This window comes from Haliotis asinina, chromosome 14 (genome assembly GCF_037392515.1).
Source record: "Haliotis asinina isolate JCU_RB_2024 chromosome 14, JCU_Hal_asi_v2, whole genome shotgun sequence".
Taxonomy (NCBI): Eukaryota; Metazoa; Mollusca; class Gastropoda; order Lepetellida; family Haliotidae; genus Haliotis; species Haliotis asinina.
In genome coordinates this window covers 51,311,378-51,427,851 of record NC_090293.1, presented here as the reverse complement: position 1 = coordinate 51,427,851, position 116,474 = coordinate 51,311,378, and the positions used below count along the sequence as shown (strand labels likewise).

At 41.6% G+C, this 116,474-nt stretch overlaps 1 protein-coding gene across 1 annotated transcript; it reads right to left on the bottom strand.

Moving 5' to 3' along the window:
- Positions 1–1,907: 1,907 nt before the first annotated feature.
- Positions 1,908–68,492, bottom strand: LOC137262220 (SCO-spondin-like). Its single transcript, XM_067800013.1, has 39 exons — positions 68,148–68,492; positions 66,765–66,790; positions 65,890–66,057; positions 64,403–64,496; positions 63,242–63,387; positions 61,515–61,612; positions 60,359–60,459; positions 58,859–58,957; positions 58,162–58,266; positions 38,385–38,477; positions 37,294–37,305; positions 36,762–36,854; positions 36,416–36,508; positions 35,893–35,985; positions 35,201–35,293; positions 34,529–34,732; positions 33,802–33,894; positions 32,826–33,029; positions 32,312–32,404; positions 30,592–30,801; positions 24,053–24,313; positions 22,695–22,943; positions 21,013–21,222; positions 19,150–19,338; positions 18,488–18,679; positions 16,676–16,945; positions 15,140–15,706; positions 14,496–14,684; positions 13,391–13,582; positions 12,635–12,826; positions 11,328–11,594; positions 10,595–10,786; positions 9,851–10,051; positions 8,375–8,560; positions 6,381–6,524; positions 5,224–5,552; positions 4,420–4,525; positions 3,670–3,764; positions 1,908–2,843 (listed from the first exon to the last, which is right to left on the bottom strand). Exons 1-39 carry the CDS (start codon positions 68,218–68,220, stop codon positions 2,808–2,810), a joined length of 6,258 nt encoding a protein of 2,085 aa, XP_067656114.1. The 5' UTR covers positions 68,221–68,492; the 3' UTR covers positions 1,908–2,807.
- Positions 68,493–116,474: the final 47,982 nt, after the last annotated feature.

Genomic DNA, 116,474 nt, shown 5'->3' with positions numbered 1-116,474 from the left:
GAACGACTGGGTCGTAGATGTAGGTTAGTAGATTTTTTTTCGACTGTTTGTTTGTAGACTGCTTCTGATCTGGGAGAATTCCATTCACAGACATGGAGAATTCCATGGAGACATCTTGTTTTCAATAAGGGCGTGGAACGTGTATATCTGGTTGACGGTCGTGGGATTCGTTTCAAAGGCTTCATTACGTAATGTACTGCTGATTGATTCAGGAGTTCGGTGTTACACTGGGGAGTAAGTATTAGGTAGACAGTTACCCATAGCGTCCAAAAAGATCTGGTCTGTTGTCCGAATGAGTTAGTGGAATTTCGCTGAGGGGTAACAAGAGATGGCTGCACACACTGAACCCATGTGGAGAATGAAACCCAAGCATTCGGTGTGACGTGCAAACGAACTGGACTACCCCACTGAGTCTGTTGTTGTACGAGCATTAGGCAGACACCAGAGTATAATCACTCACGCATAACTCTTACTCCAAGAGACTGGATAAGTAGGAAAGACACTGCTAGCTCACCAGTCGATCTGTCTGCTCACAGTTCCGTTGACTGGATATTGTAACGTAGCACATATGCTCTAGAGCGTGGACATTGTTCATTAAAACTGTGAATGATCAGCAAATTACGATCAATACAGATGAATGTCTATTTATGGTCCTGGCATTAGCTTATATTGAATCCAAGATCTCGGACGAAATACTATTCGTGTCACGCTTAAACAATTTGCAGACTATTTGAATATCTTTTTTGCTGCTAATCCTCTGCAAATGTGATGCAGGTAGGTAGTTTAAACCACTATTTGGTAAGGGCGACCCATAACACCTAAAGAGTACCTACATTTTCTGTGTTAGTCTCGTAATGCTGAAATAGGATCTAGATTATTCCAACTACATAATGCAGCCTGTAAAACATTATTGATGGACACAGTGAGTAATCGATCTATGCAACTGGCATACGACGATAGTGCCAACCAAATGAACATTAACCAATGGAACGTTGGTGACTACCATTAACCAATACAACGATAGTGACTACATCAACCGATACAACGACGGTGACTACCATTAACCAATACAACGATAGTGACTACATCAACCAATACAACGACGGTGACTACCATCAACCAATACAACGATAGTGACTACATCAACCAAAACAACGATGGTGACTACCATCTACCAATACAACGAGTGCCACTACCACATACCTTGGCTGCTGACTGATTCTAACCGGATGTTCACTAGTGACAGATTCAGTAATCGCGGTGATATCACGTTTACCAACACGTTCAACGATCATATGTGTAAAGAAAACCCCAGTTGTCCAGCCACCGTACCTCCTGGGCATTTACTGTAGATTCAGTCTGGACCGTCAGGGGCAGTCTGGACCGTTATGCATTCCAGATACTCAGGACGATTTCAGCATGATTTGCTTATTCTGTGAGCATGTTTGACGTGCCTTTGCGTGTGTGTTATACCAGATGGGATGACACTGGAATAAAATAGGCTTACTCGTTCACATCATCACTATTTTATAGACTCAGAGACACCCGAGTATAATATACTCATGGAAACGAATAGACGAACACATGAACGTGCAAGTGTTCCTTAATTCTTTTCCAGGTTATATATAGTTGATATAGGGACACTTGTACTTGCATGTGATCCCTTATGCGCGTCCATAAGTATATAATCGGAATGAGTCAATGAAGGGAGTCTTTAATTAACAGAAATATTTTGTCACTTTTATGTAAATGTGATATAGTAACTGTACAGTCACGAATGGTACCAATTTACAGAAAATGCCCTCTTTCAGTGAATACTGAATTGTTCAAATGTTTCCCGAGAGAATAGCAGCATCGAGCAGCAAAATATGTGGGAAACTACAGAAAAGATTATGAAAGATTTGAAGTCAGACTAGTTGTATCATGCTCTATTACAAATGTGATGTACACAATATGCAGATGATTCATAATACAGTCCAGAGCAACAGGTGCAGATCACTTATGAAAATACACATGGTACAAAGATAAATATTTACGAAATACCAATTCACTGGGAAATATGTTGTAAACAAAAATACAACGACATAATACAATGTAATACATGGTGTACGTGTTAGTTGGACATAAGATACATACATGTATTTTGAAAACAGATTGGACATAGTGAAAAATATATTAAATGTATAAAAATACAAATATTTAAGTTACTAAATCTCAAGGTCCCAGTACCTGGCAAGGATTGTGGTAGGCGATCGACATAGATCATTGACATCGATAATCGTTCACTAATTATCGATCGATTATCGATAACATCGGACATCGGTAACGTTAAGAGAAGCAGCAAAACTGTCACAAGTGAGGGAAAGACATGAATATATTTCAATACTAAGGTGTAACATTTTTAATGAATCATTAACAAAGAACATCTTGAGCATAATTCACGAGCAGATCATGAATAAAGTCCTCTATATTTCTAAATGGTGTAGTGTGACAACTTTGTCTACCACAAAGACGAAGAAGGAATTATTTATAAAACAATTTTCATAGCGATAATCATTAACATTTTTTTTCGATGGATGATATGTCCGATTGTCGACGGATTTAGCCAGAACCAAACTGTGGTTGGTTCTACAGTTTTGGGGCGACGTGGGCCAGTACCAAATTGTGATGTCATGGACAGTGACAGTTACGATGTATATTGCCCTCAATACATCAGCTCCGTGCAGAACCAGTAACGATGTCTCTGAATCATAATGTCTTCTATCTGCAGTCTTTTGTCAAAATGTCAAGTTCTCCATCTTGTTCTTTCAGAAGAAGCCGGGGTTACAGCTGAATACTTGTAACTGCAATACAAAGGATGAGTTGGATGACCCTTTAGTCCTTTAAAACTTTTGGTAGGTTGGGAACTATGAGTAGCAGTGCTGCTTCTTCATTCATTTTAAAAAGGGGTCAAGTTCCTTCTTTGGGTTGTTGTTTCAAAAGTAGGAGCTGGAACTACAGCGGAACACTTGCAACTAAAACCCAAAGGATAGAAATTGGTTAATTTTCATACATTTTGGGGTTTGGGAACTGTGGGTAGCCACGACCGGAAGAACGGAACGTACGCAGCAGATGGAATTAAAATTTGACAAATCGGTTCTAGTTTCAATAAAATCTGTGTTTGGTCCATCACTTGATCGTTCTGTTGGCTTAAAGGCTGCCGTTGAACATATGTCGCCGCAACACTGACTAAGGTCGTATGGAAATGCAAGTGTTGATGCACTTTCAAAACGTTCATTGTTGTCATATCTACATTGACTTCCATTTTTTAAAAAAAACTACATTAAAGTGAAGTTCCTCTACTTTTTACAGAGTTTACTTCCTGTTTGTTTTGTTGTAATAAAGCATGCATTCTCATAGAGATTGTATGTTGTGAACAGTACAACATCTGTGTCAGTGCATAGCAGCTTGGACCTGGAGGAAATCCCAAAGTGTTACAGGTCTTTGATGTTCACTACTTGGTGACAACTACGTTCTTCTTCCTCTAGGAACATTATTGGTATGCTAACACACGGTCACAGGTGCCTGGTGGGACCAAGGGGAGCAACACCCCATCTCAGAAGACTGGGTCACCGGCTGGGCCATACTGCAGCATTGAAGACAATACTTACAACATCCCATAAAACTTACAGAATCTAAGGAGCCAATAAACCTCGATGCTGTGGTTGTTGATGAGTCATCTGTGCCAAAATTCAGGCCACATTCAAGGATGTTGCAGTCAGAAGCTGTGGGGTAGAAAACAATATTTATTTTATGTATGTCAACATTTCGATTGGAAAAGCGCGTTTTGATTTACTGAAGATCTAAGCATCCGATGGTAGATTAGAGACACACACTGCAACAGAGAGTGAGTTGGGTTTTACTCCACTTTTAGCAATGTTCAAGCAATATCATGGCAGGGGACACCAGAAATTGGATTCATGAATTGTGCTCATGTGGGGAATCAAATCCGGGCCAGAGGCGTGGAAAGCAAACGCTTTAACCACAAGTTTTCCCACCGCCCCACACACTGCAAGAACGACTCTTGGATGATGATACAGGTGAACACATACCCTACACTTAGAGACGCCAGGTACAAACCCGTATCTGGGGTTCAGGACTTGATTAGTCAGTCCTTAAACCTAAAAGGTGTTAAAAGGTGTTGAAGACTATAGAAATATAGCCCATACTGACGCGATATCTAAACTAAACCTTCATGTGTAGGAAATATGGACACCAAAGGTGTTGTCAAGTAACCGAGTTAGTTGAGACTGATAATTCTTCTTCGTTCCCTCCCACTGAGAATAACAGTGTCCAGGTCCAATAATGTATGACATTGATCGTCATTCCACACATGTTTACTTTCTAGTTCACAGCCACCTCCCTCTCGCCAGGACCTACCATATATTTTTGATATGTACACATTCGCTCCTGAGGTCACCACTCCCGACAGTTCTCGTCCGTCGTACAGAATACTGACAGTTTTCCACTCTGTTCGTGCCATTCCCTGAAGCAGAACAACAACAATGTCAGAGGCACTGGTTCCAGTAAAGAAAGGGTTTGGATTGAGGTATTAATATCTTTGACATAACAATTCCTGCAGCTGTCCTAGAGCATGTATAGTCTGACTTCAGTCTCACTCTTACATCACTCATGTTACACTCTCAAGGCGGAACTGAAAAATCTTACGCCAACTGTGTTCATATGAAAAAAAAATATGAAAAAGTCTGACTCTAGAATCCTGTTTCGTTGTGACTAAATCGTTTTCAGCGACTTGTCTGAGAATTGAATTTGAATTATGTGTTAGCTTCAAGGAGGACTTGGGGGTAGGAAGCTCTGGAAGAGTCGATCATCGCCTTTTCTCGAGCAATGTCAAAGAGGACCCAGCCTTTTGAACACGGCTTTGCTACATCTCTTGCTCAAAACGTTGTTTTATCATGGTCAAAACACTAGCACATCTTTTAAAATATTTCATGGCTGAGGAAATATCTTACCTGGATATTATTATCATATGTTTTATCAGTTAAAAAATTAACTCTCCTGTCAAAGCATACAGAGTGAAAGTTTTAAGAGTCCAGAATAGATAAGACAGCGTTCAATCCGACATTCAAACCTGTACGCGATGCTACTGGTACTGACAACAGTGTAGAGACCTTGTACAACAGCACAAACTATAAGGGAAAGAGCATGAAGGAGTGCGCTTACCTGTGTAAAAATAGTCATCTTAGTGACCTCCCCATACCATGACCATATATGGAAGTGTATGCCATCTCTATCAGTAGTGATGAGGAGACTGTTGCCCCTCTTGCAGTTGCTGCTGCTGAGCAGGACTGTATTGTTTGATGGGGCAGCAGTTTCCTTGAAGCGGACCCGCACTGCCACTGGCTTGTTGATTGTCATCTTGACGTCGAGGTAGATGCGACTGTTGCTGTCAACGTTGGCAATGCCTGCGTTGATGGCAACGTTGGTTGTTGTCAGCCAAGATCTTGGTGTATTAGAGATGAAGTCAAGTGTATAACTCGGGCTGCAGGTTTCTGGAAATGGTTTGAAATATAGTTATGATATTTTACGTCTTTCCCATAAGCTCTTCCTCCCTGTTCCAGACAATTATCCATGTCATCCGTCTCCCGATGCCATTCAGCCCTTCTATGACAACACCCATTCCATATGGATTCGTGTTCCCTGCCTTTCTTCTCCTCCTCTCCTCAACTTACCAGTTTTCTATTCCGCCCGCTCTAGTTTCCTCATTTCCCACCCTGTCTCAGTCGCTCCTAGTTCCCTGCTCCCAGTTCTGTGTGTACAACTCTCGCAGTACCCAGCTCCCCACCACATCCACCCACATGGCGTTCCCTGGTCATCATCCCAGCACCACTAGCTGCCAATACCCCATGTACCGCCCATACAAATCCCATCCAACATCGCATCTCTCCTCATGCACAAGTTGTCTGCTACCCTGCCCATTCCCATTTGTCGCGTCTGTCCGGAGCATTTCCCCCTCTCCCCATCCCACTCACAGCACCCTGCTTTTTCCAACCCGCGACAGTCTCTTTTAGAGTTGTATTCAACATCCAGTGCTTAGAACAACAGACGTCTAACACGATCGGGTGACAAGAACTCGCTGATTTGGTTGACACATGTTATCGTATCCCAGTGTAGGTCGATGCTCGCGATGTTGATCCCTGGTTCAAATTATTTACCGACAGCGGCCACATAGCTGGAATATTGCTGAGTGTGACGTTCAGCAACCAAAAAACAGTAGTAGACTCTCCCGCTGAAACGCCATCTACATCCCATCCAAACTCCTCAAGTTCCCCAACTCCCATCCCACCTATCATTGCTCGTATATAATTGAGTGTATATACCACTTGACTGGTCGTTGCAGCCGCAGTCGAGGATGTCGAAATATGTCCCAGTCCCACACGACGCCGTCTGCCAACCGAATGAACCGGCGTTTAAGTGGTATGATCTCGAAACGTTTACGAAGTCGGGTCGCTTGTTGCAAACATCTGAACAGAAGAAAAGTAGTAGATTTTCATTTAATGTGATTGTATTGTTCTTAAGTTGAACCGAGATACCTAAGCCTCATATAAACACTGTTTTTGCTTCTGCAATTCATTTGATTATTAACCAGCAGGAGGTCTGACCAAAGATTCTGCGAATCTGTTTTCAGGTGTATGATCAGGAACGGATATTTTAGGTCCGTTTCCTTAGGTTCATGGAAGGTGAATTGGCAACAGAACTACTGCTAAATGTTGTTTAGGATTTTTATTTGAAGACATTATAAAAAAACCAAAAAACAACGTCCATCGAGTTTAAGTTGATGTGAACGAGTTTAGTTTTAAGCCGCGTTCAACGATATTCCATCCATATCGCTAAATTTGTACTATTTGGGATTACACTTTGTCAGGAAAGTACCGTTTCTAGAACATCTGCTAGGTTCAGTCCTCCCCGGCATTCGAACACACCATCTTCGAGTCAGCCATCTAACCATCAGCCACCTAATCTACTGTCAAGGTGGGTGTCTGATGCTGTATGCTGGAGATTTAATGTCTGACTCTGACACTACCTTACTAGACAAAAGTAGGGATATATTCAAATTTTGAAATTTTGAACAGTGATGTATTTATTCACTGACACACTGATAAGATATCAGTCATAAAAAATACCAACATCCCTAACGTATTTTGTGCAGTGTGAAAAGGGTGCTTTAATGGCAAGGTGTAATCACAAACATAACAAATCTTGCAGTCTTCTGCTTTCAACTCGCAGAATTGTCTGAACAGAAAAATCGTTCACAACATTTATCAACAGTTGTACGAACGAATCTAATGAAACAGGCGTAAAATATTTCTACCTGATGAAAAGAGAAGGCATTGCGTCGATAAATGTTCCTGAAGATTTTTGGATCCCACAGGTTTGGATACACAAAGTAAACTTTCAAGTGAGGGATAACATGGTGCTCAGCCGTACACTTGTTACTGCATGACCTTCGAATCTTTTATTGGTGACTGTCACTGAAATTGTTTATACCGCGGCTTCGACATTGCCTCACTATAAACTGTCCCGACAGGACTTGCATTCTTCTTTCTGATACAACTTGAATATAGAGAGTTTTCAATTTGATGACAACCTTGTACTCGTCTTGTGTTTAAAATGTAAACACGCATGATTGTGAATAGGACTTGGGGGGTTGTCCTTGAGCGTTAGGTTCACCTCCATGTTTACATTTCAACCTTGAGATCAGTTTTATGTTGTCTCGCCATGTTTGTTTATGCCATTGACCCCTTTGATACAGACAATCGCACATGAATGCTTGCACATAAGACGAGTGTAAAAACTATAAAACCACGGAGTAGATTTAAACTATGGGCTTTATTTATATATGATTGCACATTACCCTGTGGTGAGATTCTATTTATTATCCTATCATCCTGTTATCCTATATACTATCATGAATGATTCTTCCAGCTTTTTCCGATTTTAAACAGTAGCTACCGGTATCTGCGTTCTAAAATGTACAGATACCAATCTTGAGAAACTGATAAATGCGGGCGGTAGTGTTCAACGTCAGATTGTTTGAACCAGGACTCAGAAACAGTGATGTATAGCCCGCCAGGATATGGTTTGAATAATTTTATTGAACAAAATTTGTGGACAACATAATCTTCTCTTATTTCGTGGGTGCGGCGTTTCGATACACATTCCTATACCGTTGTCAATCACTCACTACTTAAAAGAGGTTGTTATCTATAGAGTTTTTTCAATACTGTACTTCCCAACTTCTAAATTGCCACGCGAGTAAGTTTAAATAGGCTGAATGAGCGTAAGCCAACATACAAAGGTATTTGTGTCTCACCTCTAGAGATGTAGGGGGTGGGGCATATGTCGTCACAGTGGTAGCTGGGGCGACATCCGTGCCCGGGGAGGAAACTAAACCCGTAAGGACAACACCGGGCTTCCGACTTGCCGCCATCACATGTCCAGTAGGACCTGCAGCTCCCCTCCATCTTGTAGCTAGCCACACACGGGCCGGTACACTTCTCTGGGAAATACACAATAAAACAGTCAATAGACTGTATCAGCAGATTACGTGTCAGTACTGCAAATGTTAATACTGATTTGACAAATGCTGTAATAATTATTATAGGAGTCAATGCTGTAAGCATTAAGACTTTATTGACCAATTTTGCAATTTTAGGACTGTATTGACACAATATAGGTGTCAGTGCTGTAAGCCTTGCGACTTTATTGACCAACGCTGTAATTATTAGGACTGTATTGACACATCGGGTGTAAATGCTGTAAGCATTAAGACCTTAATGACCGATGATGTACGCATCAGGACCTTATTAACACATTTGATGTCGATCATTAAAACTGTATGATTACATAATGCATCAGTACTATATGTATTAATACTATATGAATACTTTTTGTGTCAGTGTCGCTAAGAGAGAAAAACTGTGTCAACAAAAACATATTTTCCATCGACACTGTTCTTCAAAGCCAACAAATGTTTTCACCGTGCGCGACAGTTGATGGATACTAATCGTGTAAGACATCAGATATTATCATGGTAATCCTATAGGATTATAAGGCTTGAAACGTTTACAAGGCACAAACTTAGTTTACCTTGTACAAATGTTATAACCGTCTCACATGCATATTGAGAATAATCGCAAAATCATTTCTAATTTTTTTTAATTTTTGCGATGATCAATATTGGTGTATGCTTCTTTTGCATTTATACATATAGATATGTTCACATTATCGATGGTTTGGACACGATGACGTAGAAGCCCATCGATAGTTCCCTGTAATGAGACCATATCTATTTGATCAAACAAAAGGTCAACTGAAGAGTTCGACTTCATTAATTTTAGCTGTATATAAAATGTAATCTAGGAGTGATAAGTATTATATTCTTAAACAATACTGTAAATAATTGCTGCCATGTACTACTGACAGTGTGTGAGTGAGTGAGTTTTGTTTAACGCGGATTTTTTCTGGATGTAAGTAATAGCACGTCATGTGCGCCTAAAGTCCGATGCCGGCTCGAGTCGAGGCAGGTCTTTTACCTTTACACTTTGGTGATATCAACCAGCATATGGTTCAAACAATTGCCGAGAGTACTAGTATTTCATCTACGTGACGGAGGTCCGTAAGGTTTGAAGTTTGGGCCAGAGAATCCAATGATCAACATCATGGGATACAATGACATGTGTCAAACAAGTAAGCGAGCTTGACCATCCGACTTGGTCGCCTTTTACGACAAGACCAATTCAAACCCGGATCTTTATGGGTCCAAAGGTGTAAGGATACAATTATGTACCTATAGGACAGTTGACCTTCCAGGATTCGGCACATCTGAAAGTGTCCTGGTTCCAGTAGTAGTCGAAGGGACATCGTCTGTAGACGGCGATGACGCTGCCATTGGGGTTGTAGAAACACTGGATATATTTGTCACAGTCAGTAGGGTGATAACGGTATCCAACACCGTCCCTTCTTTGAGCACTGTCACACAAGCCTGTTGCTGAAAGAAAATACCGTAAACAACAATCATCAATACTATTCATACACAATAATTATCGCCCAGGCACATTTGGCTTACAAGAAAGACACCACGATTGTATGTAAAAGATGAATTTTAGGTAAATTTTGTTACCATTTCCGGGCGAGACCGAGGTAATATAGAGCTTCTAATACAAGGATCAGTATAATACGGGCACAGATACGATCAATTACAAACGTAATGGCAGGCTGTAATAAGACCATACTCTATGTCTGTAACACAGCTGTGAATAATGACGCACAATGTAACACTCCTCAATCCAGTGGCAATATCAACTGGTTGGGATGAATACAAGGTCATTAAAATAAACCGTTGTGCGGCTATGATCGTCAGTCCAAAAAATCGCATTGAGGCTAGTGCTGACGAAATGAGCCATACTCGGATATATCGCCGATAGAAAAGATTATTGATGATTATCGTTTGAAAAATGTGCTTATACTGACCTTCCGTAGTTTAGCTATACTTTATGACTCATTAACATCTATAACATGGGGTAAATCTTACTTGTGCAAGGTCCAAGTAGACAGTTTTCTATTCTGGTCTCAGTGGTAGGTCCGTTACAGTCTGATCCGCCATTGGCTGGGGCAGGATTTGTGCAGGATCTGGTCCTCGTGAAGACCTTCTGCCCAGAGTCACCGCATGTCTGGGGACAGGACGGAAAGTCCCATGCACTCCAGGGTGAGAAGCCACCATGAACTGAAAATAAGAAAACAATTGTCATGTTACTAAATTTTTACTACAGTCCACTTGGCTCAATGGCGGACCGATGAATTGCAATGTAACTCGAAAACTAATAAGCATAACATACTCAATGAAACGCTGATCACAATGAAAATATGACACCAACTCTGTGAGGTTGTTTGCAGATTTTTTTTGTCCTAATGATAAAAAAACTTGTTTAACAAACTATCATTCAAAATATTGACACAGATCACTGTTTATTGAGAGGGAGGAATGCAGAGAAAGGCACAGCCAGACGTTCATACTTACACATCTATTTTAATATATACTCTTAAAAAAGTAGGGGAACCTGAACTCTCAATTTCGATGGGAACGTTAAACGTTAACAAACGTTTCACGGACATACATCTTATAAATGCACCACCATTTCCCTCTACTACCACCCCTAAACAGAACGCGTGATATGCGCGTGCACAACTCAGTAGCCCCATACACGTAAAAGTTTATCTCACTCACTCACTCACTCACTCACTCACTCACTCTAATTCCAGCTTACCAACACCTGCCAGGACATTCAGATATCCAACCGTATTCCCTCTTCCGTGGACATATATGTACATTCCCTCGTCCGTCGTAGTGGCACCGGTAATGGTAAGTCTGTGACGAAGTCCTGACACGGAGTATTTGGTTCTATCAGTATCTAGCACTGGTACATTCTGCTTGTACCATGTGCCTCGCTGTTGGCTCTGTGAGAACGTCACCTCTAGAGTTACCGTAGATCCCACAGTAGTAGTGACGTTGTTTTGTAGTTGTTGAAAATCACCTAAATGACCAATGCAACGTGAAATAATGCGCTGGTAAATTGTTTGGCTGTTATTTAACGCTGCGCTATATCTGGGATACGTCAGCAAGCTTGAAACCCGATCCTGTAAGTCGCCTCTTACGACAAGCACTGGTTACTGAAGATCAATTCTAAGCTGCATTTTCATTGGTAGTAAACCTTTGGACTTCGGTCTCAAGAAGACATTAACCTGACTGTAAAATACGTACACATCTAACACGGCTGCATGCAACTGGATATGACGAATGCTTTCCCTTTATGTGTCTTAGTCGCGTATAACAACTGAAACGGAGGGTCCATTGATTTACAACCCTGATACCTTTGTGTCTATAGAGTATGACTCCTAATTTAAAAGTATTGATGTAAAAGCGACAAATCGAAATTGGCATTCTCCATGACATTCTGCAACATAACGCTATTCATCACTTTTATACACCTAATTTAACCCCTTGCTGTTGAGTTGTTCAAATCATAAGACACATACCGCCGCAAAAACACTTATACATTCACGCATTATCTCCCCTTTCACGGACATGATACTGCATAGTTCATGTATAAGCACCGCTTTGATACAACAGACAAAACTCGCACGAGTACATTTATACGAGTAGGATACCTTATGCGGTGGTCTCTTGATTTGCATCCTTCAAATTCACATTTATGCTTTTCAATTATTACACCAGAAAAACAGCCATCTAACATTTGTCGCATGAAAGTTCAAACTGTTGTTCCCATATATACTGTTATTTTTAAATACGTGATATGGCTAGAATATTGATGGCAGCGAGTACAACAATCAGTCACATTCGTGGGTCCTTGTATGCCACATGTATCCACATAAAACATACAGTATCGGACAAAAGCAACTATAACCTTCAAGCGCCTGAATGCACATTTGTCATTGCACTATTCATGTGTAACATGGCCACAGCAGGGCCACAACACTACAGAATCAAACGTACAAGAATTTTACCATCCTAATACTTTTAGTATAATATACACTACCGAACAAAACTATCTACCTCCACATGCTGGAACGTTGCACGGTTCGGTCATGGCCTCCTGATTAACGCCGCTACAGTTGGCACCGTTGAACTCTGGGACGGGATTGTCACAGTTCCGGGTCCTTCGCAACGTCCTCGTGACGTTGGTACCGCACGTGGCGGAACACTCAGTAGGAATCCAGGCGCTCCATGGCCCGTATCCTCCGTTAACTGCACATAAAAACGTAAGAATATATATACGTCCACAGTTAGGTATCACGAAAGAACCATCACTGGTTCGCGTCAGCATCAAATCTGGAAAAGGATTTGCTCAGCCGACTAAGAACCGAAATTTGCTGTCAAGAGTTGTGTCCCTTGGCTTCAACAGAGTCTGTTGATTTATGGATTAAATCCGTGAACGCCCCAGTATATTTGGGGTGTGTCATACCGTTGCTTACTGGTCTCACCAAACCAGACGGTTTCCATGACTTCGGGATATCCTCCCAAATTAAGCTGACACTTCGTGAAACAATTCGCTTATCTTTAGAAGTGACGTTTAACCAAACCCACTGTCTCACCTTCGTTGCTGACAAAATAGCATTCCGTTTTAAGTACGTTATACATTCTGTTCTCTGCATTCTCTCACCAGAATCGCCAAGTAATGAAGACATTAAACATCACCCAGACAACTAAGGAAGCTAACTCCTGCGCTCAAAATTGTTCCCTCTGCATTGTCACACAAGAATCACCTCGCTATGAAAACAAATAAAGCATTCAAATGTGTCTGTTGTTCACCTGGGCACCTTGGTACATTACACCTCCCTCGTGAAAATTCTTGATACGCCCCATCACAGACTCGTCCTCCAAACTGTGGGGAGGGATCGGTGCAAGTGCGGTTCCTGGTCGTCACCCCAGTCACATTTAACCCACAGTTTTCTGTACATACTGGCCTTGACCATTGTGTCCACTCCGAGAAACCTCCATCGACTAGAACCAGAGACTTAGAAAATGACCATTCTGAAACTCCCCGAAAGAGTTTGACTTCCCATATCAGTGTCTAAGTGAACTTATAGGAAGCCCCCGTACATGCCTGAGAGCAGTTCAAATAGTACAAATCTGATCTTACACTGGTACCAATAATTAATTGAACATTTGCCGTTAGTGGTATGGAGTAGTTGACATGAGCAGAATTTATATCCGCCTTTGAAGTCCTTTGTCCAAATCGAAAACAACACAGTAAAATATTTCACTGTTTCCATTGTATCGAGCATATCTCGGTGGTATTTTACCCGCTTTAAGCGGTATTCAAGCAAGATCACAACAAATGTTTAACCCACGTGGAAAATCGGTCCCTAACGTCAAACAAGGTGCATAAAATTACTATTGGCAACAGCGATAGATATCATTAGAACACTAAAATTGACTAAAAATTGAAATTGTTATATAAATTGTTTAGAAAAAAATATTGCAGAACTTCCTTAGTCTCGGATGTTCACCTTCCAAGCATTTGAATAAAAATTATTTCACTGTACGGATAGCAAGATGTATTTTCTGCGTGCAATATTTTCTCATATCGAGAACTGACGTCTCAGTTGACATTGCTTTCATCTCAAGTGTATTCAAATACAGATTTACGGTAAATCTCTTCTCTTTACCAAAACCCACCACCTGCGCCGTAACGAACGCTCACCCAATCTTTCAGTCTCCAAACGCAGTAGCTAACATCCACATATTGACAATGCTGAGCAAACAAAACTACGTATTTAACGTTTGTTGCCAAAGACTATCTGAGAAATATAATCTAATTGCCATTTCGGCAAACGAATAGACGATAACAAATCTCATTTGCCTTCTGAAAGACGCCAAATAATGTACTAATGAATGTGTATACGTTCCCTACTTGGGCATCTGGGCACTTGACAAACCCTGGGGCTTGTGTCCTCTGCTGCTCCCGGGCAGGGCAGGCCGTCGTTCTGGGGGGTAGGGGAAGTACACACACGTCTTCTGAGAGCGTTTGCCACGACATTGAAGCCACAACTTGGACAGGCATCATGGGACCAAGACATCCATGCCGACCAGCCTCCATCCACTGCATCATAAAGTATTCTGTTATGTAACACTTCCTGTTTTGAACCTACTGGATAATGTGTACCCTTGGTTTCGTAAGTGTACATCCGTGAAGATCCGATTAGAATTGATCTCCGGTATCTCATGCGTGATGTACAAGGCAACTAATGGTCAGACTCGCTGCCTTGGTATGCACATGTCATCATATTTCAATTGCGTAAAGAGATTGTCATGATATTGATCAATAGATTGTCTAGTTCAGTCTTCAGAGATTGTCTCCATTATTTACAGACCGTCGCCATACAGCTAGAATATTGCTGAGTTAGGCGTTAAAAGCCCGTGTTTTAAAACCTTTACACAAGCATGGGTGGTTGATGTGTTCCAACGGGGACCTTCATGTGTACAGAATATCGGAATGCAAGGAGAGATAAAAAGCAACGTCAAGTGTCTGGGCAAATAACGAGAGACAATTCCTACCTTTGATGTTGCATATCCCATCCATGAGATTAAATCCATTACGAAACGCTGTCATATCGTCGTATTCAACTACGCGGGCGGCGTCGGTGGCGACAGCAGCCAGATCAGCTTTAAATCTGTTGTAAAGGAAGGTCACGGTCTTGTAGAACCCGATGATGCCCATGGCTTTGACGCTGATTCCGGCTAGGCGCGCTGCCGTCCCGGCCGACACCGTTTCTGCAGGGGAACTTGTTGTAGAACCTAGGATTGCCAAAATATGTTTTGGTGTTGTCAGTCGATCTGCGGTTAGAAGACTCCGCGCCTCATTCAGTCCTCGATCGAGGTACGGTGCGTTTCCTGGCTGAGAAATTGAATCAATTTGCATCCGTAGAGAGACAAAGTCTGAGGTCAGTCGAATGACGGCAGACACGTTGTTGCCATACACCACCATCCCGAATCTAAGCACACCCAGTTGTTGCAATGCACTGTTGATTTGTTGTTTCAGGATTTCTTTGATATCATCAAAATCTGATGTCGTTATCACAAACCGCGACCCATCCAGGAGAACAACGACATCTGCCGGACAATCTGCAAGATCATTTATAAAGTAATCAGTAAAATGAGTGCAGCGATCATTATACTAATGTGTCCATATTACTACTGCAGGCGTCATACTGACGCCAAGTCGGCCTGTCCAGGAGTCACTGTTTTATACCGATCGTCAATCGAGATATTTTAAAAGTGACAGCACATCCATAGAAACCCGTGCTAAAAGCCATTACATCAGTTAGTCGAAGGCAGTGCTAGATGCTAGTGTTTCGTTGCCTGTCCATTGTTGTCTCTTCGTTTGTCTGACCTGTGAAGATTGGGGCAGAATAGGCCTTCAGCAACACATGCTTGCCATAAAAGGCGACTATGCTTGTCGTAACGGGATCGGGTGGTCAGGCTCGCTGACTTGGTTCAAACATGTCATTGGTTCCTAATTGCGCAGATCGATGCTCATGCTGTTGATGACTAGATTGTCTGGTCCAGACACGATTATTTACAGACCGCCGCCACATGGCTGGAATACTGCGTAGTGCGGCGTAAACCTCAACTCATTCACTCACTTCGTTTGTTTCTTGTCGTCCTAAGTATATTACTACGGTGAGGACAGTGTGCAAGGCAGCGCCTGTTAAATCTCTAAATCATCATCACTGTCGAGCATCCTGGTATTCGGTCTACACCTGTATGTACGGCCGTCAGTACGATAACCCTGCCTGGTGGATTAGTCCCATCATAAGTAAACATTAACGCTTTCGTAATGTCATCTGTTTATACGTAAACGACTACAGCAGTTTGTATTCCTTCATCCTCACTTTGTATACTTCTGAGCTAGTTCCACTGTCAACATATACGCACCTCAAACAATTATAAATACAGACAGAGAGAGATAGGGCTGTTGAAATATTCGTCGAAGTATTTTAGCACCTGTTGAAAGGATACGGGCAAAGGGACGCCGACGTTCCTCTGTCCCTAAAGGGAAAATGCACAAATTTTCTGAAGACGACATCTCACCTATTGGCAGAACTGTGAGATACGCTTGAGTGGTCATTCCGTCCAGCTGGTAACTATACAGACCCGAGTCTGCTAACTGACCATTCACGATGACTAGTGTCTGCACAGTGTCCAGTGTTGTGATCTGGAACTTGTCCGAGCTGGTCAGAAGGACATTATCTTTGTACCACGTGCCCCTTGTTATCCCAGCTTCTGTAAGATTTAACTGGAAGGTCCCTAAATATCCTGTCTGTATTGTCTGGTTGGTTAAGTCATTCACGAATTGAAGACCTGAAGAAAATACACGTACTGGTTTTAATAACATGGGGCTGGGTTGACAGGTAGCATGAATAGCGCAATGATACGTTTATCATGTCGTTTAGCGTCTTTTAGAAGGTGCTATAGATGATAAAGATATTTTATGGATTTAGACTTTTATATTCTGTCCCATACAACGTTTCGCAATATTTAAGATCCCGTCATCAGGGAAAGAACACAAAAAGCTTATATCCATATATTTATCACTGTTTCCACTGGAGAGTGATGAGACAATATCGCCTTGGAGATATAATTTTGACAGTAGATTATGTGAAATGCCAAGACGGCGTTGATTACATGAGATCATGGCATCACAGTACTTTGACGTTATCAATTACATGACTCACAAAAGTCCGAGAACCATAATGCTATAGCGTCTTACACTTTATGACGCCACAATGCTATGACATCTGCACTGCAAATCTAATGGCAGTGTTATGAGATGTACATTTTTCATTGAAGACTATTGAAGACTGACTTATGATGAAAAACAGAATCGTACACTCGTATCTTCTGATATGAAATGTATCAACACTCATTGATAAAAAGTAGAACTAAAATAATTTGCAATACAAAAAATAGTACCTTATCAGCTCATGTTGATATAACTGACATCAGTAGACACGACACTTGGGCGAGAGACTCTTTTTATATGTTTAATATCAAACAATTCTATCGAAGGACAAAATATCATTCTATTTTCTCATATGACAAAGAACTAACGTCCTCTCTTTCTTAATGAATGATATATTTACGACCCCTTTTAGAGGTGTTTTTTCGTATTTTTCTAGGTGATAATTTACATGGTGATTTCCACTTTAAAAACAATCTGTAACATTTCCGTAGCTGATACAAATCTGAACTAGGGAAACATAAAGACTACAACATAGCGCCCGTTGACAAAGTATGTATGCATTCAAACAACGATTCCTGCTACTCTTGTTTTGATTCTTAGACCCTCGTGGTCTAAGTGGTCTGCACCGTGATAGGGGATTACATTATACTATAGCATTACGTCATCAAACCCCTCTGTTTATCTGGCCAAATATTGAACGCTTAGAATGAATTTAATAAATGTGTAAAGTTTAGAGGCATTTGTTTGAACAGATGGTTTATGGATCAGATAATTGCTAATGTTGATTATTACTTACTGGCAGGATCAAGTTCAAAGTTCTTATGTTGGATATGTGTGGCAGTTTAGCCTTACCCAGCTGTTCATCAATATTCCAGCAATATCACTACGGGGGACGCCAGAAACTGGCTTTACACATTGTGCCCATGTGGGGAACTGAACCCGGGTCTTCCGCTTTAAACACTAGGACACTACTGTTTCCAGTTAGTACAACCTATGGCATTGGTATACAGTTATCACCCATAACTCTTGGTAAAAAGAGCATACTTGATTGCACTATGACAGAGTGACTTCAAAACGCTCTCCTTTGTCAAAGTATTATCGTTCAAGAATAGAGATTTTCAACTACCACTAAACTACAGCACCACCCCACGACCATGTACCTGGACACAGGGGTACGGAGCAGGGTACTTCTTCCACTTCCTGGAGAGGCTCAGTGCAATCAGTCCCATTGTTTTGAGGTGGTGGAGAGTCACATAACCTTGACCTTGTCCTTCTCCTTGTAATGGAGCGGCCACACGTAGCTGTGCATGATGAGAGAACCCACTGTCCCCACGGACCGACACCTCCGTCCACTGCAATCATTACCGTTTTAAATAACTCTGGAAGTCTAATGGTAAACCTTATATTATAAATATATTAAGCGATAAACCATTCAGTGAGCAGCTATTATCTATACAAACAGCGTTCTAGACTTGGTCCAAGTCATTAATTTCGTACCCCTGTTCCCAAACTAGCACCCCCAGTCCTTGTCGTCACCTCTGCAGGCGTTCATCTGAAACTACCTGTTAACTTCCCACCGTACTGTGTTATTTAATTCACTAAGTATTCTTTCAAACAAAACCTGCGCACACATTGAATAAATACATAGACAGTGTAGAATAAATAAACGAAAAAAATATTTTATTGTTTTTATCAAGTATTTGGTCACTCCCATGAGGGCTGATAGTTAGTACTATCAAGAATCCCAAATTGATGCTTATCTAAAATAACATTTCTCCAATAACGTGCATCTGTTTGTATGCGTGTGGTCACTCATACTCACCGGGACAAGGAGGCACAGAGCATATTATCTGCTTTATTTGAAAATTCTCTCCATAACATAACTGTCCGTTGTTGCTAGGCGAGGGGTTGTTGCATGCCCTTGACCTTGTCCTGATTCCTCTCACACTAATGCCGCATTGCGTCAGACAAACTTCATCCCACTCACTCCATCCGGACCAGACACCATCAACTGCAAAACAAATATAGTGCATTTTCATGATTATACAAGGACGTATTCTTGCATGAAGGAGGGAGGGAGTTCAGGTGACTTTACATCAAGGCGTTACAGGTAGATGTGTGTTTGTTTGATGATTTCCCCACATTCAGCAATATTCCAGATGTGTGGCAGTGGTCTGTGAATATTCGTTTCTGAAACTGGTAATCTAGTGATCAACATCATGAGCATCGATATATGCAATTCGGACACGCTGACATGTGCGTGATCACCTGATCCCGCTGGTCGCCTCACACGACAAGTATGGTTTGCCGAAGATCAGTTCCAATCTGGATCTTCGCGGGTTTCAGCTTAATGAAGTGGAACGCATAGTGTACTACTCAAAATTTGATAAGGATCACTACGTTATATGTAATTTACCACTAACATTTGAAATGACATAAATTTGGCTCGTCGAGCCATGCTGTCAATAAGCACCCGGATGTTTCCAATGGGAAGGTTGTTCCACTCTTCCACGAGAGCGATTCCGAGCTCTGCCAAAGCCGTGGGTTGTGCTGTACGGCGTGAAAGGGAAACATGCAGCATGTTCCAGACAGGCTCAATCGGGTTCAAGTCCGGCGAACGCGCTGGCCAGTCCACGCTGACAATTGTCTCCTGCTGAGGGTACTGCTCCGCGCGATGAGGACGGGCGTTGTCATCCATCATGATGAACTCAGGGCCAACAGCACTAGCGTAGGGTCTGACGTAAGTATCGATGATCTCATCACCCCCGTCATTGTTCCTCCCTCCAAGACATGAAGATCTGTTCTTCCATCCCTGCTGATTCCACCCCAGACCATGATGGAACCACCACCATAACGGTCATGTTCACTGATGTTGGCATCATGGAAACGTTCACGTTGCCGTCGCCACAGTCGGTGCCTCCTGTCAGTCCAACAATACATGGACTCATCGGTGAACAGAACTGGAACCTAATCGTTCTATGTCCAAGTGACATGATCTTCAACTTAGTCCAATCGCTCCGCCGGTGTCTAACAGTCAGAGGGATTCGAATACATGCCCTTCTCGAGTTGAGACCTGCATTGTGAAGACGATCTGAGTGGACATATTCACCGTAGGCTGGTTGCTGTCCTGAAGGGATGACGTTGTGCCTGAAGAGCCAAAAATGGTCTTGGCGTTGGGTTGTCGACTTCTGACGACCACCCCTATGTCTTTGTGCTGCTATACCAAACGTTTGCTGTCGGTTCCAGGCCCTGTTTACAAGTTGAACGCTCTGACTGACGTTTAGTGCATTTGCAACGTCACGTTGTGAATAGCTAGCGTCAAGCATTCCAACATATCTGCCCAGTTGTTCTGTCGTCAGGCGACGCCTTACACGTTGAGGGGGCATTGTCTTGATAAACGTAGTGTAAACACTCAAGTAAGTTTGAAATTTTAGAAAGAATCAGACACCGATGCCTGAGTGAAAGCATAAACTGTGATGCAAAACGCATTTCCATGGCATGAAATGCACGTGCAAGTTTGTTGAAGACGTTTTTGATTTCACTTGAACACAATATTGCCAGTTATGCAGTTATTAATTTTTTAAAAAGAAAAATATCTATGATCCTTATCAAATTTTGAGTAGTATGTAATGGCGTGCAATGTTTTCTTGAAATCCACGAGGATGGGTATGAGGCTGAAACTTACTAGGGCAGTCGTTGGTTAACAGACAGCTGACAGTCTTGCTCTCCACATTGGTGCCTTGGCAGTCCTGTCCTCCATTAGCGGGTGCAGGGTTGTTGCACGCCCTGGTCCTGTTGATTGGCTTCGTTGCCTCTCGGCCACAGGTCACTGGGCAATTAAAGACGGATGGATTCCAGGAAGCCCAGTCAGAGAAGCCACCATTCACAACAGCTCCTGTAACACGATGTCATTCAGAAGCATTCAGATGCCAAAGATGTCAATGATGTCCCGTTAGGACAGGATAGGATATCATAGGATAGGATAGGATGTTTATGTAGCGCACATTTCGATGCAACCAGTGCATGCTCCAGGTACGGGTATTCGTCTCCCTCGATCATTGTATGTCAATCTCAGCGTCACATAGAATTATTATCAGTCTCAGCTCCTTGGGTAGTATACAACTCTTGCTGCCACCAGGTGCACCGAGTTTATCGTGGCTCTCTCATCCTAACGAGGCGCCCAATTCACAGGTAGACATCTGTGATCATATGGATGTTATCAGTAATCACAGGGATGTTATCAGTTACCCTATGGTTGATATTAGTAATCATAGAGATATTATGAGCTATAATAATGTTGACATCAGTAATCATAGGGATGTTGTCAGTAAATATAGGGATGCTATCAGTAACCATAGGGATGATATCTGTGATCATATCTATGTTATCAGTAGTCATAAGGTTGATAACAGTAATCATAGGGATTTTATCAGTAATCATAGGGTTGATATCAGTAATCAAAGGTGTGTTGTCAGTAATTATAGGGATGTTACTAGTGGTCACACGGGTGTCACTGATAATCATTTCAGTGTTATCGTGTATTATCCAGGTGTTATTTTTCATTATGAGGATGCCATTAGTAATTACGATGGTGCCATTAGAAATCATCGCACTGTAATGCATTCTACCAGGATTCACCCGTGAGTCATTAGGGATACTATCAGGATCATCGGCATCTGCTTGCCAAGGGTTAGTCGTTGGCCTGCACTTGTGATCAACATGGGCCTTACGCAAAAGAACTTAAAGGACCCTCCGATTCTGTGACCTTCCTTTAGATAATCTGTCATACTAAGCCATGAAACATCAACGAAGTGCAGCATACGAAGATATATAATAAAGCGCTCAGTACAACTGATTAGGTTTTCAGCCTCGTTCGACGATAATATATTTCAAAAAGTCAAAGGTCGGTGGGGTAGTCTAGTGGTAAAAGCGTTCGCTCGTTACACTAAAAACACTACCCGTGAAGGCCCGGGGTAGAACAGCCCTTCAGCAACCCAAGCTTGCCATAAAAGGCTTGTCGTAAGAGGCGACTAACGGGATCGGGTGGTCAGGCTCGCTGACTTGGTTGGGACATGACATCGGTTCCCAACCACACAGATCGATGCTCATGTTATGAATCACTGGATTGCCTGGTCCAGGCTCGATTATTTACAGACCGCCACCATATAGCTGAATATTGCTTAGTGCGGCGTAAATCTCAACTCACTCACTCACTCACTAAAGACTCGGTTCGATTCCCCACCTGGATACAATAAGTCAAGCCCATTTGGGTGTCATAATATTGCTAGAATATTGCCAAAATCGGTGCAAACCTTATTCACTCACTGGAGACAGAAACAAGGAGCGTCAGTCGGAACACTAGCCTACCTGTTACTGTCAGGTAGCCGTTAGTAGGAAGACCTTTGACTGTATAGGTGTAACCTCCTTGGTCAGACCCTACTACATTTCGTATGACCAGCTGTCGTATGTCCCCAGCTTGTATGAAGGAGTACTTCGACCCTGCAGTCAGTGGTACAGAGTTCCTTGACCAGACTCCGGAGGGTGCACCAACAGGGGACACTCGGGTCTGGAGGACAGCGTCAGTTCCTTCTACAACGGTCACACTGTTCAGTGGTGCTGAAACATAAAGACGAAGTGAAAGACTGAAATTACACATAGTATTAAAATTTAATGATGGAGCGTGATAGCCTCCAAACTTGACCATTATGATCACGGTTGGAATTGGTCTTCATCAACCCATGCTTGTCGTAAAAGTTGGGTGGCGGGATCGCGTGGTCAGACTCGCTGAATTGGTTGCCATCGTAACACAGTTGCGTAGATTGATGCTCATGACATTGAATCCTGGATTACCTGGTCAGGATCGGTTATTAACAGACCGCCACCATATAGCTGGAATATTTGTGAGTGCGGCGTAAAACTGAATTCACTCTCTCACTGTATCGTTTAGGGTCGAATTCAAAAGTAGATTTGAAAACGAATTTCCATACGTTTTGCCGTATAGACCCTCCCAAATAATAGTTAATTCGGAAAATATTGAATTCGGCTGTAATGCTCAATCATACCACCAAACGAATGACAAAACAGTACAGCAACAGCCAGCACATTGTAATCTAACATGACCAATATTGTTCAATGATTAGAGAAGGAATGGCTAACGAGTTTTGAAATGTACGCTCTAGCAGCGACAGAGGTCGTGGTAAAAATAGGATAGGTGAAATAGCGTGAGAAGTCTTGATTTGTGTTCCTATACAATGATAATAAAAAAAACCCAAACATTTAAGAATGACGTTAATTGAGTCTTATTGAAAAACCCACGTTAATCTAAAATAACTGCGTTGCAAGTACCGGAACAAGCGTAGAGCATCCAGGCTAGCCAGACTCTCGGGACACACCTTAAAGGAATTATGAGTTTTAGCCAACATCGAACTTTTGAACTAACAGTGCTTAAGACAGAACAACATTTCATCGCTTTCGGTTGTCATTTGTAATCTAGTTTCAATTACAGTCTAATTCGCTCACTAACGAAACTGCAGTGCGAGATGTTACTTTCTTGTTTTATTAGCTAGGCACACAGCAATATTCCATCTATAACACGGCGGTTTGTATATAATCCAGTCTGGATCAGACAATCCAGTGATTTATACTATTGTTCATCGACGTATGCGGTGACGGACTGGTCCAGCATAGTGATCGTAATTGAAATGACTCGATCAGGTTATACGTACACACAACTGTGAGGGTGGCCTGACGCACGTCCCCGTTGACGACCACACTATAGACTCCAGCGTCTGTATGCTGTACGTTCGGGATGGTGAGTCTGTAGTCGGCACCGTTGAGGCTTTGGATGTATCTGGTGTTACCGGACAAATCCAGGCCGCGGGTCCGCCACATCACGCTGGGAGCATCAGCGCGACTGAGGGTTGTCTGGAAGATGCCAGAGTTCCCAACAAGTACGGTAAAATCTCCTGGAGGACTGACGATGGTCACTGAAAGAAAGACAGACAATTTAAGTAACTTGCTCTAGTACCACAAAGTCCTGGAACTGTATCAATGTGTGATATATACGAGCATTCAAATGTGTCTGAAAGTTGATTTTCACAACAAATGGAATGATAATAAAATTCCAGTATCATAATCAAACTACCCCTGAAAAGCACCGGAGACTGCTTTACGAGTTGTTGTTATTTGTCACACGACACAAACACCAATTTCAACCGAATTCGCTGTGGAACCGGAAAGTGATTGAGTAAGTAGAGTTTTCCGCCGCTTTTAGCAATAACCCAGCATTACACCGGACATTCGCATTACATAATGTGCCCATGAGGGGAATCGAACCGGGCGAACACCTTTACTATTGGGCTTTCGACGCATCTTTGCAACGTTAGCGCTTTAGTGAACATATCTCTTGTGAAAGAATACTAGATCGGTTGTTGGTTGTATACTCCACGTGGAGCTGAGAAGAATACTAGATCGGTCGTGAACGAACGCAAGATGCTTAGTGAAATAAAGATCCATGGAGGAATACCAGATCTTTGGTGAATAAATAAGAGATCTGTAATAACTGTGTTCCCAGAAGAAGGTGGGTACCCAGAAGGATGAGCTGCTTTGGGTGTATACTCCTCCCGGAGCTGAGAAGGAACACTGAGTGCATACTTATCCTTTAACATGGGTAATGCTGACGTAAGTGCGCTGATATTTACGTCAGTGGACTATGCTGCATTTTCGTATAATAACGAGGATGATGGCGATTACAGGATTTTCTATAAATGAAGGAATAAAGATACAAGAAATACATGTTTTGAAATAGTTAAACTAAGAGTGACAATACTGTAGGTTAGCAATATTATATAATCGACGGGTGATGTGAACGTCTATTGGACATAACATACTGCAAAAATCCCTGTTCATAACAATCGAAGTATTAAAGAGTCGGATATTGTTTAATTCTTTTGAGTAGTATATATTACACTATGTTGAGATTTTCCAGCGATAAGTAGAATATTATGTTTCTTAGTCATGGTTCAGTCAACAACATTAACAGCAACGTTGCGAAAAGTGTTAATGTAATTGGTAAATAGTTATCAGATTTTAATATATACACAAGATTAATATTCACAAGATTAATATGTGTCACATCTTGAAATGCTTTCGTAAACAGAACAGTTAAAATACATGTTTCACTTGCAGTACCAAAACCAGAATCCGTTCACTGAAGCGGTCTATGGTTGGTTAAACATTTCACTGAGACCCCGTGCACGCTGTTGAAGAAATAGACAACTATTGTATGGTGTATAATATTCTATTAAACATCAAAAACATACAATGATAGTTAGGAACTATACAATGCATCACTAACGGTACAGAAACGTTGTTATGGAGTACAAGTATAAATATGAGTACAATTATAAAATACAAAAAGTAAATCTTCACTCCAATGTAGTTGGTTAATAGTCACATTGAAACCAGTTGGAACGCAGTAATAAAACAAAGCAACTTTCCTCCTGTTCTCCTATTGAAACAAAAGCATTACCTATTTCCCTGGTACCAGCAGACCTGTGTAATGCCGTGATAATGTCTGACGAATGTCCAGACAGTTGGTCAAAGTCTGCTATCTGAATTACCGACGTGTTGGAACTAGCAATACCTTGAAGTTCAGTCCGATACCTTCGATAAATAGGTGAAAACCATTTGACATACACGTCTATCCCAATCGCCAGCACGAACACCCCGGCTGATTTGGAACTTAATGCCGCAGCTCGGGTGTCTTGTGGGTATGTTGAAACACCATCAGTGATGACTACCATAGCTTGAGGATTTGGTGATGGATCTTCCAGAAGCAACGTCAGGGCCTTCTGTATCCCAGCATCAGTAGCAGACCCCCCGCCGGGAAGATCCACATCGTCTATTTGTGTGAGGATGGAGGTGATGTTGGAAGAAGCTAGAACGATATCAGTGACTACACTGCCGTAAAAGACAACACCGACCCGGCTGTCATTGCTCCTCGTAAAGCTTTCAGTCACTATACGTTTCAGAGCATCTTTAATCAGCAGGAAATTGCTTGTTTGGACGCTCTGTGATCCGTCAACGACATAATATACGGTGTATGGTGCAGAGTCGTCTGCAATGAAAGTAGGAGAAAGTAGAGAATTATACGTACATATCCTCCCCATCAAAATATAAGACTCACTAGTCTAAATATAGCTACTTACTTCACGCAACAATTCCAGTTTTTTGCAAAATAGTCCATACTGATAAAAGGTACTGTTTACACATGATGTATTGTGAAACAAATTCGAAACGAAAAGATTATTCTCATGAGTTCAATAAATGATTCACATCAGAGAAAATTGGCGAATTCTTAACAAAGGTTTATACCAAAAGGAAACTGTTCATATGCACGATTTGTTTACATGCTTTCCAGCAATTTGATGCATGATCCACGTGCCATCATTCACTACGGCATAAACCACGTATGTGACTACAACAATAGCTACTACTACTGCTGCTACTACTACTGCTGCTGCTGCTGCTGTTGCTGCTGCTACTACTACAGCTGTTTCTGCAGATACTACTACTGTTACCACCTCTGCAACCACTATCACCACCAAACAGATACCATTGCGTGTCGGACCTGTATAGGTCCCAACGACTCGGCGGTGTTTGACAGTGGAACTGATGTCAGTGTTTAGATGTGACGTAATCTAACTTTACAAACTAACGGTAGATTTCTAGAGACCTTGTTGCGAGGGATGTAGCAGTACCAGCACCATGACATAAAACCAGAGACGAGGCAACGTCCTTGTCATCTCTGAAATACAATGATCACCACTTTATTCACACAATATATGTCTAGAAAGAAAAACAACGATGCTGCACAAAAAGCCTAATCGGAAATATTCAGGGAGAACTATTATATGTTTTTATTGATGAAATACTATATTCCTAAAAATGAAATCTATTTTTCGTTCGAGAGAGGAAAAACTCTCCCAGGCCTCTCAATGTATGTCAGTGATGGTTTCCAAATTAGAGAGTCAATAAGAATAAGGAATGCTTTTATGGACAGACAACATTATCATTCGCTATACGCGACGTGTCGACATATAATCTAATGTCGTTGTCAAGGAAGTCAAAATGTCTCCTATACAGAATATAAAAGCTGTATACCCATAAAGAATGTTTTCATTCTTCATCTGGAATGACAATTCAAAGACGGCAATCTATAGTCAGATATGACAATAAATAGTAAACATAGCAATTGAGGTCATCGTATTGAACGATATCCGTGTCTAATGGACATATGGACATTGTAGGTCTCTCACTGTGGTAGTTATTGAATTTGACTTCAATATTTTCTATCTTCTTATAAGAAATGTTTTAAAAAGATTCAAATTGCTTACCAATATATCGCTATCGATACTTCTTCTCTTCCTTCCAGGTTTACAAAATGACTCCATTCGTGGTATTTTTTCACTTGAGAAAATACACGATAATGTATGCACACTGACCCCCTTTGAATCGCTTCACGACGTACTGAATCTGGCTCTGTTGTCGACTCCTTGTTCATTTGCATCTGCAGAATAGGCTGTGTGCTAATAGCTAGAGTGTTCCCATAGCGCTCAAGTCACTGTCAGACACCCATGTGCAGGGCAACCCCTGTAATCTCGAGACTTCTGAACAAAAGCATTGTATAGCCCAAACCCTTTTATAAAAATACCACCTCGATAACATAAGCTGGAAATTTGCAAAATTCGTGGTCTTGATGTGGTCGTCGTTAGTGATGTGGTCGTAATTTTAAATAGTACTCATGCACACAAATGCATTCGCGTTGTAACGACTATTGAAGACTTCGTGTTGTAATTGGTCAGACCATAAGAGAAAAAATATGATAAAACGGTTGTAAAGAAATCAAATAATACATATCAGCTCGTAGACTAACATCTAGGTTCTGAATGAAAGGTTAACAGAAAAACGCAGCTCCGGGCTGATAAAATCATAAAATATACTTAGACTTCCTCCTGGAACCGTTGTAATCTAGACTTGCCTCATAATTTTAACTTGCAATGGTTTCTTGGATTTGTTTGTTTCAGTGTTTGTATGGAAGACTAATCAGTAGTTCGATACACATGTCATAAGCACACTAATGGCAAATGACCGATACCAAAACGTCAGTTCGTTAAAGTGGGGTCGTTATAAGCGTATTCAGACTCATACGTCGACAATGCAACATCATGTTTCTCTACATGATTACTGTTACACATAACGTGATTGGATGTTTTATCATTTGAATACAAATTGGTATAATGAATGTAAACTGCATTCCAAATCAATGTTTTGTGCGGCTAATGTAATTCCTTTACACAACAAGGATCTATGATTTACACATATAGGACAGAAAGTGAACTTTAAAGGGGCAAATGCATAGCACGGCGTATCTGGAGTTCGACACATGTAATGCGACTTACCTTTTAGGCAACAGAAATCAAACAAAGTAGATATTGTATGCTAAGTTCATATCACAAACACACACACACACACACACACACACACACACACACACTCACAATGAAACGTGTAGGTTTTTATAAAACAAACTATAGGTTTTTTTTCGATGTTCGAGACAAATGAGAGTTCGACACATCCGGATAGATATAGAGGTGCATATCAGTGCTACACGTATTCATTTTCGGATATTGGATATATATGAGGATTCGACACATCCGATTTGGAGACCACGAGGCCCTTTTTTACATTTAACGCCTCGAACAGTTTGCTGATGGTGATTGGCATTTTACGGCAAGTATGTTCAACCATCCAGATGTGTAAGAACGTTTTCAAAGTCGATAATTTGGTCACACGTGTTTGAGAAACAATAATGTGTTTGTACATATTACAAGGATATCCACGTACATGTGTACTGCGCTGTTTAAAAATCATCTCCATGTTGCGATACACACATATACATAGTAGTTATTACAAAGCTATGTATTTATATCTCATAAGTGGAACGATTTCACACATGACTGACTAAAGGGGTTTACCTTTCGAACAATATATTCGGGTCAAACAGGTCGTGGGAAGTTATTGAGGAAATGTGTTTGACAGCTTTTTAATGCGGTTAAGGCTTCGAAAGCTGTCAAAGTGTTAAAGCGTAAAGGTATCAACTTTCATTGATGGCAAGACCAGTTTAGAGATGAATAAACCACGAATGTCTCACCGAGCGTAAGCGAGTTAAAGAAAGAGATCGCCGCTCTGTGTGTACATCCTGGTAACAACTGGAGTGAATTTATCTATGAAATTATTTAACAATTTGTCTGTATAACTGCAAGGTAGGTTTGTGACAGAATAACAACCATTCTTCGTGTGTTTTCAGCGACATAAAATGTAACAAATGTACGAATAAATGTCCCGAACTAGCAAGAGTCGAATATACGGGCGTCTCGTACTGAAGTTTCTAGTCCGAACATTTTGGTCATCCTTGTCAACTATTTGAGTGAGTGATTATATTGGTTTTATGTACCTTAAAAGATATTTCTACAGTATCGATGCAACTCTGACCATTTACGTTGAGACCTCATTTTGTTAAAGGTAGAAAAGACCTGCTTTTAGTAATGACAATGATTTTAAGATTGGGCAACAAGGAGCTCCAGAAACGATATTGCTTCTTATGTACATCTAACTCTATGCTTTGACTGTGGCAAAAGCTTGCTATTATACCCCGATCGATGTATCGGTGTATACTCCTCCTCTCACTTTCAACGCCCTGGGGAGTAAACAACGTAAACTACCAATAAGGCGCGGTAATGTTACTAGTCAGATACATATTCTACCGGGGACCCATTTACTGCTGGAGACATATTTCGGACAGTATGTCTGAGAGGCACCGGGTAAGCTTCGTGTGATTTGTGTTGGTGCTGGGTGCACATTTTCACTGTTAAGTTCTTTTTATGCGTCATCATTGAACTGAATATTTTTACAAATGCTGTCAAGTAAGTGACATCAGATACAGGTTCCGGTTGGTGTACGTAACGTTGTGAGCTGCATGAACTCGAACTGGGCAGGGTAGCCAAATCTTTATTGCATTTGGATGAATATGGACACCTGTTCATATAATGTTCAGTACGGTTTATATAAAAATAAAACTGTACTGTATTAGCCCATGTTGAAACAATGCTTGCATGCAACCTTATACAAAACTACGTAAAACACAAACATGCCTCATGTTAGTACGATCTTGTTTGTGTTCTAAACGAGAGAATCAATTTACCTTGAGCAGGGCACTCATTAGTCAAGCCACAGTTGTCTTCCCTTGACTGACTATTGTCTCCCTGACAATACCGACCATTGAATAGTGTAAAGGGGTTGTCACAGTTCCTGTATCTGTAGACTGTCTTCGTGGCTGTGGTGCCACACGACGCCGCGCACGTCGTTGAAGCAGTGTTCCACGCTCCCCAGGCACCCCACTGACCATCTCGATCTGGAACACATACAGAACCACTGACCATCTCGATCTGGAACATATAGAGAACCACTGACCATCTCGATCTGGAACACATACAGAACCACTGACCATCTCGATCTGGAACACATACAGAACCACTGACCATCTCGATCTGGAACACATACAAAACCACAGACTTCTCGATCTGGAACACACAGGGAACCACTGACCATCTCGATCTGGAACACATACAGAACCACTGACCATCTCGATCTGGAACACATACAGAACCACTGACCATCTCGATCTGGAACACATACAAAACCACATACTTCTCGATCTGGAACACATACAAAACCACATACTTCTCGATCTGGAACACATACAGAACCACTGCCCATCTCGATCTGGAACACATACAGAACCACTGACCATCTCGATCTGGAACACACACAAAACCACAGACGTCTCGATCTGGAATACACAGGGAACTACTGACCATCTCGATCTGGAACACATGCAGATCACCGACCATCTCAATCTTGAACACACAGAACCTTTGATCATATCGATCTGGAACACATACAGAACAAATGACCATCCTGATCTGAAACACATACAAATCAGTGACAATCTCCATTTGGAACACATACAAATCACTGACCATCTCGATTTGGAACACATACACAACAAATGACCATCCTGATCTAGAACACATACAAATCAGTGACAATCTCGATAGGGAACACATACATATCACTGACCATCTCGTTCTGGAACACATACAGAACAAATGACCATCTCGATCTAGAACACATGCACAACAAATGACCATCCTGATCTAGAACACATACAAATCAGTGACCATCTCCATCTGGAACACATACATTTCACTGACCATTTCGATTTGGAACACATACACAACAAATGACCATCCTGATCTAGAACACATACAAATCAGTGACCATCCTGATCTGGAACAACGTACAAATCAGTGACCATCTCGATTTGGAACACATACACATCACTGACATTTCGTTCTGGAACACATACAAATCACCGACCATCCCGATCTGGAAAACACACACACACACACACACACACACACACACACACACACACACACACACACACACACACACACACACACACACACATACACATATTATCAACTGACTTGACGGAGTTCGTACCATTGCGGTAAGCGAGTGAGTGAGTTTACAGCTATATCTCGGCGGTCTACAAATAAGTCTAAACAAGACAACCCAGTGAGCAACAGCATGAGCAACGGTCTGCACAATTGGGAATCGGAGTCTTGTGTCAAACAAGCCAGCGATCCTGACCACCAGATCCCGTCACTCACCTCTTCCGACAAGCATGGGTTACTGGAGATCAGTTCTACCACGGTCTACCTTCGCGGGTTTACTGTGGTATCTAAGAATAATCAGGTATATAAACTATGCTAAGTACACACACATCCACCGTTAAAATTAACTCTTGTTTTTGAAAGATTCTGAATGACAGCTAATGACCGTCCTTACGGTACCTTGACAAAAATCTCCTCCATGCCCTCCTGGGCAGACGCAGGTGCAGGTTAATGCGTTCAGGACGCCACCATTTTGACACACCTTCGTACAAACTGTAACATATTATTTATGACTAAATATAAGTACACAAACAGTGACAGTAGGCCCGTCTAATACTTATTTTAAATAAGTGTTCACTTTGGTGGCTAAAGTGCTTTAGTGGAAGATTGTTTGGGAAAGCAAGCCATAGCCTTTTGGTGGATATTAATCTGTTTGATTTAGTCTTTGGTGTCATTTACCGTGCAATCACGCAACACTTCTCGTCGGGCACAATAAACGTAACAATCTCAAAATTAAGTTTTGAAGATATCGTCATCGGATAATGTGTTGTTAAGACCATCAACCATTGATGAAGATCACACTGGATGTTATGTGACAATTTCTTACTCGGTCTTGTCAAGTGTCAGTACGAACTTGCAAAAGTATCAACTGAAAGGATACCGGTATTCTATGATTTTGGACATAGATTCGTACCTGGTGGACATTGGCTTAAGCCACAGTTCTCGTTTCGCGCTTCGCTGTTCACACCCGGGCAGTTTAGACCAGCGTTCAGAGGGAACGGGCTATCACACTGTCTGTACCTATATACCACCTTTGTCACCGTCGTTCCGCAGCTCTCTGCGCAGATGCCGGCAGCAGAGTTCCAGCTCCCCCACGCACCCCAGTTCCCATTCCGGTCTGAAACACGTGGATATATTAATAAGTGAGAGACCTTTGAAGATCAAGATTAGAATTGGTCTTCTGCAAATCATGCACGTTGTGAGCGGCGACTAATGGGATCGGGTGGTCAGACTCGCTGACACATGCCACCCCATTGCGTAGGTCTTTGCTCGTTGTATTGAATGCTTGACATGTTTTATAGATAACAACTACAGTTTATTCTTTATACGGTGTTTTAGAGCTAACGCTAGCTCCTTATTGGTCCGTCATCAGGACACCAATGAATGAGCAGGAAATAGCTGTAAAACGTCGTGGAAACAATTGATAGAAGTTCTTCGTAACTTCTAAATACATTCAGTGAGGTCAAGATGTTGATTTCGGGATTGTCCAGTCCAGTCTTGATTGTTTACAGTGAGACACCGTGACCTTGTTTCATACCAGCTGAAACATGCAACAGAAATGAAACACCGCGAAACACCTGGTCGAATGTTGAAATTCCAAAGGATTTTAAAATAGGAATCTGAATTCGTGTTGCGCGGATCCTGGCACGAATAGGGGATGTAAAGAAGTGAATCAAGTTTAGATGCTCTACAACACTTGGCAACCCGTTCCCTGTATTTACACAACAGTTCAATATTTCTGGTAATTATAATCATAATTCCATAGATGTATTTCACGCATCTCTCTTTTTCTTTGTAGTGATTTTGTTCACATCCACGGATCCAGTGAGATAACTGCTTCCATCATACCTTAGAAAATGTGCAAAACAATTGGTGAAAACATATCCTACTTTCACAGACGTCGCCCCAGTAGCCCGTCTGACAGCCACACGTACAGGAAAGAGCATTCAGAACGCCGCCATTCTGACACAGTTTCGTGCAGGCTGCAATGGAAATAACCTGTGTCAAAGAAAATGTGTTGTGGCGTATTGAATGATGATCGGCAAAAACATCGGAAATGTGTCAGACTGTAGTTTCTCCGAAGTTTCAACACTACACGTTCATGTAAAGGATTGTTATGCATAACATGAACGTGTGCGCTAATACGGGTGAATGAATCGTCTTGCTAATGATGTTCAGAATCAGAATAACAAAGTGCTGAGAGGATGTAAGCACAGCATATATACTGCTGACCTAGCAACAACACGTTGGTCCTGAGCATTAAGTACAAAGAACCCATTACAACGCATCAATGACGTTAAAAAAAACTCAAAAAACCAACTAAACCCCTCCCCCCCACACACACAAAAAAATAATAAAATAAAATAAATAAAATAAATAAAATAAATAAAATAAATAAAATAAATAAATAAATAAATAAATAAAAATTTTAAAAAAATAATAAATAATATCAAAAACCCAAATAAATATAAGAAACAACAAAACATTACATAAGATAATAAAAACGAGAAAGACAACCAGTTTTTCCACATATATGTTTCATTACAACAAGTAAGTATCTCAACATGCTGCTGTGTTCAGACAAACGATAGAAACCAGATTCCACCTAATACTAACCTTGCTGACATGGCCCTAGCTGGCAGTTCTCATTCCGCTCGTCCCTGTCAGATCCAGGACACGTCCTACCATTATTTACAGGAATGGGACTGTCACAGGATCTGTAACGGTAGACGACTTTAGTGGCAGTGGTGCCGCACGTGACGGAACAGGGAGTAGACGCTGAGTTCCATGCTCCCCACTGACCCCAGTTTCCATCCAGATCTGGAATAAATGTCAACCATCTTTACACACGGAAACTCTTAGTGCAGACCCACTATAGAGAATGATAAAACTTTTAAGAACATTTTACAACACTCCAGAAGAACGGTTTCATTGTATTTCAAATTTTGTCATCTCGCTAGGACGCTGTTTGAGACTGTTTTTATTCGTGAACATTTCTTCTGATATACTGTTTGTTCGGACTTAAACATGTACTACAAAATGGTTTAAGAGATAGCCGTTATGGGGAACATTAGGGGGTCTTTTCTTGATAATTGTTTATTGGCTAATCACTTGGGAGATCAATCATTTTGTATTGTGGGATTGCCAGCGTCGTTTCGAAAACAAAGATTATTTGTTAAAATGTAATAATATAAAAGGAACTTGACCCAGGTTGGACCACATATGAGATGAAGGCAGGCTAAAAATACATTACAAACGGCTGGTCTTTAAGTCTTCGCGTTGTCTTACCTTGGCACTGGTCTCCTCCAGTTCCAAGTGGGCAGCTACACTGGCAGGAGGCGGCATTCAAAGCACCGTTATTTTGGCATATCTTGTTACAGTCTGCAAACACACACATTAGCTAAGGGTGCATACAGGTAAAGCATGTCGAATTTCTGTGATTGGACAGAGAGCAACGTAGGAGTTATTTCCTGATGTTTACACAGCATTCATTTTCCACAGGGTTATAACTGGTCTTCAGTAACCCATGCATGCCGTGGGGCTTGAGGGGTCAGATCAGCTGACTTTTACATGCATCTCAATTTTGCAGATCAATACTCATGATGCCATGATGTCATCTGATCTGGTCAATTACTTACTTACTTACACGATGTTAAAGGGAAGCATTGTGCTCGTTGTTTTTGTTTAAGCAATATTGCATGGGTCGTTTCAACCCAACGTTAACAGTGTAAGTGTGCTGACGTATGAGCACATATGGTTTTGGAATTAGGGACTTGATCCATGGAAAAAGACTCGAATCTCATTTAAGACAACCACCACAACACAACAGCAAACAGTTAAGGCAGACTGAGAGACTTTACATCACTTGACATGGACCACAGCTACTTTTATTACCAGGTCACGTGTTCTGCCGTAATGTGCAAGTCTTTATAGATCCGTTGAGAATGTGGATGTGAATATCAGTGTGAATGCAAGCTTACTTTGACAGAAGTCTCCCCCAAACCCTGATGGACAGGAACACTGGCAGGTTGCCGCATTTAGACCGCCGCCATTTAGACATGTCTTTGTACAAGCTAAAACAGAAATGTTGCTTCCTAATCGGATGATTATTCCACAAAGGAATACCTCTATTTACTTTCTCCGGTGCACGACAGGCATTTGTCTGAGCAGAGTTGCGTCTCATGTGCGAGCCAGGATAATGACTCGCAGCATGGGTTAGGCCAAAGTTATGAACCTGTGATTGTGCATCACTTGTGTTTTATTCCTTAATCAGATTGACATACTCGAAAAATAGTTAAACTAATCCAAGTAAATACTTATTCAATCAAGATATTAGTTAACAGAATATCAAGATCAGTTTGAAAGAGAGTACCTGTAAATGACTGTTGTGAGCAAAAGCGTTTCTTTCGATGATATGAAATTACATTCATGTAAAGGTTGATTCGAGAATGTAAATGCCTCCCACCAAAAGGTAATAAACAGATAAAATAAAGCAAAGCTTACTTTCACACAAGTCTCCCCCGAAGCCTGATGGGCAGGCACACTGGCATGTGAGACTGTTCAAACCGCCGCCATTTTGACATGACTTAGTACAAGCTGCAACAATAATGTAGATCAAGTGAAGAATGAAATAATATTCTGACATCATTTTGACTTTGAATCTGGCAGGAAGAATCGATAGCAAAGATCAAGGTTTCTGTGGTGGTTCTCGCAATTTGCCCCGTGGTCAATCTTAAAAATCCGGATTCTGTTTGATAAGAAGTACAACTGAGGTAGACTGGTGTTAAAATAATTATTCATGTTTTATTTGAGATCATTATCAACTACAACGAAATGCGACAACGCTTACTTTCACAGAGGTCACCCCCGAAACCAGATGGACATGAACATGCGCACGCAGCAGAGTTGAGAACGCCGCCATTTTGACACACTTTGGTGCAACCTAAACCGAAAATAGAGTGATCGTTATGTTTCAAGGCATTATGGTAGCGATACGTATTAATACGAATATATCGACACCACACCCATTTCAAAAATCTACTGTCGAAAAGTAGATTAAGTAGATTACATTTTTTACATAAAACTGAGAAAAATTGTATCAATACAAGAGTGCGTTTAATAAGAAAAGCAGGTATCGCCGTAAACGATGCAATACAAGCATCCACAATGAGTTGTATGTCCCAACATACTTGATCCCAGATTTTTCCACTTTTCGGTTTATACTGATTCTCTCTTTGATTCAGCACCAGACATATTAATAGATTTCTACAACACTGGGCCTTTTCTCAAACTTGAAGGTGACACGCCGGACATAACATGAATATTGTCGGCAAGAGCGTTAGCCCAAACTCAATCACTCATCCTTCAGCACTTAGACTTACCACCCGGAGTGACTGAAACAAAAAGATTAATGGTTTAATATCAGTATTCACAAACATAGGAAACAAAGGAATATTCATTTCACATGCGTTTCTTTTATTGACAAGCTGAAACCGTGAATGTCCGGGGTGGAATAGGCCCTCGGCAAACAACTCTTGCTATCGACTGCTTGTCGTAAGACACGGGATCGGGTGGTCAGGCTCGCTGACTTGGCTGACACATGTCATCAGTTCCCATTTGTGCAGAACGATGCTCATGTTGTTGATCACTGAATTGTGTGGTCCAGACTCGATTATTTACAAGCCGCCACCATATAGCTGGAATATTGCTGAATGTGGCGTAAAACTAAAGTCACTCATTGTTTCTTATCAAACTCAAGCACTCCTGGGTGCCGCTCCACAATTGGCAGTGTTACGAGCTGTCGTAACTATGTTGCTTGTCGTTGAATTACGATTGAAATCCTCCATTAAAGTAAAACCCTGGCGCTGAATCCACAAAACATTTTTAACACTAGTTCGTTCGTACGACTATTAACTTAGTTACGACAGCTCGTAACTCTGCGAATCGTTATTTATGCCTACACTCAAAAACAAACAACGAACATCCCTCCCATGGCCCACCGTTCAACACCATCAATACCCACACTTAAAGGATGTACAGGTTGAAGAGTTGCTTATGCCTACACTCACATACAGGCAACGAGAACCAATTTCGTCGCCCCATCTTCAGAGACCTTCAATGTCTACACGTAAAAGATGTACAGGTTGGAAGGTCGCTTATGCCCAACTCAAATACAGGCTACGAAAACCATTTCCGTGGCTCCACCGTTCAAAGCCCATTAATGCCTACACGTAAAGCATGTAAAACTTGAAGGGTCGATTATGCCTACACCAAAATAAACAAAACCCAACTTTCACGTGGCATCACCGTTCAACACTTCAATACCTTTACATAAGGTTATAGTGTCGCTTGTGCCTACAAATGCAGAATGTCACTGAAAAACAGATGCTTAAGAAAACATGGAACATTATAGTGCTGCTTTCACTAGACAGAGTGGGCATACAGCCATTTAACGTTGTCGGTGCATACTCACCCTCGCAAAGATCACCGCTGTATCCTGTAGGACAATTACAGAGGCATGGCAACGTGTTGAGGTTGCCACCGTTTTGACACACCTTGGTACAGGCTGCAACACAAATACGAATTTGTGAGATTGGTTAAGCGTCTCTTACACAACATTTCAACATTATATACACAATGCCAAGAATGCACGCTGGACGTGAGAGGAAAGTAATGCAAGTCGCCAAAGGTTCAAACAAGAGACGACGTCACTTGTTTTGAAATGATTGATTGTTTGTTTGTTGTTTCACACCGTGCTTAGAACATGCTAGAGATACGGTGGCAGTCTGTAAACAATCAAATGGACCATACAGTCCGGTGAGCTAGAGATACGGCGTCGGTCTGTAAACAATCAAATGGACCATACAGTCCGGTGAGCTAGAGATACGGCGGCGGTCTGTAAACAATCAAATGGACCATACAGTCCGGTGAGCTAGAGATACGGCGTCGGTCTGTAAACAATCAAATGGACCATACAGTCCGGTGAGCTAGAGATACGGGGTCGGTCTGTAAACAATCAAATGGACCATACAGTCCGGTGAGCTAGAGATACGGCGGCGGTCTGTAAACAATCAAATGGACCATACAGTCCGGTGAGCTAGAGATACGGCGTCGGTCTGTAAACAATCAAATGGACCATACAGTCCGGTGAGCTAGAGATACGGCGTCGGTCTGTAAACAATCAAATGGACCATACAGTCCGGTGAGCTAGAGATACGGCGTCGGTCTGTAAACAATCAAATGGACCATACAGTCCGGTGAGCTAGAGATACGGTGGCAGTCTGTAAACAATCAAATGGACCATACAGTCCGGTGAGCTAGAGATACGGCGTCGGTCTGTAAACAATCAAATGGACCATACAGTCCGGTGAGCTAGAGATACGGCGGCAGTCTGTAAACAATCAAATGGACCATACAGTCCGGTGAGCTAGAGATACGGAGTCGGTCTGTAAACAATCAAATGGACCATACAGTCCGGTGAGCTAGAGATATGGCGGCGGTCTGTAAACAATCAAATGGACCATACAGTCCGGTGAGCTAGAGATACGGCGGCGGTCTGTAAACAATCAAATGGACCATACAGTCCGGTGAGCTAGAGATACGGCGGCGGTCTGTAAACAATCAAATGGACCATACAGTCCGGTGAGCTAGAGATACGGCGGCGGTCTGTAAACAATCAAATGGACCATACAGTCCGGTGAGCTAGAGATACGGCGTCGGTCTGTAAACAATCAAATGGACCATACAGTCCGGTGAGCTAGAGATACGGCGGCAGTCTGTAAACAATCAAATGGACCATACAGTCCGGTGAGCTAGAGATACGGCGTCGGTCTGTAAACAATCAAATGGACCATACAGTCCGGTGAGCTAGAGATACGGTGGCAGTCTGTAAACAATCAAATGGACCATACAGTCCGGTGAGCTAGAGATACGGCGTCGGTCTGTAAACAATCAAATGGACCATACAGTCCGGTGAGCTAGAGATACGGCGTCGGTCTGTAAACAATCAAATGGACCATACAGTCCGGTGAGCTAGAGATACGGCGGCGGTCTGTAAACAATCAAATGGACCATACAGTCCGGTGAGCTAGAGATACGGCGGCGGTCTGTAAACAATCAAATGGACCATACAGTCCGGTGAGCTAGAGATACGGCGGCGGTCTGTAAACAATCAAATGGACCATACAGTCCGGTGAGCTAGAGATACGGCGGCGGTCTGTAAACAATCAAATGGACCATACAGTCCGGTGAGCTAGAGATACGGCGTCGGTCTGTAAACAATCAAATGGACCATACAGTCCGGTGAGCTAGAGATACGGCGGCGGTCTGTAAACAATCAAATGGACCATACAGTCCGGTGAGCTAGAGATACGGCGGCGGTCTGTAAACAATCAAATGGACCATACAGTCCGGTGAGCTAGAGATACGGCGGCGGTCTGTAAACAATCAAATGGACCATACAGTCCGGTGAGCTAGAGATACGGCGGCGGTCTGTAAACAATCAAATGGACCATACAGTCCGGTGAGCTAGAGATACGGCGTCGGTCTGTAAACAATCAAATGGACCATACAGTCCGGTGAGCTAGAGATACGGCGGCGGTCTGTAAACAATCAAATGGACCATACAGTCCGGTGAGCTAGAGACATGGCGGCGGTCTGTAAACAATCAAATGGACCATACAGTCCGGTGAGCTAGAGACACGGCGGCGGTCTGTAAACAATCAAATGGACCATACAGTCCGGTGAGCTAGAGATACGGCGGCGGTCTGTAAACAATCAAATGGACCATACAGTCCGGTGAGCTAGAGATACGGCGGCGATCTGTAAACAATCAAATGGACCATACAGTCCGGTGAGCTAGAGATACGGCGGCGGTCTGTAAACAATCAAATGGACCATACAGTCCGGTGAGCTAGAGATACGGCGGCGGTCTGTAAACAATCAAATGGACCATACAGTCCGGTGAGCTAGAGATACGGCGGCGGTCTGTAAACAATCAAATGGACCATACAGTCCGGTGAGCTAGAGATACGGCGGCGGTCTGTAAACAATCAAATGGACCATACAGTCCGGTGAGCTAGAGATACGGCGGCGGTCTGTAAACAATCAAATGGACCATACAGTCCGGTGAGCTAGAGATACGGCGGCGGTCTGTAAACAATCAAATGGACCATACAGTCCGGTGAGCTAGAGATACGGCGGCGGTCTGTAAACAATCAAATGGACCATACAGTCCGGTGAGCTAGAGATACGGCGGCGGTCTGTAAACAATCAAATGGACCATACAGTCCGGTGAGCTAGAGATACGGCGGCGGTCTGTAAACAATCAAATGGACCATACAGTCCGGTGAGCTAGAGATACGGCGTCGGTCTGTAAACAATCAAATGGACCATACAGTCCGGTGAGCTAGAGATACGGCGTCGGTCTGTAAACAATCAAATGGACCATACAGTCCGGTGAGCTAGAGATACGGCGGCGGTCTGTAAACAATCAAATGGACCATACAGTCCGGTGAGCTAGAGATACGGCGTCGGTCTGTAAACAATCAAATGGACCATACAGTCCGGTGAGCTAGAGATACGGCGTCGGTCTGTAAACAATCAAATGGACCATACAGTCCGGTGAGCTAGAGATACGGCGGCGGTCTGTAAACAATCAAATGGACCATACAGTCCGGTGAGCTAGAGATACGGCGGCGGTCTGTAAACAATCAAATGGACCATACAGTCCGGTGAGCTAGAGATACGGCGGCGGTCTGTAAACAATCAAATGGACCATACAGTCCGGTGAGCTAGAGATACGGCGTCGGTCTGTAAACAATCAAATGGACCATACAGTCCGGTGAGCTAGAGACACGGCGGCGGTCTGTAAACAATCAAATGGACCATACAGTCCGGTGAGCTAGAGACACGGCGTCGGTCTGTAAACAATCAAATGGACCACACAGTCCGGTGAGCTAGAGATACGGCGGCGATCTGTAAACAATCAAATGGACCACACAGTCCGGTGAGCTAGAGATACGGCGGCGGTCTGTAAACAATCAAATGGACCATACAGTCCGGTGAGCTAGAGATACGGCGTCGGTCTGTAAACAATCAAATGGACCATACAGTCCGGTGAGCTAGAGATACGGCGTCGGTCTGTAAACAATCAAATGGACCATACAGTCCGGTGAGCTAGAGATACGGCGGCGGTCTGTAAACAATCAAATGGACCATACAGTCCGGTGAGCTAGAGATACGGCGGCGGTCTGTAAACAATCAAATGGACCATACAGTCCGGTGAGCTAGAGATACGGCGGCGGTCTGTAAACAATCAAATGGACCATACAGTCCGGTGAGCTAGAGATACGGCGGCGGTCTGTAAACAATCAAATGGACCATACAGTCCGGTGAGCTAGAGATACGGCGTCGGTCTGTAAACAATCAAATGGACCATACAGTCCGGTGAGCTAGAGATACGGCGTCGGTCTGTAAACAATCAAATGGACCATACAGTCCGGTGAGCTAGAGATACGGCGTCGGTCTGTAAACAATCAAATGGACCATACAGTCCGGTGAGCTAGAGATACGGCGTCGGTCTGTAAACAATCAAATGGACCATACAGTCCGGTGAGCTAGAGATACGGCGTCGGTCTGTAAACAATCAAATGGACCATACAGTCCGGTGAGCTAGAGATACGGCGTCGGTCAGTAGTATAGGGAATGGGGGTTTTAAAACACTTTCATAAAACCCCTCTACAAAGCCTTATTTTACTAAATAAGGCTTTGGTTGGGCCATTAGCTCTTGCTACTATTACCCCTACTATAAAAAAGTTGGCGGTAATTACTGTGCCTTGGTAGGAGGTAACACTGTGCCGTACGGTACGATCAATAATTCTTCTCTTACAAATCCCCTACCCGGCCCATCCCTCAAGTAGTACAAGTTAGGTTCGTCGGCTTTTATATCCACTTTATCTATGTTGTAAGTTTTGACTGACCATATAGGATCGGTGGCTCGCTTACGGCTATCGCCCCTATGTTATGTTTATATCAATGAAACAGTTTAACGTGAACCGCCTACGATCTCTTTGGTGTTCATAATAAAGGCTTGCTGGGCTTTTTGTATTCCCTGTGCTATGTACTTTTTTTTCTCGTCCTCGCTGATAGCAGACTTACGAGACTTGGATCGAATATCTTGTTTCATTCCGTTATATTTTTTGAGTTCAGAGAGGATTGAACTAAACTCCTCTTCTGAGATCTTACTGTCAGAGAGTGCCGTGGAAATTCGCTCACTCACTGTGTTCAGCTTTGCTTCGGCCAGAACCCTGATCTCGTCGTGTTTCAATACCTTACGATTAAGTCTGCGTGATACTAACTTAAGCGCCAACCCTACCAACCCTGTCACCCCAGCCGTTATTTCAATACCTAGCACTATAGGTGCAGCCACGATGGTGGTTAACAACCCAACGCCTGCCGCCCCTAGTCCCATGCTGGTTGCCATAAGGGTAGTGTCAGCCCCGTCCACGATATTGAAAGCTCTATTATATTTTTTACATAGTGCTTTCCGCGTGTCACGGTCTTGTTCTAGTTGGCGTTTCATATCACATAACTGCCTCAAGCGGAACCCATCTACGGTTTCCAATGTCTTCGCTACTTCCTCTACAACTGGGTACAGGCCCATCCTATAATGTATATTTTGAAAGATATTTTAATTGGGGTTCAGTTAATATTCTATCAATGTATTTGAAGTCTACAAGTTCTAGACTATTAGTCAGGGCAATAGGTGAGAGGCTAATAGAATTTCCTGTTGTAATAAAAACCCTACTGAGGCTTGTTAAGTGGTTTATAGGACCCGTGGTATCCTGTTGTATAACAATACGGCAATATTGGTGTATGTGTTCTCTAATCCAGCTTATATACACCTCGGGTAAAATTTGGTGTATTATTGGGTCTCCATCGGATAAACCCGTAAAGAAGACTTCTATGATGAGGGTGAAAGGGGGGGATATTCTATCAATATTACTGCTAAATATTAATTTATTGTTTGGATAAGCAAATAACCCCTTTTTTTTGTCACCAATAGTTACCATGGGTAATCTACTCTCCGGAATGAAATCCCCTGCCCAGATACCGTTGTTCTTAATCTTAGAAACAACCCCATTATTTAATGTTATATAAGGTGAGGTGAATGTTAAGTTGATCAGCCATTTGGGCTCTTTTAAATCTGGTAACGGCACCCGTCTGTACACGTTGTCTTTGAAGTGCAGGATGTATAATTCATCTTCCTCACCAGGCTGATCGAATCCCTCCGTATCTCCCAGGTCGTTAAGTGTAGTGTTGGGATGATGACTGGTCATTATTATACTATTATGATATAATTTCCAACTGGTTTTCTGATAATAATTCAGGGGTTAACTTGATACCCATGAAGTGTATGTTGCCAGGCAGGAAGATATTGATTAGTGATATCTTGTTTTCCACGATCACGTTGACCCCCTGCAGACTGGTCTTGGAGTCGACACCCACCCGCACGTAAACGTTGCAAACTTGAAACTGGTGTCGTTTCACCCACCCGAGTTTGATCCCCTTCACGATCTCGACATCATTCCCCGATGGTTCCCCTAGGTAGACTTTGATGAACAATGTTGAGTTTGCCGGTAGATCCTCTAGTATCTTGACCACGCCTTCGAATTCAGACACCAACTGCAATTTCACGTTTTGCATGGCCGGTTTACTCGATAGCATGTGGGCTGCTATAGTGTTGACTGGGCTGACGACTATACTACGTCTCTGAGTTGGGACGTAAGCCACGAGCAGGGTTCCATTGTTCACGACTTTGTTTAGGTGGTTGTCTTTGTTATCCGTGAACACGTAAGGGGAGACGAGTTTAATATTGAGAAACCATTTGTTATCGGGTAACAACACCCACTTGTCATCTTCGGTGAAGACGAGCATATATGGTTTGTTTTTGGCGACGGTAGTGCTCTCAACATCGTCTAAGTCGAACAGTTTACCTCCGAACGATGGGTATATTACCCAATTATTATCACCGATGTTGACAAGGGAGTACTTAGTGTTTACTGTTGCTCTTGTGGTATCTATCATATCACTTAGGGTTCCACCGGAGGGGATTTCAACGCGTTTGTAAATGTTGTTTTTCAGTTGCAAGGCATACGATTTACCATCTACTCCGGGAGCGTCGAAACCGCGTGTGTCTCCGAGGTCGGAGATCCCGATATTGACGCATTTTTTCACTCCGGGCCCTTGTGCGCTGGTCATGTTACATGAAGTGTTAAGCTGAGGTATCCTATATTTACAGGATTATGATTTATATCTAACACCGATATTGTCAGCTCAGGTATGTTGCCCTGGGTTAATCTCTTATACTGCCGTGGTGAAAATGACTCGGTTCTACCGTCGTTGAATTTCTCAGTTTTCACCGGCACTGCTCTCAGTATAGTGGAAGGGTGGCCTCCTTGAATGTTATACGTTGTGCTCACCTGACCGAGATGAATGTATAGCTCTCGGTACGGTACTAGGTCGGGTAACTTCGTGCCTGTGACGGTTGTTGTTGGTTTTATCTCGTCAGGAGACATACCGAGCATCCTTGCTAATGGTCGGCCGAGCCTCAAAGGGTTTATTCCATTGTTGATTAACACCACTGTACCGTTTGAGTCGTTCATCTTGAGTTCGGCTCCCAGGGGTTTGAAGACCTCGTCGTTTAGAGAGCACACGCTGTAGTAGCCGTCAGTTATCTGGCTGCGAGTTCCACTGACGAACAGCTTATTGTTGCTGATATTAATGTTAGTCCATTGCGGTAGGTAGGTGATATCGCAGAGTGCGACTTCGAGTTGACCTGACGTGTTATCGATCGCGTGCGTCAGCTGAACGGCCTCACCGCTCGTTATTCCTGGAAGTGTTATGTACATATTATAATATATGAATTATAAATTATAATATGGATTTAGCACACTTGAAAATCGTGGTGAATGCAGATGGTACGGGGTTTAAAACAACCTTTATTGATATCTTTGAAAAGTATGTCGTGTCCGTTAATAACGCGCAGGCGGTGGTAAACTGGAATCAAAACCCAATGCAGTTTTGGCAGAACCAACTCAACTTTGCTGTGTGGTGTGCGACGACAGGGTCGGGTGTGAAACCAGACTACGGTATAGACGAACTGAGTAAGGCGGTTATTTTGTTTCATATTTATTATCAAACGAGACGAATATTGAAGGAAATAAGTGCTCCTCTTCCCCAAGATAAAGCGTGGAGTATGACGAATAACCCCTATGATAGACGCGCTTATGAACGTGTTTGTGGGGAGTTTGAGATTCCAATGAATAAAGACTTTCGCCTTCCTGGTGTGAACCATGGTCTCGGTATAGTTCTCGTGTACTTCTACAGGTCCGGAAAATATTATGCCGGTTCTAAAGATGGTTCATACAACCCACACCGTCATACATTTACAGGCCCCACAACGAATGAAAAGATCCATGTCAGCTGTATAAAGCAAACCAGTCCTGATGCAGCCACAGCCTGGACTAAAATGATCTCAAAAACATCGAAAGGATTCACTCGTGCTGGTACAATACGCTTGAACGACTCGATTCGAACGTACGTGTGGGCGCTGTTGGGTGCGCAGTCGATGACGCGTTCTAACATCCTCGGTAAGGGAACTGCTTACGACGCTCAGACACAATTCGTTTCCAACGTTGAGGATGCTATCAATTCTCCAGTTGATCTCCCGAGGGCTATCGACCGTTACCAAAACGTGTTAGAATACGCCAGATCGAAAGTCAATTACGTGTTCGGCGTGGGGTTGTACATGGCCCCGAGTGATATGCAACTGAGAATAAAAAAAGTGGTGGGTTATAACAACAAAATAGTTATAGCCACGAAGGATCAAAAGTTGGGTATCAACTCCGATATTAACACCCCCTATATCCCACACATCCCACCACGTGAAAAGGGTATAGTGGCGCCACCTCCGGAGTCTAAAGTTCATGTGGGGGTACCCCCCACACACCCCCATATGCAGGCCTCCTATCAGCAGCATATCGATAATAAAACAGCCCTAGTGGTTGGTGGGGTAGCTTTGGGGCTTATTTGGTTAAAGATTTCTTAGCCGCTACGTACACCAGACCCGCCACGGCGACGATGGCTGCCCACAGGTTTTGACTGAGCCACATGGCAGTTTTAGACAGAGCGCTCAACAACCACGAGACGATGCTACCCAGTATGCCGGGAAGGGCTTCGGCGGCTTTACCAGCCAGTTTAGCTAGGCCTTCCCCGAGTTTTTTAATCCAGTCTTTAACACCCCCACCGCCACTTGGAGTTCCCCCGCCGGCAGGACCCACAGGGGTTCCCCCCGTCAGTGACACCACCAGGGTTGATATAATGAAACCCAATGCAGTCAGAATGCTGGCGATGGTGATCCCTTGCTCCCGGAATAATATCCGAATCCTGTTGGCTAAAGTTGTATCCTCGTTCAGTATTCTATCGATTGTTTCCCGAATACGACTGATCTGGGATCGAAGCTGTTCACGATTCGAGGAAGCGGATTCCAATCGTGTACGTCTCTCGTCTTCTAAATCACGTAGTCGTTCATTGATACGACGCTTCATATCATCGTTTTCAGTTTCGTTGAGTTTGGTTTTTTCCCTAGCGATGTGCTCGTCGATTTCGTTCAGTTTCCCCATGTTGTTCACGAGTTCTCCACGCACGCGTTTCACGGCTTCGTCTAAGCCGCGCAGTTCCCTTACCGGAAAGTCAAATCCCGGTAACGGTTTGTCCCAGTAGGTGCTCAACAGTTTTTCTATGCTGTCTGAGGCTTCTGTAGCACGCTGTGGTGTCATTTCATCTCTAGTGGTGAGGTGGGATCTGGTAGCTTGCAGATCTTCTTTAACGGCCTTAGGTATTGCACCACCGTAATCATTCATGTTTAGATTTTTACGGATAAATTCAACACCATAGCGGCTGGCTAGAGTTGACAAGGCCAGTGGTTTTTTATTGCTCTTGTTAAAGAGGTCAACCCTGGGTCAGACTTAAGGCGTAGAACACCCTTTGTATCAATAAAAAAATCCTTATGGTATCGACCCTGTGGTTCAACGTAGTTTTTATCTCTTCTTAAACTTTCGAAATAATCATTTACCGTTGTTTCCAAGAGTTCTTGGTTCAATGGTGAACTAGTAAATGAGGTCTCCTGCTCATCGAATGCCTGGGCACTAGCGCCCGGCATCTCATCCATAGGTATGTCTTCATCCATTAGTATTAAAAATATATTTCTTTTATATAACAATGTACGGTAGAAAATTAGATCCTTTCAGAAAATTGAGAGAGCCATTAGGAGCCAGAGCCGTGCGACAGTCGGTGACCATCACCAACAATCCCAGCAAGATAGACCAGAACCAAACTCTGCTGGTTAGATTTCCAAACCTTGGTGAGAATGACCTCATTGTACCAGGCACTGTTCGACTGGCGTTCAATATCACGTTGACCTCCGACAACGACAAACGCGAGCTAGTGCGGAACGTGGGTCGAGCTATCATCAAGAAAACGACCGTCAAGATCAGCGGTAACGAGGTGCTGAGCATCGACGACAGCGACGTGTTTCACTGCTACAAGGATCTCTGGAAAAGCGATGGAGAACGAGTCAATGATGTGTACCAGGGTATCAGCAAATCAACCCGGGCGCGCATAGGGTATGTCTTCACGCAAGACCAACAAGACAAGCTATCGGCCGGTGAAAAGGCCATCGCTCTAGCATACGGGAATCGATTCTGCGTGCCGCTCGACTTCGAGTTGCTCACGGGACACGCGCCGTTTTACCAGGCCGCGCTGGGTGATAGGCTCGAATACGAGCTCACGTTTAACGACTATAGCAAAGTAGTGCGTACGCCGAACGGTGATGAGGCCAGTTATGCCATAGACAACATCTCTCTGGAGTTCGACATGGTCACTAGCCCGGAGCTGGCCAGGCAGGTTCGAAGTCAGTACTCTGGGAAGATGGCTATCCTATACGATCGCGTACTGAGACATAGATCAGTCGTGCGAGATAAGAGCGACACTGTGTGGAATATCAACCTGAACGTGCCGGCGAGATCGATGAAAGGTATCCTGGTCGTCCCCGTGGAGGATTACGAGCCATTCCAGAGGGACAGCGAGAAGTTTTTCAACCCCGAGATTGAAAAGGTGGAAGTGACCATCGAGGGCGTGCCCAACCAGCTGTTCAGTCATGGTATGAGACCACACCAGCAGTGGGATGAGATAAAAAAGCTACCAGTGGGGGATTACATAATAAAGGACCTGGACCTAAGCTCCGTGCAGATCGGTGAATACCTGACCACCAAGTACGCCCTATGGTTGGACATGCGATCCACGGATGATGATAAATTGCACGGTAGCGGGCGCCGTATAGATAACGGCAGCGAAGGGATAACCATCCAGATTACTAAGAAGGCTCAAACCGCTGGTAAGTTGAAATTATATCTGTACGTTATTATGGACGCGCAACTTAATATAGACAATGGGAGATTCGTGCAAGCCATCTACTAGTGGGGGAGACCCCCACACCCCCCTGGGGTTACCCACTGACCCACACTGCGCTATCATATGCGGGCAGACCGGCTGTGGGAAGACCGTTTTCGTGTTGGATATGTTGGAGGGTTACTACAAGGATGTGTTCGATAACATCGTTATCATGTGCCCTACTCTGAGCATGAATAAAACGTACGCGCGACCTTGGGTGATGACGGACCCGGACGTACACAAAATCGACCCTGGAACACGCCTGCAGGACTGGTTGAAAGCTCTTCACGAGAAATTTAAAGGGGAACCGACGCTGTTCATACTGGACGACTGCAGCGCTAATCGCGAGATAACAAAAAAGAGAGACATGCTATCGTACCTGGCCTTCTCCGGCCGTCATGCAAATCACAGCGTCTGGGTGCTAACGCAGAAGTTCAACTCGGTGTTGAAAGACCTCAGGGAGCAGACGCGATGGGTGGCCTTATTTCACTGCAAGGACAGGGATTCGTTCGAGGAGTGTTTGAGAGAGAACGATGTGATGAGTAAATTAGAACGGGAACGGGTGAAGAAACAGCTCGCTGAAACTAAACACGCTAAGCTCGTTCTAAAGACCGACCAACCAGTAGCATATATAGTATGCTAAGCAAAGCTAAGCAAAGCTAAGCAAAGCTAAGCAAAGCTATGATATTTGAAGTATTTGTCGTGTGCAACTTAACTTTCATTTCTCTGTGTTTTGTCTGCATCGGGTATTATATAGTTAAAACTAAATCTTACTTGTTATATTATAAGATGGAGTGTGAGGAATTGCTCGAACAATTGTCGCCCGCAGGCCCCACTGATGACAAGCGAGAGAAACTGGTGGCGTTGGCTGTTGGCGGCAAAGCCAAACATTACTTTGGAGACTACACTCCGGATAAAATTAACAAAATGTCAGCCGAAGAAATCGATAAGCTGTACGCTAGATACGAGTCCCGGCTCGGAGCAGAAATGACAAAAACAATAGGATCGGCTATGACCCAGATATACACCGGTATTGTATCACACTTCCTTCCCATTCCACCAGAGCGCCGACTTTACCTGTGGGAGGACCTCGAGAAAGACCCTTTTATCGAACACGCCGTGAGCTCTATCAGCTGCGGGCTGTACCACAAATATGGTATGTTGTTGGCTCCAGTGACGGCGGCGATTATCACGGCAAAACATTGTCAATTTGAGAGAAAGAATAATAATAATAGTATAGATGGATGCTGCACAGGAGGAGACCCCAGTGGTGGTACCCCCCACACCCCAAACAGTGAGTCCCGAGGTGACGGTGGAGACCACTGCAACAGTAACCAGGCAGAAGAATCCTAAGAGAGTAGCTGCCGGTAAAAAACGGTGGTGTAACCAACATAAAGTGACCAACCCAACCCGACTGTTGTTGGCTGTAGGTGTAACTGCTGCCTTGGCTATCTCGTGGTTATATACACGTGAGGGAAACCCTCACCGTGAGGTGGTACCTGAGGTGGTACCCCCCACAGTGGGGGTTACCCCCACCGTCGACCCGCATATCATGTTATAATTTTAATATTTTATATCATATACATAATGTCTGAGGGGAAAACGTTCGTCAACGACGCATACCACGCCACAGTGGTCGCCAGTCTAGCAGTAGGGTACGCTCGGTTGACTAAAATGGTGCTTAAACAACCAACTATCAAGCTAGATTTCAACCTGCAGGATATGGGTATGCTCATAATGAACCTTGGTATGGCGATGGCCACAAAAGACATCCTAGTAAAACAAGGAATAATACCTGATAATATAATGAAATAAATATAGGGATGGCCACGATAGCTATGATGGTCGGTGGGGCGTTAGTGAATGCCCTGGCATTTTCCGGGAGTAATTTCCTCTTCTCGAAACTACGAGATGATCACGCGGCTGAAATACAGGAAGAAAGGAAGCGACACGATCTCGCTACTGAGAAATTACAAAGAGCACAGGACGAGTACGTTAAAAAACGCCTCCAGAGGATTGATTTTATTAACGAACAACTCAAGCGTGAAAACCATGCCATTAAAACATTCTACGATGTCGATGAAGCAATGAAAGAATACTACCTACTAACTGGTAAACAATTGGAACCGCTCAATGAACCCACACTCGCTCAGTACTACACACCATCCAAGGGACAAATGAATCGTGAACTGGGCTTCATAGTGTTGGGTATAGCAGCTACTGCGTTGGTTGCTAAGCAATTAAACTAAAATACCTATATAAGTAAACATGAGACCCGCTCCATACCGATGCGAATACATACTTATGGGGAAGACCGAGGCCTGTGGTAGGAAATGCAGGAATCAGGGGTTCTGTTGTTTCCATATGGGAAGTCCTAACTACACGTGTTCTGTGTGTGGTATCGGGGTTAAAGGGCACTACTGTCTATGTAAAGCTCACGGAGCGAACGTAGTCAGACATCAACTCATATACGAGAATAAAAAAGGCTACATAAAAGAACGTAGGCGACTGCTCAAGATAGCCACTTAAGAGTTACCTCCCCTTACTGTGAACCAATTAGACATTAGTTTTCTTAGGTGTAAACACGATGTCTACTGTGCGCGAGCTCAAGCGGGTCGCAAAACAGAGAGGTGTTATCGGGTATTCTCGAATGCGGAAGCCAGCATTGTTGAGATTACTAGGTTTAGAAGCCCCTCCTACGGTAAAACAATTAAAAGCTCAAGCAAAACAGCTTGGACACACGGGTTATTCAAACCTGGGGAGAGCCGGGTTAACCGCATTGTTATCACATGCCCCCGTAGCAAAACCTCTCACTGTAAAACAACTGAAAGCCGAGGCACACGATTTGGGTTTAGGCGGGTATTCCCGTATGAGAAAACCACAGCTTGTAGAATTATTACGACAGAATAGAGCTATTGACCTACAGTTCGTGCGCACTGAGCACGCCGTAGGTAATTATTTGAGAGGTTGGCGTATGCGCGTTGATAGAAACATAGACATTACAGATATCAAGCCTCTGATAGCTGATAAGGCCAACCAGGAACTAAATAACCTAGGAAGTATCAAGTTTCAGATCACAGTGAAAATGTCGCTCGATAAGCAAGTTGGGAGTACCACTGAATATGTTCAGCCTTACTTCCGAGGTAAACAAGAGGTCGTCACACATGCAGAGACCATTGACGCATCAATCGATACCAGTTTTCAGCAGATACGAGAATACCTAGAACGCTACACACACTTGGGGTCCGGGTGGGCTGTAGATAAAATCGATAATGTCTATCTAGACATAGCTAACTACGTGCCGTTCAGAGGCGGGTCATACCTAGCCTTGCCTCCCTACTATAGAAACAAACATGCCATAGTAAACGTTAAGAATAGAGGAAACGATTGCCTGAGGTTAGCTATCAGGTCAGCCTTATTTCCAGCTGACACTAATCCAAACAGGCCTTCTAATTATCCTCAGGATGATGGGCTCAACTGGGATGGTATAGATGAACCCACCCCAATATCCCAGATCACTAAAGTAGAAAAACAGAATAATCTGGCTATAAATGTCTTTGGGCACGAAGGTAATACAACAATAATACACAGGGTCAGCCCGGTGAAGGATCGCCAAGTTATCAATATATTCATGATCCAGCGAGGTGAAAAGTATCACTACACGTGGATAAAACACTTTAGCAGGCTGTTGTATGACCAATCGGCACACAGAGAAAAGACCCACTTCTGTGAACGATGCCTACATGGCTTCACCCGAGCTGATTTATTAGAATCCCACCGGGATGATTGTCAAGGTGTGGGGCAGACGGCCATACGAGTCGACATGCCTAAGGAAGGTGAAAATATCCTAAAATTCAGTAACCACAAGAACCAAATGTCTGTGCCTTATATCATATACGCCGACTTCGAAGCCTTAGTTGTGGGTGGGGATTCCCCTAGTGGGGGTAGCTTTACCCACAAGACACAAGAGCATAAAGCCTGTTCGTTTGGATACATTGTCGTCCGTTGTGACGGGGAAACGAAAGCTCCGGTAGTGTATAGGGGCCCTGACGCGGCTGAAAGGTTTCTAACGTGTTTACAGGAGGAAGAAAAAATTATTAGGAATGCATTGTATAGAATCGCTCCCATGCGTATGACCCGAGCCGACAGGTTAACTCACGCTAGTAGCACTAACTGTCACGTGTGCGACTCACCACTTAACGGTGATTCGGTGAGAGATCACTGCCACATAACTGGTAAGTATAGAGGCGCCGCTCACAACGCGTGCAACCTCAAGCTTAAAATCAACCCTAAGACAATAAACATCCCCGTTGTCTTTCACAACTTGAGAGGGTACGACTCACACTTGATCATGCAGGCCATCGCGAAAATCGATGGTAATATAACGTGCATCCCCAACAACATGGAAAGATACATCTCCTTCAGCTTAAACGGACTTAGGTTCATTGACTCGTTTCAGTTCCTCCTGTCGTCACTCGACAGTCTTGTCAAGGCCAACAATACCTTCCCTATCACCGATCGATACACAGACGCTGAGACTAGACCCCTGCTTATGAGGAAGGGTGTGTACCCCTATGAGTACATGGATAATTGGGCTAAGTTCACCGAGACCAGACTACCCCCTATTGACTGCTTTTATAGCAAGCTGAATGAGGCGTCCGTCTCACGAGATGATTACTCGCACGCGACTAACGTATGGAATAAACTGGGTTGTAAGAACCTGGGCGATTATCACGACCTGTACTTGAGGACAGATGTACTGCTGTTAGCCGACGTGTTTGAAACGTTTCGGCGGACCTGTTTAAAGCAGTATAAACTCGACCCCGCATGGTATTACACCAGCCCAGGTCTGTCGTGGGACGCCTTGCTTAAAAAAACCGGAGTTAATTTGGAATTGCTCACAGATTACGACATGCACCTATTCATTGAGAAAGGCTTGCGAGGTGGGATTTCCATGGCATCCAAACGATACGCGAAAGCAAATAATCAATACGTGAAAGGTTACGATCCTAACAAACCAACCAATCACATTCTATACCTCGACGCAAACAACCTGTACGGCTGGGCCATGAGCCAGTATCTACCTACAGGGGGATTCGAATGGGTACCCCACGTTGATGTTATGGAGGTTGCACCAGATTCGAACAAAGGGTATATCCTCGAGGTTGACTTAGAGTATCCCAAGGAATTACACACATCGCACAACAGCTATCCCCTTGCACCCGAACGTATGAGGGTTAACACAGACTGGATGTCTGAGTACCAACATAACTTGTCAGGTGGGCGTGTGACAGACGTTGAAAAACTCGTGCCTAACTTAATGAATAAGACCAAGTACATCGTTCACTATCGCAACCTACAGCTGTACCTGTCGTTGGGTATGAGGCTGACCAAAATACACAGGGTGCTCATGTTCGACCAGAGCCCATGGATGGAGCCCTACATCAGAATGAACACAGACCTACGAAAAAAAGCCACCAGTGATTTTGAGAAAAATCTCTACAAGCTCATGAATAACTCGGTGTTTGGTAAGACTATGGAAAACCTGAGGAAACGCGTAACCGTGAAGCTGGTTAGATCTAGTGAGGAAGACAAGCTCAGGAAATTGATAGCCAGTCCGGCATTCAACCGTAATAAAATATTCACAGACAACCTGGTTGCCATACACATGAAGAAAAGCCACATAAAATTCAACCGGCCTGTTTACGTGGGGATGAGCATCCTCGATTTATCCAAACACCTGATGTACGACTTTTACTACAACGAGCTCAAGAAACAGTACGGCGACAGGTGTGAAGTACTGTACACTGACACGGATTCCCTACTAATGGAGATTCGAACCGAGGACGTGTACGAGGACATGAAAAAACACCTCGATTTATACGACACCAGCGACTACCCTAAGACCCATACCCTACACAGCACGGTAAATAAAAAGGTCCTAGGTAAGATGAAGGACGAGTGTGCTGGCACGCCCATAGCCGAGTACATAGGTTTGAGACCTAAGATGTACTCCATACTGAAAGCCGACAATAGTGAGATCCGGAAGGCTAAGGGGGTTAAGAAGTATGTGGTGAAACAACACATCAAACACGCCAGATTCAAGGAAGCCCTGTTCAAGACCCGTACCTTTAGACATAAAATGAACACACTTAGAAGTGATGGGCATAAGATATACGGACTGACTATAAACAAGACGTCCCTGTCGCCTATGGACACGAAACGTTGGATAGCTATTGATGGAATAAACACATACGCGTATGGACATGAAAAAATTTGAGGCTATTTACTACAGCCCGCGTGGGTACTGGAAAGGAGCTAGCGCAGTAGATAAGCTAGCTAAACTAGCGCGAGTACCCCCGGAGGAAGCCAAAGCGTGGCTTGAAAAACAAGCCCTGTGGCAGATCTATTTGCCGGCACCACGCTACGTGCCTAGAAGGAGGTTCGGTATTAACATACCTAATAGCGTTCACCAGGCAGACCTACTGTTCCTACCCCACGACAAGAGGTACAAGTATGCCTTAACCGTAGTGGATGTAGCCAGTCGTTACAAGGAAGCCGAACCCTTGACCACGAAAGATTCGGCCCAGGTAGCCAGAGGATTCGAACGCATATACAAACGCAGCCCGCTGACGTGGCCAACAGAGCTGCAAGTTGACCCCGGACGGGAGTTCATGGGTGCCGTGTCACAACTGCTAGCTAAACACGATACAAAGGTCAGGCGTGGCACGGCCGGAGCCCATCGCAGCCAAGCCATAGTTGAGAGATTTAATAGGACTTTGGCTGAGCGCTTGTTCGGCTATCAGTATGCTAGGGAGATGGTCACCCCTGGAAAACGATCGACTGAATGGGTCACGAGGTTACCCAAGGTGGTGTCGGCAATCAACCATGAAGTCACCCGTCTCACCGGTAAGAAACCGGCAGACGCTATCAAATTAAAATCAATAGTTGCAGAGTCGGCCGCTCCATTGCGTGGGAAGGAGAAACAGATACCAGATAGGGCCCTAGTGAGGTATCTATACCAGCCGGGGGAACACGAGGGCGATAGCCGTAAGCGGGCCACCGATCCTATATGGTCAGTCAAAACTTACAACATAGATAAAGTGGATATAAAAGCCGACGAACCTAACTTGTACTACTTGAGGGGTGGGCCGGGTAGGGGGTTTGTAAGAGAAGAATTATTGATCGTACCGTACGGCACAGTATTACCTCCTACCAAGGCACAGTAATTACCGCCAACTTTTTTATAGTAGGGGTAATAGTAGCAAGAGCTAATGGCCCAACCAAAGCCTTATTTAGTAAATAAGGCTTTGTAGAGGGGTTTTATGAAAGTGTTTTAAAACCCCCATTCCCTATACTACTTCGGTCTGTAAACAATCAAATGGACCATACAGTCCGGTGAGCTAGAGATACGGCGGCGGTCTGTAAACAATCAAATGGACCATACAGTCCGGTGAGCTAGAGATACGGCGGCGGTCTGTAAACAATCAAATGGACCGTACAGTCCGGTGAGCTAGAGATACGGCGGCGGTCTGTAAACAATCAAATGGACCATACAGTCCGGTGAGCTAGAGATACGGCGTCGGTCTGTAAACAATCAAATGGACCATACAGTCCGGTGAGCTAGAGATACGGCGTCGGTCTGTAAACAATCAAATGGACCATACAGTCCGGTGAGCAAGATTATCAACATCGACATGAGTCAATCAAGTTAGCAACTCTGATCACCCGTTTGTGGCCTCGTGCAACACGTGATACTTGCTAAAGACCTACTCCAACTCGCATCTTCACTGGTAATATCAATGAAATGAATCTTCGAAAGACAAAAGCATGACGAGAAAGAACCTCGGGTTAAAAGACACTGAGGGCTTTCGATCCGTTAGGGCCTCTGTTTGACACTGGTAGTTGCGGTGCCTTGTAGGAATGATCCACCCATGCCCTTCACAGGGGAAAAGAGATAAACGTATTGCGACAGTATTACTTATGCAAAACCTAAGATGATACGTTTAGGGTTTCCGTGCCTAAAGTTTGCTTTGATTTGAGACCGATGAAAGTGCACATTGGCACAAAATCTAATAATTGCAACCAAACCAAATTTTGCACAGTCACGTGAAAAAGGAAGACCATCTCTGATGATCTGGGTCTTAATTTCGGTTGTGTAGCAAACGATCAGTATTTTGTTATCACGTTTCGCTATTTTTCACGAGCGGGACCACGTGCTGGTGAAACAATCAGCCAGTCAGCAGGAGTGTCAAGTGAAATGTCAATTTCAAACGTGCAATATGCGCATCTGGCTGTTCCAAAGCACGTTTGCCTCGTCAAAAATAGCGAAGGGTGACAGCAAAATGAAAACGTTAGCTCGTCAGAGTTGGTCTGTCGATTTTACGTGCCTGTGCAAAATTTTATTTTGATGCAAATATTAGATTTTGTATTGAGCAATTCAACGGTCTCAAAAGAAATTAAAGGGGCTGTATATTTTGGCACTACTGATGGCAGAGTGCAAGCATCTCAGGGGTGTGGGGAATGGGGTTGGGAGGTGTGTGTGCGTGTGTGCGTGTGTGTGTGTGCGTGTGTGTGTGTGTGTGTGTGTGTGGTGGGTGTGTGTGGGTGTGAATGGGAGATTGTGCTGTATAAGCCGTGTGTAGGTTTTGTTTGGCTGAAACTATTCCCGAATGATGCATCAACTATGCTACATGTAATGGTTCTTAGAAAAATTCTGTTCAAAAGTATTCACTTACTTAACGGACAGCTCCCACACAGGTAAGGGCAGGCGCTCTTGTAGTTGTCAAATCGACAGTTTCCGGTATCGCCACAGAAAAACTGATCAGATGCCGGACATTCGACTGGAAAAGACAGAACGTAAAAGTTGTTAACTGAAAAATATAGCTAATATTTTTTTTGTTATTGTTACTTCAATCATTATTCAGAACTGAAAGCCACGTGTGGATTAATGTGACTTCACGAACGGTGGATTAATGTGACTTCATGACTGAATGGATTAATGTGACTTCACTACTGAAAGGATTAATGTGACTTCAGGATACTAAAATGATTAATGTGATTTCACAACTGAATGGATCAATGTGACTTCACGACTGAGTAGATTAATGTGACTTCACCTTTGAGTAGATTAGTGTGACTGCACCACTGAAATGAGTAATGTGACTTCATGACTGAATGGATTAATGTGACTTCACTACTGAAAGGATTAATGTGACTTCAGGATACTAAAATGATTAATGTGATTTCACAACTGAATGGATCAATGTGACTTCACGACTGAGTAGATTAATGTGACTTCACCTTTGAGTAGATTAGTGTGACTTCACCACTGAAATGAGTAATGTGACTTCACGACTGAATGGATTAATGCGACCTGAATTTGTCATAAGTTGACCTGTGATATTTTAATAACCTCGCTTACGATGAACGTACATGTTTCACAGGATGGACCGGAAAAGCCACTAATACAACTACATGTACACGTGGCAAGTTGCAGAGTTCCTGAGTTGAGACACACTTTCCCGCCGCAATCTGTATGAAAATGCAGACAACGTCAGTATTAAAATATATAATGCTGAACAAAATCACTGGTACAATGTTATCCAGAGATACCAATTAACATTACTTAGTGTGAATGAGTTCACATCGCGTGTAGCAATATTCCAGCAATATCACGGTGTGAGACATGGGCATCACGCATTGTATCCATATAGGGAATCGAACCACGATCTTCGGCGTGACGAGCGAACGCTTTAACCACTAGAGTGCCAAAACGCCAATGCTTGTAAGGAAGTGGGCTTAATGTGAACATTACATCATACCAAATCTACGTCACTAGATATCTCCTAGAGAGTAGACACACACACGCCCGTACGCACGCACACACTTACGCTGGGACAGACACATGACGCTATTTAAACAGCTTTTTGTCCTGCAGTACATGGTTTTAACACTAATGTTCCGCATATTCTTTCCCCAAAATACAACAAAGTGTACGCATGCAATATAGCTAATACACCGCCTGATGACCCCATAGACTCATTAGCGAATTGATCCATGCAACAGCTTCGTCTTCATCAACTTCTCCTACAACTGAATATCTGTTCTTTTTCTCAAAGATTAATACTTCTTCGCGGGTCAAAGGACAAATTGCTGCCGCCAAATAGACATTGATTGTTGTCAATGTTAGATGTATTAGTACATTCACAGATTAAGGTGGTTCGGGTGATTCTGGCACAATCAAGCTTGTAAGGCTCTTCATTACCTCAGGGCCTTTGCCAAGTTTGCACGTAGCCAGAATGGAACTTCTACCATTAAACGTTGCCAAACGTTGAGCCCACTAAGTACTTTCAGGAGACTATGAAGGGTCTACGACACTGCACACTTCTGTATTATCCAAAATGTCAGGCTTGCGCTCCAGCTTGAGAAGCCGGGGACTCTCTTGATGGCTCCTGGTACCAAATCCGGAGGTAGCAAACCGCGGGCACCAGGAACCATGACGATAGTGTATATAGGATGCAAGCGGGACATTTCAAAGGCGAGGTCCACATATTGACTATGCTTTTCCTGAATCTTGCCAATCACATTGTTATCAAAAGGGACAAAAAACTTTAATGATATCACTAAATTCATTAACTTTATGAAAATCAGATCAAGGTCAGCTTTGTTGACTGAGATTCTTGTGAGGCTGGATATGGGTCCATTCCAAAGACTTTGGTTTTCCATGGCGCTCTGGACAGGGTCGTACTCTAGAGGGACCTCGGAGTCAAGGCCACAGTCATGACGGATGCGCATGTAGAATCAGGGAACCATCCTATCATGCCTTTCAAGATATGCTTGTACCAAGGAAAGGTGTCCAAGATGTTGAACAGTCTAAATGAATCGCAAAGCAGACAATGGCATTATTGCTATTATAATTATTATTCAGTTTACCGCATAGTCCCTCAGTGGATCGCTTTAAGCAGCCGGTCATACAGACTGTAGTTTGGTCACTCACTTTACACCAAGGCTTGCTCACCTCAGTGCTTCTCTGTCTGAAATAATCATGTAGAACTGTAAAATGGTTCGAACTAAACGAGAGACAGGTCATTGGGTATTCATCCTACCTTAACCGTGTAAACACTTTCACGACAGTGATAACTGATGATAACAAATATTTTTAGAATCTCACCCAAGTGTCTACTGATATTACTTATATCAACATGAGTTTATAACGTTAGAAACATCCTCGGCGATATCTCCACAGTTTTAGATGATAAACCTTATTTCTGAACAGTCAATACAATTTGAGCAAACGTCTGGATCTTATAATGGATTCCCTTCAGTCTGAAATTCCATTTTGGGGGCACTGAGAACGTAACCTAGAATCAGAAACCATAAACCCACTGATGTAATATCTGCAGTTTGGTCATGTTATAAATAACACAGAACAGGCTCCGTTTCACACAACTCTCGTAAGCCTAAGATCTCGTAACCTTGTACCTCCTATACTGCAACACAGGAGCTACGGGTGCTACGAGAAAAGTTACGAGATCTCAGGCTTACGAGAGCTTTGTGAAACGGAACCGGGGGTGGCAATGATAAAAACTATCAAAAAAAAAAAGGATATAACCCGTGCCAAATTCGACAACTGTATGTAGTCTACAGAATTCATGATATCAAAACGTAATCAGAACAAATGTGAAACTTGTGTACGAAATTCAGAAAAGCGAAAACTGATGCAACGGACACTTTCACCTCGACTGCAAATGAAGAGATATTTCTCTTTTTCAAAAGGTTTACATCCAATACAGAGCTGGAAAAAGTTATATGTGTTTATTTCATACACATGTTATGTCTATCTTTGAATATGGAGACTTTTATTTACCATTGGAAATGTTTCTGCTGTTCTGCTGTCCTGTAGTGGCGATATGGCACTGTTATGTTTGCGAACGTCAAACTGTGATTTACGTCACAATATAGCCCGTAACGCAGTTTAACCGAAAACATAATGTTAAAACAGGAAAATGTAGGTTGAGCCATTATTTAGTGGATAGATAAAAAGGAATCGAAAATTCGAAAAGGAGTTCGACAGAATAAGGAAACTTACGATCTAACGTAGTTGCAGACATAGTAATTTGCCGTATGTCCAGAGATTTCACAGACTGCTTGACCACAACCAATTCGAGCCAGGGGATCAATCATTATCTGTAATGAATTTTGAAAAGTTGCATATTTACATTTGAAATAGTGAACAACGTGTTTTCTCAATTGCGCCATTGCATTATTTGTTCAGCTTACAGCTTCAGCTTTGAATACATATGAAGTAGGGAGATGAAGCAAAATTGGGATCCGTGCCAAGATTCTTGTTCTTACATTTCAGGATCGTCAGGTAGCTTACAAGTGGCTGTTGCGTTCGCAAGTCACCTAGACCCGGGTTCGATTCCACACATGGTTACAATGTGTGAAGACTACTTCCGGTGTGCCCAGCAGGGATAATACGGGGTTATTCCCAAAAGCGGCATAAAACTAAACTCACTCACTTATCAAGCAATGTGAGTGTAAGTGTGTGTGTGACTTTGCTCGTACTAGTCCTTTCTAATTCCAGATTTATATTCGATGGTGCATGTCAAAGACGGATTATATTGATTCCAGTCCTCGTTCCACCCCCAGGCTGCCATCCACACGGCAGAGTGACAGTAAGTGTTTTGGTTGACATGTGACTCAAGGTGAAGAGGGAGTTCAGGTTCAAATGTCTTGTTCTAATAATTTGAAGGGTAAGGGAATTCGACACAAGGCATATTTTGAGTCAAGCTGGTTTCAGTAAAGTCTCCTTACTTCCAATACTGTATGTACCATATGCTATATCTGTTTCTCTTTTCTCAAAAAATGACATCTTCCTTTAATCAGGTTACCTTCTAATCCAGACATGTAAATAACAGAGCAAAGTCATCCAATTAAACATTCTCAAGTATTCCTTACAAATCCAAAATATTCATAATTCTCGATTTCAGTACATTTGTTGAGTTGAGTCCCATTTGGGACTCATGCTGTCACCCTCAGACACCAAGTCGCAGTCTAAATGACATTATGCATTCAAACCCCCAATACGGAATACCAAACATTTCAAATAAACGCTAAATGTTCACAAGTAAAACTAAACTGACAAAAAAAAAACATCGCAGGCAAAACTCTTCACAATTCAGCGTCATTATCGATAGGCCATCAGATAAAAAGGTATAAGCAAAGACGTCATAGTTTGATCTTACATTGTAACTTGTTATGCATTGAGCGTTCATAGGAGTGAGTTTAGTTTTACGCCGCATTCTACAATATGTCATCCGAAAGTAATCGAGTCTGGTCTAGATAATCCACTGATAAAGAACATCGCCTACGCAACTGGGATACACTGACACGTGTCAACCAAGCCTGCAAGCTTGAACACCCGACCCCGACAGTCGCCTCTTTCGACAAGCATGGGTGGCTGAAGATCAATTCTATCCCGGATCTTCATAGGTCTGGCTTAAGCCACTAAGCAGTTCTAGGGTAGCCTGAAGGTGACCTTTCGGCATCACTCAACAACAGTCAGTCAACGCGAGTCCGGTTAATCAACTTGTTCTTCAGCTGTGTCTCACCTTGTCAACATACTCTGTGTACTTGTAAGCAAATATTATATTTAACATGGATGAAACTATCTGTTGTCATTCCAACTACGTAACAAACAAAGATATCAGATTCAGTCAAACACCTTTGTGCCGAACTTTGATGAGTCGAACTTAGTCACAATTTTGCGGATGAGTCGAACGACGGTGTAAGCCAAGTTCCCATGTATCTTACCTGTGTATAGTGACGCACTTCCTCGCCATTAATAGAACCGGTGCCATATTGGAAAAACTCGATTTCATCATACCAGGCCGCGAGAGCATCTAAGAAAGAAGCCTGGCCAAAGGCGATATTCTGTCCTATTGGAATACCCGGAAGTTCTGTCAAAACAAGGAATTAGAGATTCGGAAACTGAAGCGTCATCGTATGTACCAAACTTGTGGAACCCGTGAAGATGACGATCATAGAACTGATCATCAGGAACCCGTCTGTCTGAAGAGGCGACTATCGAGACCAGGCGGCCAGGCTTGCTGACTTGGTTGACACATGTCATCGTATTCCATTTGTATAGGTTGATTCTCATGCTGTTGATCATTTGATAGTCTGGTCCAGACCCGAATATTTTCAAACCGCCGCTATATCGCCGGAATACTGCTGTGTGCGGCGTAAAACAACGATCAATCAAATGTATGGGCGTCGTATATCATGCAAATATTTATTCTAAATTAATTCTTTTCTTTATCCGGTTATTAATCAGCAATAAAACCACATAACACAAGTATGATATTGATACGTGTCGCCAGAAAATGTGACTTCAACTCTAACCACTCTCTCTAAGCAGAGGCTTATTCATGAAGTTCATACACACCAAGTCATATGGGTTTTAAGGGTCGAAAACTGTGTACTAAATAATGTTACATCCTCATCTCCAGGGTGAGTGAGTGAGTGAGTTTTACACCTCACTCAGCAATATATCTAGCTATAGCGATATATCTAGCGATCTGTAAATACTCGAGTCTGGACCAGGCAACCCAGTGATCAATAGCATGAGCATCGATCTGCGCAACTGGGAACCGATGTCATGTGTCAACCAAGTCTGCGAGCCTGACCACCCGATCCCGTTAGTCGCCTCTTACGACAAGCATATTCGCCTTTTAAGGCGAGCATGGGTTGCTGAAGGCCTATTCTACCCCGGACCTTCTCGGATAATATCTCTAGGGACCACATTGAACCATTTGGCCTTGTTACAGATGCTCTATAAATTAGGTCATATATGATTTCAGCTTAGTACAACACTTTCTCTGTCGTGGAAGATGTTTCGGAGTGGCATGAAAGAACATGCCAAACAGAATGGACCCGTAACTTAATCAAAAACGTATAACGATCAAAACCTACTCGGGACTCTTCTCAGGAGCTCGGTGCTCTCGTGGTTGAGCGAACACTGCCGGGCCCATTTAGCAGCAACTTCAGCAACATCGTCATCCCACACCTGCAATAGAATACACTCCAAGAATTTCATTTTCAGTTGAATTAAGCGAGAGAACAGTCCAAAGTAAATGGAAAAGCGGTGGTATATATAATGAATAAATTTACTGGAAACCAGTTTTGAAACTATATGTCCTGCCCTTTCAGTAACACCACCAATCACATTTGCAAAAGAGTTAGAATTTGATTGGAGCTTTTAGATTTCGTATAAGTCTGTTAAGAATATGTGTTCACAGAGACGCTACAGGTCCTCATGTCAATAACACTGGGTCCCACTTTGTCTTCTCGCCAGTAGTTGCAGGTGAGTTCCATTATCACTTTAAATGTGAAGCCTTCATTTCCGATACATCCATTTTTATCCCAGGTAAATTCCTACAATGGTCGAATCTCTTAAAGACGACGAACGTCTTAAATCGAATAGAACCGACAGTTTACGTAAGTTATGTTGTGTATACAAGAAAGTTCTTCAAAGTTTGTAGCGCCATATTGGCTTCTGTGAATGAAGGTGCGGCCTGGTCTGTTTCATCAATGTTCGTGTCGTCATCATCACATTCCGATTCAACTCGGGATATTCCGTCGCGCTGATCGGAAAGTGTCTTTACGATGTCGTCAGTTTCGACACGGACCAAAGTGAGCATCGCTCAATGGCAGTGACACTGATTGAGTTCGCTCAGTTCGTTATTCACACCGTTAATTAGTGTTACCTGGGATTCGTGGGGATTGCAAATCAGTTCGCAATAGACATTAGTACGTTATAGAGAATTCGTTATTCCCGACGTTTTTTATATGATAATATACAGAGGTTATTTCGGGACTTTTAAAACAGTTCGTTATATCCGTGTTCGTTATAAAAGTATTCTACTGCATTAGAATAGTCTTCAAAAAGCTCGGATATTGATATAAATCTAATTTGTAGCATTTACATGTTTATTTTTTTTTGTATTCTGTTTTTGCATATGTATTATGATTTCGAAGTATCTTTGTACATTGTTGTTATCTTGGCATTTATTGTATTTATATGCATTTACTCCTATACCTGTGTTGGTAAGGCTTTGAGACATAAAGACGACGACGACGACGACGACGACGACGATGATGATGATGATGATGATGACCATATTCACTCACTAACTCATACGCGGAGTGTAAGTTACAAAAATGCACATGTACTGACAACAACCTCCACTCCGAAATATCAGCATGGGATTATCGATTAAATACAACCTACAATAGACATAGCTGAGGGAAACATCAGTCCTCACATCAAGCATGACTCGATGCGGGTTCCACACTAAGAAGGACATCATAATGTTCTGGTTTCAGATGTGACATTATAGGTATATGAGCCGTGGGTTTGGGTTTGCGACGCTATCAAGCTTGTTCATGCGCGCACTTACTGCATACTGCATGTTCGTCGCATCTGAAGTGTCCCCGCGGTAGAAATTATGTTTGTTGAGTAGGTCCTGTTTCACGGTGTTATTCAACGTCACAGCAACAGCATTGGCGTTGTCGGTGAGACACATAGTGTGGCCGGCGGTGATGGCAGTGAAAAGCGCAGTGCATGTCTGAAAAGACAGATTGTTAAGAAAACGTCATTCATCGCAAAATGGTTCAGAACATAAACACTCACAGGGGGTTCCATATAAAAGATGCTTTCAATACAACTGTGATTATAAGAAAATACGCATCCATTCTTGTCTCTATAGTTTTACAGAGAGACGCTATATGCAGTAGAACGTCCATGATATAGAAAATGGCGGCCTGAATCACGCATGATATTGAAATAAGTAATTAAGCTTCTCCTTGCCATTGAGCGTTATATAATATTATACACAGCATCAAAATTTTCGAATAAAATAATTTCATGAAAGTTGTTAAGTATCGAACTTGATAAATTGTTACCGAGACATATTTCTTTGGGTTCAGTAACGCTCATAACGCGTTTATTATAATATTTATAATTTTATTCTCTATATGGAACATTTGTGCAACTCTTAAAATCGATTGCAAGTTTAAACCTACTACATCTGAAAGGACCCATGAATAGTCTCGGACTATGGTGGCAGGGATGGTGTGAGACACATTTCTACACTGAACATGGCTTACTATGCGTGTAGTAAAAGGCATCAGATAAACTGCTGATATATCTACATAAAGATTTAACGTCACCATTGTTTTTTTATTACTTGCAATATATACAGTAAAAGTTCCGTTCAGTCTGTGTGAATGCACGTAGAAGGAGATGTTTAAAAGTTGTTGAAAACTCACTTACCTCTCTCTTCTGGCGCAGATGGGTAGCTGAAACCAAGATAGGAGTTATGAAAAGCCAAGCTTCAGGTAAGATGAACATATAAACCTGTTTTGTATATTGGTATGCTTGAGTGAAAACATGTAAGCACTAAACGATGCTAAACGCCGAACGCGTGAACGGAACAGGTTCTTGAAGAAATATAATTACAAACTCACCCTAAGCACGTGACATGCCTAGATTTTTAAAGTACCATGACATGTTCGCCATTCGTTTAGGTATGTCGTACATATATTACACGACGCATACTCAAAATATCAGAGATTAGAGTCTCTTGTACGACTGTGAACTGTTCGTCTGTTATAACTGATAGATTTTACAAAGATAATTATACATTTGAGAGGAATCGTGAGTATTTGACAGCATGCGTGAAAGAGAGCGAGAGAGAGAAAGCATGAATGTGTGTGAAAGTGTGTGAGCATTTGTAGTAGAATGTTAGTATGAGTACGTAGACACCTCCATGTACATGTGCTTCTCGCTCTCTCTCTCTCCTGAAATGTTTTGGATATCGCATGATTATATATTTCAGAGAGAGAGAGGGGGGGGGTAGAGGGGAGAGGGAGGAGAGAAAGAGGTAGGGTGGGGACACATGACGACAATCCCAAATACAGGATAACAGTGGACAGGAATCCCAAATACAGGATAACAGTGGGCAAGGATTTCATTTGAAGATCTGAGCAACACTCATATTTCATCATTGTTGTGTCTCTTGATGGGCATTTTGAGCGTTTGTGAAACGTTTGATGCCTTTAAGTAATTCAGTGCAGGATGTGCAATGTATTTCTAGGCCACAGCGCTTCACGCGTGGCTACAGCACGTAAATATCGCACTGGCGACAATCTTCGCCTGTCAGTAATTGTTTACACATTGAAACGAGTAGAACGGGTTTTCCTTTCAAAACTGATGTGGTCAACAGGGTTCAATACACAGCAGATTTACACCTCCAGAATAGAAAAAAAATGTACGATAACAATTTTCAGGACACAACATCTGTTACATTGAATCATGTTTCCACTCTGACAGACAAACGAACACACGAACAAACAGAACAGATACACAGACACATGGACAGAAAAGCAAACCAGACAAGTAGATGACTGAAGGGAAATCTATGAATCTACTTTCCTTCATCTTTACAGCTTCAAAAGTGGCCGTCAAAGAAAAAAACGATTTCATGCATAAAAGCAACATGAAATAGTATTTATCTTTTACTAACAGATGTTTTACAAACATTGTTCAGTTTGATTGCTCTATCTGCGAAAGTTATGAAGTCATATAGTTTTATGACATTGATGGCTCAATGCCATATACAATCCACGACCTGACCGTTGCTGTAGTACCACGTACCTTGTTTCTCGCCATGGGAGGTAGCAATCAAACATAGGAACACAATCCGAAATATAAATACTGTGAGATCCATATGTGTAGGTTTCACTGTGTTTACTACCTATCAGCTCCACAGCTAACACACATGTCAACTATGTCACACACGTTGGTGTGTGACTCCATACATATGCTATTCCCAGTTTAAGTGCAACTGGCAAAAATCCGTGTATTGTGATTCACAGCCTATTGACTCCAAGATCAAATTGAATTCGTATCACACCCTTTCATCTTTGCATTCTGTGGAATAGCAGAGACTGAAAAGAATCAGGACATGGGGTAAATATACATTGTGTGCAGCTCGTCAGGCACGATCTCGCCTTTGTGAACACGCGTAGGTCTACTCACTGAACGCTTGACTGGCAAATGCGTATCGCATACAAGAGACTTGTGAGGGAGTTGAGGTTTTTGCCTCGAATTAAGCAATATACCAACAATTTCACGGCGGGGATCATTTTCAGAATGTTTTCAGAAAGCATTGGATTACTTAAGTATTATTATTATTATTAATGAATTATTTTGTTGCAGTTCGTTTCACCTCGTTTCACTATTGATTGTTGTTTCACAAACACATGCTCATGATACAGAATTGTTAATTGTACTGTTTACTCAGGATGTGAAATGAGAAATTTTGTCGCTATTATTTAGGAGATAAAGATATTGTGTTGAAAAATCAGAGGTATGTAGCGAGATTATAATTACTCTACATTTCATGTGAAAACAGAAAGCATTTTGGAATGTTTTCCAGTACAGTGTCTTCATCTCGACTCGACCATAAGCGTGTTATTAAGATTAAAGAATGTTGGAACATCAGAAATATATAACGTGATTATTACCTCTGAAGGACTTTAATTAACCAATAGCAATTCAGTATTTACTGAAATTCGAATTATATGTTTCACTAAATCTGTGCAGTTCCTAGCTGTATCCAGGATACAGTAGTGGAGAAATTAAAGTAACGCATTTCCATAATGAGTGCTCGAGACATATATACGCGTTGATATAAAATCGCACTCATTGCTCTTTGCATAAGGCTTTAACAAGTCTCCATGGAAACAGGCAAACGGAGGAACGAACGAACGAACGAACGAACGAACGGTTGGAGAGGAAAATGCAACTAGTAGACCAGAAATGTTTCTCCGTTCCACGAACACCTAGTGTCGTCATTAGATTTCAGTGATCCAACTTCTGGTACGCCTTAGATAAGTAATCGTTTCCTTAGCTTTGATTTACTTAAAGATGCATCAGTCGAAAACAAAATATATTCCCCCCCCCCCCCCTTAACTTTACACCATTTCTTTCATTTTATATAACCATGACCTCATTTGTAATGGGCCTCTATAAGTAATCGTTAACTTTCACTTAGCTTTCACAGCGAAGATACATTAGACTCTGTTTCTTCGACTATAGTATGTATGTAAATCATACGAAAATAGTGTTTCCTAAATGTCCACAGTCTGACAATGGAATCTGAATATTACGTTCAATGCCCTACACATTTGGGACAGTTAATGCGTAGGGCAAGTCTAACATAACAACTCCGAAATGCTTTACGTGAATGGAATCACTGAGTCGGCTAACGACATAGCATGGCACCAACGTCCATCTCTTGTCTGTGAATGACACGCATTCTTTTGTTGGACTGAATTTATCTGTACTGTCGCTAGGGTAAGTTGTATACTTCCCGCAATGAAAATCGTGATAGTAAGAGGAATATTTAGACTGGAATTTTGTTTGAAATAAATATGGTAAGATGTGACAGAATGCTGGGTCAGAGGGTCACGAAGGACATATCTGGTTTGCCATCACTAATCAGAAACCAGTTTGACATACTCTAGCGATTTCTTTGGACACGGTTCATTGTGTTTTTCAAGAGATTCTGCACTCGGTCGAAAGGTCAATTATACGTGAATGACTTCAGGCGTGGGACAACATCCTCCCCGTCCTTGAACGGCGAGAGCTCTCTTTACAAAATTTCGGGGGATTTCCCGACAGTTTATAACAAACAGAATAATGAATCGTGACCTGGGAATGCCATCTTTACAATACGTTGACCAGTTTTGACAAAGATGCACCAGAGTCTTTAAACATCTGTATATTTAGAATTGATACACATAAAGACGAGAATTAATGGATGTCAATTTCCTTCTTTTGACGGTCACGATGTTTCGACACATTGCTATTCCTTCATCAGGTGAATAAAGGATTAGGAACCAGACAGCTTCATATGAACATGTGAAATAATACATGTATGAATATGTGCCATTACAACAAATAGAGAAATAAAATTCTTTCAAAACTTCAGCTACAATGAGACTTTTTGTATGCATTATATTGCTTTTGTGAATAGTCCGCCGTCCAGTGTATAATCAGGTAGCTAAGCCGTAAGTCACGTCTTCTCGCGGTACCTTAATGGATGTCCAACATGAGTGTCGGAACAAGCTCTTAAAGGCTTCCTATTCACTGACGCTCGATTTCTACGCTGAATATTGTTAAGGGTCCAGATTGTGTGGACTTATCGGTAGTTGTAGATCTGTATATAAGGTGGACCTTCTGAGCCGTGAATGAATATAAACAGCACTGTGGCAGAAATGCCGGCCTCTGAACGTGACAGGCGTTGGTCGCAGCAGAGTACCACACCTTTTTAGTGAAAAGTTCATCTATTAAGTGAGACCGGACTGGAGACTAAACTAGATTTACTTCTGTTTACTACACAAATATTTTCTCTTTGTTGATCGGGCATAAGGCTACACCACTGAAATTGCTTCTTGCCAGAACATAAAGTTCCCACCAAACTGTCGCATTGTTGAAAACAACAGACCCCCGAATTATGCATTGTCACCTCTCATTATACTGTTCTTGTTACACTCATTACCAGCAAGGGCCGATGTGGCAGCCTAGTGGTTGAAGAGTTCGCTCGTCACCCCGAAGACCCGGGTTCGACTCCCACAATAGGTGAAATGTGTGACGCCCATTTCTGAAGGGTATGATATTGCTGGAATATTGCTAAAAGTGACGTAAAACTAAACTCACTCACTCACTCACTCATAACGGGCAAAAGAACTGACAATTGTGTCTACTCATATGTCTTCTTCGAAAATGAATTTACAAAAAGAATACGGAGGTTGAGAGGTTCATGTTGAGTACCCGAGCGTAATTATTACTTTCAAAGAGGGAAAGATAATCAACGAGAGAAGGTTTAGTCAAGGGTTAAGTAATTGAGGACATAACCAACCACGTGGGTGTGTGGGCGTAACGCTGTGCTGAAAGATTTTCTATGGCGTGTTACTCAAGAGAGGTGGTTGTTTTTCAGTTTCCTAAGCCTGATAGCTTGGGTAGAAGAATGAACGTCACAAGGTCAAACTTTCGAGTAAACCGTGATCACAAGGTCACGCCAACCGTACTGCAATTTATAACCACCACATTCGTGTTAAGTTACAGTCGCCTGCATGCAGTCAAGCACACGGATAATAAACCAGCATTACTAATCTATGATGTCATCCTCCTTGTTTAAATATAATGAAAACTTTAGGTGAATGTTGGGTTTCCGAGCAAAATCTATCTGTAAACAAAATCTTGTTAAAAGTGTAACCGTTTTTCAGTAGTCGTATTCTATTCAAGCCTAAGATATTACCGATCATGAACGCTTGACTGTAGTTTTGAAGCATTCATATTTACAGGCTTGTCCACGTGACCAAACTTGAATCATAGTCACATGTTCGAACGAACATTTATAGCTGGTGTACACAGGGGGCGTGACTCAGGGTCACGAATTGCGACACCTCCGTCCACCCAGTCCTCCTGCATACCGCAACTATTCCGACAATGGCTTACGTATTAGCCGATCCGACTTTTCTCATGTGAAAGCGAAAATACACACCACAAATAGCTCTGCTTACACCGAATTCCAATTCCTTGCTTCATAAGAAAAAATGATATTTACAGATGAATGTTAAGATTAAAACTAAATAACATAATGATTGCATTTCTATATTTTATTGCGAGGTGTAGGCAGCATGACCTTAACAGGCTGTCCTTGTCTTATAAGCTGTTATGTGTTGTTTGCGTTTATACAGTGTAGTTATGTAATGCATAATGAGATTGATATAATATCATTTCCGTACCAGAGTGTCAAACCTTTCTACCAACAGAGCCTCGTTTTGAAATCTCCACAATTTCCAGGTTTCCGTTTACCAAAGCTCGCTGTACGACAGAGCACGCTGTATGACGTATTTGCAAGGATTGGAAGGAGCATAGATTTGCAATATACAAGTGCTCAAATGTATCAGATAATACCGATTAATATTCATGTATCTAGTTCAGTGAACTAGTATAAAAGATCTGGACTGATTATTGCACTAAGTTGCGCAGTAGGACGGAAACCAGGCAACATGAAGCGAGACTCTTATGTAATCAGTTTTTTTACTTGGTATCGTTCCAATCTATTACAGTGTCATAACTTTGCCTGTATTAATGTTAAGCTTATATTTTCCTTATCCGTCAGGTGAACGTTTCTGTAAAAACTCATTCAGTTATTTTGCTGCAACGCAGTGTTTTGTGAGAGGAGAGTTCATAATGAGTTAATGTTAAGCAAGTGGAAGGTCTTCTCTCCAGCTGGTGGTTCGTGAGGCCACTTGAGCTGATGTATCCTCACAATTATAAGTAAGTACACCACCAGAAAACTACCGTTTAATAGAACATATTCCAGTACATGAGCGGATCGAGCAATATTGAGACGGTAATGTGTGGGTTTAGAGCGCATACATGATGAAGTCCAAAGGGGAAATGCATCTCAGGGGGACAAATCGGGGGATCTGAATCTGGATATGGATTAGAGATGTTCCGATTAATTTAAATGTACTGGACAAAAATAATTAAGGATATTTGTAATAATACTAATTTTGAAATTATGAACCATGATGTATTTATTCATTGACATATTGATTATACAAAATATCAGTCATAATAATACCATTATCCCCAACTTATTTTATCCAGTGACCAAACGGCCAAACGATAGATCACATTTTCTCATATTCGAAGTCAAACGATTTTGAAACTACTGTTTTAGTGTTTGAAACAATTGACGATGGAACATATCGTTGTTAGTGCCTGTAAACGTGTTTAAGTGTTAGAAAACTCACTTCGCTAACTGAAAAGTCATGACTGAATATTTCTTGTTTATGTTCATGATGTATTGGTCATCACTTCAAAGTATGAATATGGATCGTGTTATACATATATGCAATAACATCCTGGACAGGAACATCTGAAAAAATGACAGTAACCAATTTTTCCGATGGTTGTTCGTTAGTAATGAAGCAATCATCATTTTGTGAGATTTCAACCAATACCCAACAGTAATCTGGATCCACCCCTGCAATATTTCACTCATGGCCGAAATATGCATGTCTTCATGTACAGTATATAACATCACTTTTTTTCGATTTATTCGATAAAAATCCATATTATTGTATGAACATTGGTAAGGTTCAACGGATAATAAGTGCTATCTTTAAGATACACAACTATAAAAAGCAAACACACGCTCGCTTATCTGAACATGTATCTATGGAGAAGGTAATATGATTCAGTATTTGGAAATGTGGAAATGAAACAAAAAGCAATAATTTAAAAACTTTCAAACGGACCAAAGGTTACTTTCTCCAGGCATACAAAAAAAGATAAACAACGTATTTGGAAGTTTTATTGTTTTTCCGTACAAACAGGATACATGTACAGTATGTACAGACAGTCAATCACTAGTGTGTCGAAGTGGAAGGCCAACACGATTATAGTTCGGGATATCCGAAGCTTGTCACAAAAGCAAAATGTTTACTTAGGAAGGAATACACACGGATAAAATGTTTACTCGAGGCGGCTCGTTAGACACATCAGAGATTGACTCGTGTTTATTTTCGTACACATTCTTCAGTGTGTATAACTGACCTTTTCAGTTAATGTTGTTGTCATTCTCGGAATTGGTCTTGGGTGGTTTTGTTTACGATGATAAAATACACGGAACGAAGGCTTTCATGTTGCACTCATTTGTCTCACATTTCCAAATGTATTTAGAACAAAATTGGAGACGTCACATCGAATAACCGTATACATGTAGTTGACGATGTCATACGTTGAACGCTTACCAAGACCATGTAGGATCCACAGAAGCTCAATACATATATATCAAAAATACGTGACTGTCCTAACAGTTTCAGTATAAGGTGCCAGGATCACACCTGTATATAGACACCTGCAATAAAGAACAAACCTGCATTACGTGTGCAAAAACGTCACGAAAATGGATAAGACTGATATGAAATGCCAATAAACATCTTTCCATAATCTAATATCCGAAAGTCAATGCAAAGTTAGTGGAGATGGGATGCGTTCTTGAGAAGAAAATGACAATGTTTCAGTTTATCATATTTTCAAGAATAACGTTTCGATGATATGGTCTTGTTCCTGCTGATAATAAATATAGGTCAAACTGTTCCTCCAAATCAGTAAGTCACATGACACATTGTATCTGGCCGAGTTTGTAAAAACTAACCATGTATGTAACTGGATGAAGCCACTAATCAGGACATTTCAACCACAACTTTTAAACCCACCAAGGCACTAATCCTTTCCGCAGAGTCTTCGTTGTGTGTGGGTTATTCACCTAGTCCACATCGTTTATCTAATGCAGTATCTATGGCTAATGATACATTTACTCGCTGGGTATATATCTTTCATTTATCTAACATAGTGTCTATGGCTAATCATGCTTTCATTCACTGTGCCCATATCTTTCATTTATCTAACACAGTGTCTATGGCTAATCATGCTTTCATTCACTGTGCCCATATCTTTCATTTATCTAAAACAGTGTCTATGGCTAATCATGCTTTCATTCACTGTTTCCATTTCTTTCATTTATCCAACACAGTATCTATGGCAAATCACGCTTTCAATCACTGTGCCCATTTCTTTCATTTATCTAACACCGTATCTATGGCTAATCATGCTTTCATTCACTGTGCCTATATCTTTCATTTATCTAACACAGTATCTATGGCTAATCATGCTTTCATTCACTGTGCCCATATCTTTCATTTATCTAAAACAGTGTCTATGGCTAATCATGCTTTCATTCACTGTGCCCATTTCTTTCATTTATCCAACAAGTATCTATGGCTATTCATGCTTTCATTCACTGTGCCCATATCTTTCATTTATCTAACACAGTATCTATGGCTAATCATGCTTTCATTCAATGTGCCCATATCTTTCATTTATCTAACACCGTATCTATGGCAAATCATGCTTTCATTCACTGTGCCCATATCTTTCATTTATCTAACACAGTGTCTATGGCTAATCGTGCTTTCATTCACTGTGCCCATATCTTTCATTTATCTAAAACCGTATCTATGGCTAATCATGCTTTCATTCACTGTGCCCATATCTTTCATTTATCTAAAACAGTGTCTATGGCTAATCATGCTTTCATTCACTGTGCCCATATCTTTCATGTATCTAAAACAGTGTCTATGGCTAATCGTGCTTTCATTCACTGTGCCCATTTCTTTCATTTATCTAACACCGTATCTATGGCTAATCATGCTTTCATTCACTGTGCCCATATCTTTCATTTATCTAACACCGTATCTATGGCTAATCATGCTTTCATTCACTGTGCCCATATCTTTCATTTATCTAACACAGTGTCTATGGCTAATCGTGCTTTCATTCACTGTGCCCATATCTTTCATTTATCTAAAACCGTATCTATGGCTAATCATGCTTTCATTCACTGTGCCCATATCTTTCATTTATCTAAAACAGTGTCTATGGTTAATCATGCTTTCATTTACTGTGCCCATATCTTTCATTTATCTAACACAGTGTCTATGGCTTATCGTGCTTTCATTCACTGTGCCCATTTCTTTCATTTATCTAAAACAGTGTCTATGGCTATTCATGCTTTCATTCACTGTGCCCATTTCTTTCATTTATCTAACACAGTGTCTATGGCTAATCATGCTTTCATTCACTGTGCCCATATCTTTCATTTATCTAACACAGTATCTATGGCTATTCATGCTTTCAATCACTGTGCCTATATCTTTCATTTATCTAACACAGTGTCTATGGCTAATCGTGCTTTCATTCACTGTGCCCATATCTTTCATTTATCTAACACAGTGTCTATGGCTATTCATGCTTTCATTCACTGTGCCCATTTCTTTCATTTATCTATCACAGTGTCTATGGCTAATCATGCTTTCATTCACTGTGCCCATATCTTTCATTTATCTAACACCGTATCTATGGCTAATCATGCTTTCATTCACTGTGCCCATATCTTTCATTTATCTAACACAGTGTCTATGGCTAATCGTGCTTTCATTCACTGTGCCCATTTCTTTCATTTATCTAACACAGTGTCTATGGCTTATCGTGCTTTCATTCACTGTGCCCATTTCTTTCATTTATCTAACACAGTGTCTATGGCTAATCATGCTTTCATTCACTGTGCCCATATCTTTCATTTATCTAACACAGTGTCTATGGCTTATCGTGCTTTCATTCACTGTGCCCATTTCTTTCATTTATCTAACACAGTATCTATGGCTAATCATGCTTTCATTCACTGTGCCCATATCTTTCATTTATCTAACACCGTATCTATGGCTAATCATGCTTTCATTCACTGTGCCCATATCTTTCATTTATCTAACACAGTATCTATGGCTAATCATGCTTTCATTCACTGTGCCCATATCTTTCATTTATCTAACACAGTATCTATGGCTATTCATGCTTTCAATCACTGTGCCTATATCTTTCATTTATCTAACACAGTGTCTATGGCTAATCGTGCTTTCATTCACTGTGCCCATTTCTTTCATTTATCTAACACAGTATCTATGGCTAATCATGCTTTCATTCACTGTGCCCATATCTTTCATTTATCTAACACCGTATCTATGGCTAATCATGCTTTCATTCACTGTGCCCATATCTTTCATTTATCTAACACAGTATCTATGGCTAATCATGCTTTCATTCACTGTGCCCATATCTTTCATTTATCTAACACAGTATCTATGGCTATTCATGCTTTCAATCACTGTGCCTATATCTTTCATTTATCTAACACAGTGTCTATGGCTAATCGTGCTTTCATTCACTGTGCCCATATCTTTCATTTATCTAACACAGTGTCTATGGCTATTCATGCTTTCATTCACTGTGCCCATTTCTTTCATTTATCTATCACAGTGTCTATGGCTAATCATGCTTTCATTCACTGTGCCCATATCTTTCATTTATCTAACACCGTATCTATGGCTAATCATGCTTTCATTCACTGTGCCCATATCTTTCATTTATCTAACACAGTGTCTATGGCTAATCGTGCTTTCATTCACTGTGCCCATTTCTTTCATTTATCTAACACAGTGTCTATGGCGTATCGTGCTTTCATTCACTGTGCCCATTTCTTTCATTTATCTAACACAGTGTCTATGGCTAATCATGCTTTCATTCACTGTGCCCATATCTTTCATTTATCTAACACAGTGTCTATGGCTTATCGTGCTTTCATTCACTGTGCCCATATCTTTCATTTATCTAACACAGTATCTATGGCTAATCATGCTTTCAATCACTGTGCCCATTTCTTTCATTTATCTAAAACCGTATCTATGGCTATTCATGCTTTCATTCACTGTGCCCATTTCTTTCATTTATCTAACACAGTGTCTATGGCTTATCGTGCTTTCATTCACTGTGCCCATATCTTTCATTTATCTAACACAGTGTCTATGGCTAATCATGCTTTCAATCACTGTGCCCATTTCTTTCATTTATCTAAAACCGTATCTATGGCTATTCATGCTTTCATTCACTGTGCCCATTTCTTTCATTTATCTAACACAGTGTCTATGGCTAATCATGCTTTCATTCACTGTGCCCATTTCTTTCATTTATCTAACACAGTATCTATGGCTAATCATGCTTTCAATCACTGTGCCCATTTCTTTCATTTATCTAACACCGTATCTATGGCTAATCATGCTTTCATTCACTGTGCCCATTTCTGTCATTTATCTAACACAGTATCTATGGCTAATCATGCTTTCATTCACTGTGCCCATATCTTTCATTTATCTAACACAGTATCTATAGCTAATCATGCTTTCATTCATTGTTTTCATTTCTTCCATTTACCTAATGCAGTATCTGTGGCTAACCGTCCCCTTTATTTCCCGTGTTCATAGTTTATCAAGTACCTATGTATGAACCTACCATGTCAACATCACCAACAAAGGCAGTATTTGGAGTCCCAGCAGAACCTATCATGAGACCACACGCCATGATAGTCACGTCAGGAGCTGAAACATGGGAGATGAATAATGTTTAAGCTAAACGATCTCGAAGGGCTGGTCTCGGATCTGATTACGAGGTATGCCTAAGGCATATGGCAACATGCAAAATAAATTCATATTGTCAGTGTTAGAGCATAACTAGTGTAGTTAATGTACCAAAACAGGCACCGTTTGACATGACAGCCAAATCAGTTATGCAGATAATTAAGTGGACTGCAGAAAATTCGATGGTTGTGAACCAGATTGTTCTGACGGTTGTCCGTCATTAATACCAGAAAACGATATCGAACTGAGGTGTATAAGTATTTAAAGACATACCATGCAGCTGGGAGATGTATTTAACGTTGTTGCTCTCAATCACTCCGATTAGATAGTTGTATTTATACATCACTGTCACAGTTTTCAGTTGGCTTCGTGGAATCCCCTAAGCAGGAACATACAGGTTAGTATTTTTACCACTCAAAAGGTTGAGGATATTTGATTTACAAGACTGATAAAATGCAAATGATGAATTCAAGGTGTAGACAGATGATGAAGAAAAATTTAGGGAAATTAATTGCATTCTTTTGGAAAATAATGTCTTCATCTGTCAGGATATATATTACCTTTTCTCATAAGCATTGACACTGGCTAGTATGCTAGTAAAATGGAATATACCCTATAGTTTTAATGGTATATAGTGATGCAGTTGTATGCAGTTGGTCAATTTAGAAGTAACTTAAAGATAATGTATAGCCATTTAATAGACAAACAACACTCTCTGTTAGTCTAAGTCTAAATTTCAATACAAAACGTAATATGTATCCAGGTAAGTTTGTTAAGTGGAAAGAATATTTTGCTAAGATTGGCTCGCTTCCTACAAAAGATGCTTTCTTTTGCAGAAGACCATATTTTATGATTTTTGTTTGGGATTTGGACTCAACATAAAATCTGACATTACACGTGGACCAAAGTGGATTGTTTTTAATATGTTCAGCGTTTGATCAGTAAGTTTTTATCGCTACGTTTCATGTTGTGTTTGAAGATATTGCACATAGTTTCGGGAAATCTGCAACTATCAGTAGATACGGAGAGGGAGGACTACACGATGCAAGTTGTACCTTACCTGAGTTGACATGAACATCCTGGAGACGTGTCCGTACCACGATGATGTTTCAAAATATATGCCGTCGTCATCAGCTTTAAGGAGTAAGGAGTTGCCGTCCCTGCAGTCGCTACCGCTTGCAATAATTCGTTGTCCAGCTGCATCTGTTGTTTCTCGGAAAACCAGCTTCAGAACCGGACACTCATTCGAGCTTACCTTGATGTTCAGATTCATCAGGCTGTTCGCGAGCAGACGAGCCATGCCTCCAGATACAGCCACGCTGCTCATATTCAGCCATGAGGGCACAGTTGTTGAATCAAAGTTTTCTTCGTAACTTGCAACGCAGGTACCTAATGTTAAACAAGTGTCGTTATAACAAGAATAGCTATGCTGAACAGCAAAAGAAACGGAAGTTCCGATAAGGATTTAATCTAATAAAAATAAGCGTTCATGGTTATGTCTTCTGTTCAAGAATTTAACAAAAGAACAGAGTTGCGTTTCGTTTGCTGTTCGGTATATAATTGCACATTAGTGATATGGTAGTGGCCATAGCCTTACACTGTGACAGAAAACTATGGGAAACTACACAGAACGTATTGTACTTAACTGTATCATTGTGACACAACAAATGCAGAAATAAACATATGTAACACATAGCAACTATTTTATCTAAATTTATGTCTAGATTTGTACATAAGCCAGGGTCCAGCTTTCAGAATGTAGCCATATCAGTTAAGTGTGCTTCTGACAAGAGGAGAGACTTGAGTACCTTCAGCTATCTCACTGCAACCGCAGTCAAGAATGTCGAAGTTTGTTCTCGATGCGCATGAGACTTGCTGCCATCCATTACTCTCTGTGTAGAAGCTATATCCTGTCGTAGGGCTCACCCAGTTAGGCCGGTTGTTACACACATCTGTCAAATATGCATATCTGCATGACCGTACAAAAAATGGTAATGGTCGCGAAATCGACATGGTCAGATACACTGACAACATGACCATCTTACAACTGAATGATAATTTTCTGAATCACATGACGCAAGATGTGACTTTAATGCACTTTGAAAAGTACGGGCCATTACATTACAACATTGCCCTAGAAAAGATAAAAAGACAGTTGAAACAAATCTGATGAAAATCTTGTTTCTGTGATTGCTAGAGTACATATTGAGGAATATTTTAAACACCACCCCATGGCCAGACAATGTCTTAAGAAAAGTAGGACTACATGACTCTTTGCAAAATATTACTTTCATGTAGAATCTGGAAGGACCATTATCCTCTGTTACATTATTTGACAACTACCCCAGTCATTGTAATTATACTGAGGGAAAAAAATAAGGGATCGCATGAATGGATAAATGTTCTTTTATTTTTTCCAGATTTCTAAACAAGGTTTGTATCGCATAGCTTGTGAAGACACCTACAAAAGTATAAGGGACCACTTTTGCTTTCATGTGATTACTTATTTTTCCCCCTCAGTATATTATTCCGCTTGAGTGAGTGAGTGGGTTTACTTATACGCCGCACCCAGAGGATGGTCTGGAAATAATCGGGCCTGTACCAGACAATCCAGTGATCAACAGTATGAGCATGGAATTGGGAACCGATGATATGTGTCAACCAACCACCCGAGCCCGATAGTCGCCTCTTCCGACAAGCATAGTCGCCTTTTTTGGCAAGCATGGGTTGCTGAAGGCCTATTCAACCCCGGACCGGGTCTATTACTTAGCATTAGTCTCACACCTTACCTCTTGAAATGTAGGGAGTCGGGCACACGTCTTGACAGTAGAAGTTTGGACGACAGCCTTCTTCCTCTGTGAAGCTCATTTGATCGGGGCAACATCTGGCCACTGACACGTTCTGGGCACACTTCCAATATGACCTACAGCTCCCATCCATCTTGTAATTTGGCTTGCACACGCCTGTGCATTTCTCTGAAATTGATTAGCGTAAATACTGTAATTCATCACACTGTTCTGGATGCGAAAATTTAGTGGTTAAAGTGCTGGCTTGTCACGTAATGGGTTTTATTCAATATATGGGTACAATATATGAAGCCAGCCAGGTGCCCTGCAATGTGATATTGTTGGAAGATTGCTCAAAGCGGCGTACAACCTAAGGGGCAAAGCCTATGCTTGCTAACAGGATGAACCAGGCAAGCGTCAGCTTATGTAGGATATTCTGTATATAGTTTATGCTCTACCTAAAGGACACGCCACCTTCCAGGACGGGGCGCATCTGAAAGTGGCTGTGTTCCAGTAGTAGCCGAAGGGACAGCTTCTGTAGACACCGATGACGTTGCCATTGGGGTTGAAGAAACACTGGATGTACTTGTCACAGTCAGTTGGGTGGTAGCGGTAGCCGACCTCATACCTCATCACTATATCGTTGCAAATCCCAGAACCTGTCAGCATACTTGCATTGACAAGACGGGCATGTATATTATCATCACAGGTTATCATCAAAGTGGTATAATCTGAATAAGCATTAATACTGGTATACATGTGTCAAGTAAACTGGCAGCATACGGTTCCTTAATTACAATCATAATATACAAGAAAAGCAAAGCAAGGTTCAAGACAAAATGAAATCTCATAAAGTAAGGGTTCATATTCATGTCTTCTGTTCATAAATTGAGTTTCATTCGTTGTTCAGTATATATAGTAATAATAAAGCCACAGGCTTGCTTCATTTTCACAAATCTGTGGTAATCCAGGCTTGCCAGATAACTTTGACTTGGTTAGACTTTTTTGGATATATTTCTTCCAGGGTCTGAATGACAGACTACATAAGCGTCCACTCATCGCGTCGGCTGCCTGTGTTTGATCCCCACATTTCTGGTGTCACCCACTGTCATACTAGTGGAATAACGCCAAAATCGGAGCAAAAACTCATTCACTCACTAGCAAGGACAATGTCCTCACGTCGTATTTAAGCTAATTTCAGGCAATACCTGGGCAGGGACGTATGTCGCAAGGTTTCTGCGTTGCATCCTGGGTGATCCCGACACAAGGGATGCCCCCATTCTGGGGAAAGGGACTATCGCAGATTCGAAACCTTGTGGCAGGTGTCATAATGCTAGAGCCACACGACTGACTGCATGGACTCAAGGACCACTGGCTCCACTCACCGAACCCTCCGTTAACTGAAACACGAACACATTCCTGTTTAAGGGACCACCATTATCACTTTACACTGAACCTGAAACCCAGAAACACGAATTTTCGAAAAATATTTTCAAATAATTGCAATTATGAGACACTTCGATTAAAATATCATCATGTTGCAAAATTGGTTCCATCAGGATTTCGTATGCAGACACAATGAAGGTGCCACTTCTACATTGGAAGAAGTATCGCACAAAAATGCACACACACGTGCATGCGCGTTTGCCTTATAAGTTCAATACGTGCCATGTAAGTACAATAAGGATAACATATTCGTTGAACGAAAGTTTATTCACCTCACTTTCTAACAAGTACTTAATCTGCTATGTTAATTTTATTGATATGAACAATAAGTATAGAAATTTTGTTTCCTATTGCAAATCGGAAAACAGCTTCATAGATAAGACAGTTGAGAAAGAAACTAGAAATCAACACACGCACATCTTTCAGAATAAGTGACAGAGGAAATGCTGCTACTTCAAATTGTATTGTTAAACATAAATATAGTGGAATTCACGTTTTCCAGAGAAGTGTTTTATTCTTACTTGGGCATGGTGCTCTACTGCAGGTTCGTGCGATTGTTTCGTTCAGAGGACCTTGGCAGTCGAGGCCGCCATATCGAGGCGCAGGGTTGTTACAGAGGCGGGTGCGAGTGATCGTCAATGTGCTAGCCCCGCATGTGACGGGGCAGCTGGGGTTGTCCCAACTACTCCACAGGGAGAGACCTCCATTAACTGTAAGTAAAACATCAGTTGGATAAGGATGTTTTTGCTCTAGATCACAACACAAAATGGAGTGAGGTGCTTTGAAAGATTACATCAGACAATCGCAACTGAATAGAGTCAGCGAGGGGCTTCACCAGAAATAGGCTTCACACGTATCTATATACGGAATAGAACGAGTGTCTCTGTGGTGACAAACGAACGAACCCACTAGGCTAAGGCTCTAGGACAGTCATGTGGAGATATGTGTCTTTTATTTGTACCTGTCAATGACCAAAAACATTGACAAAACAAAACAATTCCATTTCTAGACGCTGATCACATTATTCTAACGATTGTGGGAACTATTATTTTTCACTTCCATTTTCTCACCCAGAACATTGAACATTTCAGGAATTAACAATTGACAATTTCAGAGAAATGCACATGGGTGTGCAAGGCAAACTGCAAAATGGAGAGGAGAAGTAACATCTGCAGAAACATATTTTATATGTGTAGATTAAACATTTTACCTGGTTCATGGACTGTCAAGAAGCCGGATTTAACCAATGCAGGACTAACATACGTGTTGAAATAAATGTATGATGCAGAATCTCCAAGAATGACGTTGGTGATGATGAGTTGGTGGTTGTTGCCGGAGATAGCTGTCGAGTATCTCGGCAAGCCTGTAATGGGTACTCCATTCTTGTACCAGAACCCTTGATCAACTCCCACCACCATCTGGACTTGGAGCGTGACGGTGGCACCAATATACGTCTCTGGGTTGTTTTCCAGGTTTTGAATAGGATCTGGAACATGTCGACTTCATTACAAACAACACGAAGGACATGACAGTTACAGGTGGAATTATGCAATCTACCTGCTAATCTGGGATAAGAATATGAAAGTTGATGTGAACGCCATAAACTATATTATGAAACACTAATTGTAGGTGTAATGGTCAGGTTCAGTTGCAGTTATCAGGTCCTGCAATTTTAGATAGCTATAGGTGGCATGATCAAGTTCTGCGGAGTCATACTAACTCTTGATGACATGATTAGGTCCTGTTATTTTATACTAAATACAGGTTCTACAGGCTCTACAACATTCTACTAATTATAGGTCCAAGGATTAGGTGAGTGAGTGAGTGAGTAAAGATTTACGTCACACTCAGCAATATTCCAGCTATATGGCGGCGGTCTGTAAATAATCGAGTCTGGACCAGACAATCCATTGATCAACAACATGAGCATCTATCTCCGCAATTGGGAACCGATGATATGTGTCAACCACGCCAGCGAGCCTGACCACCCGATCCCGTCAGTCGCCTCTTACGACAAGCATATTCGCATTTATGGTCAAGTCCTGCAATTTTATGCTAATTATAAGTTCCGTCTTGCTGCAATCTCAGACTAGGTCAGTCAAACACAAATGAAAGAAAAAAAAACAATTTGTGCATTTAACTATTCATGAAAGTGATCCAAACCTGTCTGAGTGATGATGACAGTTATATAAAATTATTATTATTATTATTATTACGTAAACACAGGAGAATTTATGTCTTCTTAACAAACAAGTGTTATCCATATACAAAACGATGTCACTAGCAGAACAAGTGACCCATCCCCATCTGCCACCACCAACAACGACCTCACTACCCGATAGTCCCCGACTAATAACAAGACGTCAGTGTACACATATATCAGTGTGCTCTTTGTTTGTTTGTTGTTTGTTTAATGCCGCCGTAAATCAGCTATATGTCGGCTGCCTGGTAAATAATCGAATGTGGAACCATCACCCCATTGATCAACAGCATGTGCATTGATCTAAGCAATTAAGATATAATGACATGTGTCAACCAAGTCAGCGAGTCTGAAAACCTGATTCCCGTTAGTCGCCTCTTAAGACACGTGTGGGTTTATGAAGACCTGTCCTACCCTATTGACACCAATAAGAATATCAGCATTGTAAATATTCAGATACAAGCAATATTTCAGGAATAATCCTTTTGCATGTGAAGTTTAAGACACTCAACGGTATTGGTGTTAGCAGATGGTTGTCGACAAAACAATGACATGATATGTCCGTTTTGTTATGTGCGATATATTATATACTGTGTCCTTCGCATGATATGTCCGTTTTGTTATGTGCGATATATTATATACTGCGTCCTTATGGTATGAATAGCACAAGGTATTGTCTGACATCTAGTCGACCCGTGACGATCCGCTGTAGCAAAGGCCTTCAGCAACCCATGCTTGCCACAACAGGCGACTATGCGTGTCGCAAGAGGCAACTAACGGGATCTTTCCCAATTGCGCAGATCGATGCTCATACGGTCCTCACTGGATCGTCTGGTCCAGACTCGATCATTTACATACCACCGCCATTTTTCTGTGATAATTCTGCGTACGGCGTAAAACACAGTTCACTCGCTTACTCACTCTTGCACCTAATTCCAGTGTGTTTACCTTGCTGGCGAGATAATCTGACAAGAATAATCAGAAGACAGCAGATGCAAGCGATGCTGCAGCATCCTGGAAACATGATTCTGAAATAGAAATATCATATCATCTATCACTTGATTATCTGGTTCAGATTCGATTATCGAAATCAAGTTACTGGAATAAAGGAGCTTAAATCAAATACAAACAAATCTACTGATCACTTTGACAGGTATATCATTTTCTGTTCGACAGCAATGGGTATGTCAAAATAGCGTGTACTACAACGATTTACTCACACCGGTGACAACACCAGTATAATACTACAATGGTACATTAACAGATATCAGTAGACTAATACAAATAAAAAAACATTCACCCAAATTTTATCATTCACCTGTAACACACCTGAAAGCTGACAATCGGAAACACAACACAGCACAAATTAACCAAAAGAAACGCGAACCGCTTGCGTGTATGATCAGTCAAAGCAAATATATCCTTCTTCAACACGCCTCTGCTTGGACTGAACGTAGGAGCACAGAGCCGTTCTCTGGGGAGCTTTTTGTGCAACCGTCAATTTCTTACCATTCAGTTGTATATTACCTTGCTATTATACAGAGGCCGTGAAAGCTCAGAAGCCTAATGAATAACAAAGAGTGTTTCTATCTATGGAAATTCATTTTCACCACTTTAAAATGATATCGTGGGATCATAGGATCTGCAAGGTTGTAATATCATTGTGGTGAATACGTAAAGTGCTTCTCTTTTTCAATTTCTAAAGTACACACATATTCATATGAAGACACACCGTCATAAAGGAATGAAACGTGACCCATTAAAAGAATTGTCAACACATTTATTTCCTTTTATCCCCAAAGCAAATGCAGGCAATCTGCAAGTAATGATGTTTATGTACTGTGGTAATTATAAGGTTACTGTTTAGATGAATGGATGTGAGGTAGCCTAATGGTTTATTGGTTGTCACGTCGTGCTGAAGACCCGGGTTCGATTCGCAACAATGGTACAATGCATGAATCGGATTCCTGGTGTACACTGTTGTGTTATCGCTGGAATGTTGCTAAATGTTGCATTAAACTAAAAATCAATGTTTCCATGTTTGTTCAGAACAGGAGAGAATACATAACTGTGTAACCACTCATTCAAGACGAACTGTGGTCAAGATAATCATTTTAAACTGTGTCACTAACAGACTTCCATAACGAATTATGACCTGTTTACAACGTTTGTCCTCTTAGCTTTAAACCCTTGCTCCTGGTTTTCATACAGTGGACGATGCGGTGAGGTAGCCTAGTGGTTAAGACCGGGGTTCGATTCCCCTCATCGGTGCTGTGTATGAAGCTCATTTCTGGAGTTTCCTGTTGTTTTTATATTGCAAAATTCACTATAAAAAAAACTCACTCACTCATACAAGGGCCACTTACGTCTACTGCTTCTGACAGATATTTCGGATGACTGCGGAAACTGGTTTGTTGCTTTTGACCAGTAGCGAACCTGTAGTATCTGCGCCATCTTGCACTATTTAGTAGGCATCTCACTTCCATAAATGAGGCATTAGTGATCCCATCGGCAAATGTGCCTCACCACAGGAAGAGTTGCTTCCCCTTGTTCGCTCTTAGAAAATGTACTGCTATACGAAAGACGTTTTTTTCTGAAATAAAATAAACCCTAAATGTTTAGTACTCCTTGATGTGGATATAGACAAGAATTACCTTCAGTTTTGTTGTGCTTGTATCAATATATTTATGATTCGGAAGAATATAGTTTTTTTTCATATGGACCCATGAAGATCCGGGTTTGAAAAGGTCATCAGCAACCCATGCGTGCCACAAAAGACGACTATGAATGTAGAAAGAGGCGACAAACTTGATCAAGGTTGTCAGACCTAGCTGCGCAGATCGACGCTCATGCCGTTGATCACTGGATTGTCTGGTCCAAACGCGATTATTTACAGACAACCGCCATATAGCTAGAACATCGCTGAGTGCGGCGATAAATTAAACACACTCACTCACTCACGCTTCCAACCATACTAAACTTAACTTTCTTTTGGCCACTGAGCATATACCAACGCCATTCGACTTACAAGAGTGACAATCACCTTAACATATGACACATACAAATCGTGATTCCCGCTGAGCTCAATGCGGTTTTGTTACAGCGATTAAAAACATGAGATGAAAGGGCTGTTTAAGTATTGACATTTGCGGCACGATCTCCTTTCAGTAGCTGACTTGCGACCCGCCGTTGGAGAGTCTGTAACCACTCTTATATAAATGTAACAATACCGAGCCACATTCATACACGCACACTGAAGTGTCTGAAGCCTTTCGCTGGCGACTATGATCACTAAGAGATCCCCGTTCGTTGACATGAATATATGTATGCAATGATTTTAACCGGTTTGTAGGATATCCATATATGTTTTCATACATTCGTTAAGACAAATACCAATAGCACAGCACACTCATCTGAGGACCTTCCAGAGTTGCGTCTCTTGGACACGCTAGATATATATGCTCGTGGATTGAAATCTTGATTCACCCTGTTGTCAACGGGTTCATATATAGTTGGTGCGTCGACTTCGGATCGGCTCATGGATAGGATGACTGGAGAATTACATACATGCAATACTTTGACGAAGACAAATGATGAATACGTTGGTGAGACGAAGGCATAGTTTAGTTGTTCAGACTTCTTTAGTTGGTTTCACAAGACATGACAAACAAGTATACATGAATGACGTGAATGGACTTCCAGCTCAACCCCAGGGCCTTTCCTGCGAGCGGCATAATCCTGCTCACGGTCGTCCCTACAAAGACAATCGGAATGCCGGTCTCCACACTCACATCTCACGTCTCATCTCTCACGTACAGTATAGATGTGAGCATACATATATATAGTTTTTAACAACAATAGACAGGCAAAGATTCAGCAATGGACAGATAGAGAAGCTAATAGCACTTCCTTCTACAGCTGATGTGATGACAGACACAGCCAAGGGGGATGACCAATAAAGGCCATAAATGTCATATACAGTAATTAATGGAAGTGACAAAAAGGAACAAGGTAGCTGACAAAACAATGTACTCTGCGGTAGTGATAAAGATCACGATTGCAGAATAATAATAATAACTAAATATCATATAGCCTGGTTACATAGTTTTTGGTCTGTAGAAATATTTGGACATGGCTGTCCTGAAGTAGACACTATAACACTATTATATGTTTAGGCTTAGAACCACGTGCAATTGAATGTCCTACACCCTTCATGTGGAAGGATTTCTCCGACGTTAAGCTCACACGCTGTCCTATTTCGAACAATGTCCGCCATGTATCCGGTATCTGTAGGTTAGGATAGGTCTTCGACAAACTATGCTTGTCGTAAGAGGCGAGTAAGGAGTTCGGGTGGTTATGTTCGTTAACTTGGTTGACACATGTCATCGAATCCCAGTTGCGCAGATCGCTGCTCATGCTGTTGATCACAGGAATGTCTGGTCCAGACTCGATTATTTGCAGACCGCCGTGATATTGCTACATGCGGCGTAAAACTAAACTCACTCTCAATGTCATGCAGCTCAAGCCAAGCCTGACCTCCCATCCCCGCTGTTACGAAAGCGGGGTTTGCTGGAGACCATTTCTAAGCCGGATATTCACGACTCTTTAGTAGGTTGAATTAACAATAAGGTGTAAGACTATTCCCAGGGCTTGGTTAACGATTAACAGCCGTACATCAAAAGATCCACTGATCCGTTAGGTTCCATAGCTTCATTTTACAGTTATTATAGAAGCCTGTGTGAGGTGGGGGAGGTTAGTAAAAGAATGGTTTTGTCGTCTACCAAGGTTTTGACCCATGACCGCAAAACAGTTAAAGACTATAACAGTTTCTCCTCTTATGCAGCTTGGAGAAGTTTGTTTCCCTGAATATTTCTAAGAATAATAGCGTTTGGTAAACAATATAACAACCTGAAAAGTGCTAGTATAAACAAACTATTTTTGTATCAAAAGATCTGCATTTCCAGAAAATTAGATTCTGAATAACATGCGACAGGGTGATGTGGCGTCAAATTTGATAGTGATCGAACTAGCCTGGACGCAATATGTCTCTAGCAACTGTCAGAATTGAACGATCAACCAGTTTATCCGTTAGCTTTTATTTCATATCTAACATCTCATTTCATCATCAACAAATGCAAGAGAGTCGGAAATGTAATAGAAATAACAAAATTTAAGAAACCCAAGATGTTTTCACTTACTGTACAACTTATGATATGACATACGTCACTTTGTAAGGTCTATAAATTGATTCCAAATGTAGGTCAGTGCCTTTGCTTCAGAAATGTACAACGAACAAACTGATTGCACTTGTAAAATGGGAAACAATTTTTAAGGAGCCGGTGGGATAAGGCTATAGAAAAAAACCAACCAAACAAAACCCAACAAAAAAAACCAAAAAACAAAAGAAAAGAAAAAAAAACCAAGAAAAACAAGAAACAAAATAACCCAAACAAACAAACACACAAGAAGAACTGCGAAAAACGTAAACTATTATATAGGGAACGTCATGACCATAGCTCCCAATGCCTCTGAAGAAACACGCATCAATGTTGAAGTGAACCAATCTTATGGTGGTAATAAGATCCAGCGTGGAATACCCTAGAACAACTGGCACTCTAATCACAGGGATACCGACGGTTCTGCTCAGGAGGTTAACATAACGAAATGTTATCGTCTCACAGTGTCACAGTCCAGTGTTTATAAAATCATTGCAACTGTTTTCACTGTTCAAACAAACTCACTACTTAGCGTTTTCACAACATTTGAATTTTACACATTGCATACCACTATCCCATATGACAAAGTTAAGAAAAACTCTTCATTTCTTGGTCCATGTCTTCATTTGTTGGTCCATGGGGCATTTCAAAACAAACGTGGTGAGCAAAGACTTAACGATAGATCTATTTTCGGAGGTCCCAAGCCACAAAGCGTTCGTAACGTTACGACCTGTCGTAGTACATCACAGGAACACGAATGTCGTAACGATACAAACGTTGTGTGGGTCGGGCCCCAGGAGCATTTGTCAAAAATGAAAGCAAATGTCACTTGAAGTTTACCGACAAAACAATGTGTGAAATGCTTACATTTTAACATCTTTGTGACATTCTGGGATGAAACATTTCACCAAGAAGTATCCATCCCGATGGGCACCAAGTGTGCTTCAGTATTACTTTTGCGTGGCTTGACAAAATAAGAACTAGGTAGCTTGGAGAAGAAGGTTAACGGAAGCTCCCGGTACATCGATGATCCAATAATGGTCAGTTACCATCAATAGACAGTTACATTCCACCGAGTTTCCATTGAACTTGAAATTGAGGAGACAAATGAGTCAGTCTCAACTGTTCAAGATTTATGCTTTAGTCCAGAGTGACATAAAACTCTCTCTAGAAGGCTGTCTGAAAAGGAATGATTTAAACTTTCCAGCAGTCAACCTCCCTTTCAGGTCGAGCTATACTTCCAACAGTTCTAGCCAATGAGGTGTCATCGAACAGGCTGCATGACTGTCCAATTTAAAGAGGGTCATACCACTCTTGCTCAGATGTCTGCAGTTGATAAACATTACAACATCCCAAGCTTCACTAAATCTTTCAAGAATGTGTATGGTAGATGTGTGGAGGGAAGTTTCTAAATCTGGTGCAACAGTGACAAGCTTGATGTCGACTTACAACACGTGTTACCGAATGATATCAAGTGTACATTTGACTAGACCTAGCGTATGCTTAAGGAGGGTGCCACCGGTGGAGCTGGATACGCTCCTATTTGGGATAACATCTCGCATCATCACTATTTCATAGGGCGTTATAATCATCGTAACACAATCGCTGGATTGTCTGGTCCATGTTCCATTTGTACAGACATTGTACAGATGGTACACTGCCGAATCAAATAGTCATGATATTGCCACATGGTACAATCCACTTAGGTTAAGTGTGAAACGGGGTGTTTCTCTTCTATTATAACACTAGTTTTGTGAAAAATCTCTTGTGGTTAAAATGATGACATAAATCCTGCTAGGATGTCGTGTAAAAAGCAGAGTCACCTTACGTCCTAAAGACGTATGGACCGGAACATGACATCCGATGCATGACAGTTTGAGAAAGAATAATTCTTGAAAAGTGATAAAAATTTCATATCTAGTGTGTTTGTGTAAATAGTTTAAATAGTTTTAGGCTGTCCTGCGATACACCGGTAGTCGCAACGTTATCATCGGCTATGACAAGGTTATCGCTCTCTGAATGCACCGTAAGGGAAGGTGGCAAAGAAAGTGTCCAATTCTGACGGATGATAAAACGACTGCACTCAAAGTATCTTACAATCATATCATTGAAGATAGAAAGAGGTAACGGGAAAACAGAAATTTATGGCTTGAAATATTAATTACATAAATACTACAGGCAAAATAGTTCTTTTGCTGCATATTCGTACCGAAAGCAGCTATTATTTTAGGTGCAATAAAATTGTTGAACAAACTATCAAGCAGTTATGGCTATCCTAGTGCCTGTCGCTGGAAGGGGTCATATACTACAAACCATTACTCATCCAATATGAAACTTCTAATCCAGTCTCAGTTGTAATTAGTTATTATTATTGGCTAATGCTTCTTGAAACCCTATACCGTAGTAAACCATGTCGAGGTCCCTCCCAAGTCGAAGAGAAACCTTCGCATCCGTCGCATTTGATTTTAGAGTAAGATGGCCGACATAGCAAATGAATAATAACAGTTATTAAGAATGAAATATGATTTGCAAACACAGGCGTTTTTAATTAGGAAGAAAACATATGAAGAATGAAAGGTAGCAATATGTCCAACAGAGTAAAAATGGCAAAGAAGTAGTGCAAAACAACCTGGCGAGCAACTACATGATACAGATAATTTATCATGCATAGGAAAACTTGTGTAAGAATAGTCAGGCCCTGTTCCCTGATTTCTTATCTCACAAAGTTCGAACTGACGTGCGAATATGTTGTGCATTTGTATGGATAGCGTTCATGGGGTGGTATACAGAGGAAGCTGTCAAAACTGGCATCTGTCCAATCCGGCAAGGTGTCAACACCAGCATAAAATCTCAGTCCCGTCTGTGGCTTGAACATTTATCATCAGCTCTACAATCCGGCACTTTGTCTAAGCTGGATTATTTCTTCAGACCTGGTGAGCGCCGGTTTAGACAACTTCCACTGTACCTAATGAGCTGGGAATATATGAAATGAAGGCACACTAGCCTTTTTAACGTGTTTTACAACGACATTGACGTCACATTTACTTTAACAGTTACAGTGTCCAAATGCATAAGCCGCATGCTGCGTACAAGCCAAAACAAACACATGACGATAAACAACACAAGATGTAATCATTCAAGAAAACATTTCCATTGTTGCTGAACTGCATCTTCTGAACAAGAAAACATAAACACTCAGATATGCGAGGCTGATAACGATCATAGGATCATAGGATCATGATGCCTGGGTCGCACTTGTAGACGGACACCTGAAACATAATGATAAGCTAATTAACAGACTCGTCAGTATTTCTGTCCAAATGTGAAGAAACTTTTCATGATCCTTGCTGTATAGACCCGTAACTTTTCGGATGAAGACTGATCTTCAGCAACCCATGCATGACACAAGAGGTAACTCAAGGGATCGCGTGGTCAGTCTCGCTGACGTCGTTGACACATTAAGTCAGTGTATATCAGTTGTGTACATCGATGTTACTGCTATTGAGCACTATATTGTCTGGTCCAGACTCGATTATTTACAGACCGTAAATATAGCATCTGATTCTAATGCGGCGTCAAACAACAAACCCAAAACTGCTATGGTTCTGTGGTCCGGCGAGAGCTGGGTTATGAAATTTGGTTAGTTTGGTATGACAGTCTGATGTTAGCAGTAATTGTGGATTGTGACGGGGCATTGAGGTAGCCTATCGGATAAAGCGTCAGCCCGTCACGCCGAAAGTCCGGGTTCGATTCCATACATGGGTACAATGTGTGAAACCCATTTCTTCACCCACTCACTAAAGTGTAACACCAACCTAACACCAATGCTCAGGATATCATACTATGACACGGACACTAAACCGGCATACCATACCCCTGTTTCCGAGATTACTTACCCTGCCTATATCTCCAACGAATGGCGTACCCGGTTTGCTCGAAGCATCCGATCCAATCCTCAGGCCGTCTGACAAGAGGTTTGTGTTTTCGACTGCAGTAAATAAATTAGATGTACAACTACATCGTGATGTTTTCATGTGAAACGGTTCAGCAAATTGTACAAATCCTGCTGTCAAATGTGGCATGGTAGTACTGAATTAGTTAAGTACATTTTCATGAAGTTCCCTGTAAAGTCTTATCTTAAGGTAATGTTCCATGGGTATACACCTGTCTATTTTACCATTTTCTACAATTTTTTTTCATGGTATTTAATCCAGGTCTTTTTTCCAATAGAGGTTGGAATCTGGTTTATGCTTGTGTGGGTATATATGCGTGGAACATCCACTATGGTAAAGAGGAGACTCACTCAACACTCTGTCAATGAACTTGACCTTGTCGTTCATGACACTGCCAACCAGGTATTTGCCCGTATACATCACGCTCACTGTCCTCCACTGGTCCGTAGCCATGCCCTGGAACCAGACAACGCAAGTAAAAGGAATTCACAGTCTTGACTCTCCACAAATACCGATTAGTGTAATAGGGAAAACAAACTGTTAAAGTGTCAGTGATGACATAAGGTATTCCCGAACGTGTTATCACATCCGGTCTTATCTCCATTAACGAAGTATCCCCGAAATGAAAGTATTTTTGCCTGACAGCAGAACTCCAGCCATGCACTGTAAAACAAACCAGACAATCAAGTGATAGGATGAAGTTGACGTAAAGCGGCTTAAAACAATACTCACTTATTCCACGACCTAAATTAGTTAAAGTCCGTAGCCCAAAAGCTGTCATAAAATGACATAGCTATTTTCAAAGATCTTAAACAACTGTCATATCTCACATGTGTTCTAACATCGGTTCAACATATACTGACTATTTAGCATGAGGGTGCACAAGAAGAAGGAGAACATACATGCTGATACTTACATCTGTGGACAGCAGCATCCTGGTAACTTCTCCATACCATGAGGTGACAGAGAAGGTGACACCCTTGGGATCAGTTGTCACTACAAGTCTGTTCCTGCTGCTGGCCAAAACACGGCTGTCGTTGGCGCCTACAGTGTCCCTGTACGTGATCCTGAACACTACTGGGCTGTCAGCTACAGTCATCGTGACGTCAAGATGCACCTTGCTCGTGCTGGTAAGTGACAGAGTTCCTACCTGGTTGTTAACATTCTCCAGAACCATCCATGACGGTCTGGTACCTGGCAGAAAGCTGTAGCTGGCTGCACATGTCTCTGCAAATAATGTACAAGTGATAGCTTTATCATTGTTCGTTGTGTGACGTTTACTCAACAAATATTCTAGCTATATGTAAATAATCGAGTCTGAGGAACCAATCCACTGATCAACAGCATGAGCATCGATCTGCGCACGGGGAACCAGTGACATAGGTCATCTAAGTCAGCAAGCCTGACCATATCTTACAAAAAGCATGGGTTGCTGAAAAACAACTGGGACTCTGATCTTCATGTGCCTTACCGTTCACTAGTGTAACTACCGATACAAACAACACCGTAAGCTGTGCAATTGTACAACGAGCTGTTTCAACTACGAGCAAACAATAACTGGAGGTATTGGAACCACATTAAGGTCAGAGCATATGTGGTTGACTCTTTATGAATGAACGTCTTTTAGGAAGCTGGAAACGAAAGAGGTGAAGCTACTGTTGTATACTTCATAAACTAGTGTCTTATGAAGACATGAAGTTGAAAAAGGATAACATGTGTATGGTTTTAATGTGTGTTTCAGTTATGATCAATATGTATGTATGTATGTATGTATGTATGTATGTATGTATGTATGTATGTATGTATGTATGTATGTATGTATGTATGTATATCTATCTCAGTCTAATACATTCATTTAGACACTCCTTGTACACATTCACGTGTATGTAACGTAATTATCTCACTATAAGATACTCACATACACAGTCCCTATACATATACTACTGTATATACACTAACTATATCAGTCTAATATACTCATGTATGTTTGTGTGTATGTAAGTGTGTGTGTGTGTGTGTGTGTGTGTGTGTGTGTGTGTGTGTGTGTGTGTGTGTGTGTGTGTGTGTGTGTGTGTGTGTGTATATATATATATATATATATATATATATATATATATATATATAATTCTTCGTCTAAACGGCCACGAAAAACACACGTATTTTCCAGAATGTATAGACAGTTCATGTTTCGGTGTAAGTTCTGCTACAAATAATGTTCGACCATTCAAACAGATTCTTCCATTTACAGGAATTACGTCAGATATTGGCATATTGTCAGGAATCGTTCCAAAAGGGTCGTAACAAGACTTCCATTTTGAGAACATGATTAAGTAGGAGAAATATGTCGATAGCTTGCGCTTATAACAAATACTGGGGTACTGAGAAAAGCAAAATTACCAGTACTGTTTTCTCACGTCTAACATGCTTCTGGCATGAAGAGTAAGAAACGTAACTTTGTACAAGTGGTATGATCTTACCTGTACAGTATTCTGTACACTGACAATCCAGAATGTTGAAATACGTGTTTTCAGGGCAGGACGTGGACCGCCAACCCAAGTTCCCAAACGATATGTTGTAAGTAGTTGCGTTGTTCCAGTTTGGATGCTTGTCACATACATCTGGGACAGAATACAGAAATAGAAATGTATTTGCATTGAAATACTAGAAGTCCTATTACTATAACGATTCATGTCATGATAATTATTGACCGCCAGCTTTTCACCTTACAGGACATCACAGTGGTGACAAACATGTTTAGTGACATTCTGGACCGATTTTGAAATATTCCAGCAACCTCCTAAAGTACAAAACTAGAACTACACCTTCAGGGTTGTTTGTCTGTTTGTTGTGTGAATGCGCACACAACAATATTCCAGCTATATGCCGGCGGTATGGAATTAATTACAATTAAGTCTGGACCAGACAATCCTGCGATTATGAACATCGATTTACAGAACAGAGATATCATGACATCTGTCAACCAAGACAGAAAGTCTGATCAAGCATTGGTAACTGCAAACCATTCTAACACGAATCTTTATGGGACCCTTTCTTTGTAATACTTATCCAGGGATCCGAACCATACCTTCAGCGCGGAATCCAAAGTCTTAACTAATACTGTTTATTACTTAATCACCTAGTTTTGATTGCTTTCTATGGCCTCTTAAATATGTATCCTTGTTCCAGCTTGGTTTCAAAAGTTATTAACTTCTTCTGTATAGCTAACAAAAATGATCAACGGTGTTTTGCTGAAATCATTGTTTAATTTACCCCTTGAGACATAGGCGGTGGGGCAGAGATCGTTACAAGTGTAGTTAGGGAGGCATCCGTCCCCTGGAGAGAAGCTTAATCCCCTGGGGCAACATTTGGCCTCGGACTTCCCGTTGACGCACTTCCAGTAGGATCTGCAGCTTCCCGACATCTTGTAGCTCGATCCGCAAGATGCCTTACATCGCTCTAAAATGAAACCAAACAGTAAGCCATTACCTGTTCATTCGTGTGACTGGACCAACAAGAGCCAGACAAAGACATTCAGAAACCAAAAAAAAAAAAAAAATAATTACACGACTTTTACTTCTTCATTTTGAATGAATGAGTTTAGTTTTACTCCGCAATATTGCGAAGGTCTATAAATTGTCGAGTCAGGACCAGACAATCTAGTGATCAATAGCATGAGCATCGATCTTCCCAACTAGGAACCGATGACATGTGTCAAACAAGACAGTGATCCTGATCACCCGATCCTGTTAGTCGCCTCTTACGACAAGTATGGTCGTCTTTTGTCGCAAGCGCGGGTTGTTGAAGACATATTCTTCCCCGGATCTCCACGGGTGTTTCCATATTTGTCTTGTATATCTTCGGTCAGTCATACTGATCGATCAATACATACATGATAAACAAGTGATCCAACAAGCAGTCTAGATTAATACAGTTTGAAATGTATGAATGTGTAGTGAGCTGCATTGTGAGTGTGAGATTTGTTTTACGCCGCACTCATAATATTACAGTATATATACAGCGATTTGTAATTAATCGTGTAATTAATCTGGCCCAGTGGTTAAGAGCATGAGCATCGATACATGAGGTGGGTTAGGATAACGTGCCAACAAAGTGAATGAGTAAGCATGGGTTACTGAAGATCAGTTCTAACCCTGATCTTCTCGGGTATATAACATTGTGGTCAGACATTAGTGACCTACCGACTTTAAAATTGTAAGCGAAGATGATCCCCACTTTAATGAAGAGTGATGGCATGGAGATTGTCCCGTTGTTGACATGGCAACAAAAGACTATGCAGTCATGTTAAGTTTCTTTAATGTATTGAGTGTGTAATAATGTATGACACACGCATGTGGCATTTGCTATGAAAAGGGATATCATTCATTGTGACATGACGATATTTACCTAAAGGACAGGAAACCCTCCATGGTTCCATGCACCTTAGTGAGTTTTGGTTCCAGGAGTGGCCAAAAGGACAGCTTCTGTAGACGCCGATGGCGTTGCCATTGGGGTTGTAGTAACACTGGATGTACTTGTCACAATCAGTCGGATGGTAACGGTAGCCGACTCCGTAATATTTCCTAACGTCGTCACATACGGCCATCACTGGACATTCAAATTTCTCTGTTAATATCTTTTTCTTAATTTAAGCGAAAATAAAGTCAAGATTCACCAAAATATCTTTACCAAGAACATGATCTACTGTACCACTTCGCAATACTTGTGAATGTCCTTATGATCAGCTGTAGGTGAGCGTATCCTGCAAGAGTGGATCGCACCACCTGGCATAAACGCGTGCAAAGACTAGTCAATTGTTTACGTGAAACACTTATTTCAACAATTTGTCCTTACCAGATCAAACAAAGGTTCATGTCATTCCGTCATATCCAAGATACTTCTTTCCGGAAAAAAGCCCAAACACTAAACTCCACTATGTATGTACGATGTCAGTCCCAAGGTGATGATCAATAAGTCTTAATGGGAATATGTTTGCCACATTTGTGTTTCTATGTAACCAATATCATTTGAGGAAAAAAAGGACATAATAGTACGAATGACACGGGTTCGTTAATAAGATTACTTAAACAATCCCTGCTTCACCAACCACATACACAACCATTGCAGAGAGAGTGTACAATTAAATGATAATACCTGGACATTCCGGCACTGTGCAGATCTGGGTCATGTTGTCGCCCCTCGGTCCACTGCAGTCACGCCCACCGTTTGCAGGGGCGGGGTTGTTACAAAATCGTCGCCGTGTCAACGTACGGGTCACGTTCCTCCCACACGTGTCCGAACAGGGTGACACTGCCCACGACGTCCATAGGCCGAACCCGCCTTGAACCTCACCTGTATCGCGATGGTATGGTCTTTATAGGTTGGGTGAGATAAATAAACTGGCAGAATGCTGAATATGGAGGTAGGTTTGCAGTGGACACGTGCCGACGAATATCAGTTAAACCAAAAACACACTCACAAAAACTTTAGGATTACGAATCCTCATATTTTTACCTTGTCAATTAACCATTTAAGTCTGTTCCAACGACTGCGCTTACCCCTTGTAATAAAAAGAACCAAACCAATAATAGGTATTTGAATCTATGATCGTTTGTTACACAACATTTTTCCTAAGTTCAGTGTTCATTTTGGCAAAGCAGAATTACCGTGATTCGCAATCTTAATTATTTCACTGTTTTATTTATTGTTTTTGTTTCATGTGCAATACGCTGCTACGTTTTCACTGCAGGCTCTAAAGGGAGAAAGGAGCATAAATGGGTGCAGATTTGTAAAGGTGTAAGTGTTTGGTTGTGAAGGTTGACGAATGCAAGACTTGTCTTGAATTGGCAACTCAGAGGATGGACACGTGACCAATCCATATGTGAATAGATGAACAGATCAATAATAAAGTGTCTAGGTGGGTAGGTGAACAAATCAAACCCATGAAATGGTGTATTAAGCAGAAGTAGGACGAGAAGCTAGACATGTCAGTGATAGGTGTACATGTGAAGGTAGAGGAAGAGGGACATGTTTCTGGGACGTAGGCGGATACACATTGATAAAGAAGTGGAACACTCTCGGGAGATGGCGAAAAGGTGGGCACGTGCATGTGGGACTGTTTGTAGCCTCTGTGTAATATATACTGAACAACAAAAGAAACGCAATTTTCGAAAAAAATGAAATCCTACAAACGTAAGCGTCTTACTCAGTATATAGATCATGAAACAGTGGCCACTCTGAATAACATACCCGGGCAAGGAGAGAGCCCACAGGTTTTCATTTCAGTCTCATCGGAAAAACCCTGGCATGGACGTCCACCACTGCTTGGCAACGGATTCGTACATGTTCTCCTCCTAGAAGCCCGTCCAACAGCACTCGATCCACACGTGACATTACATTGAGGAGTTGACCACACGGTCCACATGGACCAGCCGCCATTAACTATGAAACAGTAAAATCAGAAATGTTTCAACACCGTGACACTGTTTTCTCTATCCAACATTTAAATTCATAAAGTGACAATCAAAATATGGGACATAACTATATATCTATGCGTCCAAATCAGCATGAAGGTTCACCCAACATAAACTGACGGTACCACAAGGATTTCAATTTCAGAGCCCAAGTTTACACTACTATCACATCAGCCAAATAGTCGAACTATTATGGAATCATACAAGTGATCATGCACAACAATCGAAAACGCCGGATGATTTAATGTTAGTCATTGTCAGTGTTACATTACATACAACAGAACTGAACCCAGTAGAAAAAGCCCGATTGACCCTTTAAAAGATAGTGGCACGGTAGTACTTTAACCTAACACAATGAACATTGTTAATCACATGACGACAGGATATGAACAATTGTACTGAATTTTGAAGCAATATTAAACTACTTACTAGGACAAAGATCAAGAGCACAGACCCTCTGCGTTGTCTCTTCGTTGCTTCCAGAACAAGGGCTTCCATTAAACAAGGCTGCTGGGTTGGTACATGTTCTTCTCCGGGTGCTGTTTCCAACGGTGTTCTGCCCACAGGTCTCCGCGCATTGGATGTCAGACCATGGACCCCAGCTTGACCAGACACCATTGACTACAATCAAATGTTAACTTCTTATCTTCTCCCTTTGGATATCATGTGGCGGAGGTATATATTTTATAACGTACAGGCTATTTGTATCATCATTTAGGAGTTAGACAGTTTCTAAGAACTTTTACCGGAATCGAGAAAAGAAAGTCACTGAATGCGAATCAAAGAGTCTAAGACCATCACTAACATAAACCTTACACACTTACCAGCTCCTCGACAAATAGCTTGAGTTATGCCATTTAGAGAGGTGTTCAACGAATCATAGCTTGTGATGTGAATTGCAGTCGCATTCGAGGAGGCAATAGATACTATTTCCGTCTGAAAACGTTGTACAAATAATGGAGAGGTGAAATCGCTGACTCCAACTGCAAACATTGTCATCCCAGAGTTCTTCGCTTCAGCAGCAGCAGATCGAGTTTGATCCGGGACATTGGACATGCCATCCGTTATTACAATCATCACCCGAGGAATGCCAGAGGCGTCTTGATTTAGGAGAAACATTCCTCTCCGAATGGCAGCATGAGTGCTTGTTCCACCACTGGGTCGAGACAATGAATTAATAGATGACTGAAGACTACTAATACTGCTGGAGGCATTGATAACATCAGTCACATTATTGTTGAAAACCACAACTCCGACTTGCATACTACTGTTTCTGGAAATGGTGTTGGCAACAAAACTTATTAACGCGTCCTTGACGAGTTGGAACTTTTCAGAACTGACACTCTCTGATCCGTCAACGATAAAATAGACGATGGCTGCAGCACAACCTACAACAAGAAGAAGATTGTTGAAGAAACGCTCGTCGAACAATGATGACTATAACAAAATAACTTTATTAAAGGGAAACATTAAAAACTCCAAGCCTTACCTGTTGTTCGTGTAATGACTAACGGAAACAAGGGAGCTGGTCCTGCCTATGTTATAAACACTCCTGAATTCGCCCCAAAGTACTATAGTCAAACATTAAACGAACATGCCGTAAAAACCAATCTCACCACATGTAACGTTCTTTGACTTCTTCTACATTGCAGTTTTAATGTCAGTGGTAATAATAATGGGAAACGCGCGCCCTTGTATATTATCCATTAACGATTGCATACTCTGTGTATGAATGAATGAGATTCGACACCTGATGCACACACACACACACACACACAGAGAGAGAGAGAGAGACAGAGAGAGAGAGAGAGAGAGACAGAGACAGACACACACACAGATACACACATACACACTCACTCCACCTGAAATGACATCTTACCGGAACAGCTAGGTAGGTTGCAGCTCTGTGTTGCAGTCTGTACAGCCCGTCCTGGGCATAGATCACCTCCGTACTGAGGTCGCGGATTTGTGCACGTTCTTACCCTTGTTACGACCCTGGAGAAATTTCCACAGGGCCTAGAACATGGAGGGTTGTCCCACTGAAGCCACATCGTCCAGCCGCCATCAACTGCAACAAAATATTGTCTCGCTGGAAAACTGGACAAATTCCTTTCAACAAAATAATAATCGATGGCTGATATCAGCGAGTCTAATTTGCATCTTTTCAACAACACATACACCACAATGTATACTGATAACAGTCATTAAGCCGGAGATCTGAGCTCAATTCTCCAAATGGGTTCAATGTGTAAAACCCCGTTCCTGGTATATCCTGCTGGAATATTGCGAAAACACCGTAAACCCCAACTCGGTCACTCTCTCGCTCAGTCAGTTCACATCCACTTATCTGAAATCTGGAGAGTCAATACCGTCAAAGACATGAGCAAAGAATTTGTCAAAACGATGAAAGTATGTGCTTTGATCACTATTAAGCCTTATTCAGATCCACAGCAGTGTACAAGTATCCAGACCCTCCTTAAGATGCCAAGACCGACACATGTGTCCCCCACCTCAAATGAGGATCAGATGGGTCTAAAAGAGTGTGTCTTCGTGCTGTTTGATTAGCGTTATTACCTTGATGTCAGTGGCATAATACATTTTCACGATCACACCTAATCTATGTGACATAATATTCGGGTTTGCTCAGATTAATCTTTTTTTAATCCACTTGTCTAGATGACAAGCGATCCTTGTGAACCTGTTTACAAGGGCAACTATCGCTGCTGAAAAAGGTTATTTTCATTGATACTTATCCGCATGATACTATGTATAAAACACAATATTTTGACGCGTGCTTTAGAAGCCTTAAAACATGCAGCTTCGGGGTTTCAAAACCACTGTACTTTTCATATTTATCAGTTTCTCTGGAACATTCGCTTTTGATCATGCCCTTTTGTCGCCCGTACTTCAAAGAACGATCAGTGTTTATAACGCAAACCGAATATGAAATGCAGACATTTTCTATTGCAAAATTCAGTATATATATACACATATGTACATACTCGCTCGCAGACACACAGGCACACTAACAGATATAAAGATATAACCCCGTTTATCAGGACGTTTTGGTTTCACTCGAAAATCGTCCGGATAGCGAGACGTCCCGTTAACTGGATCAAACAAGCAGAACGTGAAAATTAAGTGAAAGCAAAAACTTTTCATGTCCGTATATCAATAAATCAACAGTCAATAGTAATAACAGTGAATTATCATAACATATAACTGTGCCGATAATACATGGAAGGAGGAACGCAGGTTACCCTTTGTCAGCTTGTCTCGGACGTAATCATGTAGCGTGTGGAGCTTCAGGGGGTAAGTTAGATGAAAAACGCACATCGATGAGTAAAACTCTCTGTTTTGCCAATTAAATATTCTTTTTTTAATTTTTGATGCCCTAAAAAACATATGTCATCGCGTCAAACTTGTGCTCTCTGCAGAAAGTAAACTTCCGGACGGGATCACATGACTTAGATCATGTAGCAGGCTATTTTTAACGACAGAATGTAGGGGTTGATTTATAAGTGTTATATACAGTATAATCAGTGTAGTTTACCGTAATCCTACTTAACATGTGTTTTCGTTACTGATGAGGTGTCCTCACACTCGCCAAATCCTAATGAACAACCCGAGTGACACGCGTCCCTAGTGTTTTGATGGCTAATTAATCAGTTCACATCAAATGCTTTCCGATAGATTAATAATGAAATCACATAGTCGCATGGTAAACGGTATTGACGTGACACACACAGGTACGTTGCAAAGATCTCTCCGTCCGGATAACTGGATCATTTTCCAATGGAAATCTATGGGAATGATTTGAAAATTCGCCGTCCGGGTCCGGAAGTGCGGGATCCGGTTAAGCGAGTACAATTAATGAATGTAAGTTTCGTTTCACATAAAAATCGTCCGGAAGGCGGGGTTTCCGGATATGTGGGGTCCAAGTAAAGGGGGTTCGACACTCGTCTTATTTATAAACCAAGTCGCAGAGTTAAATAGCTTTGCTCCTACTTGGACAGTTTCCAAGAGAACAGGCTCTTTGTGACGTCTCCTGTCCTGTCTCTGGACAGTCTCGTCCACCAAACTGTGGAGCTGGCTGCGTACATGTCCTGCTTCTGGTGAGGTTCCGAACTCCTTGTCCACATGTCACCGGACAAGAAGGTCCACTCCACTGACTCCATTGAGATATTCCACCATTGACTGCAACAGATGCAACACAACCTTGATTGTGACATGGTAGCCATTTTGCAGAACCAAAGATGACAAAGATGGTAGAGGGAACACTATAAACGTTGTGATTTCAGTATAATAGCATGTGACGTCGAATTGTGATTGGATGCTAGAAGGTTCAAAGCAACCTAAAGGTTTAATACAAACACACATTTCTGTGAAAAACAGTGAAAAAAGTCAGAGATGATCAATGAATAATAGAACTGGTTTTATCCCTTGATAAAGGTGCATATAGAAGCGTAGCCCCTATTCTTAGATAATATCCATGGGGTTCTGACAGCGACGTGTAATCATAAAGTTTTGGGATATGAGTCTACAAGACAGGATTATTTGGAGTTACATCTTCATGCAGAAGTCCAGGGTCATTCAAACAAATAAAGACATCAGCCTGATATTACCATGCTTGAGTTGTGCTGTAGTTAGTTTGGTATAGGACTTTCAACAACATTTTAAGTTTCGTACAAAAATTGTTGCATGAAGGTACTTTGATTAGTTTAATATTTTTGAATGGGGAATTTTACGACTATTTCTGTGGTGCTATGATTAAATAAAGAAGAAAAAAGGAGGAAAATGATTTTAAATAATGATGTAATTCTTCATTTTACTCAGGGATAGTCTTGTGTGACTAGAAACGTTTGACGAATCTATTAGAGTATTATCGATTCATAATAACCACAAAATTTCGAGAAGCACGTCCACTGTAACAGAATTCCTCAACCAACCATTGCCATCGTAAAAGGCGATAAACTGGATCGGTTGGTCAGGCTCGCTGACTTGGCTGACACATGACATCGTACCCCACTTGCGTAGATCGATGATCATGTTGTGCATCACTGGATAGTCTGGTCCAGATTGGATTATTGACAGACTGCGGTCATATTACGGGAGTGTGGCTGGGTGCGCCATATAACTAAACTCACTCATTCAGTCACTCACCTGGGGTCCTAACGGTGAGCACTCCTTGGATAGACTGCCCCATTACAGTGTAAATGTACCTCCCAGCATCTTCAGCTGTCACGTCATTGATGGTCAGCATGTGGATGTCCTCCTCTACAGAGATGGTCGTCCTCGAAGTGTTAGTCACGAGGATGAAAACACTTCCAGATACCTTGTTCCAAATACCCCGCTGCGTCTGCCCTGGGATTGACACTTGCAAAGTGACATTTGCCCCAATGTAAGTCTCTGGATTGCTTGTTAACATCTCTACATCTGAAAACAACGTGAGCCAACGTCTATACAATGAAAGGTTGTTAACTGCATTTATTAGAATATTTAGATTTGCATTTGAGCTTTCTGGGTGAAATCTGTCTATCCATTCCAACAGACCATCAGTATGGTTAGCATATTATTCATGTTATCTAGCATGGACAGTTTTCATTTTTCCAGATTATTTACAACGGTTATTGCTAATTTTGTAAGAGTGCAAACTCGCGAATGAACGCAGTTAACGAATACGTTAAGGTCTGGTCCGTTTTAGGCATCCAACGCTCTTCCAAAATTTCACATGCTTTTCTTTTTACTGTGCTCGGAAATTGACTCTGCTTATTGCGAACGTCAACATAACTATGATTTAGCTGGTCGGTTTAACGCCAGCAATATTTTAGCTATATAACCCAGCTTGGGCCTGAAAATCCAGTGATCAACATCGATCTACGCATCTGGGATACAAAGAAATTTGTCAAGCAAGTCAACTAGCCTGTCCATCTGCTTCCGTTACATGCCTTTTACGACAGGTATATGGGTGGATGAAGATCAGTTGTAATCGGCATTTTCACAAAACAACCATGAAATTAAGCAGACATGAGCGAGACATCTGAAAACGAATGTGGAATCAGTCAAGTCGTTCTGGTTAATACAGCACATACAGTTATACTTACCTGGACAAGCAATGAGGTTGCAGCTGATTTGCTCAGTCTCTCTGAAAGATCCTGTACAATTTGTTCCACCAAACCGTGGAGCTGGGTTGTCACATCGTCTGCTTCTGGACCGCTGCGCTGTAGCGGTTGTCCCACAGGTGGCGGTGCAGGTGGAAATCTGCCAAACATCCCAAGGGCTAAATCCACCATCGACTGCAAATCAAACACAAATAGTGCACAATTTATTTTATTTTGAAGTATGTTTGGGCAGTTTAACAGTTACATTGCTATTTCATTTAATTTCACGCAGCAGAAATTCAAGTGGCTATGAAAAGAATTTTAGCCCACCTCATGTAAGAATGCTGATCTTTGATTGGTTCACGGGACCTTGATCACAGACCATACCCAGCGCACGGTCGTTCACCGCCCAAGCGATGTATGCAATAAACATTTATACCCTCCCTATGGAACACAACATGCATCCCCGACAGTCAGTGAACTTTCAGCAAGTTGTTCGCAACGACTAGTCTGTAATATGTTGGTGAAATATGTTACGAGAGTGTATTATCTGTAAATTGTCTCATTAGTTAAGTATTAATTATTATTTGGGTCACAATGTTTAAAGGTTTGAGTGATAATTATTCTGGGTCACATTTCGTTTCAGTACTTTTAGTATTTTGGCAGCAGGGTGTAAGGTAGCTCTTTAGAGTTACCTCCTCTTGTGTTTATGATTTGATTATTTGTGTGTACTTCTGGGACACTACCAGAAGCTCTCGAACATTCACGAGTCGGTGACTTTATATATGTAAAGGCTGGCTGTCGTGTTGACAACACGGACACACACAGATTTACTGGAGTAACATCATCATCTCCATCAACGCTTGACCTACATAACTGCTGCCTGACCACTCGCCGTGTTACATTCTACATAACTGTTTCTCACTCTCAAGACTTCGGTGAGTTGACATTGTGTTTGTGCCCCATTACTTTAGACTTGACTCAGTTGCATTGTAAGAGTACATGAAACCTCTACTGTGTACCTTTGTATCTTGCTTTCTGTTAATACAAAATTATTGAAAATGTTAGGCTTGTCAGTGTTATATCTTGCTGGTTCTGAGGGGATTTCTCACACCTTTTGTCACGGCAATTTTTAAATATATGATAGAATTTCAGTTTATTTTAATGGTATGCTCCTAAAATGATGGATTTAAACATCCTTTAAGACCAAATGCGTTGGGGCATTATGATTTGGGTATACGGGTGGATAAAATCTATAATGGGACGCAAAATCTCATCACGATACTGCAACATATACTGTCGCCTAAACTTTGGGTACTGAGTGAAAGATTCTAACTACCTAAAAACATCTTTGAAGTCACATGGGCAAGAATTAGGATATCAGGATATAAATATACGAAATGTAATGAAACAGGAATAGTTTCTGCTTATTTTGCGTACAATTTCAGTGAACTGAAATAATGTTGCACTTTTCTTTGAACCATATTTTCATAATTACACGTAAAGATATACCGGTATTGGCCATTTCTCAGATCAGTGTGTGTCATACAATAGCACTGTCTTTATTCTAGTAATGTTGACACGTTGTGTCATCACTCAGTGCCGTCCAAGACAGATACTGAGTATTGAGAATGAACACTTGCATTGAATTTTGAAGCAATATTAAACTACTTACTAGGACAAGGATCAAGACCACAGACCCTCCGCGTTGTCTCTTCGCTGCTTCCAGAACAAGGGCTTCCATTAAACAGGGGTGCTGGGTTGGTACATGTTCTTCTTCGGGTGCTGTTTCCAACGGTGTTCTGCCCACAGCTCTCCGAACACTGGATCTCAGACCATAGTCCCCAGCTTGACCAGACACCATTGACTACAATCAAATGTTAACTTCTTATCTTCTCCCTTTGGATATCATGTGGCGGAGTTATATATTTTATAACGTACAAGCTATTTGTATCATCAATTAGGAGTTAGACAGTTTTGTAACAACATTTACCGGAATCGAGAAAAGAAAGCCACTGAATGCGAGTCACCATCACTAACATAAGCCTTATACACTTACCAGCTCCTCGACAAATAGCTTGAGTTATGCCATTTAGAGAGGTGTTCAACGAATCATAGCTTGTGATGTGAATTGCAGTCGCATTCGAGGAGGCAATAGATACTATTTCCGTCTGAAAACGTTGTACAAATAATGGTGAGCCGATGTCGCTGACTCCAACTGCAAACATTGTTATCCCAGAGTTCTTCGCTTCAGCAGCAGTAGATCGAGTTTGATCCGGGACATTGGACATGCCATCCGTTATTACAATCATCACCCGAGGGATGTCAAAGGTTTCTTGATTTAGGAGAAACATTCCTCTCCGAATGGCAGCATGAGTGCTTGTTCCACCACTGGGTCGAGACAGTGAATTAATGGATGACTGAAGACCACTAATACTGCTGGAGGCATTGATGACATCAGTCACATTATTGTTGAAAACCACAACTCCGACTTGCATACTACTGTTTCTGGAAATGGTGTTGGCAACAAAACTTCGTAACGCGTCCTTGACGAGTTGGAACTTTTCAGAACTGACACTCTCTGATCCGTCAACGATAAAATAGACGATGGCTGCAGCACAACCTACAAGAAGAAGAAGATTGTTGAAGAGGAACAATGATAACCTATAGCAAAAAATATATATCAAAGGACAACTTTAAGAAATCCTAGCCTTTCCTGCTGCTCATGTGATGGTTAACGGACACAAGGGAATTGGTCCTGGTCTGTGAATTTGAAACGTTCGGGGAACAATGATTGTCACTCATTGTCGAAACCATGCGATCTCAATCTAATATCAGGCCAACCTGCTATAATGTTCCATTATGTCGTATGAAGTCGTTTCAAGATTTAGCGAGAAGGACGTGGCATTGCAAATGAACTGACTATGACTATGATTGACAAGACAAATGTTTTATCGAACCTGGAAATAGATTGCGTTGCAGTAGGCCTTCATAGTTTTCCCTCGGTGAGACCATGTGGTATATGAAACTGAATCATAGCGGAACTGCAGGCTCTTGCAGTTACGAGTGTAGAGAAGAATCATACAGACAACACATACATGCACTGCATACGCACTCATATCCTTGAAGACTCGGGACAGAAATGATATCAAGTATCCAGCGGCATGCTGTAGTAAAAGCGACTAATAGGATCCGGTGGTCAGGCTCTCTGAGTTGGATGATGCATGTCATCGTATTCCTATTGCATAGATCGATGCTCATGGTGTTGATCACTGGATTGTCTTTCACTGACTATTTTAATTACAGACCGCCGACATACATTTGGAATATCGGTTAGGGCGGTGTAAAACTGTCTCACTCACATACACACTCACAATACATACACATGTGAGTGTATATATATGTTTATACAATCGTCTTCTTCACAAAAAATCCAAATAATGATACAGAAAAAGAAATAAGTTTGCTCCTACTTGGACAGTCTCCTACTGAACAGACTCCTTGGGACGTCTCCTGTCTCGTCTCTGGACAGTCTCGTCCACCAAACTGTGGAGCTGGCTGCGTACATGTCCTGCTTCTGGTCAGGTTCCGAACTCCTAGTCCACATGTCACCGGACAAGAAGGTCCACTCCATTGACTCCATTGAGATATTCCACCATTGACTGCAACAGAATCAAGATCATGATGACCAATAACATAGGAGACAGGCTACATGTGCTGTGATTTGATTTGAAATTGAATGTCTGCACTTCAAGGAAAATCAAGTTGTATTACAGAGTACATTCTAGACAAAGAACAGTTCACAGGAAATTCAATGCTACTAAGGTATGTGATTAAACATTAAACTACGTCCTATGTCTGTTTACAATACCTAAATCCAGTCTACTGTCAAACCGAGCAGCTATGAGTGAACGGAAACTACATTTCCACGCCGAGACTGGTCGAGCCTGCGAAAAACCCTACCTACACTAATATCATTGATATACACAGAATTTGCTTTAAGCATCTGATGAACAAATGAAATGTAAAGCTTATTGACTCACTCGTGTAAACAAATTTGTCCATATGGAAACATAGATATGTGTGTAAAAATAAATTACTTTCTGTCCACATTGAGTTAATGTACAGTTAATGTACATTTGAAAATGTGAATAGTGAATGTATGACACTGACTCATTTTTTTCTATGAAATTCAACAGAGAAAGCTTTTCTTTTATCCCTGGCGCTTAAGAACACAAACACAGATATGCACTGTTCTTGCAATAGGTCATTCTGTCTGGTGGAACGTCATGAATAAATCTAATGACGACAAAGACTAGTATGATACCTGTCAAATGAACAAACGAGCTCTGCGATATTATTGGCGCACAACTGCAAGGTTACTTAGAAGCTGGTGGCCATGCTCTTCGGTTTGTTTTGTGTGATAGTTCACTGTTTATAAATGCATTAATGATGTTTGTCAGACTATATGTGATCCTTAGCTTCGGGAATAGGCATCCCTTCCCTTCAAAAAGATGACATGACTCAGTATACTCACTGTACAAATTTGCACATCTGTAAGTATTCTTTGGCACCTGGTCCTGACCACATGTAAATTTGCTCAAGTTTACATACTTGAGTAAATGCATTCACATTACACATTTACACAGGTAAGTAAAATTTGCTGATGTGTGCATTTATATATAACAGTGCAAACAGGTGCATGTGAACGGGGCTCTTAGTAATTCCGATTCATGGGAGAGCCAATGACGACCCAAGGCCCCAATCCGTGCCAACATTATCACTACCATCTATTTGTGTCCACACCAGCAATTGTAATGATCCGATGTTTCGTGGATCTGTTGTGGTCGAGATCTGTCTATTCCACATACTAATATAAATGCTTACCGCTCAAACGTTCATGACATCATACAGTTTGATTTCATTTGACCGAACTGGCTATTCTAATGTCATAACCCCAAAACCAAGTCATGATGGGGTTTTTTTGTATGGTATGTGCAATTACAAACTGCAACAAAACCGCCTGCTTATTTGACACAAACTGGTCAAAGTCTCTGGCAAAAGATGAGGCGTGAACAAAGGGATTGGGTATGACGTTGAGTGAGTGAGTTTAGTTTGCACGGCACTCTGTAATGTGGCGGTGGTCTGTACCAGACAATCCACAGGTCAACAGCATGACCATCGAGCGATCCCGTTAGTCGCCTCTTTCGACAAGCATAGTCGCCTTTTGTACCAAGCATGGGTTTTCAATGGCATTGAAGTGTAACTCAAAGTGTACAAAACCACGTAATCCAGTTCTCAATCAGCCTGTTTACTTGAACTCTCAACACATCATTTATCAGAGTTTGCGGTATCTCCGGCAAACTAATACTAGATGGCCAAAGTATACACTTCTTAATTTTTTCCTTATCAAATATCTTTGGTTATTTTCACACAAGATTAAGATACTGTAGTTGAATCTGTGGTAATCTGTTTTACCACCCTTCCTTGACAGGTTTGTATAATTGACTTTAATCAAATACAGATCTATAACTTGATTTGGTGACGATATGGCTGACTTACTGCCGATCTGACTGACAAATCATAACTCACTCACTCACTCATAATAGGAAATATATCGAGTATTACACGGTCACGTAGAAAATGTAAACATTTATGCGTGAAAGCGATATAAAACGTGTACAGTCATTACAGGTAAGAATTTACCTGAGGTTACAACTTGCACCTCCCCCTGTGCCAGTATTCCTGGTCCATACAAATAGTAGTATTGCCCTCTGTCTGACGCCAAGACGTTGATGATGGTCAGACGGTGGAAGACACCGGACACGGAGTACATTGTTCTCTCGTTGTCAGGCACTGATAGCACAGGGTTCGGTGGAAACAGAAGGTACCATTGTCCCTTTCCCAGATTTGGTTCTGCCGCAGTTACTTGTAGTGTGATGTTAGATCCGACGGCAATGACAGGATTATCCTCAAGTTGCTGTATGCCTGGAACATTAAGGGTAGTAAACGGCAATAAAGCATACGACTTTCTTGTGAGCTGTCAATTTGGATTCTTACACCTTTCTCAAGCTACACGAGCTACACAGAAACGTGGCTCTATGAAATAAACACGACTCTTACACCGTTCTCAAGCTACACGAGCTACACAGAAACGTCACTCTATGAAATAAACACGATTCTTACACCGTCCTCAAGCTATAAGAGAAAATTCGCTCTATGAAGTAAACAAGAAGTTGTCATTCATGAAGTCGCTTGCTTGTTTATGACTCACCAATTCAACCTCTAGACTGCAGATCAGACATTCGTTTATAACGAGTGAGTGAATGAATGAGTGGGTGGGAAGGTGAGTGAGTGAGTGAGTGAGTGAGTGAGTATGGTTTCAAGTCGTTTTAGCAATATTCCAGCATTTTTTTCCAGAATAATTAATTAATCAATTAATTCACATGTGTCCAACCGTTCAATACATAATCACAATTAATTAATCAATTTATTAACTAATTCTTATTAATTCGTTAATTAAGACAGATGTAGTTGTGTCACTGTAAGACATCACTGTATACAAACTGTATAAATCAGAAGGTAGTCTTGCTGTAGCTGAGCTGAAGGTTCGAGTTATTATTCAATATGGAGACACCAAGAGACAAAGACTTCCGAGATTTATTACTCGAAAAAGCAAAGGTGTATGTTTCCTCAAATTTCAGGAATACATGTACACACGACAATGCATATAATCTTCCAATGCAACACGTGATTTTTACGGTTACATTTTCCCAGTAAAATACCGATCCTAGTGCTTTTGTTAGGTTGAGTCTCATTTGGGATACGAAGCCAGACACTTACTCACCAGTACAAATGCCATGGTAACAAAATAAATATATCAGTTTTGAAACTGTGATTAGAAAAGACATGAACTTGACACAAACTGCAAAGATTTCAACAAGAAAGCCTTTTCAACATTAGATGTTCATGCTAATGCAATAGATTTCATGAGAAAGTAGAAAATATTTGTACGTAAGTGTGATACCTTGACACAAAACCTGCCGGACTAACAGCACCAATCCGATAACTCGCCATTCCCACCTCGGACAAGACATCTCGGAAAAACTAGAATACAAAAAGTCCGTAGTAAGAAATATATGACTTTGATTACGGCTATTACAGGATCCTCAAAATATAATAATTAAAACACATATTTTAAGAACAATGTTCGTAAAATATCCCTTAGGTTTGATATCTTTCGTGATTAATGAGGATAGAAATACCTCTGTCGAGAAAGAAAGTCGATATCGTTCTTCGTGTAACATAGGGATGACAAAAGAAATTCATTTTACACTGATATTTCCTTGTTATCATGAATTACGACAGAAATGCATACCATACCACTTTTCTACAAAACAACCCCTATATGCATACATATCTTCGTTACAAAGTAATAATAAACATATTTGTGTTCAACTGTCTTTGTGTATAGAGCATGCGTTAGCATAAGGAATTCTTCTTAAAAATCCAATTGTATACCCTTAAATATCTATGCAAATATCCAAAATATTCCTTTATCACCGTAACTCTCATGTATATGGGTCGTAGGCATTCCATACGGTAAACCTCTTTTGACGCTGATTGTAAACGTGCTGCAGTTTACATCAGAAGGAAGGGACGACACCAGGCCCCACTTTCTCGAAACAAACCTAGTTTTTTACTCAAATTTCTAAGTGAGTTTGACAAAATGAAACAACTCAATTTTAACGGTATTTTTAAATTAAAAAAGCCCATACAAACTAATCTACCTGCCAAACGCAAACTGTCTACTGTGTTTGAGTTTAATGTCGATTTCAGTTCATTCTGAGAAAAGAGGTTGCCTAAGTTTATTCAGGTCTGAGTAAAAACTCAAAGTAAAGTCAAAACTCAGAATTAAGTTTGTTTTGAGAAATCGGGGCCAGGAAGCTTGGAGTCGAATCCGGGTTTTCTGCTGAACCAAGACTTGGCTTTAACTACTCGGTTACCCTTCAACCTCATAAACCATCGCTTTCAAATCTAAAGATGTAATGACAATACATAGATATACCTGCCACACATGTAATAAATCAGTATTAACGAGGAAATCTGATTTCCTACGAAAAGCATTGTGCATTCACATGTCATACAAACGATATCGTCACAACAAAATCCTTACAGCAAATTATCATAGTATCAATGCTTATACCCACACTGTGGGTGATTACACATTGTAAAAAGAGAAAGTCACAATGTTATGATTAATTTCTATCGATTAGTACTAAGTTAATAACGTGCAATACTACGTATAAATGTTATGTCTTACGTTTATGCAATATGGCAAGTAGTGTGTCCAGTCTGCTCGCACTTCTAGTAGAGACTAAAGGAGTCTTAAGTCGTATACGACTTTATGCTTTTTGGGACATAGCCATTGTGCAGTCCACTGCCATTCAAATTTAGATCTGAACTAATGCTTTCATGGTTTGTAGATTCAAACGATTGAGGCATGTCTTTGATGAGCTAGCTGTACAATGGAACGTTTGATTTACAAGGGATTGGCACGTCTTGATGCATTGAAACATACCTATATTATGCATAATTACAACTTACATTTCAGACAATATATTGCAAATTTTGCAACAGGAAACGTTTATAAATATATATGTGTTCATTTGGTTGAAAGATATTCTTCTTCAATGTGTCAGTAGCGTGTGCTTTTTGTGCGTTGGTGTGTGTGTGACCTACATAGATACAATGTCATCGTGACGACCATCTGCGTGTTACAGTGTCCTGCCTTGACAACCAGCTCACGCGCTGGGGAAATCCGGGATCCCCGTTTTGTGTCCTCTGTTCACGATCTGCAATGAGCTAAATAGGGTACATTATATATGTACCGAACACAGTCCAATATCGGTTTTGTTACTATTGACGCATTGAGGTATAGAGTCACGATCTCGGCACCGTTCTCTGGACTTGTTGATATATGGAATCACGATTTTGGTTTTTAATAATTTCTAAGAACATTTGGTTATGGTTCAGTGCTATTTTACAGAAAACATCCACTACATATCTATAAATAGTCGTGTGTGTCGCTAAGCAATGTAGATTACGACTGAACAGAAACAGCGACATGTGCATGAAGAGGGAACATGGCTCTAAACGTGCACCATGAGGTTGTCAGTCATTGTTTTGTCCCTTCAGTGCTGGAGGCGGTGGGGTAGCCTTGTGGTTAAAGCGTTCTCTCGATTCCCCACGTGCGTATAATGTGCGTAGACCATTTCTGGTGTTCCCCGCTGTCACATTGCAGAAATGTTGCTAAACGGAGTGTGAACGTAACCTCATTCATTGTAGAAAGAAAGGGCAACGGCAAGCAACTGTTACCATCCACTAATATGAGGGACTCAAATCTGTTATGATGATACAGTGGGTGGCTTGGTTTTAATTTATTTCACTTTGTCAGTTTGATTGTGAAGGTGAATAGTACTTTATGTAAAGTGATTCGATTATTTGAAATGTTTCCTTTCCTGCCTTCTCGGTTTCTAGTGGAATTGTGATACACAGTCTCCGTGATGTGTACAAGCGCGGAACGAGTTTCAGGTCCTCTCTTAACACATTGACAAATAAACGTGTCATACGCCCACACTAATCATTCGGGAAAAATACTGCGCACTCAGTCGATTAATTTAGGGAGTTTGTGC

What these genes read in the sequence shown, in the direction of transcription:
- LOC137262220 (XM_067800013.1), bottom strand. Translation starts at nt 68,220, where the DNA reads ATGGATCTCACAGTATTTATATTTCGGATTGTGTTCCTATGTTTGATT. An exon ending in GCTAGGGCCATGTCAGCAAG is followed by an intron (nt 33,895 to 34,528) that starts GTTAGTATTAGG and finishes TTTCCATTGCAG; the next exon opens with CCTGCACGAAACTGTGTCAG. An exon ending in CTGCAACGACCAGTCAAGTG is followed by an intron (nt 5,553 to 6,380) that starts GTATATACACTC and finishes AACCATTTCCAG; the next exon opens with AAACCTGCAGCCCGAGTTAT.